Source organism: Rattus norvegicus, chromosome 7 (genome assembly GCF_021556685.1).
Source record: "Rattus norvegicus strain SHRSP/BbbUtx chromosome 7, alternate assembly SHRSP_T2T, whole genome shotgun sequence".
In the NCBI taxonomy this organism is placed as follows: domain Eukaryota; kingdom Metazoa; phylum Chordata; class Mammalia; order Rodentia; family Muridae; genus Rattus; species Rattus norvegicus.
The window spans coordinates 137,753,221-137,897,046 of record NC_141540.1 but is presented as its reverse complement, the minus strand read 5'-3'; the positions used below and the strand labels follow the sequence as shown (position 1 = coordinate 137,897,046).

Sequence of the window (143,826 nt, the reverse complement as noted above, 5' to 3'; positions counted from 1 at the left end):
CGTTTTCTCCTACACGGCATGCGGAGTATTGCCACTGTCCTAAGTGCCTCCACTCTCCATTCGCTCCCCATTCCTTTCCTCCAACCTCTCGACTCCTGAATGTTTTGCCTCGGTCTTCCCAGAATGCCACACATGGGTGGGTTCTTACAGTGTATTCTGTAATGGGGTTGGCTGTTTCACGTGTCAATCAACTTCTAGGCCCATGCGCTTCCGTGTCAAGACAGTCGATTTTCTTTAGTGCCGAGTGCAAACCTGTTGGCTGGGCCACGGTCTATTCTCCCGTTTACCTCAAGAACGCTTGGTTGCTTCAAAGTTCTGGATCACGTACAAAGCTGCTATCAGCACCCGTGGGTAGGCATACGTTTCCGAGTCATTTGAGTAAATGTAAAAGCTTGATTATTATAAAATGTGTTCAATTTCGTCAGAAGCTACCAAACCACCTCCACATTTGATGACCTTTTTCAGATCCCCAGCAATGGGTGAAACTGCTGCTCTCACCTCTAGAACTGTTGGGTTTGGACATTCAAATAGATGCGCCAGGGGTCTGGAGAGATGGCTCGGTCATTAAGGACACCTCCTGCTCTTCCAGAAGACCCTGGTTCAAATCCCAGCACCCATGTGGCTGCTCACAACTGTCTGTAACACCAAGATTGGGCACTCTTCGCACAGACATACATGCAGGCAAACCGCCAACGCACACAAAATAAAAGTCAAAGGAGAGCTCTAAGAGATATGCGGGAGGGTTGCGGTGGTTGGCTCAGTTTGCGTTCCTTAGTGACATACCGGATAGAACGCGTATCCCTGTGCTTGCTTACCGTTCTTCTGAATATCTTCTTGGGCGAGGTGTTAAAGTCTTCGCCTGTTTTGTAATTGAGTCGTTCGTTTTCTTCCTGTTGACTTACTTTTAAGAGACTTGGTGGAATCGTGTCAATAAGATAAACCCTCTAGTGCCCACCCCCTTCCCCCAAGGACAGCCAAAGCGAAGAATAAGCTATCACGTTCTGGCAAAATAACCAGAGAGTATTAGTGTACATCCGCGGACTGGACATTGGCTCCTTGGACGCTAGCACCTAGGACACTGGCACCTAGGACACTGGCACCTTGCACACTGACAGGGTGGCCATTATAGACCCAACATTATAGACCCTGTAGTCCTCACCTGGGGGGGGTCACCATTCCCACCACACACCAGTATCCCTAACCCAGAAGCTACCTCCAATTCATAACCACATGCGAATGAACATTTTGTTTCTTCCAGGGAGTCTCACTGGGGAAACAAACTACTCTTAAGCGTAGGCTGCGTTCCCAGCAGTGGATGGACAACAAAATGAACCCAATGGCACCTTTGGGAATTCTTGTCTCATAACATCATCTCAGGACTCTTTTTTTAAAGTTTTCTGTATTACACATTACACACTACATATTGCATATATTACACATATAACACGTTATATGTTACATATCACATATTATATGCTATAATTTCACAGAAGCCTGTTTGCTTTCTAATGATAGGAAGGGGATGGATCTGCATGGGAGGTGAGGTGGGATGGATCTGGGAAAAGTTGAGGAGAGAAAACCATAATCAGAATGTAGTATGTGAGAAAAAAAAATCTAATTTTAATGAAAGTAAAAATCAATAACAACAATAGTAATAATAATAATAATAATAAAAAAGTGAACCTCATATGTCGCTGAGCAGAGATTTGCAGGTGATTATGGCTTACCATAGCTACAGGCAAACTCTCACCAGGGTGTCGGGTCCTTCCCGTTCCATTTCGTCCATGTGTCTGGGCTACACAGGACTCTCAAATCAGCCTTTCAGCTTAGGGAGCTCCAGGTCATCTAACTGCCCCACCCCCATCTCTGTCTCTGCACACCACAGTAGGCTGCGTCGTGTTTTGAGGATGGACTTACTCTGGACAACTCACACAGCATGGAGGTTACGCTTTAAATACTATAAAATCAATGCTTTCCTACAGTGAACTAGGCCTGTCACTGTTCGCTAACCTGACCTCAGTCTACCCAATCTTGCTGCCCAGATAACTTAGGAAGTCCTTTAGGGATCTCACTGGGTTTGCCTTTGACATTTTGTTGCTTGTTTTGTGACTCCACCCACTGGAACGGCAACAGGCCTGTCAAATCAAAAGTGGAAGCCTAAGCACATATTTAGTTTACGTTGTTACATCTTCCAGCAAACTAGGACAGAAACACTTCACCCCAGTAAAAAACTCTCACATCTCGGCTTCTGTGATTTAACAAGAATCTAATTTGGGTCTTTGTCCCTGTAGATTCTCTATATCCGTTTTCAGAGCAGAGCTTCTAAAACTTGACTTTTTGGAAAGAAGTGTCTTTATGTACAATACGGACATGATTGATAGACAGATGAAACCCTGGATGGTTTCAATGAAGGGGCTGGTTAGCCTGAATAGGAATGTCCCCTTCAGGCCATGCAGGGGGTGGGTCTGATGCTAAGGTACTGTTTCCCAATTGGTTTGTGATCTATCAGTAAAGATGCCAGGGGCCAATTGCTGGGTGGAAGGAAGGAGGCGGGACTTCCGGGTCTCAACAGGGGAGATGGGGAGATGCCAGGTAGGAAAGGAACTTTCGCCAAGCTTCAGATGAGGAAAAGGTGACCAGCCATGTGAGATCTTAGGTGGAGCGACCTTAGGCTGCTTCTCCAGGCAGGAGATTAGGGTGTTGGGTTGGGACTGAAGGTGGTAGAGCAACTGAAGTTGAGTCCAGATTTAGGGTGCTGAGCTGGGAGTACTGGGAAGGGCACGCTAGCCGAGGTAGATTGGAGGGGCTCAGCAGTTGAGCCAAGAAAGCAGGTTGAAATTGTGCAGTGTGCATGCGTGTGCGTGCGTGCGTGCGTGCGTGCGTGCTTCATCTGCAGATCCAATACTCTATGGGCGGGGGCTGGTAGTGGGGCCTTGCCAAGAGCTTAAAGTGGGGGTAACAAAAGCTACATGAAGCAAAACTACTTGGTCCCCGGTTGGTGGCGCTGTTTGGGGAGGCATAGGAGGTGTGGCCTTGTCCTAGAGGGCTATTACACTGGAGACAGGCTCTGAGAGTTTAAAGACATGCCATTTTGAATTTACTCTCTCTGCTTCCTGTTTGCTGTTCAGGATGTGAGCTCTCACCCTCTACACCAGCTGCCATGACGACAGTGGACGCGTATCCCCCTGGAACTATAAGGATACTTTGGTGGTGATATTCTAACACAGCCATAGAAAAGTAAGACACCAGGGAACCAACTATCCGAGCAGAACTTTCCCGACCCGAAGGAGCTGAGGGGAAATGAATCACTGATGGACCGTCACCTGTAATTTGGTCAGTCATGATTATGCGTTGATGTCTCTATAAATACCCACAGAGGGGTTGATATAGAGAGCGTCTGGGTTGCTGAGAGCATGGAAGGGATTGTACCCCAAAGGACATGGAGACTTTGTGCCACTTCCTCATATCTGACCATTGGTACCTCTTCTCTCTGGGTGTTGTATCCCTTTCTATTAAATGGGTAAATATAAGTAAACTGTTTGCTGAGTTCTGTGGGCCGTTCTAGAAAATGCCAGAACCAGGCAGGGGTCATGAGAAGTCCTAAAGTATGGCTGGCTGGTTAGAGGTTCTGAAATCCTAAGCTAACGAGTAGCCTTTGAAATAAAGGACAGCCTTGAGCCCTTAAACTGTGAGGTCTGACTCTAACTCCGGGTAGATAGTGCTAGAATCTATTTAAATTATATGACACCCTGCTGGGGGTGAACTGTCCACTGTGTAGAACTGTCTACTGTGTAGGAAGAACACTTTGCACACTCTGGTGTCAGGAGGGAAGTGCTAAGTGTTAAGGTACCTATGTGAGACAAGGGAAAGTTTTATTTTTTTTTCTACTGCTACAGATAATTGGCTTCTAACAACCGGTTTGGCCTTGAACAATGAGCCACACTCTCTTTACTGCTAGAATGTTCCAGAAGGAAGGAGACAAACACCATACAATACTGTGTAAGTGAGGATGAACTTAAAGAACTCCAGAACATTCCGGCAGTCCCTGTGTATGTCCTGTCTCTCTGTGGGCCACAATCGGTTCAGCCCTGGTGGCTTCCATTTCTAAGCGTAGAGGATTTGCTCTCTGACCTGGTCAGCTAAGCTTACCTTTTCCCTCATCGAGTTCCACGCACGCACGCACGCACGCACGCGCTAATCTCTTCTACTTGTTACTAGGATCCTGGGAGTCTGTCTTGACAATATTCCTCTGCCGTCCCTCAATCCACAGCTAAGGTAATTGGGAGCTTCTCACTCGTGGCCAATTATAAGTTAATTAAACTTTAATAATTTGATTTTTCAAAAATATTTTTTCATAATGTAAGAGCTCAATTTAATAAAAGAAACAATGTCTCCTTTCTCTCCTATTAAGTACAGTTTCCCTTTAGAGGATTCTCTGAGACGTGAACGCGACTTATTTTCTTGTTTTGTAAAACTGCAAAGGGCTTCTGAAATGATGTAAGCGGTTCTACTCTGAGCCATTTTTGGCCGTTCATTTAAATTTCACAGTCACCGAATCCCGCTGTAGAATCCTAGCGAGGGACCTCGCTAAGAGCACAGCAAAGCATGCGATTTCTGACACTGAGTGGATTAATACACGAAGCAGGAGCTCCTTCTTCCGCACAGGAGCTAGCTGTAGGGAAGAGAATCTGCTGAAGGCATTTAGAATGCAGCTTCTACTGCAGGAGACTGGATCCTAAGGGGAAAGTTACAGTTGGCTGTATGTGTGGTGGATTAGAGAAGATTGAAGAACAAGGGGAGACTTCTCGTAGGAGGACATACGTACGAGGGTGGAGAAGTCATTTTAGTAGACAGAGCAATGCCACCAGAGGAATGGGGTGGGAAAGAGAAGACCTCCTCGCGGAGAGCCTGGCCAAGCTACGCGTGGGACGGTGTGGGGGTGGTGGGATGACTGGGCCTGCCATTTGGCTTCCATCGTGAGTATACTGTACCCAGGCCGATGAGCATGTACCTGACTCTACGGCGTGCACATAGCCACAGGGACACCAAATGCAGCCCTTCTATGAGGAACGGATGGTTTCTACATTTTATGTGGTTGGGATTTTCAGAAAAGGAAATAATCTGTGACATTTAAAAATTGTATGGGACTCGAATAACAGCACATGACGTAAATATTGAGCGATTCTTTATGCCAGGCACCGTTTTAGGCTAATGGGATGCATAACAAAGATGTCCGCTCCTCTGGACCATGTTCATTCTTAACAAAGATGGGTGACTTGGTTCTTCTCTTACCTGCCCTGGTTTTACTCTGAGGGCTATCCTTACGTTGTGGGAAGTTATTGTGGTTAGACTCAATGACAGTAATCTTACCTTGGAGTTATAATTTGCTAAATCCAGGGGATCCTCCTCTGGCACACCATTCTCTCTCCAGGCATCGGGTAAAGTTGGCTATGGACCAGCTAATGGCTACTACTGACTTGAGAGAGGGGAAGCAGGCAATCTCGTTTCTGGTAACAATCAATCGGATTTGTCCAAATTTGCCTACAGATACCAGTCATGGAAAATGCCAAGTTTCTTTCCCAAGTGCAGAAAATAATAACTTCTTTGGCCAATAGCAGAATTATGCTCTCTACAAATTCTGATGGGTTCTCCATAAGGGAGTCCCAAGCACACATTGTAAGATAATGACGCACGGTGAAAAGTTACGTAGGCAGACATCCTGAAAGTCTTTAGTGAAGTTCACAGATAGAACCTCGTCTGTACCAGCCTGCCTTTAGATGGGCTCCAAACTATTTATTTATTTTCCATTAATTTTCCAAGTGATGGAAATAATGGGATTCATGATATCATCATCTGCATGCACATATATGAATCTTGGTGAAAGTATTCGTTTTTTCAGTTAGGAGATTGTTTTCTATCATGTTGTCCTCCTTGGTTTGAATGTGAAGTGTGTCCCCTTGGAGAAGAAAGGACAGAAAGCACACAAGGTAGGGATGAATCTAAGAGCGATCATATGCCGTCCCCTAGTGAACTGAGACTTGACGTGGTGTTAAATTTAGACTGTGGTTGTGATGTTTTTGAGAGGGTCTCTGGGACCCTGGAGGAGAGATGCCCACTGGAGAGGGGAAAGACTGTCCATGTGGGTGTGGGTGGTCTCCCCCACACGGGGCAGGCAGAGTGAAGAGAGAAGAAAAGGCCAAGCATAAGGGAAGGAAGGGGAGGGACTAGAGATTATGGCCAGAGAAGATGCTGTGTGGTTGGAGGAAAACTGAGAGCTTGACATGCTATTGAGGTCAGCAGGAGAGAATGTTGAAGGGCAAGACTGAGGGCTCAAGGGTCCTCCCTGACATAGGGAGGCCTGAGGAGTGTCCTCGGGATCAGCAATAAAGAGCTCGTGGTCAGGCAGGCCAGCAGTGTCCCCACTGCCAAGCCCATGCAGCCAGAGCAATGAGTGGGAAGGGGAGGAGTGGATGCCGAGGGCACATGGCGTCAGGGAAAGCCACGACCTTCCCACATACCTGCTATGTCACAGGAATGAGAGAGAAACCAGCAAGCTCTCTAGTCTTGCTCTCACGGAGAGCCTAAGTGGGTGATTCTAAGGCAAGCCAGAGGTTTTCAGAGGTAGACATGTGAGGACAACATTTAAAATGCCGGAAACTACCCAGTTAGCGGAGTAACTGGGACAGTGTGTTTTGATCTGCATTTTAGAAAAATTAGCTCAGATTAGCCCAGGCACTCAGGAAAGGGAAAGCTGGAAGCAGGAACCATGAAGAGGGAGCTCGGTGACTCCGTGTGCTTCCTTCTCATTCCCAGGCCGTCTTGTCTTTGGAGCCCTTAAGAGCACCGCCATATAAACCCATCATCCGAATTCTCTTCACACAGCTGAACATGTGGAATGCACCAGAGCAGCGATCCTGCAGCTCCCTTTGAGACAGCTTTGGAAGCTCTTATTATTTATTTACGTCAGCCTCAACTAACTTGCCTTTCCCTGTACTCATCCACGGGGGCAGAGACATGGGCAGCGAATATAGACCACGGCCTAACGCGGTGTGCAGCACATATATTTTTAAAGGATTTATTTATTATGTATACAGCATTCTGCCTGCAGGCCATTAGAGGGCATCAGATCCCATCACAGATGGTTGTGAGCCACCATGTGATTACTGGGAATTGAACTCGGAATCTCTGGCCCATATATCTATTTTTTGGGGGGTTCTTTCATTTCTCACAGTTCTCCCCAAACTCAGCCAACTCCCCAACATCAGGTAGGAGAGACAGGTTAGTGGAGAGGCATTGAGGTCTTTTTAAACTACTTCCTGATGGCCGTGGCCTTGAGTTCCTTGAGGCAAGTCCAGTCTTTACCTCTTCAGGGTATGTCCCGAGGTCTTGTCTTTTTTCTCGATCCCTTGACAAACCAGCAGCTGCAGGAGCAGGAACCAGCGGTTGGAACAGCCACGCCCCTCTCTTCTTTCAGATTGCAACCTTTTCTCTCCGGGCTCTGGCACTTAATGTCTCTCCAGAATCCTCAGAATTAAACTATCCCTATCTGGCAAAGGTCATGCCCCTCCCAGAGCTTGCACCGGGAGCACCCAGAGCGGAATAGTCAGCTGCCGGGGACGATCTGAAGCAGCCCCGTATCCCACACCTGGGATTAAAACAAAAATGTGTTTCCATAACATAACTGAAAATTTTAAGACACCAAAAATCTCGCTCCAGTGGGTGGAATGGTTCTCTGCTCTCACTGGCTATTGCCCTCAGCGGTTCTCTCTGCTCTCCTCCTTGGCTGTCACCCTCAGTAGCTCTCTTCCGATTTCTTCTTCAGCTTCTGGCCTTTTCAACATTTCAGATAATATTTTTTGAAAACTTTTGTCTCTGTTTGTCCTCTCTGTCATTAAAGTTTATTCTTTTACAATAGGACCTTATAGAGAACTAACTTTATTTTTTGAAAATAATCTATGAGAACATCTATAAAGAAGAAAATGGAGTGTGTGTGTGATATTCCTGACGTACAACTGAGCAGGGATCTACATGCACGCGTATAAAAGTCTCCATCCACTGGGCAAGGTGGCACACACCTTTAATCACGGGCAGAAGCAGGCAGATATCTGTGAGGCCTGGTCTATAGAGAGAGTTTCAGGACAGCCAGGGCTACATAGAGAAGCCCTGTCTGTGTGTGACTTCTGAAGTAGCTGTTTGGTCTTCCGTAACAAAATGTTGCAGACTGTGTGACTTATGAGTACGAGACCTTTATTTCTCAAAATTCTAGGGACCGTGGAGTCTGAATCTATCGAGGGCTTATTTCTTTTTTTTTTTCTTTTTTTCTTTTTTTTTCTTTTTTTCTTTTTTTCGGAGCTGGGGACCGAACCCGGGGCCTTGTGCTTGCTAGGCAAGCGCTCTACCACTGAGCCAAATCCCCAACCCCGAGGGCTTATTTCTTAGATAAATGGGTCTTTGCTGTCTGGCCTTTGTGTAAGGGGCACACTACCTCCTTGGTGTCTCTTAGACTATTTATCCCGTCTATGAGGGCGTGATTCTCATGACCTACCATCTTCTAACTTATTGATTGTCTGATGTCCCCACCAGGAAGGTTGGGTTTCAGCATACGAATTTAAGAGTGTTCAGTCTGTCATGTTCTTCCCATGGTCCCCAAACTTCATGTCTTTGACCCAGTAGCCTCAAAAGTATTAATTCATTCCAGCATTAGATCAAAATCCAAAGACCACAATCTCTGATATCATCTCAGTCAGACATGAGTGAGACAAGTGGGATTTGGTTCGGGGCCTAAGCACACTTGAGCTATGAACATGTGAGATCAGCAGTGCTGCCCACATCCAAACCACAGTGACAGGAAAGACCGGGGCAGAAAGTCCGATTCCCAACTAGAAAGGAGGGGCCAGATCCCCTAAAGGCCAAACCTCACTTTCCTTGAAGCATCTTGCTTGGCTCTATGCTCTGTTGTCTAGGCCCCTGGACCTCAGGCCTGGCTACTTCCGGGTCTCATGGCTTTGGGCAGCTGACCACCTGCAGCAGCTGTCTGGCTTCTCGTTATGCAAGAGTGCAGTTCACCTGTGCTTCAGGCTGTTGCTCAGGGCTCCGGGCACATCTCACGCACCACGGACTTTGTCTAGAATATCTGGGGTGGTCTCATTCTTAAAGTTACAATCGGCACAGCGGGAGGAACCGTACAATAGCCTATCCTCTGTGGGGGTTTTATGCTCAAGACTTATTGTGGGACAAGCAGCTCCACCATTTTCTGAACTGCCTTCGTGGTCATTCTATGTTGTATTCTGTCTTTGCTTCTGTTAGGTGGATTTTTAATCTTATTAGAAGGTCTTTTCAAAGAGGTTTTCTCTCCCTCCTCCCATTTTTCAATCTGGCTACAGACTTCTTAAATTCTACCATACACAGCTGTTCCTTCAACACCTAGCCATTCCCTCAAACAAATATCCAGTTTAGCAGCTCAGAAGTTCTACCTTTTATAAAAGGTTAGGACATGAATATATTTCAGTCATTTTTTTTAAAGCTTCCATTTGTGGTCTCCTTGTACCGATTTTTTTAAATGTATTTAATGTGTTTTGGTATTTTGTCCGCTTGTGTTCCTATGCACCACGTGTGTGCCTGATGTCCAGGGTGGCCAGAAGTAGGTGTTGGATCCCCAAGATCTGGAGTTACAGTTGATTGATAGTTGCCACGTGGGTGCTGGGATTTGAACCCAGGTCCTCTGGAAGATCATCCAGTGCTCTTAAGTACCAAACCATCCCTCTAACTCGTCCGCATTTCTTTAAAGCAGTGTTTTTCAACCTGTTGGTTACAACACCTTTACAGGGTCAAATGACTCACAGAGGCTGTTTAGACTGTCAACATGTCAGATATTCATCAGAATAGTAGCAAAATCGCAGTTATGAAGAAGCAGTGAAAATAATTTTATGGGGGAGTCACACAGCATGAGGAACCATATCAAAGGGTCACAGCAGTGGGATGGTTGAGAGCAGCTGCTTTGAAGCCTTTAAAAGGTGTTCTCTAAGAAGACTAAAAGTTTCTCCATGATCTCTTCTGTCTCTGTCTTTTCTTTCCTCTCCTTTCTCGCCTCATTCCTTCTTCCCTCCTAAATCTGATGAAAATTGCCTTTCATTCAAGGCAATACTGACTTTTTTCTAACACACACCAAAGACATTTCCGGGCTTCCCCATTCCCCAGTTCTGCAGCCACCTCCACAGTTTTAAGTGTTTGTTACCTCAGTACATCCTTCGCAGTGGTTTCTTCCTTCATCTGCGTGAGCTGCCGTGGCGAAGCTTACAAATATCATCGAGCTGACTCTTACAGGTCCGGAGGCTGGGGAGTCCGAGCTGGGAGAGTTGGTACCTGGTGAGGACGTCTCTTCACGGTCCTCACATAGTAGAAAGCGGAGGGATTCTGGGACCCTTTGGTCATGACATCACCCACATGACTTCATCGCTTTTCAAGGGCTTAGCCTTCTTATTCCGACTGCCATCTTGGAAGTTTAGACCTTTGCATGGCTTGGGGGAAAGGCAGAAACATTGAGATGATATCAGTTGGGGGGAAACTGGGATTACGGGTCTCTTGCCTTTTATAAAGGGAGGGAGGGGTACAGTGAGAGAGGGGTGTGTGGGGGGAGAGGGGGGGGGAAGGAGAGTGAGGGAGAGTGAGAAGGGGGTGGTAGGCTCTGACCACATTTGTTGTGTAAAACTAAGGATTCAAAAATTGTGGGTGTTTCTTGCCAACATACCCAGGTGGGGAACTCAGTCCTTTTTGCATATGTTCAAATATTAAATTTTCAAATATTCCCATTTGTGGAAATAGCCATAGATGAGGCGGGGTCTATTTGGTGGTGGTAGGGTTTTTTTGTTTGTTTGTTTTTGTTGTTGTTGTTTTTTGTTTGTTTGTTTTGGGTTTTTTTGTTTTTTTGTTTTGTTTTGTTTTATTTATTTTTTTTTGTTTTTTGGTGCTTGGGTCCTTTGTCAGGACTGGGGTGGAAACTGCCAAGTTTATGAGTCCCAAACCACATCTACTATGAAAAGTTACTGTGTAGGAACAGACTGCTTACAGGGCTTCTCTTCCACCCTGCTTCCAATCCCAAGGGGACTCTGCATAACTTTGGTGTGAATGCAGCCCTTCTTCCTGTGGACACTTGCAGCCCCATTCCCAGTCCTTCCTGTCATCCCCAGATACCTAGAAACACTTTCCATCTGGGACCCATAGTGGCCACACCTGGCAGGCACTTGGGTAGGTGAGTCACTCTGTCCTTCTTGTCCTTCATTACAATCTCCCCCTCACCCTATGACAACAAGCTTACTGCTGCTCCTACTCCTGCCTCAACACCATTCGTTGGAGACCCTGACTCTTTTTTCAACTCAGGGTCCTTGTCAGCCTCCCATCCCTGTTTCCACAGATTATTCTTTGCTTTACTGCGACCTACTTCCCTGGTGACACCACCTCTTGGTGTGGATAGGATTTCTTAGCACTTTCCAGATGCCTCTCAACCTTTTCCTCCTTTGCTGTCTGCCACCCACAGACCTGCAAAGGCAGTCTGTGTGTGGCAACCAAGAGCTATCATACTACCCTAAGATCCTGAGAGGGCAGCAGACATCAAGGAACAGGGTAAAAGTAACCTTTATTTAGCAGATGTAACTGTTGTCTTAGAGGCTGAAGGAAGCTCACCCTTTCTAGCTCTTTCTGAATTCTGAGTGGCCGGTTCAACTCAGCCGTTCCAGCTCAAACTGCCCTCCAAGACTGACCCCAAACTGGGACACAAAGCAAGTCTCAACAGTTATAAGAAAACTCAAATAACACCCTGCATTCTATCTGGCTATGGTGGATTAATGCTGGATATTAACAATAGAAGATGTGCAAACTCATGGAAACTGAACAATTCATTACTGAATGGAAAAGGGATCAAGACAGAAATTAAGGGAATTTAAAACTTTTTAAATTTGGATGAAAAGGGAAATACAACATACCCAAGCCTGTGGGACACAATGAGGCAGTTATAACATGCAAGCTCATAGCACTAAGTTGCCTACATTAGAAGGAGGAGAAGGAGGAGAGAAAAGAAAAAAAGAGGCAAGACCTCATAGTAACAACTCGATAGCTCACTTGAAAACTATAACAGATAGGAAAAATACCACCCAAAGTGAGTGAATGGTAAGAAATAAACTCAGAACTGAAATCAATGAAACAGAAGCAGAAAACAGCAGCAACAACAAAAATTACAAACTATCAATGAAGAGTTGGTTCTTTGAGAAAATCAGTAGGACTGATGAACCTTTAGTTAAACTGACAAAAGATGGAGGGAGAAGATAAAAATAATAAAATTAGAAATGAAGGGGGGGTGTCAACAGACAATGAAGGAATCCAGAGAATCATAAACACATACTTTAAAAATCTTTACTTCCACCAAACTGAGAAACCTAACAGAAATAAATTTCTTAATATATATGACCTACCAAAGTTAAGTCAAGATCAGATCAGCAACTTAAAAAGACCTACAAATTCTAGTAAAATAAAAACAGTAGTTAAACATGTCCCAACCAAAAGCCCAGGGCCAGAAGATTCAGCTCATAATTCTACCAGATTCTCAAAAGAGAATTAATGCCAATACTCCTCAAATTTTTCTTCAAAATGGAAGCTGAAGGAGCATTGTCTATTTCTTTTTATAAGGCTATAATTATCCTTATACCTAAAATGCACAAAGAAGAAAGAAAAGTACAAACCAATATGCTTTATAAACATTGAAGCAAAAAACTCAGTAAAATACTTGCAAGCCAAATACAAGAACACATCAAAGGTTATCCACTATGATTAAGTTTGCTTTGTCCCAGAGATACACAGGTGGTTCAGCATATATAAACCTATAAATGTAATCTGTAATCTGCCATATAGATAGACTGAAAGACAAAACTACATGATCGTCTCATTAGATGCAGTAAAGGCCTTGACAAAAGCCAACATCCCATTATAATGAGAGTCCTGAAGAGAATAGGAATACAAGGGAAATGACTCAATATAATAAAGGCAATATACAACAAACCTACGGCCAACATCAGGCTAAAAAAAAGAAGAAACTCAAAGCATGCCTACTAAAGTCAGGAACAAGACAACACATATTCAGTATAGTACTTGCAGTCTTAGCTAGAACACTAGAATAACAAGGAGATCAAGGGGTTACGAATTCTTTCTGTCTCTCTTTCTTCCTTCCTTCCTTCCTTCCTTTCTTCCTTTCTTTCTTTCTTTCTTTCTTTCTTTCTTTCTTTCTTTCTTTCTGTCTGTCTGTCTGTCTGTCTGTCTTTCTTTCTCTGTTTTGAGACATTTTTCTCTGTGTAGCCCTGGCTGCCCTGGAATATAGGCCATGCTGGCTTCAAAGTCAAAGATCAGCCTTCCTCTGCTTCCTGAGTGCTGGATTAAAAGTGTGCACCATCTCTTAGCCTACAAATAACTTTATTTGCATATGACATGATTTTGTATATGAGACATCAAAACTCCACCAAGAAACTTCTACCACTGATAAACACTTTTCAGCAAATTAGCAATTAGATAACAAAATCAACTCAAAAACCAGTAGCCTTCTTATATACAAATGGCAAATGGACTGAGGGAGAAATCATGGGAAAAACACCTCTCAACAATATTTTGTTGTAGCCCTAACCAAACAATTGAAAGACCTGGATATTAAAAACATTAAGGCATTTGAAGAAGATACCAGAAGATGGAGGCATCCCCCATGCTCATGGGTTGGTAGGATTAATACAGTGGAGATGTCCCACCATAAGCTATCTACAGATTTGATGCAATCCCTATCAAAAGTCCAATACAATTCTTCACAGAAATTGAAAGGACTATTTTCAGCTTGAATGAATGATGCTGGGCTGCATGTAGAAGAATGTAAACATCCATTCTTCCCACCCTGCACAAAAATGCAACTCCACATGGGTCAAGGATCCTGAACCTTGTAGAAGAGAAAGTGGGAAATACTCTTGAACTCATCGACGCAGAGAAAGACCTTCTGAGCAGACCACTGATAACACGGGCACTAAGACAACAGTAAGTGGGACATCAGGAGACCGAGAAGCTCTAAGTCAAAGGATACCATCATTCCAACAAACTGGCAGGTTATAGAATGAGAATACATCCTTACCAATGATATATCTGATAGGGTTAATATCCAAAATAAATTTAAAAAAATCTAGACGCTAAGAAAACAACCCGATTTTAAAAGGGGCCCAGAAGTAAACAGAGAGGTCTCAAAAAGATGAGACACAAATGGCTGAGAAGCACTTAAGGAAATGTTCAACATCCTTAGTCATCTGGGAATGCAAATCAAAACAACTCTGAGATTCCACCTCACACCAGTCAGAACAGCCAAGATAATAAAACAAATGACAGCTCATGCTGGCAGGGATGTGGAACAAAGCAATACTCATACCCATTGCTGGTGGGAGTGCAGGCTTGTATATCCACCACGGAACTCAATGTGGTGGTTCCTGAGGAAGCTTGGAATATATTTACTCACGATCCAGCTGTCCCACTCGTGGGCACGCACCCAAGGGACTCGACATCCTATGTCACAGACACTTGGACATCCATGTTCATGGCTGCTCTTGATTACAGCCAGAAATCTGAAACAGTCTCGATGTCCCAGCAGAGGAGTGGACAATAAAAACGTGTTATGCTTTCACAATAGAACATCAATCAGCTTTATAAACAAAATCATGAGATTAAAATAAAAAAAGCAAAATCACAGTCAATTAATGAAGCTAGAAAAGAAATCGTCCTAAATCCAAAAAGACAAACATGGCCTGTGCGTTCTTATATGCAATGTTAGCTTTTAAGCCTTCAACAGTTATGCTTCAATCTGTATAACCACAGAGGTTAGGTAGGGTAGGGGACAAGGGGAGGAGAGGAACGAAGAGGAAGCAGAATAGTTAAGAGACAGGGAAGACTGGGATGGGAGGATTCAAAAGACAAGGGGTAGGAGAACGTGGGTAAGGGAGGGGAAAGGAGGGACAGCTAACACTAAGGGCCATTTGCCAGGCCAAATGGAGACATAACACAGTAAAAAACTATTCAAAACTTGTACCTACATGAAAAAACATAGGTGTAGCCAGCAAACAAAGGTGGAGACAAAGCCCCAGCTAGATATCTTTTGCTACAAAAGTGTGAGAGACCTCGGAACACTCAGTTCTAAACTGAACGTCTTCATCAACTGGACACTATTCAGAGAGTAGGAGACCTTGAAACACTCAGTCGTAAATGGGATGTCTTCATCAAACCCCTCTCCTCGGGGCTCAGGGAACTATCCAGAAGAGGAGTTGGAAAGACTGTAAAAGCTGAAAAAGATGAATGATACCAAGGATATTGTGTCTTCCAGATGCAACAGGGCCGACACATGAACTCACAGGCACTGTGACAGCATGCACAGGGCCGCACAGGTCCAAACCAAAGCCCCTGTGGTGAGACTGGAGAGTAGACATGAACCCCCATCACTAATAAAGAAGCTATCCTCCCCTGACATCTACTTATACGGGAAAATTTGTTTTCTCCAATGGAGTCTCATTTGTTTTCTCCAATGGAGTCTCGCTGGGCACACAAACCACGCTGGAGGTCAGGCCCCATGCCCAGCAGTGGATGCCCAGCAGGAGACTAGCTCAGCGGCCTCTCAGGTGGTTGTTTTGTTTTGTAATGCGTCTTTGGGCATCTTTGGTGTGGTCTCTTGCAGGTGTGTTATGGTCTCTGATTACGTACTTTTACAAGTTTCACTTTGTGTTCTTTTGTGTGTTTCTTAGGCTTTTTCTTTCTTTTAATTAACTAATTATTTTTTTGCCTGTCTGTTTTCTTTTTTTTTTTTTTTTTGGTTCTTTTTTTTCTGGAGCTGGGGACTGAACCCAGGGCCTTGCGCTTCCTAGGCAAGCGCTTTACCACTGAGCTAAATCCCCAACCCCGCCTGTCTGTTTTCTAAAGAGAGAGAGAGAGAGAGAGAAGGAGTGGAGTTGGGTGGCTGAAGAGCTGGAAGGACCTTGGAGAAGAGGGAGGGAAACACTCAGGATATATTGTATGAAAAAATTATTTAAAAAAAACTCTACGCAAAGGGAATGCAGAAGACGAAGCTTCTGTGATTGTTAAGGATAAACCCCGCTCTCCTTCCTAGATGGGAGGAAGGTGTGCTCAAGGCGGGACCCCACCATCAAAATTTAGGCAAAGGGTGTGTGAATAATGAATAAGCTTATACAGCTAGCTTTATCTAATTTTTATAGGTGTGTAAATTAAATCCCGTGTATTTTAAAGTAGCAAGAATATCTCTTACATCGAAAAAGAATCCGTGTTTTATTCCTTTGGGGGAGTAGTCTTGAAAACTGCCCGTTCTTTCGAATTCCCTTGGCCCTTAGTACAATAGGAATTAAGCACACTAGTCATCAGATACATTTGTTGAACTGTTCTACTTAGGAAACGTGGCTTTTTTCAAATTATTTTCTGAGGGAAAGGATTTCTATAACTGGAATTTCTTCTCTGTTTACTTCTGTTTAAAACCAAAACAAATCATTCCGTTATCAGGAGATATAACAAGTAAATTTTACTGCTACCCATTACAAATAAGTAAAACCCTCTCCCAAGTATCCCTGAGTAGTAGTGCATGAAATTGTCAAAGAAGCAGCCGGTGTTGATATTGTCCCCATGACTGGCGTAGAAGTGGAGACAGAGAGAGACTAAGCAGCTGGCTTGAACTTCCTTGGTTCCTCCTGAGTGACCGCTTGGACCTGAACCCATGCACTACGGTTGCACACGATCTTAAGCAACTCCACAGTCACTGGCCAAGGCTGTCCTGGTACCCAGTCAGCTCAGAACCTGTGTTGTTCATACTTGAATGAATAGTGAGAGTTACATGTGCCCGGTAGCCCACCAACCCTATTCCAGGTCTGATTCATGAATGCCTGCGAACACAGTGTGGGCGTGCTTGCACACACACGCAATGTTTGGTCCCGAGTCAATTACCCCAAAGTATAGCTTGTGTTTGAAGGCTGAGTTTTGCCAAATTCCTTGCATCTGTAATAACAAGGCCTGGGATGCTTTGTTAAGCCTCCCGGCTCACTCCTCCCAACCTCCCCAATCCCTCACCACGTAAGTGGATGACGCTGCCCCAATGTCTCGTTTCTAGTTGCCCACCAAGTCCTAACTGTCATCACTTCTGCATCAAAAAGACCTTTATGCTATCTCCTCGTTCTTCCGGATCTGCTGTACACTGATTCTATGTGCGTCTTTCCAAACCGCCGTACCGAGCATCACATTAAAACATTGTTCGTGGGACTGGAGCGATGGCTCAGCAGGTAACAACAGTGCTTGCCGCTCAAACAAGAGGACCTGAGTTTGGATTTGAGCATGAGGTAAAAAGCAAGGTGTGGCTGGGTGCTTGTCACCCAAGTGCTTTGCGGGGACGAAGCCGGGGAAGTAGGGTCATCGGGCTCACTGGCGGCAACTAGTTCCAGGTTTCACGAGAAACCTGGTGGAGAGTAACAGAAGTGGACACTGCCCTGTGCATGTGCTCACGGATCCACACATGTGTGCAGACACCCCCACACCATGCCACCCCACACCATACCAAATAAAAACAGATTTTTCTGCATTGGCCTCTACAAACTCAATGTGTTCTGTTTGGATGGTATCCCTGAATCGTTTTTATCCCTGCCCATCTTTGGTCTTGTTCACCATAAACACTTGCCATCCCCGGTGATCTGGAACAGTCTCAGCCCCTGCTCCTAGCTCCCACTGCTGAGCTCTTGTTTGTGCCAGTGCGTGAGCCACAAGGCCCTACTTGAGCTTTCCTGTCGGTCAGCACCAGCGATGCTTTGAACATCTGCCCCAGCCAAACAAAACACTTGTTGAAATTTAGTTGTCAGCGTGAGTGTAATGGGTAGAGACACGAGAATGCGGGTCAGGCCTCGCCATGTGTTTAATGTTATAAAGGGTTTAAGATGCCCAGGGTGTTGTTCACATTCTCTCTCTCTCTCTCTCTCTCTCTCTCTCTCTCTCTCTCTCTCTCTCTCTCTCTCCCCCCTCCCCCCAGTGCTGATGTAGAATAAAGGTTTTCGCTTGCCAGATGCTGATGTCTTCATCTTTTTAGGCTCTAGAGCTGAGAGGAAATGAATTTTTGTCCTTTATAAATCACCCAGTTTCAGGCATTAAAAAAAAAAAAAAAACAAAAAACAAAAAGCCCAAAAACCAGCAGCTCTGAACGGATTCAGACTGTGTCGAACATGTGTTCCAGATTTGCCCAAAGACCTTCCCAAAGCTCTCCCTGACACTGACAGCCTCACTCCCATCTCTGGGAGGATGGCTGCCTCCTCTTACACTGTTCCTGAGATGCTAACTGCACAGCGTAGCCTACGTTTGCACTTTTCATCTCCCCAGCCGCCCAGACAGCACCTAGCACACAGCAGGTGCCCCACAGATGCTGCAGGGAAAACTTGAGGAAAACTAAGTCCAAACCTCTTGGAACAACTGCACCGCCGTCCCTCAGCGCGTCCACTTTCTGACCCACTCTGCTTCCTTTTCCACTGTTTTATCCCTACATCCTTGTCCAACACTTGTCCCCAACCCCAGCTTGATGATGGAGGGTCTTGGGTTACTCCCACAATGCACTTGGGATCTGCCGAAAGTGAAGGACAGGAAGGAATCTGCTCCTGTTGGGGGAATTCGGAGCTCTACAGGCGTGAACATGCGTTTTCTATGTTCCCGATGCAGGAAAAGTTTCTCCTAACTGGACACTGCAAAGGTTGAATTCTCTATATTTTCCTGTAGATGTTAGTGTTACATTTGGATGCGTTTGAATTCCCCCACGCGTGCAGCATAAAGACAGGAGCTGCTTTGTCCTCTTGCAGGCAGACGCCCACTGTCCATCCGTTGAGAAGACTTCCATCTGCCGGGGTGCGGTGTGCCCTGGGGAGGAGGCTGAGTAACCGGCACAGTGTATACTTGGATAATGACAGTGAGCTAACCTTTCCTCAGAACTCCATGGAACCACGACACTCAAAGTTAAGTTGACCCTGTAGCTTTACTCCCCGTTATCTGCTGCCTCCAGGTCGAGATCGTCTCTCAACATTTGCCTAAGATGTAGCGTAAAGTCCTTTGAGGGGAAGTGAGCACAGTGTCCCACCCGGCTAATGGCTGCCCCAGCATTTACTCTCACCATCTGAGAACGCTCGGGGAGCTTCATTCACTAGGACACATACTCCTCTCTGGTTTGGGCCACTTACTATTCAGTGGTGTTCGGAGCCATGGCCACGCGGCATAGGCCACACTTACGAGTATGTCGCTCTTCTGTTCTAACTGTGCACAGCTTCAGAGGGACCTGGCTGCACACAGACATGGTGCTTGGCAGAAAGGAACTCTGTCTTGATAAATGCACATCCACAGTCAGGGGCAGTTGAGTAACAGGAAATGGTCGTGATAAATCCGAGCCTTATCTATCAACAGTTATGTCCCTGACGGCAGGCGCCCAGTGTCATCTCCTGTTGACTTCTCAAAGCCTGGCACAGCATCTCCCACATAAACGCTTGGCAAACGAAGCGAAAGGTGAACAGGCAGCTGTGCAGCATGGCCGCTAAGGCACTCATTCCCTCAGCAACTCCAATGCTAATTTAACTCATTTTTATGTCCTGGCTTGGGAGCGGGAGATAAAATACTGCTTTTCTTCCAGCCATTGCTCCAAAGCTAAATTTATATGTTACTCATACCCACGTCACCACAGGCTAATTAGATGTAAGAATTTACTCCCGGTTCAAAGAAATCTGACTTCAAAGCAGAGCTGAACTCACTTTTAAATCAATCATCTCGCATTCTCCCTTCCGCCAACAGAAAAGGACAAAGTGTCATTGTTCGCCAGCATGGCGCTGAACGTCAGGTCAGCCACTCCAACCCATCTGGGATATGAACAGCTATATTTGCAGAGAATACAATATTTTATGTTTTATCAACATTATTTTATTTTATGTGTGTATTTGTCTGCATGTGTGCCTGTGTACCACATGCTGGCCCGGTAACCAAGGAGGCCAGAAGGAGGCATCGAGTGCCCTGAACCTGGAGTTCCAGTCAGTTGAAGTCTTCACGGGGGCGTTGGGAGCCAAACCCAATCGTCTGCAAGAGCAACACGTGTCCCTAACTAGTGAGCCGTCACCTCTCCAGACCCCCAAATTCTTTATTAATTCTGTGGCAATGTGCAAGGTGACACGATGGCATCATTTGAGTGGACTTTGGATTTATCTGATCACTGTGACACACACACTGCAGCTTCCATTGTAAGAATTTTTTTTCAATTTTCAGAAATTTTCTTTTGGGGGTGACAAGGGTGGAGGACTGGGAAATGAGTGGGTTTGGGGTGCATGATGGGAAATTCACCAGAATCAATAAAAAAGTATGCTAAAAACTCCCAATGACATTTAGATACGTGTCACCTAGGGATGATTGTTAGAACTTTGATAATCTGATAAGAAGCCACCTGGACATCGTGATGAATGATGCAAGGGAACAGGAGAGAAAGAGGCCGAGGCCGTCATAGCCTCGTGGTACAGAGTCCTGCTCAGCATATGCAGCCACAGGACCTGAGGCACAGGTAAGGTCAGGAACCAGAAGAGGCAAAGGAGGAGATAGTGGTGGCCTGACTTCTCAGGAAGCTTAGTCTGCAGACAAAGTTTCATATGACTTAGACTCACTCTGTGTGGATGGTTGAGTTGGCCTAGGCTGCCGTCTGTGTCTTGGAGAGTTGCCTAGCAATTTCTCAGGATTTCTGGAAGGTGTTGGTACCTGTCTTTTCAAGAATAGTTGAGACATGATCAAGAAGAGAACACGCTCCCATTATTCTGAAAAAAAAAGAAGAAGAAGAAGTCAAACTGAAGTGTCTCTTTCCGAGGGGAGAGCAGATTGTTTGACCTGAGCTCAGCCCAGCTCAGTAATTACAAGGCATTTTGTCTGGTGTTAACTTAAATCACTTTCTAACTACTGACACCTATTAATTTTCTCCGTTAGAGTCCAGTGGCTTTGTTTCAAAAGTAGATGGCCATGGTTTTTAAACCTCCCAGATGATCCTAGTAATTTGAAAGGTCATTCCTAATACTGTCATTATGTAAATATTTTAGCCATAAAGCCAAACACTGAGTTTGGTGGGAGAAAACAAAGTGAGGGATTTTATTATTTATAGAAAACCGGAGACTCTCAGTAGCAGATCCAAGCTACTGGATCCGTTTTAACTTCATTCTAGAATACTTCTTGTCTGAGTTATATTTAAATAATAATATTTCTTGCACCTTAAGCCACCTGTTTTTGCAGGGTGCGGGGGACAGGGATGGTGTGCACACATGCGTGTATATCCCCATGCCTGTGAGGGTCAGGGGTCAATTTGGGGGGCTGTCCCTCAAGGTCTGTACCACCTTGTGTTTGTTTGGTTGTGCATTAGTTTGTCTGATCTGGGGCCTCTCTCACTGGGGCCTGGACCTCATCAGTCAGGCTAGTCTGGATGCCTAGTGAGCCTCATAGATCTGCCGTCTCCACCTCCCCAAATACTGGAATTGCAAGCAAGCATCACTGTGCCCTCCTCATCCATTGGCTCTCAGGATGAAACTTGGGTCATCAGGTTTCACGGCAAAGCACCACGTGGACTGAGCCATCTCCTTAATCTTGCCCTACTCCATGGACTTGTTCTGTGTTTGCATGCTAGACCTTATGAACTCTCCTATATCCAAGTGCTCTTTTCCCCTCCCTGCCCAAATGCCTGACTATAGCATTCTTTAAAAAATATTCATCTAGGGGCTGGAGAGAGATGGCTCAGTGGTTAAGAGCACTGACTGCTCTTCCAGAGACCCTGAGTTCAAATCCCAGCAACCACATGGTGGCTCACAACCATCTGTAAGGGGATCCGATGCCCTCTTCTGCTGTGTCTGAAGACAGCAAAAGTGTACATATAAAATAATTAATAAATAAATATTTTTAAAATATTCATCTAAAATCTTTATTTGTACGCATGTGTGTGCACATGCCTGTGGTGTTATTAGAGCTGGCTACTCTGTGTTTGGCGTGGCAGGTGGTTGTGACCCCCTGACATTGGTGTTAAGAGGTGATCTTGGGCCTTCAGGAAGAGCATTAAGTTCTCTTTAGCTAGTGAGCCCTCTCTGCAGCTCCCTGAGCAGTGGACTCTTAAACGCTAAGCTGAAGTTTGTATCATCAACATCTGCTGTTCCCTGCTTCGCAGGTTCTGTATGTAGCTGTTTTGACTTTCAACTTTTCTTATAAAAAGAGTTTGGGGTAGGGAGCATATGCCGCAGCTTGTATGTGGAGGTCAGTGGACAACTCTGTGGCGTTGCTTCTCTCTTACCAGTCCCTGCCTCCTTTGATGTACACTTCTAAAATTTTACAAGCATTCACCTAGATTTTTAAAGTCTTTCTTGGAACCTATCTGTTGCATGTTCGGGAACAGGCCGCACTAATTCCCCAGATAAAAGACACAGACATAGCTGTTCATTTTCAACTTGCCTTTATAGCACAACTGTAGGGCACTACTATCTCCTTCCTGGAAAATTGTGCCCTTGCTGACATTCTTATCTCTGTACCTCCCACCTGCCCTAACTTAGTCGCTCAGTTAAATCTAGTCCCTGCTAAACTCCCCTGACCACCTGTAGGAGCCACTCCATCTCAAGATCTCAGGTGACTGGCCAACTTCTCTTCATCAGATGCATGGCGGACTCGACTCCCCTCCCTTATGTCTGTCTGCATTTTTCTCCAGGGACCCGGAAGTTCGGCCTCTTCCTTCCACACAGCAATTGGCCCATGGCTTTCTTTACTGACAGATCATGAGCCAATTGGGGAACATGATCTTAGCATCAGACCCACACTGACACCTATGAGGAACTTTTCTCTACTAGATAGTTTCTGTTCTTATTTCTCAATTATTTCCTTCTTCTGTTCATCTGCTTCCTTAGTGCGTGCGTGCGTGCGTGGGTGCGTGCGTGCGTGCGTGGGTGCGTGTGTGTGTGTGTGTGTGTGTGTGTGTCCTGTTCATGTGTGAATGCCAGCAAACACATGGCACAGTGCCTGTGTGGAGGTGGGAAAACAGTCCCAGCTTTCTTGGTCTTCAACATCCACATTGTTTGAGACTGAGTCTCCTGTTCATCGCTGTAAATGCCGGACGAGCTGGCCTCTGGGCCTCTATCTCCCCATCCCGCGTTACCATAGGGACACTGGGATTGTAGATGTGAGCTTTTGCAGCCAGCTTTCCTTGGTGTCTGGATACCTGAACTCCAGTCTTTGTCACTGAGCTGACCTCCCAGTTCCTTGGCCTCCTACTCTTTAACTAGGTGAAGCCGGATACTAATCTTGAGACAAACCTCTCGGGTCAGACTCTCTGGGTTTGAATGACAGCAGGGCTCTCATCAGCTGCACCACGTTGGCATTTCAGAAACCTCTTCCACATATCCATCGCGAGTTAGCTCTCTGTTGGAGGGTTCATGTCAGGATCACACAATAGCTACAGCTGTGCATACCCCAGCCAGTCAGGAGGCTGGGGTCGAGTGAGAGGGAGCTCAGCATTTGAGATTGGCCCAGGCAGCTTGAGGCTCCACAGTAAAAAGTGTGAATGGAAATAAGTGGTATGGAGCACGCTCAGAATAGCCTGGTCACACCCTTAATTGCCCGTATTTCCTTCTGTATGCGCTCTTCTCACATTGCTCTGTGAGTGAATTCCTATAATCATTTTGCCTGCTTTGTTAATTCATGTTCAGCAAATTAATTAATTCCTACATAAAAATTAATTACCATGTGGGAAACTATACCCAGCAGCATGTGAGACTGCCAAGGCACTTAGGGTCCCGGTTGACCTAAGGCTTGAAACCCCGGAGACCCTGAAGGGACAGTGGGTGTTTCGCCCGTTCCTGGTCACCAGGCCCCTGTCACCAGGCCCCCCCATACATTTGTGGCCGTCAGTCATATGGGCAATGCCCCAAGCCCCTCCACATGTAGAGGAAAGACTGGATCTCGATTTTAATGAGGTACCTAAAGGCCTGGAGGGCTTAGCCAATAAGCTTTCCTTCCCAGACACTCCTCCCTGCAAAAGGTATTTACCCTCAGGCCCACCCTGAGAAGTGGGGTACTACGGTTCTACACATCCACTTTCTGCAATGACGATAAATGCCTTAAAACCACGGACTGCCTCTTCTCATCAGGATCTGCAGTGAGGAGCCGTGGAGAAGACCTTCGCCTATAGAACCACCATCTAATCTCTTGTAGAAGGCCTGCCTCTCTGTGCTCCCAGAAATGACCAAGCCAAGCTCAAGCCGACAAGCCAAGAATTCTCCCCGTAGGACTGGCCCAGGCTCCCCTCTTTTCTCCCTTGGCCTGGGGCTAGATCCAGCCTGTGGTCCTCCACTCCATTCTCAGCTCTTCCAAGGGATCCAGTGGTGCCTGGGTGTCTGAGAGCCTGAGAACCAGGCGACCTGGCCTTGGGGCAGGCCCGGGAACCCCTGAACCAGCCAGAGTTGGCAATCCTAAGCCTCAGACTGCTCTTCCCCATTCCCGGAGTGGTGTCTTGCGGCTTCCCTACGGCCTGACACCCACCCAGCGACAGTGTGTGGTAAGCACAGTCACTTCCTGTATCTTGCCTCCCCTGTGGCAGAGCAGACACAGGCACCATAACCCTACAGCAGCAAATCTTTTCTTATTTATTAATTGCTCCATTTTCATTAAATTATAAACTTTGGGTTTCTGATATCAACTCTAGCTTGCTTATTTATTTATTTATTTATTTATTTATTTATTTATTATGTGTATGTATGTGGGGCATGTGTGGGGACAACAGAGGATAACTTGTGGGAGTTGGTTATCTTGTTTCCACTGTGTGCATCTAGGGATTGAACTCAGGTCACTGGGCTTGGCTGCAAGCCCCTTTACCCATTGAACCATGTTGCTGACTCCTGACGTTAATTTTTGCTGTAAACATTATTGTGTGTTCACCACATGACGTGCGTGCGTGCGTGCATGCGTGCGTGTGTGTCCTGTTCATGTGTAAATGCCAGCATACACATGCCACAGTGCCTACCGTTCACTAGGACTGGCTCTGCTTCCTGGCCTGTTAGTCTTTTGGAGTGCTGGCGACTTGTTTTCTTTCTCACGTTGTTGACGAGAGCTTGGCCAAGAGTTGTAGTCAACTATACTTCACTCTCTCAGTTAAACATCATTATCAACAGGGGTCCAAATAGGAAAAAAGAAACCACGCTAGGTATCAATCATGAACACGGTTCAATCTCTTTCCAGTTCTGAGTGTGAACTCAGAGACTTGGGCATGCTACCCAAGTGCTCTCTCACTGAACTGTGCCCCAGACCCCGAGCAGGTCAGGTTTCATGAGCAGATTCTTTAAAAGGCTCTTGGAAGGTTCTCTTGGTGCAAACACGGTAAAGATTAAACAAACAAACAAACAAAAAACCCTAAAAACTACAGAAGACACATTTTGGGGGGCCAAAGAGGCAGATTTAAGCAGACAGACAGATGAATGTGGACTGTACTGCTGATATTGGAGCTTGAGTTCGGAGCCCAGGAATTTTATCTATCAGATTAGAATAGACAGCTGCAAACAGCTGCCTCCAGGGCTGGGAAGCCTGGTGCTCAGGGAAGCAGGTGGGCTCAGACAGTAAGAGTGGGAACCACAACTTGCTGGTGAGTGCACGCTCTGCCCCAGATCACTACACATAAGTTCTACAAGCTACTGTGTCACGTAGAACCGGTTTCAACTAGATCCTCTGTTTCCTGGATTTTTTTCAGAAAATACTTAAAGAGCTATTTTAGAGAAACATTTACTTTTTTTTTTTTTTTTTTTTTTTTGAGACAGAGTTTCTCTGCGTAGCCTTGGAACTTACCCCAGGCTGGCCTCAAATTCACAGAGGTCTGTCTGCCTCTGCCCCTTCTTTCTGAGTACTGGGAGTAAAAGGCCTGTGTCACCACCACCCAGCTAGTGGTCTTTAAAAACAACAAACCATTTCTCAAACGAGAATTTAGAATTTAGTCCCCCTAACGTGTGTGTGTGTGTGTGTGTGTGTGTGTGTGTGTGTGTGTGTTAGTTATATGGACTGTGCACACAGATAGGCATGTATGTGGGTACACAGTCATAGGAGCCTAGGGCCCAACGTGAGGTCTCTTCTTCACCTTTCCTTTTTGAGACAGGGCTGCTCATGGAGCACCGAGCTCGTGCATTTGGCTGTGCTGGCTGCTAGTGGGCCTCATAGATCTACCTGTCTCCACAAATGCTGGCATTACAGGCCTATGCCTCCATGCCTGGCTTTTTATGTAGTTTCTGGCAATCCACATTCAGATCCACAGGCTCGTGTGGCCCGTACTTCTTCCACACCTCTTCTCTAGCCCACAAGTTCAGTTTTACCCTTACGGTTGCCACGAGCAGTCGGTCCCCTACTTTCTCTTCTTATTCTAACTCTATATTCCAGAAGACTTTGGTCCCACTGGTCTAAGTAGTCGGTATTTTTGCTGCGCCCTCTGAGGCAGACGACGATAATTTTGTTCTCTCGAACGTTTTGTTTTCTGTTATCTACAGAGCTGCCAGACATGAGCTAGAGTATCTTGGTGACTTGGATGCTCTCCAGACACGAGTATCATTTTTCAGACCATAAAAGGAGCCTTAAGTGCTTTTGGCAAGCAGGGTAGAGCTGACTCAACCTCTGAAGGGCTAACTTTATGCTGTTGGGAGCATCTGAGAAAAGGGACCACAAGGAAGCAGAGGGGCTTCCACAGATCAGAGTTTTCAGGCACACTATGCCAAGAGAGAATCCATCTGCAATGTGGAGAGGAAGGAACTGGTTTGTGTTCCCAAGACTGCTAGACCCCAACACTCAGGTTCATCCCTGTATATCACAGTATCTCTTCCTAAGGTCAGAAGTTGGTGAGAAACTTCAGATCTCACAAAACTATCAACAGAGAGAAAACTTCAAGATCTGTCCGTCTCCCATTAACATGTTGAACGCATTATAATTTTCTGCATTAACGTGTTGAAATGTATTAACAACTTTGCATATTTCACTGACTGATTTGTGAGAAGAGCAACTGAGTAGATGCCTTCCAGTTTTCCATGAGTAGCTTCAGGGACAAGCCAGGCCTGTCTGGTCCCCTGCCAGCCTTCACCCTGTTCCACAAATAGAGCAGCGGTGCGTCGTCTGCCTGTGGTTGGTACTAAGCACACACTTTTGTGCACACCCTGAGCTTACTGCTTCCCTCAATGTCCACAGCCCCATCTCAAATCATAGCTAGGAATAGAAGGAAGCCAAGAAGCCAAACACTGCTCTCACATTCCAGAACCCTCACAAGAGCAGAGTTGCTTCAACAGGCAACTGAAAGTCGGTTATGGAGCAGGAGAGTTCACATGTGTGAGGGAACTGTTGGCAAGATGGCTTCTGCTCTGGTCCTAGGTCAGAGGCTCTTGAAAGCTAGGCACTTGGCTCTCTCATATGAATTCCTTCTTAGACCGGTGTCTGCTCAGTTATGAACACACAGTAGGTACTGCTTAATGCTGCTGACTTATCTAATGCCAACCGTGGGCTCTCTTCCTTGTGTGCCTTCTGATTGATCAGTCGGTTAATCATGCAGCCCTGCTGTTAAGGAGCTAATTGATCTGGCCATCTGGGTGTGCAGGTGAGGCCCTGGAGCAGGGCTGATAGACACTATCCCACAGAAGCCACACTCCTAGCTTCCCTTTGCCACATCCTGTTTTTAATGGAAGTACACCTGGGAAGGAAGGCCTTTCTGTCTGCTGACAGAGAATACAAACATCCCGTCTCCCTCACTTCCTCTCCCGTCCTATCCCCCCAATCCACTCATCCTCAAACTCCATCAAGCGTGGCAGCGTTAAGTGTGATGTACTTGTTGAGAAACAAGTGGCTGGTACCCCACCCCGAGGACACTTCCTTCACTCATTTCTAGGATGGGACCTGAAGCCTATGTCCCTAGCATTCACCTCTGAGATGCCTAAACAAAGCAGGACGTTCTTCAAAGATGTGTCTTTGCCAGCAAAAGTATCTATCTCATCCAGTGTAAGTTCTTAGCCCTATAGAGTCTTATCACCCAGGCAGCACCGAGTCCACAGCACCAACCAGGTTCCCACACTAAAAGAATCCTTCACTTTGTCCTTTACAAAAACACCCATCTCCCCTGCTCCCAGGGCCACAGACTGCTAATCTACTTTTCACTTCTGAGAAATGTTGTGTCACAGGGGCGGGGTTGGGGGAGGTGGAGGAAATGGCTAACTCAGAGGGTAAAGCGCTCACCACACCAGCTTGAGGACCTAAGTGTAGATCCCCAGAGCCCAAGTCAAAGCCTGGTGTAGCAGTGTGCTGTAACTATTGTAGGAAGGGTGGGAGTGAGGAGGGAATGGGTCACCATGGGGTCACCGCTTCTGAGTTGCATCCCTGGTCCTTCAGCCCATTTGATTATTTTGTTGATGACTTTAGTCTACGTTTTGAAATTTCTTCGAAGACACACTAATCCATTGGTTCTGGGGTTTGCAAATGTTGCCTTCTAGCCTGTGGCTTTTCCTCACCTTCACACCTTTCAGTGAATAAAAGCTTTTCATTCTGGTGATGTTCATTTTATTGATGGTTCTCCTTTGTAGAAAAAATGGCACATAGTAACTCAAACAGAAGTGCGACAAAGGACAGATGAAAGTGACAGTCCACACCTTTCCAGAGTAGCCTGTAAAATACAAGTCAGAGTAACATTGTTTCCATCTCTAAAACATCTTAGGGCTTCCCACTCCTTCCAAGCTCCTAGTGCCTTAGCCTGCCTTTAGCCTGCCCTTAGCCTTGCTCTATGCCATTCTTCTCTGCTTTCCCATAAACAGAATGATTCTGGGTTTCTGGAGAGACCCTGGAAAGGCTAAGACATCTTCAGCGTACTTCCAGCCCCATAAATCCCCTTGGTGTTTTGCTGCATTTCTGTGGTTCCCCCTTCCATGTGGTGCCCAATGCTGACATTTCTGAGCTTGAAGCACCGTGTGTGGTAGGATTAGTACCAATCCTGTCTTGACATAGCCTATCAAAATGTCCACCTCATAGGCAGTCCACACTTGCCTGCCTGGCTTCTGATTCACAGCCTTCTCCGAGTACCACCCTGCAAGGAAAGAAAACAAAACCAATTTGAAAAGTTAACTTGCAAATTGTGCACAGGGTTTGTGATAGCCTTCAAAAGACTGCAATTACAGAGCGGCCTTTATTATCCAGTTCTGTGTGGCTGGTCTTCAGGCAAAATGTGTTATAATTAGCTCATCAATTGTTTCTGTAACTCCTTAATGAGAAATATTTTCCCTGTCTTAGAGATGAGGGAACCAAGCCCAGATAGGTCAGAAACCACATCTAAAATCACCAGGAAGTCTCCCTGGCTTTGGCTCTGTTGAACAACACACTGACGTTGGTAAGGTTCACCAAAGCTGGATGGCACTGGGAGAGCATCATCTAGCACAGTGTTCTGTGTTGGACCATGAACAGTCGAATAATTATCATTTCAAATGTCTGTTCAATGCAAGAACCGAACAGATGCATCCTTGCCTTTGTGCCAAGTCTAAAGAGCCCCTGCCCAACAGAGCTCACCACCGAGTTTCTGACTAATGGAGCAAACTCTCGTGGTTCCTCCAGCCTCTCTCATATGGCAAGTAGACAAAACTCATCACAAACAACACTAGTTACTTCCTTCCCCCTTTTGCATAATTTGATTTGGTTTCTCTGTTAATTGAGAAACCACTGACTCTGGTTTGATTGTGTTGCTCGGATCAAACACTGACCAAAACAGCTTAGGGGAGGAAAGGGTTTATTTGATTCTTGGACCTTCTTGGACCAAGACTGTTACAGATCTCCTCCTAGCCTTGCTCCCTTTTCCAGTAGGCCATAGACCTTCTGGGTCACAGTCTGTCATTGAGAAAAGTTGGAGCAAGAACATAAGCAGAAGCCATGGAGGCTACTGTGCACTGACTCCCTTAGCCAGGCTCATGTTTAGCGAACTTTGTCATGTAGCCCAAGACCATGTGTTTAGATATGGTAGCCCCCATAGTGGGCTAGGTCCTCCTGCCATAATTAGTAATCAAGACAAATGTCATTGTATACCCAGAGGCCTTTGATCCAGGCAGCTCCTCAATGGAGACTTTGCTTTCTGATGACTAGGCTGTGTCAAATTGACAATGAAAGCATGAAAGCATACGTTGACTTGGCTCTCTGATACTGTCGCCTGGCAGAAAAGCAGGAGGGCCCACTTAAAGGGAAGAGTAGACACTAGAGAGGGAAGGAGGGAGGCAGAGAGGGAGGGAGGAAGGAAAGAGAAGAAGGTAGAAATGAAGTAAGGAAGAGAGGAAGGGATGGAGGGAGGGAAGGAGAGAGGGGTGAATGGAAGGAAGGATAAGGTTAGGGCTCTGCCTTTGATTTAAGAGCTTCTCCCTTGCTCCAGAATTTAAATGCTCCTACCCAACTTCTTTCCCTCTTTGGCGCTGACAGCTATTCCATCCAGCTCCAGTTCCTTCTCTTTCCCTTTCACCTAGATAATCCTTCTACTAAAATCCTCACCGATTTGGCATCTGTTTCTCATGGGACACAGACTAGCACACGAACCTAATATTAAACTAACCCCATTAAGCTCTGACTCACTGCAACCAATTCCAGGAACTCTCCCATCCCCACACTAATCCTATAATTATACACCATGGTCAATGCTACGAAGAAAAAGAACAAGAGACTCATTGAACAAATAAAACTTTATGGCATCAGGGATTGTCACCCACAAAGAAGCTGCACTTAGACTAAATCTTAGAGGATAACAAATACCACTCCAGACCAGGAAGCACATAGGCCAACTGCAGATCTTCACTTCTCTCCTTCAGCAACTCCAGGTCAAATTCTCAAGCCTTATCCCCTGCTCTGGAGAAACCTTTCCCATTTGCCTCCTATTGAGTGGAACATACAGCTCTTCCCCTCCTAAACCCCCTGCACCTGCCCCCCCCCAATTGCTTTATCCCAATCCACGAATCCAGCAGGCGATCCCCAGGAACCCACAGGGAAAGTGATCACCTGCTGAGGCTCCTTTCCCTCCCTGATGGCCACCTCCAGTAGGTCACATACATCTTCCCCACAACTTCCATTTCTCCTCTCATTATTTTTATCCTAAACCCCCAATCTCTGGGGACCTGCAAGCCACTAAGCCAAGGAAGCAGGTAGGCTAGCTACAGATCTTCATCTCTCCTTCTGCTTCTCCACATCCAATCACCCGGTCTCATCCCCAGATCTGCAGCCTACCTTCTGCTATAGCCTCTCCTTGATCTCTGCCCCCATTCCCAGGGGACTAGGTAGATCCTGGTGGAACGCCCTGATTTCCTCCCTCCAGTAGACCGAGTACTTAGAAGTACATTTTACCTGGAACCTCCAGTGGTCACACCTGTCAGGAGAATTTCCTACAGGTAGCACACAAACACCACACTTTCCTAAGAACCAGAGAGGTTGACAGAAGCCAAGGAACAAAACACCCACCCAACGAAGACAAAACCAGATATCAACACTTAGAATTACAATCTTCCAAAACCCAGATGCCTACACACCAGCATAAAAACACAATAATGGTCAAGGCAATATGTGTCCAGTAGAACCCAGCAACCCTAAAACAGCAGGCTTGAGTATTGCAACGCAGCTGAAGCACAGGACAAAGACTTTAAAAATGGCCTTTATGACTATGATAAAGATCCTTACAGAAGGAATGAATAAATCCCTTAAAGACAGCTATAAAAATATAAAACATCAAAGGGAATGTATAAAATAGTTCAAGACCTAAAAGTAAAAAAAATAGAATCAATATAGAAACCTAACCTGAGGTGAATCTAGAAATGAAAAGTTGAGGAACTTGAACAGGAACCTCAGAGGCAACCATCACTAACAGAATACAAGAGACAGAAGAGAGAATCTCAGGCATTGAAGACATGATAGAAAAATAGATATCTCAGTCAGGAAAATCTAAAAATACTCCTGGACCAAAACATTCAGGAAATCTGAGGCACTATGAAAAGATCAAAACTAAGAATAATAGGAATAAAGGGAAGAGAAGAAATCCAGGTCAAAGGCATAGAAAACATCTTCAAAAAAATCATAGAAGAAAACTTTCTAACCTAAAGAAGGAGATACCCATCAAAGTTTAAGAAACATACAAAGCACCAAATAGTCTGAACCATAAAAGAAAGACCCTTCAACAATCAAAACGTTAAATGTACAGAGCAAAGAAAGGATATTAAAAGCTACAAGGGAGAAAAGATCAAGTAACATGTAAAGGCAGACCTATTAGACTAATCCTTGACTTTTCAGTAGGGACTCTAAAAGCCAGAAGGGCCTACATAGATGTGCTACAGAATCTAAGAGACCACAGGTAGCAGCTTAGACTATTATACCCAGCAAAACTTTCAATCACAGTAGATGGAGAAACTAAGGCATTCCATGATAAAAACCAAATGTATGCAATATCTATTTACAAATCCAGCTCTACAGAAGGTACTAAAAGGTAAACTCAAGCTTAAAGAAGTTAACTGCATAAAAGGAAACAGAAAATAAATGTCAGACCAGCAAAGTCAATACTAGGAAAGCACGTGAGCGTGGGCGCGCGCGTGCGCGCGCGCGCACACACACACACACACACACACACACACAGAGAGAGAGAGAGAGAGAGAGAGAGAGAGAGAGAGAGAGAGAGAGAGGCAGGAATCAACAATTATTGGTCATTGATGTCTTTCTCTCAACATCAATGGTCTCCATGCCTGATAAAAACACACAGACTAGCAGAAGGTTTGCAAAAACAGGATCCATTCCTCTTCTGCAACTAAGAAACATTCACACCAAGGATAGAAATCACCTCAGCGTAAAAGGATGGAAAAAGATGTTCCAAGCAAGGAGACCTAAGAAGTGAACCAGTGTGGCCATTTAAATATCTGACAAAATAGACATCAAACTAAAATTACTTAAGAGTGATAGGGAAGGATACTACGTACATGTCAAAGGAAAAATCCATCAAGAGGACATTGCAATTCTTAACATCTGTGCACCAAACACAAGTGTACATGTAATTAATTTTTTCAAAACCTATTTGTAATGATGGTTCTTCAATACTGTAACCTCCCTTCTGGCCCATCGCCCACCAAAGGTAGTGGAAAAGAAAGGATATGGGGAAAGTGGATCTGTTTAGAAATGGTTCTTTGGAGCAAATCCCATCTGCATTGTCAGGAAATCAGTTCAGTTCTCAGGTCAGCAGCAGCAACTTGAGCCACCAGCAAAGACTTCACAGATGCACCAGAAGTCCTGTTCAATAGTGTCAGGAGAGCAGCAGAAGTGGCACAACCTGGCAGAGACAGCCAAGTTCCAGCTGAATCAGCACAAGTTGCAGGAGGGACCAGGGTCATCGGGAACACCAGGAAAAGTTCTCAACTATGCCTCTCAATGAAGTAAAGATCAGCGAAGATGGGAGACCAACAAGTGTTGCACAGCTATCTCTGTAAGCAAGCCTAGTCAAGCCTCTCTCAGACTGTTGAGTTCTATTCATACTCCCTCCAAACATCATGTGTCCCTCACAGGTCTCACCCCGGCATGTGGGTCTAAGTTAGCAAAACTCCAAGTAAGTCAGTCTCAGCTGACATCACTGCCAACCAACCAAGTCCGTGGAAGCGGCGAGAAACTGCAGCACATCACCAGGAGTTTTTTGGTGCTTTCTGGCTATGGAGTCCTGACAAATGCAGCTCAACTATGCAATGTAAGGCGGACCAATACCTGTGTGTCGTTAGCGAAGAGTCCTTCATCACGTGTCCTTTCGAGTGCTTGCTGTAGCAGGGACATCCTTTCACCTGTGTCTGCCTCAGTAAAAACATTCCTTCATGTGTTTGTCCCAGCAAAACACCATCCATCACAACTGACTTTCCAAAGTACCCTTAAGTTTCCACTTCAGGTACCCAAGTTCTTAGAAGGTTTAGGGACAGCTTAAATCACATATCGACTCTCACACACTGATAGAGGGAGACTTCAATACCCAAGTCTCGCCATTAGACAGGCGTCCAGACAAAAACTAGAGAACTGCTGCAGCTAACTGAGGTTATAAACCAAATGGGCCTAACATATTTACAGAGCATTCCAGTCAAACACAAAAGAATATACTTCCTTCTCACTATCTCATAGAAGTTTTTCTGAAATTGACTGCATACTCGGATGCAAAGCAAGTCCAAACCAATATAAGAAAATTGAAATAATAGCTTGTATCCTATCTGACCACCATGGATAATGGTGGATACCAATAACAACAGAAACAGTGGAAATAAAAACTTACAGACTCATGAACCCTGAACAACTGACTACTGAAGAGAAAAAGGGGTCAAGACAGGACAAAGGAACTTGACCTTTGAGGAGAGTAAAGAGTCACAAAGCTCTAGCCATATGACCATGGAGTTGAGAAAGAGTGTCGAGACATGAACCAAGTCAGGTGCTGGGACAGAGCAGCGTCTGGTGAGATTGAGTAGTGCTTCAGAAGGTCTTTGAGGAGAATAAAGAGTCACAAAGCTCTAGCCGTATGACCATGGAGTTGGGAAAGAGTGTCGAGACATGAACCAGGTCAGGTGCTGGGACAGAGCAGACGTCTGGTGAGATTGAGTAGTGCTTCAGAAGGTCTTTGAGGAGAGTAAAGAGTCACAAAGCTCTAGCCGTATGACCATGGAGTTGAGAAAGAGTGTCGAGACATGAACCAGGTCAGGTGCTGGGACAGAGCAGACGTCTGGTGAGATTGAGTAGTGCTTCAGAAGGTCTTTGTTGCTTACGCTGACTGAAATGAAAGACAATGAAGTATCAGTAGTCCTCTGAAGTCCATTCTAGTTGTTGTCATAGGAATAGATTAGAGAAAAACGATAGCAGGCATAAGTCCACAGGTTGTCACTCCCTGAATATTTCTATCCTGTAATTATGCAGTCTAAGGCCAGTCTAGGCATTGCTGTGAAGACACTTTGCAGATGGAATTGAAGATACCAATCAACTGAACTTAAGTAGATCGTCTTAGATGATATGGATGGGACAACCCTAATCAGTCGTGTCCAGGAAGAAGTGAAATTCTGGCTGGAGGGGGGGGGGAGGAACAGAGGGGATCAGAGGGGTGATGAAGCTAAAGAAGATATCAGGGAGATTATGAGGTGTGTCAAGGCTTAGGGCAGCTCTTCTTTGAGGATGCAGAAAGATTCAAGGGACAGGGGTGGGCTTTAAACATTGAGAACGGCCCCCAGCAAATGGCCAAGAAGGAATCATGGCCTCAGTCTCATACCCACATGAAACTGAATTTGGTCAACAACTTGGGTTAGCTTAGGAATGGCCATCTGCAGTTTCCAGAAACGTGCACAGCCCTGTCAGCACCGACCCTGAGACCTGGAGCAGCAGCCATGCCAGAGGGGATTGCTGTGGAAAAGAGGAAGTTCCAGCCGCAGAGTTGCCAACGATTTACAACAGTGGCAACAGGAAACTGACACAGGATTAAAGGGTATCCGTTAAGAAATGAGGACGAAAGTCTACCACTCGAAGTACAGTAACATACGTGGTTGGTATAGCTATGTTGAAGGGGGAGGCAGGAGGGTTCTCGTCTGAAGAGAAATGTATGTCACAATACCAGAAACAGTTCAAAAATCAAAATCTAAGAGGAAGTGTTGAAATAATGGAAAGGAAATAGGAAGTACATAACACGGAGTAGAACAGAACAGAAAACAGGAAAAGCCATTACAGATAAATGTTATTGGGGTGATGTAATCATATGTAAAGGTAGATCATAATGGATTAGAAAATGCAATCTTTTTTAAGAGTTCAGTCTTTGCCATGTGATGCAATGAGGCTCCAGTCATGTCCCCCACCGACTTTTCTAGTTTCTGAAAATCGGCAGGCTGGTGATAAATTTTATATATTCGGGGAGACAAGAAGTAACAAAGATATTATGAAAAACAGCCAGTTGTAGGACACCCCAAGTAAAACATACTTTATACAAGGTGGGGGGTAGCAAGGCCTGCCACTAAGGTGAACATCCTGGTGGTGGAGCACACACAGGGAGTGGAGCGCCCACGGGGTGTGGGGGTGTCTGATAAGACTGTTGTTCCCTGTGTGGCGTGTGATGCTGTGCCCTCTCGCTCTGGTTGTGGTTCCATGAGCCTTGCTACAGGTAATGAGATGTGTAAGAATGCAGAAGCGTCAGGAAATGGAATGTCATGGAGGAGGAGGCAGGGCTTCCAGGGTGTATTAGTCAGGGTTCTCTAGAGTCACAGAACTTATGGGTAGTCTCTATATAGTAAGGGAATTCGTTGATGTGTCTGTAGTCCAGCTCCCCAACATTGGTCAGCAGCAACTGTGAACGGAAGTCCAAGGATCTAACAGTTGCTCAACCCCACAAGGCAAGCAGGTAGGTGATAAAGAGAGAGGCTCTTCCTTCTTCCAATGTCCTCATATAGGTCTCCAGCGGAAGGTGTGGCCCAGATTAAAGGTGTGTACCACCATGACTTGCTTTGTCCCAGATGACCTTGAACTAAGAGATCTCCTGGCCTGGGATTCATAGCCACTTTGCCTCAAGATCTCCAGGCCAAGATCCAGGTCAGAAACTTGTATCTCCCAGCCTCAAGATCTGGATCAATTGTGAGCCTTCCAGTTCTGGATTGTGGTTCATTCCAGACACAGTCAAGTCGGCCATGCACAGGGTAACCATCATCTTTCATGTAAGTGATATTTCTTAGTGAATGGAATCTGGCTGTGACCACAGGGACAGCCTTGACAACAGTTAGTGCAAAATGAATTCAGAGTCTTTCAGTTTTGTTCAAGACCCAAAGCCTCTTCTGAAATGCAAGACAACGGTTCAACAGTGAGGCCCTGCACAATTAACAAATGAAAAACAAATCCTGTGTTTCCGAGGCACAGTGGCACAGACCAAACATCCTTGTTCCCAAAGAGAGGAAAGGGAGCACGCAGAGAAAGATCAGGTCAAACAAGACCGTAACGGAGCAGAGCAAACTCCAGACTGTGCGGCTCCAGCATCCGGGACCAGCAGCATCCCCTGGACACTGGGCTGGGTAGATCTTCATTGTCAACCTGACTCCATTTAGATTTACCCAGGGGATTCCCTCTGGATGCGTCAGCGAGGGTGTGTTCAGAGAGGTTTAATTAAGGAGGGAAGGCTCACCCTGTGTCTTAGGTTTGTATCGCTGTGATAAAACACCAGGACCAAAAGCAACTTGGGGCATTATCTCAGGTTACATTCCGTACCGTATCTCATCAATGAAGAAAAACAGAGCAGGAACCCAGAGGCAGGAGCTGATGCAGAGGCCACGGAGGGGTGCTACTTACTGGTTTGCTCCCCCAAGACTTTCTCAGCCGGAGCCTTTAGACACACGGTGATATGGTTCCTCCCACTTAGATCACTAATTTTAAAAAAGTGTGTCACCGTTGTGCCCACAGGCCAGTCTGGTGGGGACATTTCTCGACTGAGGTTTCCTGTCCCCAAATGTCTCTAGCTTGTGTCAAGTTGACATATAACTAGACAGGCAGCAGACCCTGAGTGTGGATGGCACCATCCACAAGCTGGAGTCGGTTATGTAAATCTCCTCTCAGATTGAAATGTTCTATCCTGCAGGGAAGCTCTTTAAACAGGAAGGTAGAAATGGCTTCAGGGAGGCCCTGAAGCTGACCAGATTCAGTAGGCCTCTCTTTGACAGAACAGAAAAGCCAAGCTACAAAGGAGACTCTGAGACAAGACCAGCTTTCTGGAAGAAGCAGAAGCCAGCTAAGTTGCCTGGCAGGGGGTTAAGACTGGTGGCTTAGAAAGGACTCTCCCGGGGTTGGGGATTTAGCTCAGTGGTAGAGCGCTTGCCTAGGAAGCGCAAGGCCCTGGGTTCGGTCCCCAGCTCCGAAAAAAAGAACCAAAAAATAAAAAATAAAAAAGGACTCTCCCCAATGTGTGGAAGCCTCTCCAGGCTGTACAGTGTGTTCCAGGTTCCCAGCTTTGTGAGATGCTAGAGTGGGCTCTGCTGATGCAGCTCTCAGAGAGTAAGTAAGTAAGTAACCCCTCACCCACATTCCTGTAAATAACCTCAATTATCATTGGTTCATCATGTTGGATTTTGGTGGTGTCCATTCTTGGGTCTGTCATGGCTCCTTACCTGGGGTGAGTAGATATGGGTAACATCTCCTCAGGAAAAGTTTTGTTATACAACAGAATCCCAGAATAAATAAAGAGAAAAAAAGGAGAAAGGCAGGAGAACATCAGCATGGACCAGCTGCCTCCACCACCACAATGTCACCACCATGAGTGACTGCGCGTTCAAACTGTGAGCCAACATGAACTTGTCCTTTCTTAAATTGCTTTCATTATATACTTTGCCTCTGCAACAAGAAGAGTGGTGAACAAATAATGAAGAAAGACCAGACCAAAGACCAGTACCCAGCAGGAAAAACACCAAGCCTTGAAACTCCACGTCAAACACCCAGGGATGGCAGTAGTATTGCCTAGGCACATCAAGAGCACGTATGGACTCTTTCTTGGTATCCCAATTTGCTTTCTACTGCTGGGATAAAAGTCACAACCGAAGCAACTTGGAGAAGCAAGGGTTTATTTGGCTTCCATATCTCGGGCTGTTATCAAGGAACGACAGGACAAGAGCTCAAGACAGGAACCTGGAGGCAGGAACTGAAGCAGAAAGCAACGAAGGACACTGCTAAAGGTTTGCTCCATGTGGCTTGCTCAACCAGCTTTCTTATACCACCCAGGACTACCACCAAGGATGACACCACCCATAGTGGGCAGGGACCTCCGACATCAATCATTAACCAGTGCCCCCTGCAGGCTATGCCTGAGACAATCCCTGAGCTGAGGTTCCCTCTTCTCACATAACTCTAGCTTGTGTAAAGGTGACAAAAACCCAACCAACACATTTAGGCTGACTCTACTAAGTCCCTGCAGCTTTTGTCTGTGATGTCCCGCATTTGCGGCATCCCCCATATCCTGGATTCTCCTTAAAATGTCAACGTCACCTTATCAGCTTCACAAAGCCTGCTCCAGAACTCATTGCAGACAGAGGTTCTGACCCTGATATGCATTGCTTGGTCCCAGCAGCTTTCTGGATCCTTTATATAGGTCTCCATACTTTACAGCATTTACATTTTGCATGCTTGCAAAGCCAAAAACCGTATAGATGACATCGGGCTGTACAGTCTGGTTGAGATGTTATCTTCACTGTCTTGGACCAAGGGAGCTTTGGGTACATTTCCAGCTGCGTCTATAAAACCAGTCCCTGGGCAGCCATTCTCTATCAGGATATTGATAGATTCTATCTTTTCAAGACCCTACCTTCCTATCTTCTCCTTCCAAATAATTGTTACCCTTTAGAGCTCTGGACTGGTATGAATTCACCTGAGGTTCACTCAGGATACCTTTCCTGCTATCTCAATGCAAGTATATGTTTTCTCTTTAATGGCCCTCACCTCTAACAATTGCTGATACATTGTACCACCTTACCCATTCTGTGCTTATTCTCAGACTTCTTCCCCTGCCAAAGGAACATTTTTTCGTCTTCTTGCTCACTCTGCTTTCTGTTCTGTTTCACTGTAAACTTGGCTAAGAGCTGTGGACAGTGACCATGGCACAGCCTACATGTCGTAACATCTTGAATTAGGCTCGATCAAACAATTTAGTTCATCCCTTTAAAATTCAACACTACTCAGATTTCCAGGACTAACGGAATGTAGCCAGTTTCTTTGCTACAATGTAACACAAATAGCCTCTATCTGGGTCCCAATACTACCCCTGTTCCCCTCTGGATCTCCATGAACTTGGCCTTCATTACCCACATTTCTATCATCAACTTGGCCTCTCGAACTTCCACAGGAGTGGCTTGTTACAGTCCACTCACAGCATTCTAGGGATTCTGAAGTCCACAGGTCCAGACACTCTGACAGTCTTTCTGTGGACCAGCTCTGGAGGCTTAGGGACCATAGCCACACGGTCAGGTATCTCCAAGCCTTGGTAACAGTCCTACATTGAATTGGCAACGGTACCAACTCATGATAAAAGTGCTGCCTCTTCTGTGTTCTTCCACCACGACTGACCACGAGCCAAGGTCAACCCATCCTTCCTTAACTTGCATCTTGGAAAGCATACGGTCACGGATAGGGGAGAAATAGCTAACGCAACAACCTGGTGCTGAGAAGCGGGTAGAGCCGCTGCTGTGGCCCAGAGACACCTGACCGCATGTGGCAGCAGGAGCAAGCTGCTGCTTCCCTACCTTCGAGACAACCAGGAAGCAGCGCTAAGCTGTGAACCTCAGACTCCTCCACCCCAAGTGACCTCCTTTCTCCAGCAAGGCTCCACCTCCCAGAGCTTCCACACACAACCTCCCCACGCAGTACAATCGTCTGTGGACCAAATGTTGAAGCACAGGGACCTTTGGAGGGAGATCTCACAACCCTTCTGGCTTCCATAGTCTCTTCACAGCCATCACCGTGTGCGTAGGAGGTGTGAGAAAGCAATGTGTTCTAGATGAAAATATTAGAGCGGAGTAGGTTGGGCTTAGTGTCTCACTGTTGAACCTAGACGGGGAGTGTCACGGCTGCTTGCTGTGTCCCTGTCTCTGACAAATCATCTTTGTGTTGCGTCCGTATCTAAAATCCCTTTCTTTTCATTTTGCTTCCGTTTTCTCATTTTGAATTATCTTCTGCTTCTTTCCCTGCCGCCTCCAGGACCAGCTACCATAGCAACACCTATCTCAACCATCAGAAACATGTCCTTGTTCTGGCTCAATTTAAATGAATTCAATAAATATTTATTATTTGCCTACAGTGTGTGCGGCACATCTCCGTTGTTATTAAAAAAAAAATCAGCCACAAATCTTTTCTCCCATCTCCTTCCTCCCAGCTCAGGATACATCAAGCCGTGCTGATAAGATACTTGATTAAAAAAATAATAAAAAGTTAAATGAATGGGGGGGGGGGAACAAAGGCAAGCCACACACAAAACACATAACTCAAAGTTGTCTTGAAAACATCAGCGAGATATTCTTGTCACAGCTCTTGTTGTTGTTTCCTCACACCCAAAGACATCTTTCTTTTAGTGCGCAGTCCACCTGAAAACTCTAAATGCAACTGGGACTCTATGTGTGGAAGGTAAAGCCTTGGTAGAATCATGAGATAAGCCATACATTAAAAAAAATAGTATATACATTTTTAGCTCTTCTTTAATGTCCAGCATATGCATTCTTATAAAAATATGTCACTTTAAGAGATGTGCCTTTCCAATTAGGACATTTCAAAGTTCTGAGGTGTGATTGCTTAAATATGCTAGAGGCCATTTATTGATTTGAATATAGTTTAGATGCTTAAGTGGCCTAGAATGCCTAAACCCTTGGGAAGTACAGACTCCGAGCTTAGCAAAGCTCAGAGTAGGCGCAATGGCTCTGATAAGCTCCCATGTTAAAAATCTCGCTAGGGTATCTCGTATACTATGACTAATATCCATTTATCAGTGAGTACATGACATGCATGTCATTTTGGATCTGTGTTACCACACTCAGGATGATATTTTCTGATTCCACCCATTTGCCTGCAAAATTCGTGATGATTTTGTTTTTAATAGTTGAGCAGTATCACATAGTGTAAACCACGTTTCCTGTATCCATCCTTCAATTGAGAGACATCCAGGTCATTTCCAGCTTCTGGCTATTATGAATAAAGCTTCTCCAAATATTGTGGAACAATTCCCAGAGCCAAAGAACCTCAACAAGAAGGAAGGCCCAAGCAAGGATGCTCCAAGCTCACTTAGAAGGAGAACACAATAGTCAAGTGGGCAATTGGAACTGGATGGGAGAGGGGGTGGCGAGGGAGTGGGAGGCAGGATGAGGAGTGGGGAGAGACAGGAGAGAGGGTAGAGGGTCAGGAGAATGAATAGAGATCAGTGGCTGTGCTGGTGGGGATGGGGAGGCATTGCATCTGGGATGGGAGGCTCTGAGAAGTCTGTGGAGGTGACTTTCACTGAGACTCCTAGCAGTGGGGATATGGAGACTGAAGTAGCCACTTCCTGTAGCCAGGCAGGACTCTCAGTGGAGCAATAAAAACACCAACCCACCCACAAGATTTGTCCAGTCTACAAGAAACACAGGGACAAAGACGGAGCGGAGACTGAGGACTGGCCAACCAAAAACCGGTCCAATTCGAGACCCATCCCACGGGCAAGGACCAATCCCTGACACTGTTAATGATCCTCCGTTAGGCTTGCAGACAGGAGTCTAGCATGGCTGTCCTCCGAGAGGCTCCACACAACAGCTGGCTGAAACAGATGCAGAGACACACAGCCAAACATTGGATGGTGCCTGGGGGAGGGATCGAGGGACGGGGAAGGGACAGGGACTCCACGGGAAGAACAACAGAGTCAACTCACCTGGACCCTTGGGGGCTGTCAGAGACTGAATCACCAACCAAAGAACAAGCTGGACCTAGCCCCCCCGCAACACACACACACATGTCCAACTGTACCTTCATGCAGGTCCCCTGGAGGAGAGATAATCCTTAAATCTGTTGCCTGACTGTGAATTCCATTCCCCTAGCGAGCCACCTTGGCTGGCCTCCTGTGGGAAAGGGTGTGCCTAATCCAGCAGAGACTCGATGTGCCAGGATAGGGGTAACCTGAGGGCAGGAGGGCCCCACCTTCTCAGAGCAGAAGGAAAAGGGGAATGTGGGGAGGGACTGTGTGTGTGTGGGGAGCAATGATCAGGTGCAAAGTTTATAAATAAATAAATTAATGGGAAAAATCTCATGGGGTCGGGGTGGGAGGATGACTCAGCTGTTAAGAGCACTGACTGCTCTTCCAGAGGTCCCCAGTTCAATTCCCAGCAACCACATGGTGGCTCACAACCATCTGTAATGGGATCTGGTGCCCTCTTCTGGCCTGCAGGTATATATATGGATAGAGCACTCAATACAGGAAAACAAAATAAAAAACATACAGTAAGAATCCCATTAGGATCCTAAAACCACAGCTGTAGCTTTTAATCCAGATGTTTAAGACATTCCCAAGACATGGATGAGGACTCCCTGGTATAACTGGTGCAGACGGAAGACATTTCTGCAAAAAATGGCTGCAAGTGGTGGTTGAGAGGTGCAGCTCGACGTTGGAAAGAACAAGAGTGTGTCACACACACACACACACACACACACACACACACACACACACACGGCCATCTCAAAATCGAGTTCTGGGAATTTGCATTTGGAGACATTGAAGAATACGTGTAATCTATCGTGGCTTGGATAATCATGTCCAATCTGGTTTCCTCTTCCTTGCAGCATCCTTCCCACGTCGTTATACATTTCCAGTCTCTAGCCTTTTAGTGAGCACAGATATGTCTAGGGCAGAAACCTCCCAGAGTCCCAGTTTCATAAACAGGGGTGTAACTGTCCTGTTAATAGCCCCACAAAGTTAGGGATGGGCCTGTTTTACTGGGGGATATCAGTACTCAAGGATGTGTGGTTTTCCTGGACTAAATATGCCCACTGAGCTCTCTAATTTGCAATTATTTGAAAACAAGAGCTTTGCTTTGGTGTCATATGGTATTGTGGTAAAGCCCTTTGAATGTATCACATTCTACTCAAGGTAATGAGAAGTGCAATGGCCCCGTCCCCCCTTACACGGCACCGATCTCTTCCATTTTAGAAATGACCCTGGCTTCCCTTGTACCCTGGCTTCCAGGGTGTGTGATCTCCTCTGGGACTCATTTCTTTGCATGGGCGGTCAGGGAAGAAGCTTGGCAGGACGGTTCCTATGAGTGGCCAAAATGTGGCAACAGCTGAGAGTAGCAGTGTGGCCAGGCAAAGCCTGGGACACTGAATCAGTCACAGGTTCTTGAGGCCAAATGCATGCTCAAGAAAACAAGAGGCAAAGCAAAGAGCAGCTGGAGCAGTGGCGGGGTCAGGTATGCAGAGGCAAGGCCAGCAGCAGGCAGTCCAGTGGGGAGTGGGTGCAGGTGTTTGCTGGGATTGGTGTGTGTGTGTGGGGGGGGGGGATGTTAGGGGACAGAGCACACCAGTGGGCCAGCAAGAGAGAATGAAAACTTGAGCTGTGTTAATCAGGCACTCTCTGTCTAAGTGTAATAGCTATCCCCTCTCTTCTGAGCCCTTCCTCAGACCTCAGGAGTAGTTCTGCTCAGTCCACAGAAAAGGGAAACTAAAGAAACAAGGAAACCATCTGCAGCCTTAGCCGGCTCCTACTTCACTTAGACCAATCTCTGTACCAGCACCAGGTTCGTTCCCCCCCACACACTCACCCCAACCCTACCCCCCCCCCCCGCACTTATTTTTCTGTGGGGCTGGAGATTAAATTCATAGCCTTGTGTGTGCTAGGCAAATGCTCACCATGCACCGCCCCCGCCTCCATTCCCAATGCTTATATAAGCTCACGCATCCACCGTTCACCTCCCGTTCACTATCCAAGTCCCCTTCAGCATGGTGCGTGTATATAGATATGTATTTTCATAGCCACCTCTTCCTCAGGGTCTCCCCAGCATGCCTTTCTGCTGCTTCTGTCTCCCTGAGGCTTCTCTATTCATTTATTTTGTGAGATTGTATCCCTCAGCATCTAGCCTTCAGCCATCTTTGAATGGTGGATAGCTAGCTGGTCTCCGAGCGTCTGTCCTGTCCTCCACAGTTCATTGACCTTCCCAGTGTGACATTTTAAAGCAAAGCCTGGGCAAGATTATTGCCAAGGGTTTCTCTAACATCTAACCCATTCCTGGACTATCTCCCTGCCTCCTTTTTAAACTTAACTTTTAGTGTGAAATCATCTTTGTTGACGGTTGTATCATATGTTGACAGCAGCCATCCACAGAGTGGTTTCTGTCTCCTGTTGCTTGCTGGATATTTTGTTTCCAACTATTTGTTTGTTCCGATTTATTTTGGTTTGTAGGTGTTTCTTGTCCTGGTTGAGGCACTGTGACTATATAAGAAGAGAGTGTAAAATTACTTCACAGGCAATGGAGCCAGGGCTTGGTTTTATCCTCCACAGCTATAATGGTTATGAATACACAAGAGAGGGCTGGAGAGATGGCTTAGTGGTTAAGAGCAGTGACTGCTCTTCCAGAGGTCCCGAGTTCAAATCCCAGCAACCACATGGTGGCTCATAACCATCTGTAATAGGATCTGATGCCCTTTTCTGGTGTGTCTGAAGACAGCTACAGTGTACCTATATACATATAATAAATAATTCTAAAAAAAAAAAAGAATACACAAGAGATAGCAAGGGACCTGGTTCACAGCTCTTCCTATTTCTTTAAGACACTCACAGAAAGGACGATATCTTTCATCAAGCACCTTTGCCAGGACCTTCCCACCCTTTATCTCATTATGCAAATCAGACCAGACCCGTAGACTGTGGCCTGAAGCTAGATTAGAGATACAGAAGGGAGAGAGACTCACAGCAATGAAAATCCAGAATTCCACAGCTGTGCTACCCGCATTATCAAACACGTTCCCACACGATCCCAACAAGGCTACCCATAAATCGTCTGAGGTTTGCTAATTTATTTGTCAATTTATGGAGCTTATAATTAGTAGTAGGGTGTGGGATTTAAGGTATTCTTTTATACCTGAGAACAGATCACAGAGAGAAAGACTGTAGTTAGATAAGAGCTGGTAACAAACAACTCTGACCCACACTGAAGATCAGGAGAGCTTCCCCAAGAAACAACATGTGGCTGACAGAGGTGGCGCACACCTTTAATCCCAGCTCTCCAGGGTCAGAGGCAGGCGGATCTCTGAGTTCAAGGCTAGCCTGGTCTGCAGAGTGAGTTCCAGGACAGCCAGGGCTACACAGAGAAAGCCTGTCTCAAAAACAAGCAAGCAAGCGAACAGAGGAAAAGCAGCAGCATGTGAGTTGAGACCTCAGTGAAGGGTAGACAAGAGCCCTGAGAGAGAACAGGAAACCTTGAAGGTTTGCGTTTTGAAAAGTTTAATCTGCCTTCAATGTCGTGAACATGTTGGAGGGGTCCAGGGGGGGATGAATTGAGAATAGTTCAGAAGCTGTAACTGACGTCTGAACAAGAGGTGGTTGTGGCCTTGCTGGTATGCTAGCCGGATAGGAAGAGAAAATGGGTCCATTTAATATGGACTGAGGGTGTCCTGACAAGTTAAATAAGGTGATGACTAAGGTCTTAGGGTGGTATTCTGGGCATGTGAGATGCCTAACGGAACCATACCATGTCACCTTTGGAAGCAGGGATGAGTGGGAGTGGGAGAAGTCACAGGAGAGATTTGTGGCACGAGACAATGAGATGTATGTACCAAGCAGGAACTCCAAGGAGACACACAGGCTGAGGGTGGGCACTTAGGAGTTACCGTTATGAAATAGTAAATTCAACCCTAAACATGGACGAGACTAGCCAGGGAGGACAGAAGACTGAGAGATGCCCGTGACTGAGCTACGCCCTCTCTCCAGTCTTTTAAAAGCAAACTCCTTTCTGAGGAAATACTCACTTCTTAAAACAGGTAATCGCTCAGGCTTCTTAGCTCAGAGACAATTTAAAGTGTTTCACTTGTTTGTAACATTTTGCGGACTTCAAGATAAAGCTGGCTGCCATGTATTTTCTGGGACTGACCCTGTGGGGTCGGGGACAGGACTCTACGCTTTGTGCATGAATGAAACATTTTACAACGAAGCAAGAAGGGCAACAGCAACAAAAGTATCAGGCAGAAAAGCCTAAGCTAAGAAAACATCAGAAGAGAACCTTACATGGCACAGGCAGTTAAGGCAGAAACAAAGAGGTGGAGGAGTTGACAACCAGCCTCTTGGCCCCAAGCGTGAGAGGTTCTGTTTTTATCCCAACAGGAGAGCATGGGACAGGGAACCAACAGCTTTAGAGGGTAGGACTTCTTTCTTTCTTTGATTTTCAATTTGAATGCTTGGTGATACTGTGCATAGGACTAAGAGCCACAGTGAGAGCACGTGAAGCGGGGCACATGACTAATGCATTATGGGGCTAAAGAGATATATAGGCTGCCCCTACAGATTAGCACCCCCGGAAACCTTTCCCCAAAGTCGCAGCATCCCATTCACGGGTCAGGTACATCCTCCATCCGGGTCTTATTGGTGCCCCTATTGCTGATTGGTCTGAGCAGCAGAGGACAACTGGGGGACAGGCAGACTGGACAGCAGAGACCTTTGTGATAATTCTAGTTTCCAATCCTAAAGGCCAAATAATTTCCTAGCAAGTGAGTGAAACAAAGACATTTATTACACAGTCCTAAGTGCAAAGGCCTTTCCTTCTGGTTCTAGAACTTCTATACAGTCACTGTGTCACGTTCATGTTCCGTTTCATTTCTGGCACGCTGCACTGAGCGGACACTTAAGGGTCCACGTCCTCGAGGCCTTTCACATTGGGTTGTTTGTTTGTTTAAAGAGCCAGGGGTTTTCTAGAGGAGAGAATGTCACCATGGATCCTGGTCTCCTCGGGATGATTCCTGCTCGGCCTATCATGGCAGCTGTGTTTGGCCATATTCTGAGGAAAACAGCAGAAAGCAGATGGAAACTATCCTTCCTTGATTTGTTTACCACCAATCAAGACTAGAGAACAACAACAACAACAACAACACACACACACACACACACACACTCTCTCTCTCTCTCTCTCATTCTCACACACTACATACACACACTACACACATTCATTCTCATAAACCACACCCCCATGTACATACCACACTCACACACACTCATTCTCTCACACACATACACGCTTTGACAAACACTCTCAGACACACATTCTCTCACACACCCCCACACACTCTTGCAGACACACTCTAGTGCAAACACATATCTTCTCACATTCTCTCACATACATACATATACTCTTACACCCACTCTTGCACACACACCCTAGTACACACACTTATTCTCTCTCTCTCTCTCTCTCTCTCTCTCTCTCTCACACACACACACACACACACACACACACACACACACTGGATTTTGCTACCTTCCACTTAGTGACTTGGGCTCACTCTCAGGGCCAAGTTCTCAAGGCAGAAGTAAGTGCATGTTCTCTTGTATTGTTTTCACTTCACAGCTACTTCTAATATTGACTTTAAGGTGATAATTTTTGATAGTACATTCATTTCTATTTCTTTGTATATATCACAAATTTTGAGTTTAGTCCATTCATGGATGGATAAGAACAAATCCATGGATGGATTTGTTCTGTGCGTGTGTGTGTGTGTGTGTGTGTGTGTGTGTGTGTGTGTGAGAGAGAGAGAGAGAGAGAGAGAGAGAGAGAGAGATCTGTAACTTCATTTTACACTCAGCAGGTAGTTCTCATCCACACTGACTATAATTTTAACACAGTAACATTAAAACATTAAAAGGTTACTGGTGTATAGAGATTGTTTGAAGAATCCTCAGCCCCATTATGTTTTCTGAACAAATGTGCAGGATAAGTTACGTAGGGAGTGGTTCTTCACCTTGATAGGAAATCTGTGTGTGAACTCTGAAGGTCCTGTTTCCCAATTCGTTCTTGATTGATCAATAAAGATACCAGTGGCCAATGGTTAGATAGAAGAGGCAGGACTTCCAGGTTCCTGCAGGCAGGCTAGGGGATGCAGGAGGAGCAAAGGGTAATTGCGGGGGGGGGGGGGGGGCGGGGGGCGGGGGCGGGGGGCGGGGGCGGGAACCATCAGCCAGGTAGATCTCGGGTGGAATGGCCATTGGCTGCTTCCCTTACTGGGCCTGGGGTAGCAGCAGGCAGGAAATTAGAAACACAACTTAGCTGAGGGTGGATTTAGGGAGTTGAGCAAGAAATAAAGGAAGGGGGGCTGGAGAGATGGCTCAGCAGTTAAGAGCACCCAACTACTCTTCCAGAGGTCCTGAGTTCAATTCCCAGCAACCACATGGTGGCTCACAACCATCTGTAAAGGGATCCGATGCCCTCTTCTGGTGTGTCTGAAGACAGCTACAGTGTACTTATATATAATAAATGAGTAAATCTTTAAAAAAAAAAAAAGTAAAGGAAGGGCACGCTAGGTGTGGGAGGCTTAGGAGAGCCCAGCCACTGAGCTGTAAGGCAGGCTAAAACTGTGTGTGTGTGTGTGTGTGTGTGTGTGTTTCATCTGTGGATCCAAGGGAACCAGGGCAGAGGGGCTGGTAGTGTGATCCACCCAGAACTTAAAGCAGGGTAGTAGAAACTACATAACTACATACTACAATGATAAAGAACATTCCTTTGGCCCGGACTGGTATGAGTGCACACACCTAGAGTCCCCTCTGCCTCATCACACATTTTCACGTTCCTTGGAGGGCCCAAGGGGTGCGAATCTTGCAGCCCACTCCATGGATGCGCTCGTGAATGTTGATCGTGTATCCTCTGGTCACCTTTTTGTCAGTAGCAGAATGGCCCTTTTTCTCACTCATTTTCTTTATTGTTGACATTCTGTCCGGGTTGTTTTTATTCTTTTTTTTTTTTTTTTTGGTTCTTTTTTTTCGGAGCTGGAGACCGAACCCAGGGCCTTGCGCTTCCTAGGCAAGTGCTCTACCACTGAGCTAAATCTACCCAGCCCCTCACATTTTTTAAAAAGAAAAATCTTCAACTGAGTCCAATCTGGGTTGCATATAGTCATGAATATGGGGTCATACCGGGGAACGGTCCCCCTACCAGGGGCCACATCCTTAATGAAAACTGACCCTCCTTCCCTCAGAGAACATCAACTGTCAATAGTGACTGAGGTAGACGTGGAGTTCGTGAGCTCTTCCTCAGTCCATGCTGGAGCGTCATTGGCTTGATCTTGCGAAGGTCTTATGCAGGCAGCCACAGGGACTGAGAGTTCATGAGCATGGCGATCCTGTCACGACCAATGTCCTCCCAACGCCTGGCTCTTACTATCTTTACAGACACACCCTTCCATGAGAGTCCTCAAGCTTCGGGCATGGGTTGTGATAAAGATGTCCCACTTATAGCTGAGCACTGTGCTGACATTTATCCTCTACTGCTTGATTAGTTATGAGTTTCAGAATCAACCTCAAGGAAGTATATCTATAACGCACCATGGGCATAGATGAATCTAGACGGCAGTTTAACAGAATACCAGAAGTAAGTTCACTCCCTGGGTCTCATGGGGGACCCAACCCTGGGCTCTCAGCCAGATTTTCGGTACCGTGCATGTTTCTTCCTGCAGTACTGGCTCAAAATCAGAAAGCAGTTGATTCCCCCATAGCACTCGCATGAGTATCGAGTCCTTCGACATATGCTGTGCTGGTCATTTTTATAGTTCTCTGGGTTCACAGCTGGCTTCGACGGTTAATGACCTCATTCTAGCAGCTGGAATTGTACCTTCCAGTACTGTGAGAACTGGCCGGGAGGGGGGAAGCTTCCTGGCCAGTACTCACTGGATTTTTCCATGTCCTGTGATCAAAGTGTATGGTGTCTATAGAGATTGGGTCTTGTCATCAAGTTCTGGTGGCCGTGCAAGAACCACAGCAATAGTTTTTATTGTTTTGGGGGTGTCTGGGACATCCTTGACTAGCAACTTGAAGGGAGGTACCAGATAACTGGCATGGGGATTTTTTATTTGGCAATTTATGGCTTCTAGGAAGAGATTATCCCTCATATGTGGTAACTCCAAACAAACTCTATAATGTGAACACATGTACACATATTATATGTAGTAATATGTATTCGTGTATATAAACATGTTTGGCTTTTTCGAACATCTCTGTTACTTTTACCTTCTTATTTTATACCCTCTCGCTGTAGTGATGGCTTGGGAGGTTGGTTTCTTTGAAAAACACAGAAATATTCTATGTTTTCCTAGGGGTATGGGGCTGCTTCAGATTGTCCACAGCAGCTGACCGTGACTTGCTTCATGCTCTAGTAGGGGTGTGATTTTTCTGGTTGCGGATAACTTCTGCAATTGCGTAACAGTTGGAACTCTGGGGACTTTTTAGAGAATATATAAATTCTGGGGCTCTGAGAGGCAGGGTGGGATGTTATTTATTGGTTGTTGGTCAGGGTTTGTCAAATAGGAGAGAGAGAGAGAGAGAGAGAGAGAGAGAGAGAGAGAGAGAGAGAGAGAGAGAGGAGAATTAGATATCTAGATAGTGAAGATATAACTTGCCCCAAGAACACTCCTGATCGGCAGGAAGCAGCCTGATCACGACGTCTCCCCATTTCCCTCTATCCTTCTCTCTCCCTTATCTGGTGTTAGGGAGTTGAAAGGGTGGAAGAAATGGGTGGGAAAAGGGTCAAAGAAAGAAGAACCCACGAGGCAGTGAATGTTTGCCAGGAGGGGAATATCTAAAACTATAGAAGACATAATAAATAAAAACCTTGGCTCGGAAGCCGAATGGCACCTTTTTCTCTGACTGTGCAGAAAGCTGATCTGTCAACAGAAGAAGCAGATGTACCCTGCGGCGTGCGTACACAGGAACACTATTTAAAATGCGGGGTCAAACGTCGCTTCAAAGAAGAGTCATCGGAAGCGTAACCTGATATGGACACCACCTTGGCTTCGTCCAGGGCCACCTGTGTTACCAGCCCTTTTGTCCCGTCCCTCCACCTCCCCGAAGGGATGAATTTGGAAGCCCTCTTCTTCATCTAAGATCCCAGCCCTCACAGAGTGACACACAGACTCACCCAGCACATGACACTTTCTCTCGGTATAAGGGAATACGAACCACGGGGTTCTGAGAAAATCTCATCAAGAGAACTGCCAGCAATTAGAGTCGGGGCAGAGCTTGAGCTCGCAGAGGTGGGGTTAGTTCAGAGTGATTGAGCGTGGGGAGACACTTGCTCTGCCCGGCCGAGGCAGTTCTCCTGCTGAAGGATGTGAATATCTTAGGTTCAGGAAAAATAATCAATAATGACAGGGTCCTAGTGAACATTCCCTAAGGAGAAGCTGAGCAAGACTCCCAGAGGGAAAAGCCTGTGGTGGTCTGAGACGTCTCATGGGCTCATGGATCTGACAATATGTGATTTAAGTTCCCATGAGACATAGAGTATGGTGGGTTTAATTTCTCTTCTTTCTTTTTTTTTTTTAAGATTTATTTACTTATACTATTTATATGAGTACACTGTCGCTGTCCTTAGGCACAACAGAAGAGGGAATTGGACCCCATTGCAGATGGTTGTGGTTGCTGGGAATTGAACTCAGGACCTCTGGAAGAGCGCTGAGTGCTCTTAACCACTGAGCCATCATTCCAGGCCAGGGTTTAATTTCTTAAAGACTCTTTGGTAGACAGAGCTCTTATTATTTTGCCAGACTTCCAACAAAGTATGATTAACTACTTATTTCATGTAGCGATATTATGGATTGGCCCCAAGTGGAAGCATTCACGCATCCCCTACAGTGGATTTGACACCTCTCTCCAAGAACTCATGCCAACCATGGGCCTTGAGATGTGGTCATTTAGGAAAAAGTGTGTGTAGGTGTAACTAAGGAGAAGGTATCTAGATGGATGGGTGAATCTGAATCTGAAGACATTGTTCTTCTACAAACAGAAAATGGCAGGAGATGGAAACCAAGAGAGAAAGGTCTTGTGACGACAAAAAAAGGGATGGGAGAGACCCCGGTATGGTGGTTCGAATGCGCTGCTTCTGCCCTCCCACAGTCTAGGGCATTTGAATATTTGGTGGTGTTGTTTGGGTGGGTTCAGGATGTGGCACTTTGCTGGAAGTGTATCACTCGGAGGAGAAGGTGGGCTTTGAGTTGTCCAAAGTCACATTTCCAAGCTTTTCTGTTTCCTGTTTGTGGTGTGAGATGTGAGCGCTCAGCTCCCAGTTTCTAGCTCCAGGTGCCACACTTGCCCCTCTGTGGTGATTGCTACAAACCAGCGCAGGGGAGGGGGCCGCACTTCTGCTGGTGACTGGCATCCCTGAGTTTGGGTGACAGGTGGAATAGAATGGGGCGGGGTGGTAGGGAGAGGCTGGGAAGAACAAAGGCCTGAATGTTAAAGGATTGCTCCTCCGGGTGGTGCCCCTGCCTGTGAATGCAACCTTTTAGGAGTCTGTGAGAGATCCTGGCTCCCTGGAAGGCATGCCTTTGGTGCGACCTGGGCCTTTCCGGGTTTGATTTTGCTTCCTGGAACGGAGATGAGTAGTTTTACTCAGCCTATCATTGTACACCAAAGACCTAACAGCAACAGCCTGTCTGATCGGGACTAGAACCTTTAAATCTGTGAGCGGAAGTAAACCTTTTAGCTTTATAAATCTGATGAGTTGATTCTCCCTCGCATTTTGTTGCAGTAACCGAAAGCTGATTAATACCACGGCCTGGAATCAGTCATGAGCAGTCAAGGCCTCCTCCCCTTTCACAAGAAACCTGGAAAGGGACAGCGGGTTCGAGGCAGAAGACGGACTCCTGGGAGTCATTGTATTCTCCTTTCAGGCTGCAGGGTAGTGTCCCTCATATCCCGCTCCTGTCCTTTCAGAATTCGGTGCTTGGGAGAGACACTCGACTTACCTGTGCCTCCATTCATCTCGGTCTCAAGAGTTAAGCAGTTTGGGATAACAAACTTAAATTCCTATAACATCATCTAGACGCTCCTGAGCACTGTCAGCTAAGACACTGGTTTTGTTTGATTTGTTTTTTTCTTTGAAAAGGGGGTGGGGTGTGGACAAAGTGTAAAGGCTCTAGCATCCAAGTCTGCTGACCGGAGTTTGATCCTTGGAGCTTTCTTGGTGGAAGGAGGGAATTAATTCTGGAAATTGCCCTCTGGTCTTCTCCTGAGTGCTGTGGTGTACGTGTGCAAACACACGCATACACTCACTAAATAAATAAATGATTTTTTAAAAGCTTTAATGATATGTTAATTCGGATATTATGTACATGCCTAATTTAAGCTATTAATTTACTAGTTTATATAATTCAGCGGTTTCAAGCTACAAATTTTTCTTAATGAGACTTCCAGGTAAGATGGGGAACTAGAAGCCTTTTCTTGTGGCCCAGTGAAGCAGCGTCAGGATGAGAAAACAAACTGTTCTCAGGGCGGTACGGGAGGAAGAGCCTCAGATCCCATGAAATGGGTACTAAATTAGCTGTCTGCAAAGACATGTAAGTGGTTTGTGTGTTATAAAAAGAAAAAGAAGTAAGGACCGTGTCTGGTGGAGGGCTCTGCGGGACCATGTTGAGGCATCCCTCCCCCTAAGGTACCAGGCAGTGTAGTATAGAATAGAGTATATTTAGGGCCTCAGGAGGGAAGTTGAGGAGGTAGGAGAGAGAGAGAGAGAGAGAGAGAGAGCCCCCCCCCAGCCGGCCATAAGCATGTGGAGAGTGTGGGGGCGAGGGGCAAGGGGAACAGGGGAAGAGCGGGAAGAGGGTAAGGGAGCAAGAGCAAGAGGAGAAGAAAAGAGCAAGAACGAGAGGAGGTGGTGGAGCAGCCCCCTTTTACAGTGAGTCAGGCACACCTAACTGTTGCCAGGTAACTGTGGGGCGGAGCCTAGACGAAATGCCAACAAGTAGAGCCTTAAAAGACAAAAGTCAAAACAGTGTCAGCCACACAGTTAGCTACCCGGGAAGTGGGAGGCATGTGCCTGGTTTGGGAGTGGTCCTGGTGGAGCAGAAGTCACAACCAAAGGTGACTTTGGTGACAACAAACGGGACAGGCCCACAGCGCACAACTTTGTTGTGGTTTTACTAAGACAATGAATTTTTCCAGCGGGCCAGGCCAGCAGTGTAGAGGAGGTCCCTTGGCTCAGAAAGCTGTATATGGCTGGATACTATCTTGAAAAGGAGTCAGGGTCCTGAGCACAGGGAATAGTCATAAACCAGAAAATCCTGATTTCAACCCATGGGAGACAGTATGGAGACCGGGAAGCTGGACACTGCTTCAAAAGCTAAAAATGAGGTGGTGGGTGACTTAGCTCAGACAGTGATCACTACGGGAGGGGAAGTCTACTCCAGGTGTCTGGGGGCAGATTTCATTAACTAAGAGTGACTCTGGAGTTGGGTAGTCGGGAATTTGAAGTCAGCAGGTACATCAACCCCTGGAGCCAGCTGTCTGCCCCCAGGTTCACTGCTGACGCCTGGCACTCCAGTGAAACCACAGCCATATCCCTCCATCAGGGTTAGTACTGTACATTGGATTTTAAAAGAGCAAAGACGGGTCCGTCTGCACAGATCATCGTGTGGTGCTACGGTTGGTAGCCTCCTCCACTCCGTGCACACAAGGAGCGATCCCACAGCCAGACTGCTAGCCGCCCCATCGGGAGTCTCGGGGGGGGGGGGGGTTAGGGGGTGAATCCTATGAAGCTAAGTGTGGCTGGCAGAGCATCCCTTCCTCAAGGAAAGGAAAGTTCAAAGTGAAGACATCAGAAATTGACCCAGTACAGGCTCAGCACTAGCAGAACTCATAGGACAGGCCGGAGCTCACAGATCACCTTTCACCCACTTACGTACACTAGGACATCTCCAGCTTTAAGACGCCGAGGGGCTGCACTTAGGCTTCACCCCTTTCCAGTTATTCATAGCCCCCTCGGTGTCCTCACCTCCCCCTTTCTATGCGTACAGTAGCATCTTTACTCTATCCTTCCAACTGTGGTTCTAGTTTTTAATTCCTGGCATACCTTTATCTGATAGTGCCACCATTTATCTATTTATCTATCTATTTGCTATTTTTCTTTTCTGTTTTTACTACTCTTTTTTAAAAAAATATTTATTATATATAAGTACACTGTTGCTGTCTCCAGACACACCAGAAGAAGGCACTACAGATGGTTGTGAGCCACCATGTGGTTGCTGGGATTTGAACTCAGGACCTCTGGAAGAGCAGTCAGTGCTCTTAACCACCGAGTCACCTCTCCAGCCTTGTTTTTACTACTCTTTTGGCACCCTGTGTTTCTCCTTTTTTGCTGCCTGTTATAATTTTTATAATATTTTGATTTAAATGATCATCTCTAAGCCTTTATGCCTTGGCTTTTTAAAATTCCTTTGCGTGACTTGACAGGACTGGAATCACCCAGGAAGAGAGTTTGCAGGCACATCTGTGAAGAAGGGTTTACCTATGAGGTGACTTAACCTCTGGGCGCACCTGTAGGGAGAATTTTCCCCTCCAGGCACCCGTATGAGGCTTGACTTTAACTGCTGGGCACAGCTGTTGTTAGGGACGGTTTTAACCTCTGGACACACCTGTGAGGGATTCTTTTCTTTTCAACTTTTGGGAACACAGCTGTGAAGGATAATTGCCCCCCCCTCAGGCACACCTGTGAGGACTTTCATTTTAACTTTTGGGTACACAGCTGTGAGGGATAATTCTCCCCTTCAGGTACACCTGTGAAGAATCTTTTTTTTTTTTTTAAAAAAGACTTTTGGGAACACAGCTGTGAGGGATAATTGCCCCCCCTCAGGCACACCTGTGAGAGAACTGCTTTTTAAACTTCTGGGCCCAGCTGTGGGGGCTGTGTTAACCCCTGAGCACACCTGTGAAATGGGGTTACATTGGGTAGGTCCTTCCTTCTTTTCTTCCTGGAATTGCTTTTTGTGGTTTTGTTTGTTTGTTGGAAATGTAACTAAGACAGAAAATTGGTTCAGAAAACCTGAGCGTGCTCATGTGTTTTATAAAAAGGGTAAGTTTTGTAGGACACTGTATGGTATGGTAGGAGAGGGTACCTCAGCCAGTCCAGGCTGAGACATTCCTTTCCCAGAGGTACCAACTGGTCTGGTATATAACTGAGTTTATTTAGGGGCATGGGAAGGGGAGTTGAGAAGAGGGTGAGAGAGAGAAAGAGAGAGAGAGAGAGAGAGAGAGAGAGAGAGAGAGAGAGAGAGAGAGAGAAGGGTAGACAGGAACACATGGAGGGGGGGGAGGGAGAAGGGGAGGAAGAGATCAGGGAAAGCAAGGCAGTCAAAGAGTCAGAGAGAAAAGGAGCAAGAGAGCCAGGAGGAGACAAACAGTCCTATCTGGCCTTTGGGCAGAACGTAGAAGGAATGCCAACACTGTGGCCCTTAGGCCTTTGCAACTGATTTGAAGGAGGAATGACAGAGTTTGGAACTCTGGGGTAGAAAGTCCTTGATTCTGCCATCAGAGCTCAGTGGGCCGTTGGAGGAAGAGAATGTTCAGCCCTGATTGGCTCAGGACCCCAAGACCAAGTTTTCAGCACAAAGATCTGCCCCAGAGAGACACAAGGCGGGGCTAGGGGGTGGGGAGGTGGGGGATTAAGAGACAAAGGCAGGAGACAGAGGACTATGGTGAAGGGGAAGGAGAAGGGGCAGAGTGGGGAGGAAGGTGGGGATATTTGTTCCTGAGGTGGGCAAAGGACTGCCTTTCCTTGGCCCACAGGTAAATGATGGTTTATGTGGGTAAAGAGGGAAGGTGGACAGAGGGCCTGTGGGCAGAGGGGACTAAGAACTCCATCAGGAACTAAGGTTTTGGTCAAGAACCTAGTTTTGTTCTGCCGGTTGTCATGAGGAGTTGAATTTAAATGTCATAGATTAATTTCTTTGGCAGAAATTTCAAGATAGGAGACCATACTGCCTGGTGCAGAGGAAGCCATTATGAATGGTAATGAGACCAAGGATTGCAGGAAAGTATCCTGAGGGCAAAACTTCTCCTTTGGGGCTCCTTCCTGAGAGTCCACATTCATTTCAGAAGAGAAAAGCATAAACTGAAGGATTGCCATGTCTGAAAGCAACCACCTAGGAAAAGGTTTCCCCAGGTTAGCACTGTGGCCCCGAAGGGCTAGGCTACCTCTCAGCTGATAGCAGAATTTGGTAACATCACCCACATGCCACCAGTATTAAAGGCGTGGGAATGTGAGACTGAAGAGGTCATGGGGACCTTCTGCATTGTTTCAGAGAGCAGCCAGGACGAGGATTCCCTGAAGGGCTTCTGCAGGAAGCTGTGACTGTGAAGGTGAATTATAACCCAGACTCCTGGTGTTAGAGATGCTGGAACCTGGGAATGCCTACAGGGAAAACAGCAGGCCTGACAGGAAGGGAGGAAGTCGGGGAAGAAGGGGAAGAAGGGGAAGAAGGGGAAGAAGGGGAAGGGGAAAGGGGGAAGGAGGAGAGGGGGAAGGGGGAAGGGCAAGGGGAGGGGAAATGGAGGGGAGAGGTGTTGGGACTACCTAAGCCTTTTGTATGAGAGAGAAAGCATAAGAGGTGTTCAGTAGCTTGAAGCAGAAACCACAGAACAATTGTACCTACTGGCCTTCTTCTTGGCTTGCTCATCTAACTTTCTTATACTTTCTTGCTCACTTGCCTGAGAATGACACCAACCACAGTGGGCTGGACCCTCCTACATCAATGGGCAAGCAAGAAAATGTCTTACAGACGTAGCTATGGGTCAATCTGATCTGGGTGGTTCTTCAGTTGAAGTTTTCTCTTCCCAGGTAACCCTAGGTTTGTGTTAGGTTCACAGTTGAAGATAACTAGATGAGAGGAAACTATTTGGGGAGAGGGCAGTAGGGACCAGGAAGAGGGAGAGATGAGTATGGGGAAGGGCAGTGGGAACAGGAGACCATGAAGAACAAAGTATAATGATCTATCTGTATGTATGAAAAGGACTGAGTCAAACCCAGTTCTTTGTATACTAGTCAAAATAAATAATCTTAAAATAAATCTTAAAAATTCTCTCAATGAAATGCCTTGCTTTTTTTTCTAGAAAGATTGTTTTTTTTCTTTTTTCTTTTTTTTTCGGAGCTGGGGACCGAACCCAGGGCCTTGCGCTTGCTAGGCAAGCGCTCTACCACTGAGCTAAATCCCCAACCCCTTCTAGAAAGATTGTTAATGTTGTGTTTTCGTCTTCACTTATTTTAAATACTTAGTAACATCCCTGACACTTTGTTTTTAAGTACTAAATATTAAGGAATTTATTAAATTTCTTTCCACATCTGATTTCTAATTTTCATTTCATTTTGACTGGAGATCGAGTTTTCTGTCTCCCCATTAACTATAACTTCGCCAGTACCTTTCCAACCCCCTTGCCACATGATCTCCTCTGGAGAATGTCCCTTGTGTTCTTGGGGAGCTTTCTGCTGTTGTTGGGTGGTATTCTTTGTCTGTGTGCGTTAGGGGAGTTGATGGCTTCAGCTGTTGATGTGTGGTGGTGGCAGACATGGTCCTGGAGGAGCTGAAGAGTTCTATGTCTCTTTGCCTTGCTCCTTTTACTTCACTCACGTTGGTGTCTACTGTGAGGTGCAGAGACAGCCAAAGTTGTTGAGTATTCCAGATTGACCCTGTCACTATCTGCCACCTACTATGTATCATTATAGAGCCTCTCTTGGTCACCTCCAGTTACACTGTAACAAGCCCTTTCTCTGGTGTCAATGTAGCCACTGCACGTTCGTTACTCTTGCGTGCCCAGTGTAACTTTTCCCCATCTGTTTACTTTCATCTTGTTTCTATCTCTAAGTCTGAGCTGTGTGGGCCTGGTGTTCTTAAATACACTGTGACAATGTTTCCCTTTCTATTGTCTAACCCATTCACAATTATTATTGATGATAGTTGGATTTGTGTCTTTGTTTATACTAGTCTACCTAATCTTAAAAACAAACAAACAAACAAACATTTATTCTTCACCTTTTTTCTTTTCCAGTGAGCAAATATTATCTTGTAAAACATTTCACTTTTGTATTAGTGGTCTCTGGAACTCTAGATTCACTTATATATCCTGTCTTAGTTAGGGTTCCATTGCTGTGAAGAGATACCATGACCAAGGCAACTCTTTTAAAAGACAACATTTAATTGGGGTGGGCTTACAGTTTAATTATCAGTCCATCATCCTCAAGGCAGGAAATATGGTAGGCAGACATGGTGCTGGAGGAGCTGAAGAGTTCTACATCATGATCTGCAGGCAACAGGAAGAGACTGTCTATCATACTGGGCATAGCTGGAACATAGGACCTCAAATCCCGCCCCCGCACTTCCTCCGACAAGGCCACACCTACTGCAACAAGGGCACACCTCCAAATACTGCTACTCCCTATGGCCAAGCATGGAAATACATGAGCCTGTGGGGAACATACCTATCAAACCACACCACACTGTCTTATTAGAATCCACTTAAGAATAATACGAATTTAAGGAAATAGAAATTCACCTCCTATGTATCTCTGATGAACTTTCCATTTTGTCTTTCTTCTCTCCTTTCTCCTGTTTGATCCCTCAACAAATTATTTATTATTATTGTTACTGTGCATAAGTTTGTTTTTGTAGTAAACTCGGAGGATGAAGGACAATAGAAAGGCTTATAGAGTATATTCTATTAATCATATTTCTCAGTTCAAGTTCTCTTCATCCCTTACTGTGGGTCTGAGTTGCTGTCTGGGAAAATAATTTCATTCAGCTTTGCTCCCAACCACTTTCTTTGTGCTGTTTTGTCAAATATTATATTACTATATGTTTTAAATATACAGAATGTGTTTACACAGGATTATATAATACAGAGTAAACAGTATAATACATATTGTTACATACTACTGTCTTTTAGTCAGCTAAGAAAATACAAATATGCATTTATGCTGTCCTTTGGAAATGCGTAATTAAACACAGTATCCAAGTGTAGAATGTGTCTAGGGTGGGGGCTTGCATTGAAATTTTAGTGTTTGGGACAATGATTACTCACATTTAATCCCTTGGCAATGTCTTTCTTCCACTTTTGCTTTTGAAAGCTGCTTTGTCTGAACATAAAATTCTGGTTGTAATTTTTGTCCTGTGAGAACCCTGTGTGCATTGCTGGCTCCCAGTACGCGTTGCTGTGGGTATAAACAGCAGGTTCCTTGCCCCGCCTCCTTTTCACACTTTTAGGATTCTTTTCTAAACCATGATGTATCTGTGTATGTTCCTGCACTAATCCTAGCATCTCAGAGCTAAGGGGCTTGGCTTTTACCAATATTTTGAAGTTGTCAGTCATAACTCCTTCAGGTATTTCTCTTCTTCTCTGTCTTTGGCATTTGGTTACACATATACATGTGTGTTTAGTGGTGTCCCTCATGTCTCTGAGATTCTGGTCATCTTTCCTTTCCTCCCATTCCCCAACGTTATCCCATGGTATCTTCATCATCATACCATATGATCTTTACCCATCCATGATCAGGTTTACAATTCTTTACTTGGCCTGTTTGATAGGATTGTTGAAACTATTGACTTTTTCATTCCTGTTCTCGTACCCTCTGCCTTCAAATTCCCAGGCAGTTTCTTTCAAAAATTTTCATTTTTCCATTTATATTTTTGGTTGTGAGCCTAGCCTTTAATGGCTGAGCCATCTCTCCAGCCCTATTTTTCCATTTATAATTTCTCTTTCATGAGCCTCTTTCTGTGTTTCTTCATTTGTCTTAATCAGGAGTCTGGGAAGGGATTGTTTCTGCTTTTCCTTAAAACTTTTCGTTTCCTCTAGTCCTTTGGATGCCGCATGTGGAACTGTGGCTGAGAACGGTTCTCTCTTCTTCTCGTGTATTTCTCATACTTTGTCTTTGCAGAGCTCAGAACTTATTTCTACAAAAGCTGGAGATTAAAGGTGGCTGCTTAAGACAGTAGCACGGCTGCAACAAATTCGAATCGCCTGCGTAGCGGGTCTTGAAGAGGCATCCTGATTGCCTTGAGTGGATGTGGGGAGACACCTGGATTGTGGGCGGTATCTTCTGATAGTGTGGGTAAAAGGGGTGTGGAAGAAAGATCATCTCTCCTTTGGCTTCTTGAACTTCCCTCTTGCCGCCTGTCAGTCTGCCCCTTTCCTGCTGGGCTCACTGACAGCCTTGTGGACTGAGCAACTTCGGCCCCCAGCCCGGTTGTCAGCCAGCCTCCCTCTACCCAGAGGCAGCCATGATGGAGCTACCTGGCTGCTGTGGAACCCAGCCTCAGGGATTGAATATCTTACCAGGTTCTTGGCTCTCAGGTCTGATTCTGCTGCTGTTACTGTGTTAGAGCTGGTGTAATCAATTTTTAAATTCGTACGAAGTCTATTAAATATTGTTAAATATAAATGTATGAAATTATATCTATCCATCCCACTAGTTCCGTCCCGCTAGAGAGCGCACACTAATCCACAGTGCGCTCCCCTTTCCCTGGCTTACCTTTCCCATTGCTTCCTCGTTTGTGTACTGACTTGGGTGGAACTTTTGGGTGCATTCGATGTTCTCTGGCAACAAATTAGAATCGCCTGTGCAGACGGTCTTACTTGAAGAAGCATCCTGATTGCCTTGATTGGATGGATGTAGGGAGACCTGCCTGGACTACCTTCTGATAGTCCGTGCAGTGGAAGCTCTGACTCATTTCTACAGAAACCATGTTGGGTATATGGCCACCACGTTGATCACACATCCACCCCGGGATGGCATGGTTTTCCCAGAGCTCTCTTTGTTTCCCCATCACACCCAGGTGTGACCGGTTAGACTTCACTAAGGTCTGGCTGGAGGTTGATGTATGACAATGCCCAGAGCATACACGGTTGCACAAGTTCAAGTTGTATTCAGGAGGGGAGACTTTGAAGTCAACCATTGAGGTTGACTTAACCAGGGAGGCTCTGTCCTAGTTATCCAGTTCCCTTAGGAAACCAGAAGGCCTGTAGTTTAACGTGTTGCTTTCACGAATCTATCTCTCTGCCTCATCTTAGCCACATAAGCCCAAACTCCCACTGCTCCTGAAAGTACTGGGAGTCAAACTTCTCGAAGTGACTTCTGGAGATTTTTACATTCTTATCTTATGTAAAGGATGTTTTGCCTACCTGTGTGGAAGTGCATTGTGTGCCTACTGCCTATAGAGGGAGAAGAGGGCACTGGATCACCAGGAACTGAAGTTACAGACCGCGTGACCATCAGGTAAGGGCTGGGAACTGAATCTAACCTTCCACAGGGGCTGCCCCGAGAGCGTGGCGGGTCCTCAATAACCCAGTGGTCCAAAGACATCTCCAAATCTAAACTAAAGCTGCGGCCACAGCTTAATTGCCATGGACGGTCAACACGCACTTGCTACCACGTGGTTAAAAAGAGGAGAATCCTCGTGGTTGACCGGTGGACAAGTTGATTGGTTGATGCTCTATAAGGCCAAAGTGAATCGTCCCTCTTGAATACATTTGTAGGCAGAATAAATGGGAGGTTTTATTTTAGACGACTAAACTTGGTAGCCACAGAAAGCAGGAATACTTAGGAGACTCATTCACTAGACGCCCTGCACGACTCTTCACGAGTCACATCTCCTTATCTCTTCCCTCTTTGCCCTCCTTCCTTCCTTCATCTGAAGAGTAGCTGCACAGAGGAGGAGCTCAGAAGGAGTCGGAGGATGAAGACGATATGGTACCGCCATATCGACCACTCGTCGTGGGTGGCAGCCAAGTGGTTTGCCTTTCTCCGGAATGGCAGAGATGGGTAAATACTGGTCATTATCAAGATTATAACCTCTTTGGCTAAAGAGCAACCAAGAAAGGAAAAATCTTCTCTTGCCCCCCACAAAGAAACCCCACCCACATAGGAAAACAAGATCATAGTTTGACCTCTTGTTTGGCAACAACTTCCAGTGGCCTCTAAGAGCACAGTACTTAGGACCCATAAAGTCACACCTGCTGAGGAGCGGTTGGTTGGACCCTCACAGACCTTAGTTTCCTCACCTGTGAATGATGGGCTTAGCCCGAATCGTTTTCATGCTTCCTGTACCAGCGTGTACACTTTTTGAAAAAAAGCACAATCCGTCCATCCAGCACCATTAGCTCCATTACTAGCTAGAATTAAGTGAGCATCTGCAGGCTATGTGCTGAGATTAAAAGGATAAATGAGATGCGGTCTCTTAATGAGCTCATAGTTATTGGTGATACATATGTAAGTAACTGTGATGGTTTAATAAATGCTATTAAATATTCACAGAATTAATTGTAGTTATGGTCCAGTTGTGTGCTCCCAGGAACAGTGTCATACAACAGGAGCCAGCCCCTGAGAGAGCTCACTTTATCACAAAGCCATTCCCCTGATAGTCTGCTAACTATACCTGTCACGGTGAATTAATCCACCCATCACACAGCCCTCCTCTGAGAGTCTCCTCTCTCAGTATATACGGCTCTGCTGGGTACCAGATTTCCAGCACGTGAAATCTGGGGGACACACATGAGCCTTCACTCTAAGCAAAGGGCCACCGGTCTTGCTCTTGCTAATTATGGACTTCTGCCATCTGAAGGGAGCCTTTCTTCCTTCCACAGAAAGCTCCTCCCCGGGCTTCACAGACGTGCTCTGTAAGTAGTTATTTGTCTTCACAACTGCTTTGAAACCGTTCCCGACCCACACCGTATCTTGGATGACAGTGCACAGACGTTGAACATCTGAAACGTGCTGCATACCAGGCCAGAACCTGCCTTTCCCAGGCAGTCCAACTGGTCTTAGCCAGAAAGTGCAAAGCTGCCTCTTCTAAGCAGGTCAGCTGGTCTGCATCTCTTCTAGGCAGCTTGTCTAGTCTGAGAGTGTCTCAGAGAAGTCTACTGCTTATAGGCTTGGGAGGGAGGGCTCTATAGTGTATCTGGTCAGTTTCAGGGACTTCCTAAAACCATTGAGATGCTTATGTCCTGATCTTTTTTTTTTTTTTTTTTTTTTGGTTCTTTTTTTCGGAGCTGGGGACCGAACCCAGGGCCTTGCGCTTCCTAGGCAAGCGCTCTACCACTGAGCTAAATCCCCAACCCTTATGTCCTGATCTTGAGTAGTTTCCCTGTAGGATGGACTCCCCCCCCCCACACACTCACACATACACACACACACATACACACACATATACATATACTCACATATACATATACTTAGAACATCCTATTGCTTCACCGCTCCTTTAATATTCTGCATCTTGAGCTTTCTTCCAAAATAGAAAGTTTTAATCTCAGAGGAAGTTTCTATGCAACAGCTCCATTTTGCTACAGGACACCCTCTGTCGTGCTATGCCTTATCAGGACGACCCTCACTAGTAGTCAATACTGTTGGACTTCCTGAACTTCCAGAGCTATGAGCTAAATAAACATTTTTTTAATCCAGTCTGTGGGATTTAGTCTTAGCGACAGAAAATGGACTAAGATACCGAGTACTGATTACATGCCAGCTACCATTTTATTGTATGTTAGGTATTTTTAAATTCTATAGCTACCATTTTATTGTATGTTAGGTATTTTTAAATTCTATAGAGTGACACACACCGTGGGCAGAAAATATTCCTTTGGCTGGAAACCAAAGTTCATGCTGTTCTGCTGAAGTATGATTGGAAAGAGGCAGGTACCCTGTCTTAGAGGAGCCACCTTAGTGGGTGGCTGAGAAAGACAGCTTGAGGATTCCATGGTGTTGAGGCATGTTAGCACACGAGGATGGGTATTTAATTACACATTATCAATAGGACAAAATTCCAAATGTCCTCTTAGTACAAAATGTCCTGGAAGAAACAGTCTAAACCATGATATTTGACTCCAAGGCCTTTTTTAAAAAAAAAAGATTTATTTACTTTATGTATAGGAGTACACTGTAGCTGTCTTCAGACACAGCAGAAGAGGGCATCAGACCCCATCCCAGATGGTTGTGAGCCACCATGTGGTTGCTGGGAATTGAACTCAGAACCTTTGGAAGAACAGTCGGTGCTGTTAACCACTGAACCATCTCTCCAGCCCTGACTTCAGGGCCTCAAGAATGAGAACCATTGCTCCTTGGAAGCTATCCTAAAAGTCTTCAGGAACTAAAATATAATGCTCTCCTGTTCTCCATAGTGTGAAAGGCTAGCCCAGGATGGACTCAATAGTTAAAAAGCTGGGCTGGGATCTTATAGCTGTGTGCTCAGTCCTAGCCCTTTTCTCTCTTTTACACCAATAATTCTTTGTCTTTCCCTTGCATGGAAAGCATTTGTGACAGGAGAGGGGCTGGGTACCGGGAAGCAGGGTGGAGGGAGAAACAAGGAGCAGAAAGGTCTGTCCTTCCTAATACTACAGCAGCCTTCCAGGTCATGGCTACTCGGGAGGAAACTTGAAAATTCCTGCACATCAGACTCTGGGTGTGGGAAGATGCTCATTATTTCCCAATATTTGATTTACTGTGCTAAATGAGAAGCCAGAATATAGAAGAGAAACTTTAATGACCGCAACTGGTCTGCTGGTGTTTTGGGGACATTCTGGATGCCCCTTTAGACGTGCTCAAAGTAATCGAAAGTGCTTTAAAAGTGAAGAGAGTTCCTTGTGCAGGTAGGTTGGAAAATTTGCATACATATGTTTATAAGTAAAATTATACTGTTATGTCTTTCTATACCCTATAAAACCACCGACCATTTTAATTTAAGCTTAGATACAGGCAAAACTTTAACGAGGCAATACGGAGTTTTAAGTGGCATTTAAACATTTAAAATGCTTTTATTGTGATTCATTCGACAAGGTGCTAAACAACCCTCTTGTTTTCATGAAGCATCGAGGTTGTTCTAATGAAGTCCACTTGGCCGTTTGACGTCTCCCACATTATCAGGTCTCTCCCATTTGTCATTGAAGTAGGCAAAAGCGATGCACACTAATTTCATTGACTGCATGACACGGCCGTTCTCGGAAAGGGAAAATGGAAATGAGCACTTTTCTTGCAACTAATCAGGGTTCTGTTTCCTTCAAGGTCATTTCCTCGTTGGGCTGACGTCATGAGAGGCGATCTTCCCTGCAGAGCTCAGGTCATGACTTGCGCCAGCAGCAGCAGCAGCTGGACGGCTGGACGCCATGGCTCCCACCCCACTCCAACAGGCTTTCTCTCCACTCAAGGCCATCTCTTGAAGCTGCCAAAAAACAGGGCCACTTCGGTCTAGGTGAACCCTACATTCGGGGATCCCTCCTTGAGTATTCTCAGAGTTGACTGTGGGTTGCTTTCTTCACGGTTTTCTTCATTCTAAATCCTTTCCCTGTAGCTTGCCCTGGACCCAAGTATTCTTGGAGGCACCAGCATCCTCCCCTCAACCCCCGCTCCCAATGCCATGATCAAAGGGCCATATGTTGAAACACACTGTTACAGCATTCCTCCAACTGTCTCACTCCACCCATTAGAACTTCTGAGCTCATCCCAGAGGCATGACCCATAAGTCATACCCCACGCTAGAACCTGCGGCTCACCCGTAACATAGCACACTATCGCCAGACCCTTCTGGTTCAGCGTCTGCCCCCACCCTAACTCTCCTTCCCCTCAAATTTACTTTCTCAGGGGTGAGCCTGGTTTAGATACTCCTATTCTTAGCATGAACAGGAGCTACATAGGCGCCTGTTACAGTCCGTATGTTGCTGGGGGCTCACTCTACAGACCTTAATTCCTTAGGCCTAGGGCAAGAGTAAAGAATTTCCTATGCTCACATTCAGTCAGGGAGGGCGCCTGCTTTACAGAACTGTGACTCTTTAGGCTAGTTGGCCCCAGGATGCTGAGTGAAATCTGTGGACCTGGTCCCGGGAGGCTCTGCGATAGCTTAGAGAGAAACTGAAGGATTTCTCAGCACTCATAAACAGGAATGAACCTTGAACACCAAGAGCTCGGTTAAGCCTTGGTCATTCACTGTCACTGTGAGGGGCTTTGGGGAGGTCAGAATGGGGCCTCCCAAACAGGCCCCTGGCAATAGGAGAATTTCGAGAGGTAAAGATGCATTTTCTAAATTTGATGACACTTCAGGGCAGCAGCTCTTGACATTCCTAGTGCTGCAACCCTTTCATACAGTTCCTCGTGTTGGCGCTGCTTTTACAAATCATGATGCAAACATCTGACATGCAGGATACTGATATGCCACCCCTATCAAAGGGTTGTTTGGCTCGCAAAGGCATCGTGACCTACAGGTTGAGAACAGCTGCCTTGGTTTGCTGGCTGGCGGTGTGGTGGTGTTGTAACTAAACTACAGGCTCGAAGGCCACAGTTCAAACTGTTAGTCGAGCAGTTCCTTCGGGATGGAGTCCTGGGGTCTTATTTCACCGAGCATCCAGATGATTGAGGCCGTCCTCTGTTTGCCCTGTCAGTGGTTGGAGAGCATAGAGTTTTGTACATTTCTTCCCCCACTGTTTGAAATTCCATAGAGATCCATTCATTGTGTGGTCTATAAAGTGATCTTATTTTGCTGTTGAAAAGTATAGGCTTTCCTGAGAAAGCAGTCTCTTCCCAATGTCAGACAACATCGGTTACAGCGACTGTGCTTCCGAGAAGGCTGTGTTAGGTGTGTTCAGAAATATTCTCCATGAGGCGTCCCTTCATGTCTACTCTTTAACCTGGGCCTCTCAGCCGTCTCTCTGCATAGCACACTTTGTTTCACCCCTCTCTACCACACTGCAAGTGCTTTAAAACAATGATGCCTTACTTGTTTCTGTCTTAGACGGTCCCAAAATTGTCACTTAACCAACAATAGGACCTTGATCTGTTCTCCGCTGAATGTCAGTGGGTCTCATGCCTTGCCCCTCAGCGGGTTCTCTACGGAGAGGGATGAGAATGTGGGAACATGGGAACACCATCCTCTATGGGGCGAGAGAAAGCTAAAGACACACCACACAGGTATCTGCCTGGCCATGTTGTTTCCACACTAGGGTCTACCCTGTGCTGGCAGAGCCTCTTTTCCGTCGGGAGAGTTTGTAGGCCACCATGATATGTCTTTTCAGAGCTTGCTCCATAGGAGATCAGGAAAAGAAATCTTGATGGGTTTTGGGATTGGTGGTTCTTTAGGGCTGCCTGTCCTAAATATTCACTCTACCTAAAGAAAGGTGGATTTGTGATAAAAACAAGAGAGGGGCGGCTTTGTTTGGGGCTAGAGATTCCACACCTGGGCAGCATGAAGCAGGACATTTATTTTCCCGTTTGAGTAGAATAATCCCTCTCCTCCCTCCTTCTCTGCCCCGCAACACAAGGGTCTCTGCAAATGCCAGAACCAGCAGGGTAAGGATCCTCATGAGGCAAGAAAGAAACTACCTCAAGGAGACCCAGTAGCCAGCTCAAATTTCTACAGCAGCAGCCCCCAACCTGTGGGTTGAGACCCTATGGGGGTTGAATGACCCTATCACAGGGGCTTGCTTAAGACGGCCGGAAAACACAGATGTTTACGTTATGATTCATAACAGTAGCAAAAGTACAGTTACAAAGTAGCAATGAAAATAATTTTATGATTGGGAGTCACCACAACATGAGGAACCACGTTAAAGGGCTGTAGCATTAGGAAGATTGAGAACCATTGCTCTAGAGTCTGACACTGGGGAACCTATTTCAGCATTTTAAAGTATAGTACAGCTTGGGGAGTAAGTTTCTTGGTTTCATGAGGAGGCATCATTTCAAAACTCTTCTCAAAGTGCTTGTCGCTTCTTACGTGGAGATGTGCAGATGGGCTCTGAAGATAGACTTACTTCATCGTAAGGGCCTAGGGGAGGATCCAGTGTGGTCATCTAGCTGTGGGAGCTGGGGGAGCCAGGTATGACCTGGCCCTACAGATAGCAGAGATTGTCCAGGTGACTGGCTCCCTCCATCACTAGCCTCAGGGCAGAAAACAGGTTATACATCTTTTTTTTCCCAGTCAGCCCTGCATGTGTTCAACATTCCTGGTCTCCCTGGCGCTATCTGTGATCAAGCCTTTGTGCTCCCAGCATTCCTTCATTCCCTCCCTCTGTCCCCTAGTGTGCAATGCCTGTGTTGGCCAGAGGTCAATCTCAGGAGTGTTTCTCAATCGCACCCTACCTTATTTTTTGAGGTAGTGTTTCCTGTTCAATATGGAGCTTACGGATGTGGTTGTACTGGCTGACCAGCAAACCCCAGGCTTCCCCTGTCTTGTCGCCTGCCCTACCTTGGGATTTCAAGCAATGCCTGGTGCTTTGTGTGGGTGTTCAGGATGAGACAAACACTTTCCTGACTGCGCCATCTTCCCCGGCCCGGAATAAACTTTCTCGCCTTATAAGAGTGAATAGGACGGTGACTTGGTACGCTGGGATCAGAACAGGTCATTTAAGCTAGAAGTTAGGACGGAGTCCCAACATCACACTTTGTTCAGTGTACTTCTCTACCAAACAGCAGCCAAAGAGCGGGGTCCTGTATCATCAGACCATCTCAAAGGGAGAGCCTGGGAGGCAGAGAGAGGAGTTTATGGAGAGAAGGAAGACACAAACTGAGGAGGATGCTTGGGGTTCTAATCAGATACCAAATGTCGGACATCTTGACATCTTGACTCACTGACCCATTCCTTTGAATAGGAATGGTCAAGTTTGGGGTTGGGGATTTAGCTCAGTGGTAGAGCACTTGCCTAGCAAGCGCAAGGCCCTGGGTTCAGTCCCCAGCTCCGGGAAAAAAAAAAAAAAGGAATGGTCAAGTTTACCTAATAGGTACCCCCACCCCCACCCCAATCCTTACGAATTTAACGGGTGGCATGAAAACTGGTTTCATTACGGGCTTCAGGCAGGGCCACAGGCTGAGTGAGATATGACTTTGTCCTTTACTCATTAAATATTGCAGAATCTTGCAACACATCTTTCCTAGCATACGGGCGTGCTGCAATACGTCAATACAGGATTCAGGACAGATGTGGGCCTGACTGTAAGTCGTAGCTTCAAATCGACCCTCTCGTGTTTTTCTGCTGGTTGGAGGTTTAAAGGAATGTCCCTCGGCTTCGCACTCCACATACCCTTCTCAAAACTGGGATACCTGAGGTCTCCACATAGACCAAGTTCAGTCAGGTTCTCTCCAGGTAGGCTTTTTATGGCCCCCCAAACCTCCCCTGAACTCCTTGTGGTATGTTGAGGTACAAAGTTCTCCTTTCCCTCATTTTTCACATCAATAGAAGATTCTCTATCAGAAAGAATCCTCCTGCCTCCCCCCCCCCCCAATACAGACACAAGTGAAGTCATTTCCCCTCAGACGGCAAAGAGAAAGACCTGACAGTGAAAGATGATGCTCAGAGTGAGTGACGAGGCCACCCAGGCAGCCTGGCAGGAAGGCAGAAATGAAACCAGAGTCCCTCTTTTATCCTCTTTGGAAACATGTGCTTGCTAGGCTCTGGGGAGAGTGAGAAGAGGGCACCTGAACAGGAGCAATGTTCTTCCTGCTCCAGAGGGGCAGGCTGAGTGCTCCCACCCTCTCAGGAACACTCTCCAGACGGAGCTACCTCTCACAGGCGTATGAGCAAGCCTGTGCTACAGCTAGGTGAGCAAGTCAAACAGTCCCACCCCATCTGCCATTTTTCTCCCGGGGCAGAGTTTTCCTCCCATGTGGGTGTGGTTGTGACCCTTTATGCACGACTGAATCACTCTTTGACAACAATACTTTCTCCTACCGAATTACGGTCTCCTCAAGGACAGGGCCGTGCCTGTCCACTGGGAGGTACCCAGTCAAAGTCTGTCAGACAGTATGGTTTGGGGAGGTAGGGGGGTCATGACACACACATCTGGGGCTGTCTATAGGCAGACGGAGTCTAGAAGAGAATGACCCCCTCGAGGGGAAGGCAGCACATAAAGGCGTGACCTACTCATGGGGTTCCTGTGTGCAGTCCCGTGAGCCCTCATTTTAGTTGGCTTATTTCTGGCCAAGAACATTCTTCTCAGATGTCCCACTCCCTGGGCTTGCAGAATGCACAGCCACGAGTTTATGGGCTCTTGAAGGCTGGCCTGGGAGAATGGCAATGAAAGACCAGGGCTAGCCTTGTGCTGTCCTTTCCCCTAACAGCTTCATCAGTGGTGGGGCTGAAAGGACACTGGCCTCATGGCCTCCCAGGAAACAGAATAGGGAATCCTGGCGAGTGAGCGGCAGTTGCTTGGAGGGGTACAGAGGTACTTCTTCAAGTTTTGTGTAGGCTAAGCAACTTGCCCCTTCCTACTGAAGTAGTAAAAGCCCCCAAAACCACCCTTCCCCCACGTACAACCAGTACAACCACATCCTTAAGCTCCATATTGAACAGGAACCACGGCAGCACCAACACAGAATTCAGGCTTGAACGGTGAGAAATGAGGGGAAGTCGACAGGTAGAGCCCATAGCAAGGGTTTCCAGGAAGAGGTTCAAGTGTTCAAGACCCAGTGTTCAAGAAACACTGAGCTGTGGAAAGCCACCGGCCTTGGGAAGCTTGACTTTAGAATACTAGCAGTTAGGACTCCTGTGGTGGATGCCCTGAGGGTCAGAGCTAGAAAGGAGAGCGGAGGTCTTGGTGTTTGACTGGTTGTCGGCCTGTAGAGTGGCTTATAAACTTTTGAGTGGAGACTTTTTAGCTGTCGAAGCTTTACAGAGTGTGAGGAGACCCTAGCTGCTTCTTCCTCCTCTCCCTCCAACAGCCACAGTTTCTTTTCCTCCATTGATAGATAAGCTTGTGAGGCTGCCTGAAAAGAGTATATTCCAGGCAAATTGTATTAACAATTGTCTGTCTGTTTTTCCGGAAAAATCTAGTCTCTAGAATTTAACTACTTTGTCCCCGTGGGCTGACCCTAAAATTAGGGTAGAGGGTGTCTTCTCCAGAGCCAGAGAAGGATCTCACACTAAACCAAAATGTGCGTCAGAGTGTGGTCCTGCAAGGACCTTCATATGACTTGTCACCAGGCCTCCTGACCCTTCAAACACTGGTTTCCATGACCCCGGAGGAACCAGGTCACTGCTACATAGCCTTTCATGGTCAACTTTTCATAGTGGAGAGACCAGAAGGCTTTTCAGTTGCCTGTCGCTTCTCCACATTACTCTGAGAACCTTCTAGAACTCTGTTGAAATACAGCCACCACAAAAGATGACGGGTTGCACTAAATCAGAATGCTAATGCTTTATAGATGAAATTAGCACTGTTTTCCCGCAGCCCACAACCAGATTCATATTTACAGCATATAGAAATAAATAACGCAGTTTCCTATTATACCAAGCAATAGACCATAGTTTTTGATTTTTTTTTTTTTTTTTTGGTACTAGCTAAGTTACAGATGTCAAGAACTGATTAAATAAAGAGTTCATTTACAAGTTGGCTGAAGAGATGACTGTTTAAGAGCACTTGCTGCTCTTGCAGAGGACCTGAGTTCGATTCCCAGCACCCATGTGGTGGCTCACAACTTCCTGTAATTGCAGTTCCAGGGGATCCGACACCTTCTTCTGACTTGAGAGCACCAGGCATGCCCACGCTAGGCGAATGTGTAGGCAGAATACCCATACGCGTAAGCTAAACAATTTTTAAAAATAAAAATGAAAACAAAAGAAAGATGGACGATAGAACTTCTGTTTTTTAAAAGTCGGGCTCTTATACAGGAAAGTACGTTGGTCATGAGTTGCAGGCACGGAGGAGTTATTTACCTCCAGCCGTTCTCTCCCCACTGATGTTCTATTTACACGCCTGCCTTGGTTTCTCCTGTGTCTCAGGTTAGGCACTGAGAGATAGAAATCTACTTCCTTCTGCCCTGAATCCTCTTTTTTTTTTTTTTTTTTGGTTCTTTTTTTTCGGAGCTGGGGACCGAACCCAGGGCCTTGCGCTTCCTAGGTAAGCGCTCTACCACTGAGCTAAATCCCCAGCCCCTGCCCTGAATCCTCTTATGGTAGTCCAGCCACTCTGACCTGTAAGTGGCTTATTGCACGACCCTCACTTTAGTGAAGAAAAGACATAAATAAAACCCAATTTCAACAAACTGGAGGGGACTTTAAAATTATTCTGCTATATTCTAACTCCACAAAATATGAACAGGAATTCTTGCCAGGAGAAGCCAAAAATACATTTGACCAGGATTGCTAACCTACTCTCAGGAAACTAAATATTTCCTATATATTGTGCTTTGGGGGTGGGGTTACAAAAATCATGCTGTTCGTATACTGTTCTACTCTGCTTTTGAACTGTTTTGTATGGTGTGTGTGTGTGTGTGTGTGTGTGTACACGTGTGTGTAAGAGAGAGACAGAGACGGTGAAAGACAAAGAGACAGTGGCAGAGATACTGAGAGACACAGAGACAGACAGACAGACAGACAGACAGGCAGACAGAAACGGAGGGCCAATGGAGTGTTTTGAGTGTTCCTTATTAGCATGCAGACATTTGCGTTGTTAATTTGTTACATTGTTTGAAGTCTAAAGCAGCCGCCATGTCTAGTACTGTTCTAATACAGGAGCTATAAAGTGCGAAGAGCGAGGTGTTCTTCCAGGGGGCAGTGAGGCCAGAAGCCCTCTCCACTAACTTACGTTGGGCGTGTGAGGGTTCCAAAAGCCCTGTCTGTGTCCCTGGGGGGCCTGTTAAATTCCTGGAGGCCAGTTCTCCATTGGTGAATCCCTTTCCCCCCCGCCAAAAGAACGACAACTGTTATTAAATGAACACGAGCTTTCTTTGAGGCGAGAACTATGCTTATGATAAAACCAGAAATGGTTTTATCAGAAACTGGTTCTGTATGCGTACTTCCCTTTAAGACCCTCCTAACAAGCAGAGAATGAAGTTTATTACAGCTTCTTTATACGCGGAATCATATTTGAATTAGGACCCCGGAAGAGAATTACAGGAAAGGTCCACAAGTAGGTGGCAGTAAGGTCGCCCTTGTTTTGCCCAAAGTGACTTTTACTATGACCGCCATTTTCTATTTGTTCGCATTCTCTTCTTTTCTTTATGTGGTGTCAGTCAGCTCCGTAGCCCGTGAAAAAGTTGTTTATTGAATAATCTATACTGAACACGTTTACCTACTTAAAGATGTAGGTAAGTCCTGCACACAGGAAAATCCCTCCAAATGAAGAAACTTCACATCAAAAAAAAAAATGAACTCAGAACAAACTCTTTGGTCACCAGGGCCCAGGGCGGCTGGAGGGGGCCTCCATCGCTCTCCTGGGCTCCAGGCTTCCCACTAAGAGGACAGCTGGTCAGCTAGACTCCACCTGGAAAGATGTTTCTGTTGACATATCAGGTTCCTGCACTGCTATTGGTGGCTCGGCTGGAAGGGAGGGTCCTCAAGGAGGGAGATCGAGATGCCGCCCCCTATCACAGGATGGAAATTTCCACTCTTTAGGAAGCGTAAAGAAAAGAAGGAAGGGTCTCTCACTCTCACCCTTGCCGCCACATCCATTGGATTCCAACCCGAAGAAGGTAGAGGCGGGTGAGTGAAAAGTGTTATATTTTTCTCTTAGGCCCGTGTCAGCGTGGGCATTTAGAGCTGGATCCTAACCTACGTGGGCTTGTGTGTCTGTGTGCGCGTCTGTGTGTGCTCGCCCGCGCGCACGCGTGGGGACAGGCGCACGTGGGGCATATAGGTCTCGGAACTCTGTAGGGTCAGAATTTGTTGGTTATGCCTTAGAACTAGAGGCTAATTGGGTTACTTCAGTGACTAGAAATAAAGTAAACCAGGGCAGGCGGAGAGGGTAGCTTAAGGGGCTTTTTTGGGGGGCTCTTTTTCCTACTGTGCCCGCGTGGCCGTTTCCAGAGACGGGGTGTGGGCTTGCCAACCGGAGGTCCACGGGCGCTGAGATTTTGCTGTGGGACCTCCAAGCTATAGTAGCAGCCTCTTAAAGAGGATCGCACCCTTCCCATGACCTGGCTCCTCGCCGTTGGGGATCGTGCCCACGAGGTGTTACCCGAGTCGCTGGAAGTGCGCCTCTGCCTCCCCCGCTCCCGGGAGGGGGGAACCCGGGTTGAGGGTTTAAAATAGACTCTCGGTCTCTTGATAGTTGATAGTTGAATTTCTGACGGCGAACGCGCTCCCGCTGTTGAATTTCCATACCGCGAGTAGATCAGCAGGCTCCCGGGGTGCCGGGCTTTGGGTCGCGGACTCTAAGGAGTCCCAAGAGCTTGGAGCAGAGGGGGAATTTGTTTAGAGCCCAGGCTAGTTTCCCCCGTGGTGCGATCGGGACCTGCCGCCCCAGGTGCCGAAACCCCGCAGTAGGGTGGGGGACGCGGGCCGGACCAGAGGACTTCCGAGGAGGGGGAAACCCACCGAATAGTGATTGGGAGGGGATGGGTTGGTCTACAAGAAGCAACTTTTCCGCACTGGAGGCAGTGAGCGCGGGAACAGAGAGCCGGACCGGCACAGGTGTCTCTTCGGGTTGAGGAGAGGATCGGGGCGGGATCGGGCTGGGTTCCTTGGACGGATCCTCCCGGCGAGCTACCCGGAAAGGCGGAGAGAACAACTCTTCCTTGCACACCAGAGCCTTTGATGCTTTGGCACTGCTGACCCAGTTGGAGGAAGAGGGGCGAGCTGAACCTGAGACCCAAGCGAGGAGGGATTAGGGATGGATACCTGGGTAGTCGCCATATGACTAGAGGGATTTCTGAGGCTCTGGGCTAGCGCCTGGATCGGAGTCCTCGGGAAAGCTGGAGTGAGGCAAACTGGCGCTTGCTTGATGTTTGGTTCTCATTATGTGTGTACGGTAAAAGGATAAATCAGGGGTTCTCGAGCTTTCTAATGCTGTGACCCTTCAGTATAGTAGCTCCTCATGACGTAGTGAACGCCCAGCTGAGAATTAGCCCATTGCTACTGCATAACTATAATTTTGCTACTGTCACGAATCATAATGTAACTACCTGATAAGCAAGCGGGATATTTGATAGGAATCCCCTGTGAAAGTGTCCTTAGATCCTCCAAAGAGGTCCGGACCCCACAGGTTCCTCCTTGTCTCCTTAAAGAGACTAAACCGGGAGGGAAGAGGACAGAAAGGTGCTGTGTGTCATAGTAGAGGATGGGAGGCATGGGAGAAACGGAAAAACACAATCACTTTCACATGACCGTAAACCTTCCTGTGGTCTACCTCTTATTTACACGAGGATCTAATTCCACTCATTCATTCCCCAGAGTGTAACACTGGCTTGCAGGAAATCTGTTAGGTTGTTTTGTTTTGATTATTTATTTATTTATTTATTTATTTATTTATTTATGTATTTATTTATGTATTTATTTATTTATTTTGGTAATCTGTCTCCCCTGACCCTTCACACAGGGCAGAGCAAATTCTTTGTGATCATAAACGTTTGTTGAATAGTGGATTAGTCTAGTGGAGGATAATTAAGCAAACCGTTATGTTCTGTAGCAGCATTTGGTTTTTCAGAGGAGTGGGCTTTGAGCAGGTCAGGTAGTGTCACAAGATTAGGCAATTCTGTTTGTTTGTTTGTTTGTTTTTTGAGACAGGGTTTCTTTTGTATAGCCCTGGCTATCCTAGAACTCAGTTCTGTAGATCTTGAACTCCTACCTCTACCACTAATGTGCTACCACTGCCTGACAAGATGAGGTGATTTTTAAAAAAAAATATATATATATATATATTTATTTATTTAATGTGAGTCTTCAGACACACCAGAAGACAGCATCAGATCCCGTTACGGATGGTCGCAAGCCACCATGTGGTTGCTGGGAATTGAACTCAAGACCTCTGCAAGAGCAGTCAATGCTCCAAACCACTGAGCCATCTCTCCAGCCCAATGAGGCGATTCTTAAGCTAAGTTTTGAAGCAGAAGCAGGAGTTGGCCGGGTGAGGAATAAGAGGAGGTGAGGAGGGAAATTGTAGCAAACACCCCAGGGTGAGCAGGACACAGGAGTCATGAAAAGACTTCTCACCAAGTGCTTTGGATGGTTTCTGTGGAGAATTGGAGGGAGTTTTCTGTCCTGATTTTAATTTTTTGTAGTTTTATCATTTACTTCAGTAGGCAGTGCACAAGTCACGAAATAAAAATATTGTTCAAACTGCAGTGACATGGGGATTTGAGTGATACATGGCAGGACTGCCATCTTCCCACATCCATGGACGGTCATGGCAGGTATGGTCATGGCTTTTCAAACTACTTTTTGAAAACTAGCTTCCGGGGCTGGAGAGATGGCTCAGCGCTTAAGAGCACTGGCTGTTCTTCCAGAGGTCCTGGGTTCAAATCCCAGCAACATGTGGTGGCTCACAACCATCTGTAATGAGATCTGGTGGCCTCTTTTAGTGTGTCTAAAGACAGCTACAGTGTACTTGTATACTTATATATAATAAGTAAATAAATTTTAAAAAAGAAAGGAAATTAGCTTCCAACGTCAATTCTAAGGGGGCTTTTGTATGAGTTTTGCTTTTCACTGAGGGCTTGGGGATCATCTTGCGTTTCCACCACACCTGTACTTGTAAGCTCTTGGATCAGAAGGTCAGTAGGAGGGAGTTCAGAGCTATCGAGGCATGCAGATACCCCGACATGTTTCTTTTACTGGATTAGACGTCACACTTTTGGAGTAAGTCTTCGAGCAGGGTTTCTTCCTGTGTGATTCAGGATAGCACGCGTGCCTCGTGGCTCATGAGGAGCGAGCAGCTTCTTCCTTGTGGAATGTTTAGGCTGATGTCTGGTGTACCCTAAACACTCGGCGTGAGTTAGCTATTACTAATGATGCTGCTGCTTTATCTACCTGGGACGTTATCTGAGATGTTTAAATGCTAACAAGTGTCACTGTTTGGTGGATTCATGTGCGTGTATTGGTAAGTGGATGGGTGTGCATGATGTGTGGAGGCCAGCCGTTCATGTTGGATACGTGGGTGGGTGTGCATGATGTATAGAGGCCAGCCGTCCATGTTGGATGCCTTTCTCTATTGTGAGTCACTTTAGTCCCTGAGATGCTATCTCAGTGAAGCCAGATCTCACTGATTGACTGCCCTAGAGATCTGGGCATCTGCCTCCAGTGATAGAGCTAGGGACGTGTTTTGTAGGCCCAGCTTTTACACAGGTGCTAGGAATCTGACCTCAGGCTCATTCCTCTCTGGAGCCAGCCCATCAAGAGAGGGGGTGGGACACACACACACACACACACACACACACAGAGAGAGAGAGAGAGAGAGAGATTGTGTGTGTGTGTGTGTGTGTGTGTGTGTGTGTGTGTGTGTGTGCTTGTTTTGTTTGTTTGTTTGTTTCTAGACATCCAGATGGGGTTTCCCTGTATAGCCCTGCCTGGCTGTCCTGGAATTCACTCTGTAGACCATGCCCGCTCTGCCTCCAGAGTGTAGGGATTAGAGGTGTGCACCATCCCTACCCTGGATGTATTTGCTTTTGATAACATGTTTATTTTTTATTTTTATTTATCTATTTTTTTTACTGTGCTTTCTGACTTTTCCCCGGAGAAATGTGAAAAATGTCTATTTCTCTCAGATAAGCACCAGTGAAAGAGCTAATGGAGGATTTCATCCCAGTGTAGCCGAGGGAACCAGTGAGATCCCTGAGATGAGTCACTAAGGAGAGGGTCCTGACAGGAATCTGGATGGAGGAGAGATAGCTACGTACCACAAAGCCCACCCCAGTGTCAGCGAGGACTCGAGAAAGGTGTGTGGCTGGAGCTCCCTGCTCAACTCGTAGACAGTTCTACTGAAGAGTCTCCCTCAGCTCACTGCTTCGTGTGAGCTGGGGCAGAAGTTTTGTAAATCTTTTAGCTTTCTGAGCTTCCTTGGCCTTCTTAAAGTTCTGTTGTTTCTGAAATCTTGTGAGACTTCTTCCCTCCTGGGGAGAACATTTCAATTCTGAGGGAAAAGTTGTACACACACACACACACACCCCACAACCAACAACAAAAAATCCAACAAAACCAAAGAAAGAAAGAAACAAACAAACAAAAAACTACCACAACTAAAATGAAGGAAATTATAGAGGAAGGAAAGAAGGACCAAGTGAGTCGCACGCAGGACGGTCTGGCTTCGGGATTCTGCCATTTAGCGAATGACACAAAGGCGGTGTGAACTGCGCGATGGCCTCCCGCCATCTTGATCAATCACGCATCTGTGATTCAAACAGAAGTTGTCTGCAGCTCCTCCGTGTTCTCTAATTTTTGCATCTTGTTGACTAGTGCAGTGCATTGCTGTATACATTCCAGACACTTGGTGCATGTTTGTTGAACGAAGGAAAGGAAAATCGGCTTCCTCCTCCTCCTCCTCCCCTCCTCCTCCTTCTCCTCCTCCTCCTCTCCACTGCCAGTATTTGTTCTTCAAACACTCACTCTATGTTTGACTCTTGCTGACAGCCACTGTGAGCATTTATAAGCCACAGTCAACATAGAGTTGGTCACTGCATCTGGCTGGGGAGTTCGAGCCCAAGGCTGCTGGCGGGCTGAGCTTTAGGAGCTCACGGCTGGGCTGTGTCAAGTGGGTGTTCCGGGTTCATTCTCTGACTCTTCCGTTTTGTACTAGAGTGACCTTGGGCAAGTTGGCTTGACCTTCACTGTTTATCCACAAAACCTGAGAACATTCTGGTTCCCAGACCCTGGGGGAAGCAAAGGATTTCACATTTGTAAAGCACTCGGCGTCCTGCAGGGGGCTTTGTAACCCTTGGGCTGTTAAAGGTGAGAGAGATCAGGCTTGCCCGTCCCATGTGACTGAAGGGTACACCTTATAGATTACAGGGATGCTGTACTGAGTCTGGTAAACACTGGGTGGAATGTTCGAGTCCTGCTCTCTACAGTCAGCCTTGGGCTGTGACTTCCTCATGCTGAGCCATTGAGAGTCTTGGCTCTGTCTTACCTCCCTCCTAAACCTTACACCTGCCCGGTGCGCCTGCTGTTTGTCCTGTCCTTTCTACCCTGCGTCATTCGCTCCTTTTACGCACCCTGCTCCTCGGGACAAGGACTTTGCTCTTTGTTTTGGCATAATTTTATAACACTGGGCACACTCCGGGTGCTATAAAATGTTGAAGAAGAAAAGATAAAAGACAGGTAACTCACCTGGAGGCAGCTGGAGTTGCAGCAGCACCAGGGGCGTCCACGAGGCCAGCATGAGCCTCTTCCCATGGAGCAGGAGGACCAAAGTCACTGGCCGGGATAACGCATACACAGGTTCGCCAGATGCTTTTGCTATGACTGGGTGCTTCAGAGAGAGGGGCCAGCAGGGGTGGGAGAGGGGGCAGTGAACTTGATAGGGAAGTGTGGGAGAGACCTGCTAAGGGGACCCGCTGAGGAAGGTCTCCACTGGGCACAGGCTGGAAACCCCTACTCTAGGTGGTATACACCACAGGCTTGGGTCTTATGTGTCCACAAAGCGGGGACCTGTTGCACCCATGCAGGGCTTGCCTAAAAGCTGTGTGACTGACCTGACCTTTGCCATTTGGGTAATGTCACCTAAGGGTTAGAGTTTCCAGCCGGGCTTTCTGGATGCTGCAAAAGCATCCAGTTGGCACAGAATTAGCCAGATAGAACTGCTTTGTACTGGTCCGGGAGGCATTGACTTTGCTCTGGCTTTCCAAGGAGTAATGTTATAACAGCACACTTTAGGAACACATCAGGTGCTTCATCGTCTCTTGAGTTGTTTTGCTGTCATCCAATCATCCTTTCTACAGAGGGGAGTCCATACTCCTGTGAGTTCTCCACAGTGATAGACTTATTAAAGCGAAGGAGACAGAGAGGGCTAGGTATCTTCCTCACAGGTCCCTCAGAACCATTCTTCCCTCTTATCTCATTCCCTCTCCCTCCCATCTGATGCTGGGGATTGAAGAGAGGGCCTCATGAATGCTAGGCCCAATGCAGAATGTATTGCCAGCTCCCGGTTTTCTCTAGTAGTTGCGTCTGACACGTTTTAACATGGCATCAAAACCAAACTTGATATTGTTTGGGTGGGTGTGGTCTCTTATTTTATCGCGCACATATATGTGTACGACTGTAACCAGTCAAGACACAGAACTTGCATGGGTGTGGCTTATGCTGACCCTTTATTATGAAGTCCATCTCTTTGTTCCTGCCCCTGGGAACTAGGAATCTCTGTGACTTACTGATGCCACTTTTGAGGATCTTACCTGAGCAGAATCATCCCCTATGTTCCTTTCGAGACGGATTTATTCCACTCTCTATACCGTTCTTACGATCCACTCAAATTGCCAGAGAAACCAATAGTTTTGTGTTTTCTCATTGCTAACCAATACCCAGGTACTTCATTTAGTGCCACATTTAAAAAAAAAATCTGTGAACATTCTTTTTTAGCATCCCAGTGGAAGCTGCTGGGATTTAAGGGAGAGAAGTCCTTTCAAATAGTGCCCAGATGAATTGGGGTCCCTCTCACCTTCAGCCAGTGCCCACTGGACAGCTATACATCCCCCAGTGAGAAGGGGAAGATGAAGGTGTACAGTACTGTCCAAGAGAGTCTGGATTTTAGCACCCCACATGTAGACTCCAAACTGTTGACAAGTCACAGCACTGTGTGGGGTTCTTTGCCAAATTTGCATCCATGCTGCCCTTCCATAAGCGAAGGACACAGTCCTGATAGTTTCTGTTCCCAGATAAAGATTCCTTAGCTTACACTTTGTAAGAAGAGGACAGGTGGGTCCAGTCGAAACATGGGTTGAAACATGGCTGACTGACTGTCACTGCCTCTGGCAAATCTGCCTTTTCTTACCCCCTTTCAAATGTCTTATTTTTATGTTTTATTTAAAGTAAACATTAGGAACTGATCATTTGCACTGCTTTTCTAGATCATAACTCCTGAGGGGTGTGTGCTGTGTTTCTGTGCTGTGTGTATGTCCTGCATGTGTGTGTGTGTGTGTGTGTGTGTGTGTGTGTGTGGTGTGTGTGTGTGTGTCTGTATCTCTGTATGTGTCTGTGTATGTGTACATCCGTGTGTGTCTATGTCTCTGTGTGTGTGTGTCTGTATCTATGTATGTGTCTGTGTATGTGTACATCCGTGTGTGTCTATGTCTCTGTGTGTGTGTGTGTCTGTATCTATGTATGTGTCTGTGTATGTGTACATCCGTGTGTGTCTATGTCTCTGTGTGTGTGTGTCTGTATCTATGTATGTGTCTGTGTATGTGTACATCCGTGTGTGTCTATGTCTGTGTGTGTATAAAATATCTGTGTATCTCTATGTCTACATGTTATATCTGTGTGTGTATCTATTTATGTGTCTGTGTATGTGTACATCCGTGTGTGTTGTGTGTGTGTGGTTGTGTGTGTGTGTGTGTGTGTGTGTGCGTGTGTTCAGGAGACCCTCAACCTGCAGCAGGGTACTTACCTCAGTCCCACAGTTTTCTGCAGTGAGCACCTGAGGTAAGACAGACACTGAGTATTGGTTTCCTGTATCTTGTGCTTGGTCCTTTGCTAACTGGGCTAACGAGGGGCCAGCCACTCAGGAGATTCGATACGAAATGCAAACACACCCATCATGCTTCCTAACATCGCAGGCTTCAGTTCTGTTTGTTTGGTTTTTAGTTTTTTTGCCTTTTTTTTTTTTTTTTTTTTTTTTTGTAAACATGATGGGAAGGGTGTTTGGTTTTTTCTTTGAAGAGAAGAAAAAGAGTTTTCTGAGGTAAACGTGAAGTTTCTCAGCATGGACAAAGGCCAAGTGTAGGCTGTGTAGTTGCTTTCAAAGTATTTTGTGGTACTATCTTGATATCGCCACTTTGAAGAAGAAAACAAAATATGTTTTTTCGTGATTCTTCATGACAAAATCCCTTCAAAGTTTAAACTTCCCAAGCCTGGGAATTAAAGTCAACCTTAGCCAAGCACTCGTTGTTTTGGTGACAGTGGGGCCAATCATCTGCTTCCAGTTCTCCTGCCAGGACTCCAGCCTTTCTCCCTGAAGTCAAAGTGCTCTCCCCACTGAAACCCGCTCCACTGCCCAAGCTCTCATTCTAAGCTCCCCAGTTCTGAGCCACACACCAGAGAGACAGAGACCCTGCTGTGTGCATTGTGACTGTTACTGTTTGGATCTTAATGCCCACCCTCCACCCTGGGAAGACCCAGGTGCCAACAGCTCTGTTGAAACCCGTTGGGACCATTTCCTGTTGGTAGAACATTTAGGAGGTGGGCCTGGCTGGAGCAAGTAGGATCAGTGTGAGCTCTCAGAGGGGACACTGAGACCTCAGTTCCTTCAGGCTTCCTTACTCCCTGGCTGCTTTGAGCTGAGCATCTTTACCCGACCTGTCCACCACGCCATGCTGTTCTGCCTCAACACAGCCCAGAGGCGACAGGGAAAAGAGATCGTTATTTAAAACTCCTAGAACTGTGAGGCAGAATGAATCTTCCCTTTGTTTAAGGCTTCTTGTCTTGGGCAGATTTGGACAGACGTTAGCTAACAATACAGTGTCCAGCACAAAGTAGGTACCTGAAGACGCTACCATGGTGAGGTCTGCTTCACTACCCTCATCGTCCTGAGTTTGGGGTATGTCACTCAAGCCTTTCTGAGCACCAGCTGCCTAGCTCATAAGTTAGGGTAATAATAACCCCGCCTACAAACCTCAGTGGTTCACTACATTGCACAGGTAATATTCCAAAAGGCGTCCAACAGGAACTCGCCCTTAAAAACCACACTTCAGTGAAGTATTCAGACATAAAGTTAGGCAGAGAAGTCCTAGGCTTGCAACAGAAAACTGTAAAACGCTGATGACGAGAATCGGAGGCGACCGATAGGTGCGAACATCATTTCATGGATTAATGGGTGGGAAGCTTCATGTCACCCAAACATTCATAGTCCCAAAGTAACAGTCGAGACTGGCCCTCTCAAAGTCCCCCTTACTTACAATTGAAAGCAAAAATAAAAAAAAAAAAACTGAAACCGATGAACCAAACGGAAAAACAACCGTGAAGTTCGTATGGTACCACAGAAGATTCAAGATAGCCAAAGTGACCTTCAGAAAGAACAAAATTAGAGATGATTTTGAAATGTCTTGATTTTGAAACGTTTTACGAAGCTTATGTAGTTAAGACTACCTGATGTTGGCCATGCAGATTGCCGCATAGATCAGCAGACTAGAACAGAGATCCCAGAGTTAAATCCTGCAGTATGGCCCATTGATGTTCGACAATGATTGATACGCCAGAAAAAAAGACTGTCTCTTCAATAGATTGTGTTGTGGAAAATTGGTAACTAGACAGCAAACAATAAAATTGTAATAGTGTATGCACATGTGCACACGCGCAAAGACACACACACACACACACACACAGGATACCGTCAAAATGGCTTAAAAACCTGAACACATGGTATGAACTATAATCTTGGAAGATAACATAGGTGGAAGGGTCTTTGACATTGGCCTTGGCAATGAATGGCATCAGACGCACAAGTGAGACAATATTCGCCTCAGAAGCCTAGTTGTTCAGCAAAAGAAATGGGAGAGAGGATACTGTAGAATGGGAGGAAATGTTTGCAAACTATTTATCTCTAAAAGAAACAATCCAACTGTAAATGGGCCAAAGACCTGAAGACAGTTCTCTAAGGGAGGCACACAGGAGGCCAGCAGTGCCACGGAGACACAAAAGCAGGGTAAGGTCCCGCCTCTCGCCAGTCAGAACAGCAGATTCAGAAGAAGAACCCAGAAGATGGAAAGTCCTGTTGAGAATATGGAGTCATTGCTGCTGCTGCTGTGAACATCATGAAAACAGGACAGGGGTTTCCCCCAAATTAAAAGCTGGTCTACCATGTTACTTAGCAGCCCCACTTTCTGGTATTTATTCCAAAGAATTGAAATCGTGATCTCAGACAGGTAGCTGCGCCCTCATTTCATGGCAGCGACGGTCACTCTCACCAAATTACAGGACAACTTGTATTTAGCCGGACGGGTGGATGGAAGAAAATACGTCGTAGTGTATAAGTCTTTTCCAAGCTACACAACATAGAGGAGAAAACATACCCAGTTGTTAAATCCTGCAGATTCTATTTGTCCAAAATAGCTCAAGACAAAGGCACCATAAAATACACTAGTACGTTACTAGGGAATATGGGGACCGGAAACGTGGGAGCCCCCGATCAACGGAGAGAAAGTTTGAGCTCTGCAAGACTAAAGCCCGGCACCTGCAGAACTCTTTAAGAAGAATTAAAATATGGTCAACACTTGCTTGATATCGCCGAACATTCAGACGGTTCTTTCAAACACTGTCCAGGTATCCCTGGCATTCATTCTTCTATACCCCACACCCAGCCCGACCCTTAGTTTGAGTCAGAATTCAAGCAGGGCCCTGCTGGTGGTTAATGCTCCTCCCAAGTCTCTCCGAGTGCCTAAGCTCGTTCACCTCTCACCCTGTCCCTAGCAGTTCATTCGATGGTGGAACTTAGTGATGTGTTGTATAGCATTACCCATATTTCAAAGAAAAGCTAGAAGTTTCCTTTCTTTTGCGTGTTGCCTGGAGGACCATTTAGCCTATAATTATAAGTTTCCCCAATATCATCCCATATTAAGCTTTCGATTGTCCCGAGACTTCCTCCTTTGGGATGTGGATGACCAGGAATGCACTCTGAATTGGGTTTCAAAATGTGTCCTGCTCTGTTCACCAGAGGTGTTTGTTCAACTCTCCCCAAAGATTGCAAAACACAGCGCGTAAACCCAAGGCGTTGTTTTGACTTAAGACTGTGCCACGCGGCCATGTTATAAAAGCACTTTGGTTACTGATGTGTATTGAAACATTTATTCTGAAAACATAGACTTATGATAATAGCACGAGGGGCGATGGTTCATTGGGTGGAGTAGAATTGGTCACGGTTGACTGTACATGGTGGAGGCTACACAAAACTGTATTATTTTATACTTTTACCCGAATTTGAAAATGTCTATGAACTAAAAAGTAAAGCCCAGTCATACCACACTATCTGAACTAATGAGGCATTTGGGGAGTCTATTTTTTCTTTTTGCCAAATATCTTTTTTTAATCACATGTCTAAGGAGCAACGGACTGGCTTTTCTCACACTGCAAGCCTGTTCTGTGTTAAAGCAAGTCGGATTTCAAATTCGAGATCAGTGTGTAAGTATACCGAGACCGGGAAGTGACTTGGGGTGTGTGAGACCGTGACTTACACACAGCTGGCTCCCAGTTTTGGTGGCAGCTTAATCTGAAGTGGGGATGCCTTTGGTTGAACGTTTTGGAGATGTTACAGTTGCTCAGGGTTAAGACCTCAGGCTGCGTCTCGGTTGGCAAGGAGGGAGCAGCCACATTGCAGAAGGGTGGGCCATGTGTCCTGGGATGCCGCTTTTCACATTCCAAGCAGAAGATCTCCCTTGAGAGGCAAAGGAATAAAAATCTACTTAAATTCGGGCCTAGTAGGTTAGTTGAAAGTTCCTAGATGTTTCTTCATATTAAGCAGCCAACTTAGTCATGCTCTTGAGCTCACACCTGGAGAGCAAGCAAGAGCTAACAACTTTAATCTGTGGAGCGGCGTAGCATGAGGGATGTGGACCGGGAGAGAGCTTGTCTAGCACATCAAAGGCCCTAGACCCAACCTTACCACTGAAGGCAGAAAGACAACGGATAACAAGGCCACACCCCAAGAGTGTCCCTGAATGTGGGTGAGAACTACCAATGGTTGGAGCTCTGGGTGAAACAGACCAGCAAGAGCTGGAAAAGTAAACAGTTTGTATTTATCACTGCCATATTAAAGTATGTAAAAAAAAAAAAGACTAATCCTATGATTCTAGTCTTGCAGGACTTTGAGCCTCTAATTCTTCTACACTGTTAGTTCCTTCAAAGATGCTCAAAAAGTACTCGGCATGAAAGCTAAAAGTATCTCTCCTGACGAGACAAAACCCCCCTCCACACACACACATACCCGACTTTTAATTCTCATCTTTGTGACGTCTCTTGTGAATCATCAGAAAAGCAATACGTTCATGAAAATACACATTTTTTTTAACAGTCCCCTTATTCTTCACCAAAATAGAATGGGGGAAAACAAAAAAGCAAAAAACCCCAAAACTGCAACAGTAACATGTCCAAGCAGAAGTGAAGAGGTTAGACTCCACTGCCCCTAGGACTTGATGGGCTCATAAAAAAAAATGGGGCTGAACCACCTCTTCTGACAGTAATGTAAAAAAAAAAAAATATTTTCCCATCACAAATTGGAAGAAATGTACTGTACCTGTTCTTAGAAATGTAATGGAGTTTTTGTTTTTAAAAATCTCTTTTAAGTTTTACCTTTAACAAGTAAGAGAAAAGAGTAGGCAAAAAAAGACATTCTATTTATGCACACTGTTCTGTTTTCCCTGAGTCACTAACCCAGACCAGGGGACTGCCCTGGTTGTGTGCCCTTCTCACCGCTTGCTATCTAGATGCACTTAACACTAAGATTCCGCTTGTTTAAGTAATGGAAACGATGGCTACAGCAAAGATTTCAAAATCATACAGTCTGACAGTAAATCATTGCAATGCCACACGTTTCCGTTCTGACAGGCAGCTAGCTTGCAGGTATAAACTAAAACGTGCTCGTCTGTTTCTTTAAAAGTACTCCCCTTCTCTTAGAAACACGCAGGTTTGAGCTGCTGAAGTTGCTATGGTAAGTTCATACATTTTGTTAAATACCAGGCTAGAGTAAACAGACATGACCGGGGCCAAAGCTGAGTCGCAGACGGTCAGCATGCGGTACAAACATCCCTTACAAAGATCTTTTTTCAACCTAGAAAAGGTTAGCTGTTCAAGGTTAATCAGATCAACGGCTGGGTGTTTTGAGGGCTCATTGGGGAAGCTATTTGTCCCGATGTCTGTTAACATCTTAAGTCAAAATGCAGGGAGTGATTCGTGAAACGCTGGCTCCAAAGCCTGGGAGATTAGACACACCCTCTGGATTTTAGCCAAGGATGTGGAATGAAGTGTTTGAATTGGAATTCAGTGATTTTTTATGTATAGTCAGTGATTGGAGTCAAAAGTAATCCACTCCCTAGGAATGGGTGGATTCCCTGAAAAACGTTCAATTCGATGCCTTGCCACTTTACGTGGATCATGTGGAGTTAGACTACGTGGTCAGCAGTAACTGAGATGTATTTAGTATTTACTCCACTCAGTGCGTTCTAAGGTTTTATATAAATTGTTTGATTACTGAATGCACACACACACACACACACACACACACACACACACACAGAGGGTGGAGAGAGAGAAGGGAATATTCCCTATAGTCACTTAGAACCCTTTACAAAGTCACGTTTTGTTCCCAAGTCCACTTAATTCACGCATGACACCTCTGTATTTCGTACACAATTATTTCTCCAGCAACATTCTCATGTAAAGCACGTCTTTGTACCGCCTGCCCTAGGCATTGAAGGATCTCGAGCTGGGCCCCTCTCACTGGGCCAGCAGCAGTAGTGGGTAGCATGGAGACTGATGGCTTGGCATCCTCAGAACTCAGAATGCAGGAGATGTGCACTTCGGCCTTAGGAAAATGTGTCTTCGTTCGAGTCTCGAGGTTTTGTCAGACTCACCAGAAAGAGTCATGACACACATTAAGACCAAACACTCCCCACGCCCAAGTCTGCCAGGACAAGTGTGCGTTTAAACGCTGCTGAAGGCAGGTTCATGGATATTGGCACCGTGGCTCTGTTCTGTTTCACATGTTGGTTAATATTAAACAAACACATTGCAGGCCATGTCTTATTACAAGATTGTTTTCCGAGGTTCCGTGGGTCAGGGCCAAAACCTGTCCTTTTCTGACGGTGCCAATCAATATCCCACGGGGTGACATCGCAGTGGCCTTCCAAAGTGAGAAGTGCCAATGGACTTAATCCTACAAGCGAATTTACGAACATCACGTGACTCATATAGGCAAACAATAAAATACATTAGTTGTTACCTTGTTTAGTTCTCAAAGTAAACTGGCATCCACTTTGCTAGATCTGGTTATAAGAGAAAACGGGGGTTCCATATATTTACAGGGGTTTTGTTTACTTCAGAAATCCTTTTGTTGTTGTTGTTTGGGTCTTTTTGTTTAATTAGTTTTTTTTTTTTTTTCTTTTTTGATGCACTGTTGCTATGTAGCCCAGGCTGGCCTCAAACTTACGACCTTTCTGCTTTGGTCTACCAAGTGTTGGGATTACAAGTGTATGCCACCATGCCCAGACTATCAATCCCTATTAAGCACAAGTATGGGGGCCATGAATGATGCTGGCATTTATAAATATACCATCTTCTCGGTGTGCCAGATGTCTGTCAGAACACTGTATAGACATTAGATCGGTTAATCCTTGTAACGGAAGTGTGAGGCAGGCATTATTGTTTCCTTTGTAAGTGAGGGAAGGGAAGACGGGAGGCGAAGAGAAATGGCAAACAGCTTGCCCCAAGTCAGAGCGCCAGTGAGCAATGGAGACCGTTGTCAGGAAGTCTAGGCAGGAGTCTCTGGGAAAACGTGCGATCTGTGCTCTTGCAGAAGGGAGGCAGATACATAAGCATGTGTACATCTCAGCATGCGACTCTGTCCCCAAGTAGGCACAAGGTAGAAACACAAAGGAACCAGACCTTAAGCTCCCGGGGCTCCTGTCAGAATGGTTGAAAGTGGATGCCAGAGTCACTGCGCTCGTGTCTTTAGCCAATCTGTATTTGGTGAGGCTTTGGAACTACAGGGAGACAACTGCGCATGCGTTCCATACCTGAGTCGAAGGAGAAGCTCAGCTTCTGTGGACAGGAAGTCCTACAGTGTATAAGGGACAAGTGTGGAAACAGCATTCTGTGTAACATAACGCAAAGTTTCATACATAGACACATACCCACTATGTTAATATCAGCTCAACTCTAAAGCTCTCCGAGAATTTCAAGGCTTGTGACCCCTCATAGGAAAACACAGCCGCTCACTAGGCAGCAGGAAGCCAACCAGGGCCGTGGAGAAGAGAGGCGCTGCTCTATACAGCAGGTGCCTAATCATTGCTTGCTGATGGAATGGGGGTGGTGGATTGATAGGGAGCAGGGAAGAAAACAGCACTAAACACCACGCATCTTTTCCTTTTGGCGAAAATTGTAACGGGGAGAGCTAAATCTGAATATTTGAAATCGAAATTCTATGCCAACAGAGACTTGAACATGGGTCTTGAACAGGTTCCTAGCGAACAAACATTTTGGCCACTCTGATTTCTATGTAAGTATGGTTACCACTTACTCTGTGTTAAGACGTTGGTAGTTTTGGTGGCAGAGGAGGTTATTAGCAGGAAGACATTTGATCAGGTCGAGCTGTAATTATGCATTCGCCTTATTTTAGAGTTGTGAATTTCAGGTTTTTAGCTCTTCACATGGTAGTTCCACAAACATGTGGAACGTAGCTTGTGCTCAATGGTTCTGTCTGTTGCCCTAGGATATCTGCACGTCTCTTAAAAACTATTTCTTTCAGATTTTGACATTATAACACAGTCACACTACTCTCCCTTCCCTCCCCTTCCTCCAAGCCCTCATATATATATACTCTCCTTGCACTTTTTCCAATCCACGGCCTTTTTTTATTAACAATTGTTACAGAGATTCCTAAGTGTATGTGTACAACCTGTTCTGTCTGTCTGCTGTTTTCAGGGGTGACCATTTGGCATTGGATAGCTAACTGATATACTTTTCCTGAGGAAAGCTGCTGTTCTTGGTCTCAGCATCCTTACAACCATTGCCTGTTGGATGTCTGTGTGGGACTGAGGCATCATGGGCTTTACCCATCCACATTAGCTTGTCCATGTCTGACTCATGTTTATAAGCAGTCAGGTTGGTGAGACTCCATGGGAGTTTGGTGACTATCAAGGGGTTATTTCTAGTCCGTGGAAAGGGACCTCATAAATAATGTGTAAAGGCAGGTTTGGATGGGTGGCTTGAATCAGTGCCTTTAGCGAAAACTTTTATTCATCCAACATTTATTTATACGGCACCAACTATCATTATTCAATGCAAACATGGTGAGCTGTTTATAGCTAGTTTAAATTGATTGTCTAGACAGACTTACACCCTTCCCCAAACCTAAATATACCATCTGTCTGAATGACTCCCTTCAGCTCCTATGCCACGGAATAATAGGTCAAGACATTGGCTTAAAGGAAGATTAGTATTGTTAATTCTATATTCACCCTCAAGACTTCTCATTCTTTATATATAACCACTTTATTATTATTATTATTATTAATTATTATTATTATACAGTTTCTCTGTGTAACCCTAGCTCTCCTGGAACTCATCCTGTAGACCAGGCTGGCCTTGAACTCAGATTCTTTCCTCTTGCCTCTACATCTCAAGTGCTATGATTAAAGGTGTAAGCCACCACCGACGAGCCAGAGTTATAATTCTTAACTAAAGTAGCCCAACTACAAAAAGCTGAGTTATGTTGACAGCCTGGGCACTGCCCAGCTCCTTGAGGAGAACAGACTGTCAGTGAGTGGGCAATGAGTGCAGCATGGCTCTCAGGAACTCAGCAGGAGCTCTTGGAAGCCAGCAAAGCAAGTGATCTCTGTGTCAGAAACCGGAATTCTCTCCATTGAAGAGACTCACTTCAAGAAACTGTGTGTCCACCCCCCCACCTGTTCACAGATAATGTATGCAGAAACATCAAGAGCCCTCCCCTCCCCCCACAGCCTCCTACCCCCACCGCACCCCACCTTCACCCTACCCCCACCCCGCTCAGATTCCTTTGAACGAGTCTGCTAAGCATGTATGTGTTAGTTTTCTGTTGCTAAGTGTAAATATCTGAGGAAAATCAGCTAAAAGGACAGAAGATCCTTCTGACTCATGGTTCGAGACACCTCAGACAGTGGTCACTTGACTCTGTGGCTTCTGGACAGAGTGAGGCAGAGCATCACGCAGAGGAACTCGTGGTAGAGTGAAGGGGTTCACCTCATGCTTTGAGTCAGAGAGAAGAGAAGGCCTTAGGCAAGATACGTCCTTCACAGGTGCGTCCGTGTGACCCGCTTCCTTCACTTAGGATCCAACTTCAACAGCTTCTACTGAAGGGCATATTAAAGGCATGTGCCTTGAATCCCAGGACTTGGGAGGAAAAGGCAGGCAGATCTCTTGAGAGTTCAAGGCCAGCCTGATCTACAGAGTGAGTTCTAGAATAGCCAAGGCTACCAAGCAAAACCAAGAACAGTTTCTACCGCCTTCTAATAATCCATTCGCTTATGATTTGCTCTAGGAAGGGGTTAATCCATTGATTAGGTTAGAACCTCATGAAAACCCCACCTCTAGTCAGTGCACACTAGGGGCCCAGCCACAACATAGGAGCTGCATGGCAGCCTAGCAGCAAAGAGCCCTTAGTTTAGCATTCTGGATGGGATGCTTAGAGGCCAGCGTCCACACGGGTCTGGCCAGCAGGGACACAGATTCTTCTATAGCCCAGATCTAGACTGTCACTAAGTATGACAGACATTCCCTTCTCAAGTCCTGCCAGGAGTGCCTAGTCTACTCACTCACTAACAGCCTGTTGGGCCACAGTTTGAGGATCTGCTGAGAGCTCAGATTCCAACCGACCAATACCACATTTACAAAGCCTGGTAGCTAATAACGTTACAAAACTGAAGGTTCATTAGAAAACCTGTTTTTATAAAAGGAACACATCTGCGGATGGGAAAGAAAGCAACGGGAACTAGTGACCTGGGACCCAGAGCAATGTGGCTTGCCGTTGTTGTTTAAAGTGCCAGTTGCTATTAACTTGAAAGGCAACCACGGCAACTCTATCGGTATCAGTATGAAGACCAGAAACGGGCAGGGTGATTAGTTGTGTCGGACACAGTGCTGTCCCTGTACAGCTTTGAGCCATGCTATTTTATCTAGTAGACATTTTTAAGTATATAATCTATGTATGTGATTATGTATATAATCTACTTGTATAATCTGTTTAAATGCAGGTGCGTGCTGACAAACAGGTAGACAGACAGACAGACACACACACATGTACGTCAGAGGGTGAGCTTGTTCTTCACCTTTCACCTCGCTTAAGGCCATTTCTTTGTTGCTGCATCTGACAATTCTCCTGCCTCCACACCCTGTCTTGTCAGAAGAACATCAGGAGGTACACGGTACATCACACCCTGCCCATCGTTCTGAGGTGTGAAGCCGGGTCCTACACTTGCATGGCAAGCCCGTTACCCACGAACCATCCATCCCCACAGCCCTCTAGGAGGAAATTTAAAGGCTAAACTTGCTATTTCGGGCAAAGCTTTTAAGAAGTCTGCTTGAATATTTAGGATTTCCAGGTTGTCTGAGTTTTTCCATCCCTTAAGTTTTAAAGGCCTTGTGCTTCTATTCACCATATCCACTTGAGAAGAATGGGTTTTCGACACTTTTTTTCCCCTGCGTGATTTCGATGCGAGTTTGAGAAATGGGATGGATCAGAAAGGTCTGCTTCCAAGGGGAAAACAAAAATATCATGGCCGTAGACTATCTTCTGACAAGTGCTTCTGTCAGCTGAGGCTAAATACAGTTTTCTACTTCGGTCAGTGGCAGAGTCAATACATTTGTCAACCTTTACCAAAGTTGTTTGCTGATGTTGCAACGTATCTGTTGGTCACTCAAACATTTCTAAAATAGCCCATTGTATAATCGTGGAGGTGGCATAGGCTGGGTTGAAGAGAGGCGAGTGCCACCAAGGTAACAGTTCCCTGAGAAGTTTCCAGTCAGTTTGGAACCATTCCCTTGGAGCGTTCAGAACGGAAAATCAGCCCCCTCCCACCCCGAGACCTAGGCTCAGAAGCCCTGTGGGGGATCTCATATTTGTGAGGGTCATAAATTTTGACTTTTGAAGATTTCGTTGGATGAAGCTAAACATACAGTAACTTACTGTGTGTGTGTGTGTGTGTGTGTGTGTGTGTGAGTGTGTGTGTGTGTGTGTGTGTGTGTGTGTGTGTGTGCGTGCGTGCGTGCTAAGACATTTTTTTAAAAAAAGATGTAAAAGCATTCATTGCAGAATTCCACTGGGCAGAAACATCAGGAATCTGAAGGAACCAGCAGGAGAGCTCTAACAAAGTTGTGGAACTTACAGGTATCTGTGTGTGTGTGTGTGTGGGGGGGTGTGTTACAATGAAAAAGATGTCCTGAAATTCTAAATCTTAAAATAGAGGCATCTGCAATGCACTACATTTTAAAAATCCTCTTTTACATTTTGTTATATTAAATATATTTCCTGTTTCAAAAAATACCTCTACTAGGCCGACATGCCATGGGCACGTGGCACCTTCTAAAGGGGACCTGGGACAGAGCAGGAAGAGTGGTGGTTGCGTAGTGTGGATGAGGAAGCTCTGAGTTCCAGCCGAGACTAAATGGAGTGTGACGGTGCACCCTTGGAATGCAGTGGGTGCAGAAAGATCAGGAGTTCTAGGTCAGCTTCACCTGTACAGGAAGCTGGAAACTAGCCAAGGATAAGCAAAGAGAGGAAAGAAAGAAAGGAAGGAAGGAAGAAAGAAGAGAGAGAGAGAGAGAGAGAGAGAGAGAGAGAGAGAGAGAAAGGAAGGAAAGAAAGGGAAGGAAGGAAGGAAGGAAAGGAAGACGGACAGGCACGTGCGCAGGCAGGCAGACAGATGGAAAAATAGCCATACTTTTCTGCTTACAATTAAGGTGATGTATGTAGCTCTTGAAAGTAATTCGATTTTGTATTTTGTTACTTGGTTTTATTATTCTTGGGTGAGCTTAGGCAAAGACTACAGAAGCATGGGAAGGTGCCTGTTGGGCGGTGGTGGCCCACAGCCTTAATCCCATGAGTTTGGGGCCAGCCTGGTCTATAGAGTGAGTTCAAGGACAGCCAGGGCTACACAGAGAAACCCTGTTTTAAACTGCATCCCCCAGAAGTGGCAGAATGTTGCTTGCTGCTGAATGCTGTGAACCGCCATGTGCGGGGACAGACTTGGTGTGTTGGCACAGTGGATAGTCATTTACCCGAACCATTACAAAAATACTTGGAACAACAAAAGTGCTGTGAGAGCATACCAGAGAGCCTGTCATCTACTGCATTAGATTTTGAGTTGATGACCTCAAGGGCTGGAAATGACAAACGGTGACTCTTTTTGAAGACTGGAACCTCGTGAACACAGCAGGGTCTAGAGAAGTTAAGTGAGACGTGGTGATACAGACCCATAATGCCAGCCCTTGAGAAGTAGGGACAAGAGGGTCACAAGTACAGGGTTACCCTAGACGACATACAGAAACTCGATCTCTATAAACAAATGATTTAAATAAACACATAACACAGAGCCTAGGAAAGTTTAAACAAACAAACAAACAAACAAACAAACAAAACCAAACAAACAGAAACAAGAAGGAAGGTTGGAAACCAAGAAGAGAAATTAAAGACAGAACCAGAACAAGGAGTGTGTGGTTGCAAGTAAGAGAAAGCGTGTGGATGTTGTGGAAGGATTAAAAAGTAAACCACTTTGTTTCCTAGCCACCACTGGGTCTGTGTGTCTTCCCTGACTTTGGCTATAGCTAAATGTTATTTTGTCCCATGACTAAAGTCAGAAATTCAGCTATAGTCAAGATGGGAACAAGAGGTTACCTTCCTGTACCCTCCTCTATTGCCCTGTTCTGGTACAAAGTGCTGATGTGATTGGGCTCGGGTTGCCTGGGTCTTTGTTTTTGTTTTGGTTGTTGACTGATTTTAAGCTGCTCCTGTGACAGTCCTTTGAGGACATTGTTACAGCCTGCACCAATCTCTCTGAGGACACTGTTGCAGGTGAAATCGCCAATTGGATACTTTGTTCTTTTAAACACAGGCAAGACAAAGTTTGATCCAACACACTGACATGTTCTAAGTCTCTTGTAACTCCATAGTTTTCTGCTTTCAATTAATAACATTTTGGGGGACACATATTCTAGGAGCTTCTCTCTGTGTGGATAACAGCCAAATAAATAAATAAACAAATAAATAAATGGAAGCTCTCTGCTATGTGAGGAGAAGATTTGGTTTCAAGTTTCTGGTTTCTCATAATTCAATCATATAAAATTCATAGCATGTATCATGAGCTCAAAAAATGAATTTTTCTATTTCTCTCCCTTTCAGTCATCATTCTCAGACAGGTAGATTAAACCCCAAACCACCATGTCAGTCACACTTGTCTCCATTTCCAACTCCATCATCTCCCTGTGCTCTACCCTGACTGCTTTATTGGGAAGGTTCAAGGTCCCTCATCACAAGCGTCTGAGTTCCCAAACTCTCTCCTTCTGTTTGGATTCCTTCATTTTGTTCTCCTGTCTGGGTCAGAGGATCTCCACTCTGGCCAGGAGGGATCTCATGTTGTCAGAACGAATCCTTCTTCACTCAGGAGGCCTCTGCCCGATGGAATCTCAACCAGAGGCCCCAGATCTCCCTGAGAACTTCCTGGATGACCGCAGCCCCCAGCAGCTCCTCAGTTGGACAAGTCCCAGGGGACGCTGTGTAGTTAAGCTGGTATTAACTGTGACAGAGCCTGGGAAGCTAAGGATGTCTTCATGTGGGCATGCAGCAGCCTCAGTCCCAGCCAAGTGCTCATGGAGACCATGAGCGCCTGTCCCCATTGGTGGAATTATCTACTTATGGGTTCCCTTTAAAGGGGGTCCGTTAAATTGTCACCTCAGTACCCAGATTTGCCCTATTAGCCATATCTAAGACCGAGGTCACTTTTCTATCTATCTATCTATCTATCTATCTATCTATCTATCTATCTAGAAAAGGTCTCTCTATGCAGCCATGGCTGTTGTTTGTCCTAGAGTTCACTCTATGGACCAGGCTGGGCTTGAACTCAGAGATCTGCCTGTCTCTGCCTCCTAAGTACTGGGATTAAAGGTGTGTGACATCATGCCTGTCCATTCTCACTTGTAAGAGACTGCGTTTGTGAGCCTTTACTATTGTCTACAACGACAATCCAACCGTCCTAGATCCTGCCTGAATATATTGTATTTACTACATTTTTAAAAGTCAAAATGGCATACATCTGTCCCCGGATGTATGTGAAATTACACTACGACATCATTAGTGGGAGGCATCATCAGAATGTCACATTATCACCTGCAAACCTGCTTTTCCTACAGAAGGGAAGTCTTCTGCCTTTTGTCCAGGACAGATCATACAATTTCTCCACTGAGTTGGCGGCATTTGAATGTGTGGAAATGTCTACCAACAGGCTAGTTTCCATGTGTGTGAACTTGATTTTAAGAAGTGTTATGCATTTCATGATTAGAGTTTTTCACATAATTGGAATTTTTTAAAAAAGACTGGGGAAGTGTGCTAATTTTAATTCCGTGTGCACTTGGACGTAAGAATGATAAAAGTCGACACAGGAAATGTTGAGGGAAGTAAAATGTTTGGAGTATATACACGTCTATTGGCTCCCCATTTAATATAAAGACACGACCCAATAAAGTTCTCCTATCGGGATGACATCATGTTGGCTCTTTCGACCCAGCAAGAAATGGGATTTTGCTAGAAGCATTTGATTTCCTCACAGTTGCCACTGCAAATCTTTCTTGCTTCTTCTCATCTTCATTGGGTAACTTTGCAAACGGGATGAATTCCTAAATGGGAAGGACGGCAATTACGGGGTCGAAACGGTCATTTAAAAAGGAGTGCTTTCTCCGACTTCCCTGAGATCCACGAGGCGTAGTCTTTTCTCGATGAATTATGATAGCACTCATCTGAGAGAAGGAAAGCAAAAACAAACCAGAGCACACCAGAGTAGAGAACACGCTGTCACGGGTGAGGGTAAGAGTGCCATTTCAGAGTTACTAAATCAAACGGGCACGCTAGAGAGGGCGAGGGGAGCGGGCGGGTCCACGTGACCCCGATGGTTTGTTTATTGCATCAGTTTGGGACTTTCTTAACCATGGAACAAACAATGTTTAGTTTTTATAGGAACAGGCGTTGACGGGCTATTGTAACAGAGCTTCTATTGTAACAGAGCTTCTGATTGGCTATGACGTTATTTACGTCATACGCATTTAAAAGACAAAGATCCCGGGTCTGGGTTGGTTTCTGCTCCTTTCTCATCTCCTTATCAGCATGTCTAGCTGATCAATTTTTATCGCAGATAAGTTGTTCGCCAACACATTAAATTCCTCTTCTGGTGTTTAAACTTGTTTGCCCAGCACATGGCGTCTAGCGAGGCAGCCATGGCCAACAAGGTCTACAATCTCCACCTCCTGGCACCTAGAGTAACTCGGTACTGTTGGACGTTCTGTCATCCTGTAAAGTTGCTTCCGAATGGGTCAGCAAGGCAAAGGAAATAAATGACCCTCCCGGGTAACCAGTACCACCTTTCCATTCTGACTCCGACATCCTACGGTGTGACTTTTTAAATGTCTAATTCTTCATATGGTCCGATCATAGAACCTGAGAAGCGAAGCCTCTAAGATCAGTCCCCTGACCACACAACGGATGCTTTTTATGCTGTGAGACACCGAAGTGAGACTTTCAGTAAGAACCTCCTTGTACGAGAGCCAAAATTCTAAAAGCAAATAGAAATCGCTGTGGCCACTGTTTAAGCCAAGTGACCAGCAACGGACCAAGTCAGCGCCTCTCCTCTAGGCTGACGCAAGCAGAGGTGAGGGAGGTGTTGGGGCCAGGTGATGGTGTTGATTGGCTCATGTCGTTCACTCCCACTGGCCTTTAAATTATTGTCTTGCTTTCCGAAAAGTTCAGATAAGTCACCTCTGACAGGGGTCTGCCATCCCAAACAATTCATGAAAGGCTGCACAGGACTGGATAAATAACTAAGGTACAGTTCGTTTTACATACGTGCTCACAGGCTTACAGTCGTGCTTGCTTTCTTCCTTAGAGCGTGCCGATTGCTTACTCATTACAAATTAAAATGAGCGAAAATACTACACGGATAACTGTCTGCTTAAAGAGATCAACCCAACGTTATTACCGGACATTGAAATTATTTACCCAGTTCCCAGCTGCACATCTCTTTTGCCAGTGGTTCTGGGTCTGATCAGAAAGTTGGATGGTGGATGATAGGGGAATAGAGGCCCTGCGAAGCCCGCAGGCGCTCTCAGTCCTTGTAGCTGCTGCTAAGTCATAGACCGGGCTAACCATTAGGGAAAGACGCTCAAGTATAACTGTCCTGACTTCAGCTGACACAATGCAACCAAGCCCACAGAAACTTGATCACAGAAAGGATGTCCCATGAGTGAAGGTGGGGTGGATGAGTGTTTCCCTTTGAGAGAGAGAGAGAGAGAGAGAGAGAGAGAGAGAGAGAGAGAGAGCGCTTGAGATTTGTCTTCCTTGTCTTTTTAATCAATAATTTTTTTTTAAAAAGGACATTTTTAAAAGGACATATTTTAAAAGCAATATCATAACATGAGCCCATGGGACTGAATGAATATAAACAGGACTTTAAGCTGTGAAGATGTAGAATCGGCAGCCTAGAAACAGCTGTTCTCTAAATGGCCACGTGGGCGGAGGCTTTGCACAGCCATACATTGAGTATCTGATTGTGAAATTGGCGATGGTTGCTATTAAAAAAAAAAAAGACTAAAGCAAAACCAAGAGTGTTAGAACCCACTGGAAACACCCCAATCTCAAGAAGCAGCTCATTTTCCTGTACGGTGGCTTACAGTGAACCTTCTGGACACGTTAAATGAAGTTAGCCGGGATTTCTAAAGAGACTGCAATTCTTCCGTAATGCCTCCGGTCTAGATTTCTGCTTAAATTATTTGTAGAAGGTACTTTAAAAAAATATGAGGGCATCATTTAGGGTTGTGATAGTCAGACTTTAAGGGTTTCTTCGACTACGTTTTATAATATGTGTCAAAGGTTATTGAGTTTGTTATTTTTAATATGTCAGTTGCTTTGAAGGAAGCGAAAATCATTTATGTTGGGGAGAAAAAGAAAAAGGGTCTCTCCAGAGGCGGCCTTGAATCTGTAATGGAGCGTAGACGTTTGGGAATCTACTGTAATCACAGTCTGGGTGAGTTCCTAGACATCACTAATTTAATTGAGTTTCACACAGAGTTTCCTCTGACAAGGTCTTGTATGCTGAATGTCCCATAGGCTGGCTGTTGTATGAGAAAATAAGGACCAAAGATTAGTTGTGGGTTTCTGCTTATGATAACTATGTCTTCTGGGGGAAAAAAAGTCTGTCAGGAAGAAAGCATGTTCCAATTTCATGAATGGTCCTCTATTCCTACCACTGCACATTGTAATTTTTTTTGTTTTGTTGTTTAGAGACAGGGCTTCACACAACAGCCCATGGGGACCTAGAATGCACCCCATAGACTAAGCTGGCCTCAGACTCAAAGCAGTACTTTTGTTGGGTTGACAGTCACACGCCCTCTCTCACCTGCTAAGCAATAATCCTGGCTGAGAACAGAGCCTCAGCACAGGCTGTTAACGTTCTCATTCTTCGTAGGTGTTATCTCTAAGCTGTGGGTCAGCATGGGATAAAGGGAGTTCTAAAATACTGAAGTCAAACACTGGGGGTCTTCCTTATCTACTCTCTCCCTCATTTTAAAGATAAGATTCCTTACCGAACCCACAGCTCGTGGATTTAGTTAGACCGGCTGACCAGTGAGTCCCATGAGCTTTCTTGTCTTCTGCCTCCTTGGAGCTGGGACTGCAGACACCCATCACCGTGTCTGGCTTTTTTGTTTGAGGATCAAACTGAGGTCCTCATGCTTGTGCATCAAGCGCTTTATGATGGGAGTCATCTCCCCAGTCCCAAAAATGTTTCCATGTGTCAGTAAGAAACAGTGAGTTGGAGGAACAGTTTGTTTTGCTGTCCAGCTATGAGTAGGAGTGTTCCATTGTGGAAACAGAGGCTCTTTAGCACGGAGGTAATATCAGATGCATTTTTGCGAGAACGCTACCGCCATTTGTCTAAGGCACACCTCAGATGCGATTTTTATTTGGTTCTTCAGATAGAAGACATTTCGGTTTTCAGTCGCATGGGCTGCTGCTACTCACTTGCCCAACCCAAGGGTCACTGCCACGTTGGCCGTCAGCTGCCTCTGCCCGGCTTTTGGAGTAGACTGGTCAACACTGAGATGGTCTGAAGGACCGGACCTATGGCAGCGGTGGAAAGTCCACTCTGATTTCACTAACTCCCTCCACTGTCACTTATCAGGCAGAGCAAATGTTTGCCGTCCTCACAGAAGGTCACCACTCTGGTGTCTGACTCAGGGCAGTTTTGTTTACCATTTTGTGGGGTCTTGGGTTGGTGCTGAGCCACAGCCACAGCATTTGAGAAGTCTCTCGTTTTGAGGACCCTCCGCCACGAGCTCCTTAGCAGCAATTCAAAGGCTGAAACCCTAACACATTCGATAACCAGGGTTTGGTTGTAAGGGCTTTGCTGCTCGAGACACCGGCTGGTACATGCACTAAACTGAAAGTCTGCTAACTGAATGAGAAAAGGCAGTAAACTGGAAAGGGCGCAGTATGCCACTGCCCCTGGGATGGTAGGAGACAGTTCAGGGGGCGGACAGAGGGGAACCAGGTGCAGTAGCCAGGAGGCCCAAAGTACAGACAGCAGGCAACCAAAATGATTGGATTGCATAGAGAAGAGCAGCCCAGCCCCTGGGTGGAGGGTTCAGGGTAGAGGGTGGGTGTGCCAGCCAAGAGGACTCTAATTGGGAGGGACTGGGGGCTGAGGGATACCAGGAGAACTTGGAAGCCAGCATCCACTTTGATAGGTTAAAGGCCATTTGTCCTGGATTTAAAACCTAACACTAACATGACAGTGTCTTGTACCACCTTAAATTTGACTTTGCATCTGCACACATAATGGATGACACACGAGCTTCCGAGCTCTGCCTGTGCTGTTAGTTCTAGTCTACTTAGTCATGGAGAGATTGAACTTCAATGGAAAGAAAGGCTGAAGGACAAGTCTGTCATAAGTCTGACTTTTAGATACATTTACAGCATTTGCGGGGTGGTGGTGGTGGTGGTGGAAGCATGCCTGTACTGTGTTTTCTCTTGGTCATCAAGATAAACTTGCTGCTCAATTTTGAGGCATTAGTGTCATTCCTTGGTACGCATACCCACCTTCTCCCGCTGCATGCCCCAAACCAGCAAGCACGTATGCCCATGTCTGTAATGAACACAATTTCAGATTGCTTTGGTATTTGCAGAATATAACAGCAGACACAGTACCAGATGCTAGGAGTCTGCAAACCTGGCACCCACCCCATCCCCAGGAAGCTTCCTCCCTGGCTAGGCAGATGGCTTTTTGTCAAATAAGCCCACAAGTGAAAGTGTAAGCATGGACTATTAGGAGTCCTGAGAGGGGAAGGAGAGCATGCTGGGAGAACATGGGAACTCTCCTTCAGTGAGTCTTAGAGGTGCTTCCCAGCCACATGGCTTTTAATTCCCTCAAGTCACCCTAGCTGAGCCTCAGAGGCCTCCTTGAGAGTACAGAGGAGAGAGTTCTACGCAGAGGAGACAACGCATGAAGAGGTTCTGAGGGGCAATGGGAAAGACAAGATGCCCAGTGACTCTGTGAATGACAGCTGTGATGGAATTTGCTGCTAAAGACTATGGAGTCCAGAAAGGCATGGGGACATCACTCCAGGTTAGTGATCGAGGGTGACTATGAGGTGGATGCATTCTAAATAAACGTTGAAAGACTGGTAGGCTTCGTTCTCTTGGATCTGAGTAGGGGGATAAAGAACAAAGACTTGTGATGGGGAGTCCAGGTTGAAAAGACTATCCGTGTCCAGTGAGCTCCCAGGAAATTGAGTTGCGGAGTACTGAGGCAAGGAGCAAAATTTAGAGCTACACGAAAGGGCCTTCTCAGCCCTGGTGGTTGCAGGCATCTTTCCTTTCTTTCTGCTTTCAGCAAGTGTTTACTCAGAGAGTAAGAGCAAGAACCTTCCTCGCACTCTCTGTAAAAGCTCCTGCTTTAATAGGGTGGGTTCCTTGTGCTTGGGGCTCTGTCTTAAGCCATTCTCTGTGATTTCCAAAGTCTCCGGTTTGCACTTCATTCTTGACATTTGCTGAATGAGTTGCTGAACGCCACGGTGAAACACTTTCATGCTGAAAGTCTATTCATGTTACTAATGTGAAGTTACATGTTGGCAGCAACAATGTGACCAAGATGTTTCCAGTCGCTTGCTTTGTGATACAAATGCTGTTTAAATCGCTCTTGTAGCTGTTAGTCCTTTAAACCAGATCAGTAGTCAGGTATTCAGAGATGCAAATGGGCTACACATTTTGTGACTGATGCCTGGCAATGGCCAAAATCAGGATTGGGAGCTGAGGGCTCAAACTCTTATTATATATAGTGAGAGTACTATAGAAATAAGTTCTTCCCCACCTTACTTACAAGCTTTGCAAGAGTTCTGGGAACAAAAAGCCATCTGTCAGGTTGTCTAAGATGAAGTACATGTGCTAGTGCATATGGTCCAATGTAGATAAAGACATTGGTGGGATTCTGATTATTGGAAGAAGGAAAAGGGATCGAGTGTACTGAGGACCTCCTCTGTGCTAACCTTTGACAAACATTACCGTACTTAAACTCTCATGATGCTAGTTTTGTGGTAAATGGTATTACTCCCATTTTTTTTCCAGAAAGCTGGAAGTCATCAGTTAGGTAATTTGGCCAAGATTTAGACCTAGTGCTGTTTGTCACCAAAGCCAGAGGCCCTGTTCCACATTCAGGCGTTCCCTCTCTGTGGAAGGAGCAGTAGGTGACGGCCACTCAACCCAAATGTCCATTTCTCCTCCGTATATGCAAGAGCAAGACTGGTACCTACTCAGCGCCCTGCCGTGAGGATTCCCCGGGGTGATTTATACAAAGCCTTAAAATAGTTCTTGGCCCGCTGTACGGAGTAGGCACCACATGAGGTTTGGTAACTTGTGGCTTTGATCCCGAGATTAACATGGTTTCAGGCGAGCGATGTAATGAGACCGCTACAGTGGAGTGAAATAAACTTCGGCTTCAGATTTTTTGAAGCGTGATCAGAGTTCTCAGACCTGAGCTTCCACAGAGGGCCTTCCCTGATTCTCAGACCGGGTCAGACTCTGTGGTAGACTCTTGTAGTCCTGTAGATGGGAGAGCTGATGGAAAGATATCGTGGAAAAAGAAAAGACGTTTTAGTCACTGTGACTGGTTTGTGCAGATGGCCTGGGTGACAGGACACAGTCTATCCCCTCAAACTATAGTATAGCTATAGACACCAGACAAGGAGGGCGTGGCACGAGATATGAGCAGAGGCTGGGGAAACACAGACTTTAAAAACCATACAGCCGGGTTCTGCTTGTTTGATATGGATGTTGTTAGAAGGCATCCAGCAAAGAGAGGATAGGATGAGCTCCAGCAAGCCACTCTGGCTTGTGTGTGGAGAACCTATGTGTGCAGACTGGATATGGGATAGGGCAGGCAAGAGAGTGTTCGAGGAGCTCGATCAGGTCATGTCTACTAGAGTGGTTGGTGGTGGAAAACATGGAACAAGGTAGACCAGTTGGAGAAAACTTGAGTTGCCTGTAAAATCATCCAGGCTTTGTAAAGGACTGGAAGTTGGGATCGAAGGAATATTTGCCACATTAGACTCCTGCTTCTGGTCCAAGGAGCTGCACTCATGTGTCGATATTCTTAGAGAGGCTTGTATTGGAAGACGAGGAAGATTTTAGACATGTGGCATTTCAATGTTGAGATGTGGCGGTACCAGCTAGGCCAGTGGTCACATGAAAGCATGACTTAGAGAAGCCTGGGCAGAGTGGTATGTCTGCTGTGTGCACTCAAAGTCCAAACAGGACAGGTAAGAGGCAAGCAGTAGGCAAGGAGCTAAGAGACAGGCTCTCAAGATATTATGGGGATTGGCCCCTGTGATGATGAGGACCCAGTGGTCGCACTGTCTGTCACCAGTAAGGTAGAGAACTGGAAAACTTGGTTGAATAATTTATTCACAAGCTCAGAACCAGGTAGTTATTTGCATAAGCTCCTGGGTGAGTAGGCCTGGAAACAAACATGGTGGGTGTTCCAGGTTTAGGAGAGAAGGTGGATTTCCCCATCCCCCCTCCACCTTTTTGTTCTGTTTAGATTATCAGGCTCAGAGGCATCGCTGATAGAATTTATTCTTTACTGGGTCTAGTGATTCAAATGCTACGTTTTTTTTTCCCCCAGAAGCATATTTATGGAGACTCCCTTTGAAGTACGGTGTCTTACCAGCATTCTGGCTATCTCTTAGGTCCACTATTGATTCAAAGACTATTTTTCCCCTCCCCAGGAACATACCTGTGGAGTCTCCCTTTGAAGTACGGCGTCTTACCAGCATTCTGGCTATCTCTTAGCCTCATTACCTTCGGACCTTAAAGTCTTAGAAGTAGTCAGGAGTGGGTATGGGGTATTGCCTCTAGAGAATCAAGCAAGGAGACTTAAAACAAAAACCAAGCCCATAGAAAGTATGACAAGGAGGAGCCGGTGATGTTATCAGCTCATGGAGACTTTGAAGAACTCAAAGAAGCCAGAAGGGAGGATTGGGAAACCCGAGAAAGGGAACAAGCCCCAGGGTACGTGAAGTTTTTTCTAGAGGGGGCTCTGTAGCAGCATCAAGCCATGCCAACATAATCAAGGGGGAGCCGAGGTCACAGGTGACCAGTGACAATATTCACCAAAGAATCTCACTTTGGAGCACTGTAGTCTATTTAGGTTGCCTTTTTTTTTTCCTTTTCTTTTTTTCGGAGCTGGGGACTGAACCCAGGGCCTTATGCTTGCTAGGCAAGCACTCTACCACTGAGCTAAATCCCCAACCCCAGGTTGCCTTTTTAAAATTATCTTTTCTGGGGAAAATTTTCACACATGAGTACTGTATATCATGTTCACCCTTCCCGTCTCCCTGTTCCAACTTCTCCTGTGTCCTACCCCCTCTGGAGCTCATGACCTCTTCTTCTGTAGTAAGAACTGCTGCACAGAGAGTACAAACATTTCTGAAAGCCTTCGGAGCCCACTTAGGGTTGCTTGTGTGTTTAGGGCTGACCGCTTGGGCTCGTCCCTGGAGGGGACTGACTCTCCCTCTCCCCCCAGCCACTGATTGCCTTGTGTCTTCGTCTGTGCGTGGGTAGGCCTCGTGAGAGTTCCCCTCTCCGAAATTGGCGTGTCAGCTGCACATCGCGTTTAGGCGGCCCTGTTGAGATTTCGTGGGCACGCTTTCCCTGACGATGTCTAGAAGACACCATCTAATCCCAGGAGTCCTGGTTTTCTGGTTCTTTCGGTTCTTTCTTCTTCGGTGATATTCCCTGAACCTGACATCTAGAGTTTACGTTGTATATGTGCCGGCTTGGACTGTGCGTCCTATGGCCACTAGAAAGCTCTATATTTTGAACAAGTTAGGGATTTCTGTAGTAGCTTCCTTGAATTGAAAAAAAAAAAAAAGCTCGTTCAATGAGGGGTGAGAGATGCATTTTTAACAGAAGGCCCAGACGCAGTGGCAATTATACAAAGGAGTGGGTCCTGCAGGTGCTGCTCCCCGACTCAGGGTCTCCCTACCCCTGCACACTGCAGAGGAACCAGAAAGACAAGCAAGAGAGCAGAGGGCGATGAACCAACCAAGCCCACGGTGGCACAAAACGCAGTGACCTAATCCGACCGATACGCTCTTCACTCATAAACACAGCAGATGGCCTGTGATCACAGGAGGTTAAGGGAAACCAGCAACAGGGAGGGTGGGGGAGGGGAACCTCCAGATGTGCAAACTCTCCTCATGAAACATGGAACTTAGGGAGCAGTGGGGAGTATTGGACACGGCAGTTCAGTCGCTTTAGAAAGAGTTTGGGGAGCATGGTGTCCATAAAATAAGACAGCAAAAATGACCTGAAACTAAGGAAGAGGGTGAGGGGAAAAAATATAGGTTGAAATTAAAAGCGTCAGGTCCAGAAGAAACTGGGGGCAATGGCTGACTGTGGGGCTGGTTAGTGTACTAAAGTGTATGTGGGACTCCATGCTCTCCCAACATCACAAATACCTGTCGTAGAGTTCGTGCCCTCATCCTGGCTCTTCTGCCCCCCAACTTCTCCAGCTCTCTGGGGCTTCCTTTCCCCCAGTTTCTTTTGGGCTACGCGCTCGCTCCCCCTCCCTCTTTCTCCCTCTCCCACTATATAACCCTCCCATTTTGGTCTTGTCCTCTCTCTCTTCCTCTTTCTCCTCCCTCCCTCTCTTCCCCTTTCTCGTTCTCCCACTCCCCTCTCTCCTCTCATGGTCATGTTCAGTCTCCTACTTTCTCCCGCAGCTCCAGACTCTTCCAGATGCCCATGGCTGTACTCTCCCTCGTATCCACAATAAAAACCTTCCCCTCAACCGCATCTCGGAGCTGTCCTGTCTTCAGTTTATACGCTGTTGCCGAAACCTGTTAGCTAGGTTGAAAAATAAAGATACACCCTGATAGGTTATCTCTCCCCCGCCGGTGAGAGGAGACAGTTTAAGCCAGATTAGACTGTATTAAAGGCAGGTTTACTGGGACGCTGCTTTCTGGTGGACGAGTTTTCGGGCCCCAACTGGGACCAGGGAAGTCGCTCTAGGGAAAGGAGTGTAGGGGAGGGAGAGAAAAGAGAGGGGGGTTCTCACACAGAGATGAGAAGAAGAGAGAGAGAAACCAAAATGTCTGGATTATACAGGGAGGAGCCTCTGGGGGAAGGGGCTGGAAAGTTTAGGGTTGGGGGCAGGGTATACTAGGTAGGAACTGAGGGATGCTGGGAGAACCTGGAGGCCAGGTCTGCTCTGGTATGTAAAATATGTACCTCAGTCCCTTGTCCTGGGGTCAGAAACCAAACACACCCTAAGATACATTTGCTGTTTCGGAGGTGACGTAAGGAACGGAAGCCATGGTTGCTACTTGACTTGTAGTGAAACAACAACTTGATCCATCTATTTTGAGTTGAAAATATCCGTAAGATGAAGATGTATTTAGTACATCTAACCCACTGCGACAGTCAGCTTTCTGTTACTGTGACAAAGCACCTGAGGTAACCAAGTTAAAGGAATAAGGGTGTGTTTGGGTGGATAGGTTCAGAGCCTCCATTGGTTTGCCCTTCTTGATGTGGATCTGTGGGAGTGTTGTTTACAAGGCTGTGTAGCACGTGACAGAAGAGACTGGTTTACCACAGGGCAGGGGAGGGGGGCAGTGAGCAGGATATAAAGTGACCTAAAGTTTCCCCTCCTTCCTAGTAGTGCTACAGGCTGACCAACCAAACCTTCAACACATGGGTCTTTGAGGGACATTCACAAGCACAACGGTTTACCCCCACAGCAAACTGGAGAATGGGCTGTTTTTACCCTCAGGAGGACATAGCTGACTGACCCTGGAGCTCACCACTAAACCCTTGTGTCCAAAAGGAGTTGTACACAGCCAAAGAAAAGATCAAAATTCAAAGTATACTTTTATGAGGGCAAATGGAGATTGTGTCTCTAGAGTTAGAAACATTGTAACCTTATAAATAGTCTCGTCTTGACTTTCTGTCTTATATCAATAAAGGATTCATTTTCATCCCTTTGGCTTGAAATGCACGTCTGTCCTCTTTGAAATTCTGGGAGCTGCTGTCTTTCCTGAATTCTGAACCAGTTCTTTGTTAGTTTCTCTTTACAGTCTGTCTATCTGGTGATTCTGTCCCTTGAGAACAACTGTTAGACCCTGTGTCAATCTCTTAACTTCTCCCTCACATTTTTGACTCTTTATCCCTTGGTATTACAATTTGAGTGATTTCTACGGCTCTATCTCCCACTTTCCTAACTCTCTCTCCAGCCGACTCACCTGTTCCTATAACTATTTTTTTTCTTATTTTTAGAATCGCTTTTGCATAAACTAAACTTTCCTTGTTTTACAACATACTTATTTTATAGATGCTATTTCCTTATTTGGATATTATTATGATCATCATGTAACTTTAACAACCTACTCTATATTGCTACATTACTTGGGAATCTTGTCGTTTTTGTGGGGACTGACATGAATGCTGGGAGTGTCCGCATGTGTTTTGAGCTCTCATAACGTCAGGTCCCATGCTCAAGCGTGCGAGCTGCCTTCAGCAAATACACTGCTGGAGTTGGTTGGGGCATTCTCCTGTGTAGGTTCGTGTTTCTTGGGATTTGTGGCTTTTTGAGTTCTACAGCAATTTCCACGTTGTATCTCTGCTCAGTATGTGCTTTAGCGGGTGGGCAGCTCACACGTTAGAGCCACTCCCTTAGAGTATATTTATATTTCTGTCAGTATAAGAGCTCAACAGCAACTGACCGCATCCAGTGTGAGCATCTCAGGAAATTTCTATCGATAGCGTAGGAGCGTAGGATGCTTTGTGATATTTTACACAAGGCAGAGCCAGCCGGTCTCCCTCATCCCTTTGTTGTCAGGGAGAACGAGGTCCAAAGTTGCGCTGAGACCCATGACTTAAAAGACAAGGTGCAGTATAAAAGATGAATGTCTCTGTGGTTAGTTTACATTTCAATTTGATGTAGGTGATGTCTTACGTCATACACGCCAAGGCGAACCCGAGCATTTGGTGTGTTAGAGGTTTCTGCTGTGGCTTGTACTCGAAATTCCTAGAACACGACTTTCTACCTTGATCCCGTCCTGGGCCATGTTTTAATGAGCAGTTTGGTGGCTTGATGCTCAGTTAAATTAAGGCACTAATGTTCTTTCTAGTTGCTGCTTGTAGGGATACCTGGCAGGCTTTCTTCCTTTGTCAATAATTTACTTTTGTCCTCTCCCCTCCATTTGAAAACACCATGCAACAGCTTACAGAGACCCAATCAGCACCGTGTTTCCTTCCACCATGGAATTTTTTATTCCCATGGCCGGTCGCAAAATATCTCCATCTTCTTTTCTCTTCGTTTCCTCTCCTTCCCTCCCTCCTTTCAGCTCTTTCTCTCATCCTTTTCTTTCTTTCTTTCTTTGTAGTAGCTGAGGGAAACTTTCAGGGTGTGTGTGTGTGTGTGTGTGTGTGTGGTTTTTCAAGAACTTCGTTTTGTTCCTTTACACGTTTTACAGCGAGCATCCTCACAAAGGGATTCTGATTCATCGATCCAATTCAGAGCAAATTGTAACGATGTGTTTTGTGCTCTGTTCTCAGAACAGAGTGTTCTGAGCGTCAACAAAATGGAAAAGCCTCGAGCTGAAGGTGCCGGGTATTATTTGCACTGAAGTGTCCTTTCTGTCCACAGGAAAGGGCTGTGAGGTCAAATGGACCCCATAGAACTGAGAAGTGTCAACATCGAACCATACGAGGACAGCTGCAGCGTGGATAGCATTCAAAGCTGCTACACCGGGATGGGGAACTCCGAGAAGGGAGCCATGGACAGGTACGGGGTGAAAAACCGTGGAGGCTCCGTGGAGAAATGAGATGGGCCATGGGCTGGGAGAACCAGGGTCCTGGTGGAATGATTGCGTTTATTACGGCTCAACAGGAGATAACAATGTTGATATTGACACCTTAGCCCTGTGGCTGGTTGGAAACTGAAGTTTCAAGGTCCGAGTCTCCATTGCTGATGTAACCCACATTTCCCTGAGAGCAGCCTGTGCCTCCCTTTATCTTTTGGGGGATTCCTCCTTTGACTGTGCTCTCAATGTTGTCTGTCTACAGAGGGGTTTTGTTTGTTTGGTTTTTGTTTTTTTGGGTTTTTTTTGTTTTTGTTTTTGTTTTTGTTTTTGTTTTTGTTTTTGTTTTTTTGCTCCAAAAGCATGTCCTGAACAGTCTCATTCACAAGCTATCACGGGGTCGCTCACTCACTAAATCCAGGGCTCATTCTCAGCCCGTTAAACCTTCAATCTGAATTTCCGGTCATTATATGCCTCCACCAGCCACACTTCTCTGCAGAAGCCATGTCGTTTCTGATAAGGACCTTTCACAGCCTCCTTCACACAGGCAGGGAAGGGCAATCAGGAAGCAGTGCTGTCCCTACAGACTCAGTGAGTGTTCAGGGTTTGGGGCCAGCGGAGGTCAGTCCCTAGACTCAGTGGCTCCTGAATGAAATAAAGCACGGGGCACTGATGTCTGCAGAGTGGCTGCTCGACTTAGGGGCCATTTATCTTCTCGTGAGCTTCTGGGCAGTGTGGGCCAGCAAGCAGACACCTTTTCTGAAGAATAAGTGAGTGTATAAAGTGATATTTAGCAATCCTGGGTTCTTTCTCCTCTCCATCATTGCTCTTGGTGTGCTGGCCCAAACCCATGGTTCTTTGGATACTGACGCACTCAGGTGAGTTATGCAGGGGTGGAGGAGCTAAAGGGGATCTAATCCCAACAACAGCCCGAGTCCACAGTGGATGCCTCTGTTAAACCTCACACAGCATCATCTTAGCTCTGCACAATGATGCATTGTTTTTAGCTGCTGGCTTGTGCCTCGGTTGTCACTTTTGTGATTTTTTATATTCACTTTTAATAGATGGGTTGTGTTTGTATTTGGTTTTGAATGAAAGCGTAGTTGTGCATTTTCTTTTTAATTTCAATTTACTGTAGCCTTTGGTTGAGCTCATTTCCCCTGTGCTTTCACTAGATGTTGGGTCTGCCTTCAAGCACTTAACCCGCTGAGGGTTTCCCTCACGTGCTTTGTCCGATCTCGGTCTGTTTTATGTCTGTGTCACATCTCAGAAACAGTTTCCTAACTTCCAAATTCTAACTCTTTAAAACCCAGTGCAGTGAAGACTTTCATTGGCTGAGAAGAGTCAGGTTAGAGTGCTGGACTGTTCTGGGAGAAACACTTGTGTCTGTGTTCCCTCATCCCATTGTACCCTATCGTCCATTCCAGGCTCCAACTGTGACCGTTATGTAACGGCCCCTCAGAGCTGGCGTATCAAACACCGACAGTTCAATCACAAGGCAGCAGCGGAGGGCTCCGGGTTTCTTGGGAGGAACGCATCGGGCAGGGCTAGGGAGTGCTCTTCTCCTGTACACTTGGGGCTGCCTACTCTGTGTCCCCAGAAACACGCAGAGCTTTGTGGGTGCACCTGATGTGTCCCAGCCTTACCTTGCTGTGCACTCTATTGTCCGAGAGTCACCGCCCTCATGACGCCTCTTTTGCTGGGGCTGTTTGCAGTGACTTCTCCCTGTCTGTTTAGGATTAGCTCCTGTCATAAAAGACAACTCGTCAGGATCTCCCCGAGCGATTCGCTTTTGTTTTTAATTCCAAGGGTCTTCTCCCTAAAACCATCCGCCGGCTGTCTGGTCTTACTCTTGGATATGAGAAATGCCTTAAACAACCCCCGAGTGCCAGCTAGAACATCTTTTCAAGACACATGCGGAGTTGACCCTGTGATGTAGCAACGAAGGCTTGTGTTATATTTTTTTTGTAGATGAAACTGTAATGGTGGCGGCTGGCCTTGCTGGTCAGGCATCTCGAAAGTGAGACTGACCCTCTGGCCATGGCCTCAAAGCCCCTGTATGTGCCTGCTGGAACTGGCCAGAACAGGAAGGGGACAACATCCATGAGTTTGTGCAGCCTGAGTCCAGGCAAATCATAACCGCCCTGAGCCTGTACGGCTCATAAATTTTTATTCATTCATTTAGTTAGTTAGCTAGATAGATAGTTATCAAGTTATCCAGTTAGTTAGATAGCTAGTTAGGTCGTTTTTCAGTGTATCTGCGGCTGCCCCGGAACTCTCTCTGTAAACCAGGATGATCTCCAACTCAGAGAGCCCCCTGCCTCTGCCTCCCGAGTGCTGGGATTAAAGTCATGCCGTATTGTTGTCGCCACCCCGACTTCATGCCTTTTCAAAGTCTACTTTCTCTCCCAACTTTTCTACCAATTACCTTGGTTTCATTAATAAGTTCCCTAGTTTCTTTTATTATCTAATAATAACCAGAATACCTTTTAAGAGTAATTAGTGTACACGTGCGTGCACATGCTTTCACACACATGCAACCCAGTACCACCCGAGTTGCTATGCAACTGTCTTCCTATTGGAAATACAGGCATGGGCAGATGCAACCTGGAAAAGGGGGTATAGTAGTCCGGAGCCCTGCTGGGGCTGTGTGATGAAGGGACAGACCACAGGATATGTCCGGCAGGTAGACACACGCTCCTTCCCTTTCCTGAATGCAGTCACCTCACCTTTAAGTAGGACCAAGGAAGTTCCCCTCACAGGGATATGTTGGGCATCATTTGAGAGGACAGCCTGAACATTTACCACGTATTTGCTGTGTCAGTAAAATTAGGGCTTGTGGCCATACAGAACCCTTGCCTTAAAGAAGGCTTCACTCCAGTACCATTAAAATAATAATAATAATAATAATAATAATAATAATAATAATAATAATGGTAGTGGTAGTAGTAGTAGTAGTAGTAGTAGTAGTAGTAGTAGTAGTAGTAAAAGTTTCACCTCATTGTGGCAGGACAATAGTGTTAAAACCTCTGGGACCCTGGCTCTGTACGTAAGAGCTCCTAAGAGGGGACAAAATTAAGCCCAGGTAATTAATCTCTTCTTTGCACAGTCAGTGTTGGGCGAAAGAGAGATAGCATACACAATGTTCAAATGATAGCATGTCCTTCCTCGTAACACCCTCTCCTTCCCCAAATCCGTTCATGAAGAGTTCAGTGGTCGGTCTAGAAGGGGGAGAGAAGGAGGCACGGCTTGGACGTTGTCTTCCCTGATTCAGTCCGTTACATTACCATGATCTTAAATGCAAGTCAGAGCATTTACGGGGCTTTCCCCGTTCTGTTTTTTTTTTTTTTCTTTCCTTTCCTGTGCTCATACAGTCAATTTGCTAATGAAGATGCCGAAAGTCAGAAGTTCCTGACGAATGGCTTTTTGGGGAAGAAGACGCTAACCGATTACGCGGATGAGCACGTAAGTGACTGCTCTCAGGAGGTAAACAGGACAGAGGGTGTCTGACCTACCGAGGTCCCGGTGGGAAAACAGTGTGATTGAAATTTTCCAAGCCTTCATCAGCACATTCTCTGTTTATTCAGGCCGTTACTGGAATAAAGGCTTGTTTTTCTCGTTTGCCATATGGCCGCATGAATCATTTATGAAATTTATTTGTTTTTTCAAGAAATCATTCTAACTCAAATGTAATCCGCGGCCACACCTCGTTCCCCCCCCCCTTTTTATCGCTCATCTGTATTTCTAGTTTTTCCTGCGATCTATGCTGAGGCCAAGCCTTGCGTTCCATTCAAAGCACACGCTCTCCTTGATTAATGGGTTTTGCTCATTATGGTTTTATTCTACCCTTCCACTTGGGGATATAGTCTCAGGACAGATAGTGGGCAGAGTCACCAAAGCAAAGACTGACCCTTTGGCAAACATTTGCTTATGCTGCACTTCTTTTTTTCAAGCACCCTGGAACGACCTCTTTTGGAATGTCCTCCTTTAACCTGAGTAACGCCATCATGGGCAGTGGTATCTTGGGCTTGTCCTACGCCATGGCCAACACGGGGATCGTCCTTTTTGTGTAAGTGAACATACATGTCTGTGTGGGGTGCCAAATCTGTGAGTAGCCTGACACCTCATGAAAGCTCTCTGTGAACGAGACTAATCTGAGGGAGTCTTGGTGAGTCGCCCTTGTCTTCTACGCCAAGTAGCGGAAGGTTTGGGTATCCAGCCGCTGAAAGTCACGCCATCCCATCATTCTGCAGGAAGGCGACACCACTTCACGGGGTGTCTCGTCACTTGACGGGTGCTTAAAGTAGCATAGCATTCAGCAATCAGAAGTATCCCACCCCAAATTCTTGAATAATGTCAGGAGAAAAATAACTCATGTCACCTAAGAGCCCTGTATGTGCCAATGCTATTCGCTGTGGCTCTGGGCACCGGACACCAACACTGGCCTCTACATGCGGCCTCAGAGCCTTCTTTTCCTTCATTTCATTAACACCTCATGTCTCAGCAGAGCATTGCTTTGGTGCAGCCTTCCATGACCTCTGTGACAGGGGCCGGTGTATTATACACGTCTCAGTGGCAACACCCTTGTGCGTCTGTCTGAGTTGCTTAGTTGGTGCCTAGCTCCCTTGCTAGACAATGAGACCCAGAGAACTGATCCCACGTCTCACCACATACCTTCTCCTGAAGCCTAACGCAGGGCTTCAGAGAACACAGAGGATGTTTGTGGAGTGACGGAAGCCGGTTTCTAAATCCGTGCACTTTCACCACACTTGGACAAAGGCTGCCCGAAAGTAGTAACATCCCACAGCTGACCAATAGGATGGCCAGACAGGAGCCTCGCCTGTGATGGACAACCACAGGCGTCTGCGTGGCTACACAGAGTTTGGTATTTTCCAAGACACACTTGTCTGTAGCCATCGTCTTCGCAAACATAAAGTCGCACACTGGGAGCCGTGTGAACACACAGCCTGGTCCCAAACACTGTGCCAGAGAGCTAACTGTCTAAGAATGCCACACTTCCACTTTAAATATATGCTGTCTGTGCTCTGACATCACAGATGATTATGTAATCACACAGCTATTTAAGGACTGAGGAGCAGAACTATAAATATTTATCTTGTGTTGAGTGAACTATTTCATGTATAATAGTCTTTAGCTGAATGGATTTTTATACCAACTTCAGTAAACCCTGTTTGAAAACGATTAGCCATTTACCACCTGAATGGTAGTCTCATAATATATTTGCCTATCTCTATGACTGTGTAGTGAACACAACTTTTGAGACAAAAGGCTGCCTTCTCATTAACTGTTCACGGCATTAAAAGTAGTTATGAAATTATCACAGATCATTGATGAGCAGGACCAGAAAGTACTTTCCCCAAACACAGAGCCACGGATCAACTTCTGGAGAACGTGACATTCCACACGTCAAACGAAACCTTCATTTCGTTTAGCATGTTGACTTGAGCAGAGCCATCACACTGCTAAACACCACAGGACGTGCTTTGTGTGTGTAGGAAATTAAGGAACAGGCTTGGCTGTCCCCCCACTTAATTCAAAGCAAGCAACATAGCACTCCATGGATTTCGTTTTCTAGAATGTATGCCGCGGCGGGCACCCATTTAAGGTAGAGGAACCGATGCACATTATTTTTCCATAATCTAGACTACGTAAGTTCTTTCCAAAGAGGTGATTCACATTGCGCAGATGAGAAAGCCATTGGTTGGGATTGGGGATTTAGCTCAGTGGTAGAGCGCTTGCCTAGCAAGCGCAAGGCCCTGGGTTCAGTCCCCAGCTCCGAAAAAAAAAGAAAAGAAAAGAAAAAAAAAAAAGAAAGCCATTGGTTAGACTGTTCTGGAACACCTGCTTTCTGGAAGAGGGGTTACACCCACACAGCTAGAGCAGCTCCAAGTGTGTAACCCAGCAGTCTGAATGCACAGAACGAAGTGTCGATCTCCCTGGGAGTGCCAGAGAAGGAGCCTTAGGTAGTACTTGAAGCACCTAGAGTGTAGAAAAGTCCCAGTTGTACGGCATCGAGGGGACATGTGGCAGTGTGAAAAGAATTTCCCAGAATCCTCCAAAATCCATATTTATTTTTTCTGCAGAGTTGGTGACTGAAGAGACAGAATTACCATTATAGTTTGTATTCGCAACGTTCAGCGCAACAGTGTTTCACCTGTTACAAATCTGTCTTGTCTGCTTTCTGTCTCATTGCAGAATCATGCTTCTTACTGTGGCAATTCTATCGCTCTACTCGGTTCACCTTTTACTGAAGACAGCCAAGGAAGGAGGTACTCCACCCTTACGTCCTAACTCCTGCCAAAGGCTATCTTCTGAGTCTGATTCTCACGAAAGAATCCCGCCACTCACACGGCGTTATAAGCTAAAAAGGATGTAACTCAGTGTCACGGATCATTTTTTTTTCTGACCCCAGCCATGCTTTCTCTCAAAATTTTTAGTTAACCGGTCAAGTGAGAACCAAGGGTGAAAGCCAAATGGGGGAGGAAAAGACTTCTGGCAAATGGGAGGAGATAGCTGTTATTACTAGGGGTATACAGCTCAATCGAGTGGCGCCATTGTTTCTGTTTGGAGAGCATTTGGCATTGCACCTGGGTCTCTGGGGATCATTTCTCTGTACTATTTAGTTATATGTGCTTAGTATCCCAGCGTTATATAAGGAAATGCTAGGGGCATGAAAACAATCCCCTAACACTGCAATTTTATCTTTTTCTTATAGGGTCTTTGATCTATGAAAAGTTGGGAGAGAAGGCGTTTGGATGGCCTGGGAAAATTGGAGCCTTTATCTCTATTACAATGCAGAACATTGGAGGTGAGGGGGCGGCGGCTTGCAGTGGACCACTGGTACTTTCTGTAGGATGCTCAGCAAAATACAGAAACATCAAATAAAGAAACTTCCGAAACAAACAACTGGCTGCACAGGAAAACAACCACAGTGTAGTCTTTAATCTCACCACACCTCCAGCACCCACAACTGAACCCATCAGGTCTGAGTATGCATGAGCCCTAACACTGAACCAGTCCCATGGTGCCCACTGTGCATTCATTGATCCTTAGGTTTTTAAGGTTAAAGTCTTGTGTGGACGTCTCCAGAATCGCTGGAATTGTTTTTTTGTTTTTTTTTATTGTTGTTGTTGTTTACTTTTGGCTTTTTTTTCCCTCTTTTTACTGGATTGGAGCCATTCGCATGTAAGCCCATTTGGTTGAAATCTTCAGCCTTAAGCCTTACGGGGATTTAAATTATCAAGCATTTCATAAGACTTCATGCTCGCTCTAGCTTGCGACATGGGATGGAAGGAGAAATAAGGAGACCTGAATGTGTTTCTCCCTTAACTCCCCAGGCCGGGCGATGGCACCGTGGCTGTTCTGAGCGTCAGTACAGGCACTGCTTAGCATCCAGATGTAGCTCAAAGTGATCTGTGTCAAGGCAAACACAAGTAGTGTGGCTTTAAGAGAGATAAGGTTGCACGCTACCACCCCGGGGGAAAAATGCTCTCACTTGATTTCATATGATTAACGATTTGGCATAAGGGGAGCCACTGGGATCCCTTAAATTAGCAACTCCACATTTAGAACAGTTCGACTTCTCCGCCCCCTAAGGGATTGCCGCTCACCCCCATTGCCTTAGCACCAGCAGGATGATGTTGACATTACCCGCACGGGTCTGTAGCACCCTGAATTTCCAAAGACCAAACACATTAACGGTGATGTCACCGAGACTCAGCAGATATGAGCTTTAAAATCGAATGGTCCCTCAGCGAGCCAGCTCATCAGAAACGTCTGTTTACCCTCTGTAAGATTCTGCTCTAGCCAAGGACTTTGTAAAGATTAACCAAACCACGTGGGCAGAAGACACAGCAGGTATTGGAGAAGTCAGGGGCTCTGTGCTTCCCATGCGGTCTGCCCTTTGTCACAGTATGGTCTTGCCTGTGTCACAGGTTTATCAAAATCCTGATGTCCTGAGCATCAGGATAGGGTAAGTAAGGACCTGTCCTCTCCAAGACATATCAGATGGTCAAATGAGGACCCCACAGAGTCAGGCAGCATCAGAAATGATAACCATACATCTTACCTCCATGGGACCTTAGGGACTAACTTGGAACTAGTCAGAAGTCAGTGTACAACTTAAAGGTCTGTTCCATAACCACGCCAGAAGGGTAGAGCACACATTGACAGCTTCTAGGTAAAACTGGCCTTTCCCTGTTGCGGTAGCGTGGGACCTAGATCTCTGTGTATGCTAGACAGTTGTTCTACCCCTGAGCTACAGCCCCCGACTCGGTCAGTTTTAGTCTTAATTATCCTTTGACCATGTGTCAGATAACAAGTTAAGAGCAAATTGCACCCAAGGGTGGACTGGGAAAAGAATGTCGCACAAATGTCTCCCATAAGAGATCTGTTTTGTTTCTCCATTTGTTTTACACACACACACACACGTACACACACACACACACACATACACACACATGTACACACATATACACACACGTACACACACACATACACACACGTACACACACACATACACACACATGTACACACACACACACACACACACACACACGAGGGGGTATACAGGGAGAGGTCTTACAGATCTTATGACATTTTCAAGATAGTGTAGATGAAGTTTGACCCTTCCTGTGATTTTTTTCCTTGACCAATGGGAAATGGGAATGAGAGGAAAAGGAGCAACCCCTTAACAGCAAAACAGGGTTAAGCTACCATGTCTCATACTCTGTTGTTGGTCTCTGCTCTGAGATTCGTCGTGTAGCTCTGGGAGAGCACGGAGGACCAGACAGCTGTTACTTGGGGAGAGCTCCAGTGACTGAAGTGACAAGAGATTCTGCTCTCTTGCATTTGGCCTCGGCCTTCCTTTTGTCAGACCACCACCCAGAGACACACATCCCTCAGTCTGTAATGGTCTCTAGTGACTGACAGTGAGGACATGGGACCAGGAGTTCCCTTAGAACCCAAGAAGGATTTAACCCAGAATCAACATGGACACTGTTAGCAACCGCCGCCCTGTGTAGGGGATGAAGGACAGGCGTCTGCTTGTGAAGGGTTAGAGATGAGATGCTCACCGTTTCAAGGAGGATGGATGTCCCAAACGCTGGGGGAGTGGGGAATGGGTGTCCCAAATGCCCCGCCTTCTCTTGGCTTGCGTGGGACGACAGTGTGCAGACTGACGCTAATCTGTCCCTTTGTCCATTTCAGCCATGTCAAGCTACCTCTTCATCATTAAGTACGAGCTGCCTGAAGTGATCAGAGTGTTCATGGGACTTGAAGAAAACACTGGGTATGACTTACCTTCTCCCCGCAATACCATGGGGCTCATGTGTGGTTGATCCCTTCTGTTCCCAACACCCCCTCTCTCTTTCTTTTCTAGGGAGTGGTACCTCAATGGCAACTACCTCGTCTTATTTGTGTCCGTGGGGATCATCCTACCACTCTCTCTCCTTAAAAATTTAGGTATCAATTCACTGTTTAACTGAGAGTGTGTCTGTCATTTACTTCGTCTTCTAGTAGACACGCTCTTTTGAACTATCTCTGCTAATTCCTAGGCTACCTTGGCTACACCAGTGGATTTTCCCTCACCTGCATGGTGTTTTTCGTCAGTGTGGTGAGTGCTTGGTTGACACGATCCTCGTAGCCTGGTGGGCGTGCCGTGTTTTATCCGTGTCCTCGTTTTTTTGTTTTTTTTTTTTTGTTTTTTTGTTTTTTTTTGCTCAAGGTCTTCGCTAGCATGAAATAGCTCTTGCATCACAAGCGATTTTTTTGTCTTCTAGTTTGGAATGAGAAAAGGACGGTCATGGCTTTAAGAATAGCTGAATAACTCACAGTGGCAGGGTCCTAGCCAATGGCATATTCTGGGTGGGTGATAGCGATGCAGTGTTTAAGAAGGTGGGGGTGGCAGACAGGAGCAAGCTGGGGCTCTGTCTGTCTGTACCAGCTGTGCTCTCTTGCACTTTCTACTCAGTAGAGTCAAAGAAGAAATCAATTCCAACAAAGGTGAAATTCCTTGAAATATCATGGGTGCAAAATTTGTAAGTCATTTCCCCCCAGAGATGTAAAGGAAGGGAAAGGACTTTTGGTTGACTCGTGTAGTTTGATAGGATACGTAATGAAGAAATGATCTTTGTCACAGAAGAGTCAGAAAGGTCTAGAGTGCACTCAATGGAGCCTAGAATGTGGCCAATCATAGTTCCCGATCTTTCCTTTGAACTGAAACCAGACGGAGTCTTTGTGGCCCGGTAGCTTCAGCAAACCCTCAATTGAGTGTTTCTCCCTGCATCCCTAAAGTCACATGGATGGATTTTTATTCCACTGTTCCCCACCCCCACCCCCTCAAAGCTTGACGATTTTTGTTTTCTGTTGTTTCGACTTGGTAATGACTGGCTCTAGGTGATTTACAAAAAGTTCCAAATACCCTGCCCTCTGCCTGTTCTGGATCACAATAACGGGAACCTGACGTTCAACAACACACTTCCCATGCACGTGATCATGCTACCCAATAACTCGGAGAGCACGGGCATGAACTTCATGGTGGACTACACTCACCGAGACCCGGAAGGGCTGGATGAGAAGCCAGCCGCAGGCCCTCTTCACGGCAGTGGTGTGGAGTACGAAGCCCACAGTGGGGACAAATGTCAACCCAAGTACTTTGTATTCAATTCCCGCGTAAGTGACAGGCCCCTGGCGGGCGGAGTACTGTGGTCTCTGAATCTTATTTTATAAGCTGAGGCTCTCCGGAATCAGCATCCATGCTGGACCTCTAGGTGTACGCTGTTGTCTTTGTTTTGCAGACGGCCTACGCGATTCCAATCCTGGCGTTTGCTTTCGTCTGCCACCCTGAGGTCCTTCCCATCTACAGCGAGCTTAAGGAGTAAGGCAGCCATTGTCTTGGCGTTCTAATGTGATTTGCAAAGTTCATTTGTTCAATGACGCTTTGTATAAGCAGGCTTACCCTACAGCTTTCTGAGCAAGGGTGGTCTTGAACTGAAGCTCGATCTTCTTCTTCTTCTTCCTAGTCGGTCCCGGAGAAAGATGCAGACGGTGTCCAATATTTCCATCACCGGGATGCTCGTCATGTACCTGCTTGCTGCGCTCTTTGGCTATCTAAGCTTCTACGGTAGGTCACCCAGTCCCAGTCGTTCTCTCTGTGGTTGGACTGGTAGTTCGCCCGGGTGCATACAACTCTTTTCAGTTCCTTCTGTGAGTAGCATGGTCTGTAGATGGTGCCCTCTCCACACGCTGGTTAGCTTTGCCACTTTCCCGAAGACGGTGGTCTCTGGATCCTCCTGGCGAATAGATTTTAGCAATTTGTGGAGGTTTGTTGATTTTTCTTTTTTCAAAGTCTCTCAAATTATAGCTAGCATGGTGGCTTAGGAGGTAAAGTACTTTGCATCTGAGCATGAGACCTGAGTCTGGGTCGCCAGCACCCATATACAAATGCAGGCATGGCAGTGCATGGTCGGATTCCCAGCATGGACAAGCGGAGGGAGACAGGAGAATCCCTGGCACTTGTAAGCTAGCTAAGCTACGAAAATCTGTGAGCAATGGTCAGTGAGAGAGCCTGCCTCAAGGAATAAGATAGAAAGCAGCTAAGGAAGACCCTCAACGCCAACCTCTGCATACACATGTATGTTCAACTTCACTCACCCGTGTGTCTGTGCATACACACACACAGTACACACATGGAGCTAAGGATGACCCTCAACGCCAACCTTTACATGCACATGTATGTTCAACTTTACTCACCCGCGTGTCTGTGCATACACACACACACACACACACACACACACACACACACACACCCCAAATCCCTCAAATTAAGTTACTTTCCTCCATGTTTAGGTGATATTTGGATATTTGTCAAGTTTCTTGGCCCACCTGAGGCTAGAAACCACGAGAACGAATGCCCAGGGAAACTCTTTTTAGGGAAAAGTGGTTGCCAGTTTGAAGCTGCTCCTTCCTTACCAGTCAGTGAAAGCTGGCACCTTAATGCATTAAACAGAATGTCTGCTTCATTTTGTTCAATTCTACTAGGGTAATCATATCCCAAGGCAAACGACACAAGAGATTCCCTTCAAACACTATTCTAGATTGTGATTATATATAAAATATTTATATAATAGTATATAGAATATGTATGCATATACACGTTCCTACATATGTATTTATGAATGTATGTATGTATGTATGTATGTATGTATGTATGTATGTATGTATGTATACATGGCCACATATGCATTAAACACCCCGTCTGATGTGAGGCATCTTAACAGTTAGCATTATTTACTCCTTCCAGAAAGGGTAGCCCAGTAGAAAAATGATTTTAATCAAATGCAGGTGTGTTATCATATTTGCACACTGGTCAAGGCGTCAATACAAGTAGACATTTTAATAAGCACCTGCAACTTTTCTTGAGTTCTGTCATCAAGTGTTTATTGCAAAACATGCGACACTTTGGAAGACTTCTCAGTTATTTTAAAATAGAAAAGGAAGTGTGCATATATAGTAAATTGGATTCTCGAAAATTGGCTGCAAAGTTGTAAATAGTTCTTCCTCCTCCCGGAACCTCCATTTTTTTACAAAGTTGATTTGGTAAGTTAAATGGAATGCATGACAAATCAGGAGGAAGTGACCCAGGAGGAGCCGCCATTGCCCAGGAGTCTTTCCTCTTTGGTTAATGATTTGGTATTATCCTCTCGCTGGTTATCCGTTAGTCAAGATCAATACCACTGAATGCATTTGCACCCTTAGTCTCATCTTGAGAGTAATAGAGGGGGAAACTGGCTACCCGTGATTCCTATACATCCATGTGCCATTCGTGTCTTGATTTCATAGGTATCTATGTATGGTTGGGTTTGGAATTCTGAATGGCTGTCTTCAAAGAAGGCAACAGATAGATCTTAGAGTAAAATGGCTGACAAGCCAGTTTTAAAACGAAAACCACACAGCGATTGATCCTTGCCTGTTTGTCTAACGATTTTTGTAAGAAACAACCTTTTAAAACCTCGCATGACCTGGGTTTAAATCCCTAGCGCCTGTGTTAAAGGCTGGGTGTGGAGTCAGAAACGCCAGTGCTAGGACTGGATCCCAGGGTCTTGCTGGCTGACCCGTCTAGCCAAAATGGCAAGCCCAGGTTCAGTGAGAGACCCTGCCTCAAAAATAAGGCGAAAAAGTGATTGAGGAAAACATCCCAACATCAGCCTCTGGCCTCCACATGTGAATGTGCGCCATCATGCGCTCCTGTGAAGAGCTGGTGCCAACTTGGTAACCCCACCCCAACTCTTCCTCTTTCAGGGGAAGTTGAGGACGAGTTGCTCCATGCCTACAGTAAAGTCTACACATTTGATACGGCTCTTCTCATGGTACGCCTGGCAGTGCTGGTGGCGGTGACACTGACTGTGCCCATCGTCCTGTTCCCCGTAAGTACACGGAGTTCTGAAGGCTGGGTGCAATGCTCTGACTCGGTGTGAACTTAGGTATCTATGCGCTTGCAGTTGTGTGTTCCGGCCAATTATTATTTTCTCGTAGAATGTAGGTCAACTTAAGGTTGACCAGATGGATGAATGGATGGATGATAGATAGATAGATAGATAGATAGATAGATAGATAGATAGATAGATAGATAGATGGATGATAGCAATGTTAGTGTTTTAAAGTATGAGAAAAACAAGAACTTTATTTTTAAATTCAATTTTAAAAAAAGGTAGAGCTTGGGCTGTTATCTATTGACTAATACGAAATAAGAGAAGTGCTTCAGACTCGAAATGTGAGAGCCAAAGTCATACAAACTTTAAAGATCACTCCGTGTCTTGCCACAGCTTTGATGGTATTTCCGTTTGTTCCTCGGCCTGTACTGATGTAACATCTACAGGTCAGATTATCGAATCTGACATCTTGATGGCGAATGGGAAAGACACAATGGAAGTGATTTTTTTTTTTTTAGTCTCTCCCCCAGAACTGACACGTGCCTTCTGGTGTTTGAGCTTCCTGCTCCTTGTCTCTAGTCAGGGCTATCGGTTAGTCCTGGGTTCACACTACCGGACTGGTGTGGGTGAGGATGTGAGCCACACCTACGGACAAACACTGGTTTCCACCTCCCTGCCAACTCTGTCCCTTCGGTAAACATTCGGTTTACTCATCCATTTTAGGGATGCAAAAATAAGCGAGACTCAGTAGCCAGCCTCACTGGTGTACAAAATGTTCTGCCCAGGACCCGGCATCAGGGAGCCACTTAAATAATGGGCCGTGGTCACTTTAAGCACGGCTTGTGTGCTGAAAGTGTATTTTGGCACATTCCTTTTTCATGAGCACATGAAATCAAATCCCTGCCACTGTCGTGCTAATACTTGACGCTCAAATAACGCCCGGCCTCTAATATATCTGAGAACATTCTGCATGCCATTTGGGGAACTTTAGCATAAAATGAACTCGGGCTTGAGCAGGAAGTTCTTTGACACCTGTGTCACTGTTTAAGTATCTTGTGCAAGGAAATCTGTTACATACTTTCCCTTTGCTTTACCCATGGGCTTTACTATGGTGTTTTTGAGCTGTAGTCTCGAGAGATTGATGGATGTGGCTGTGCTCATTTGTCGAGCAGATAACTGGTGAGCTAAGGCAAGGCTGATTTCCAGAATGGGAAGTTCTAGCTAGCCTGGACAGACAGTACATCTTGACGTTGGAAACCCAAACCTCCCTTAGAAATTGTTACCTTGTATGAGAGCAAATGCCCCGGGCTAGATCTGATCATAGGGGAACAATAGTCGTTTGTTAGTGGTGGATGCCATTAGGATCGAAATTGGTCATAAGAACTATCATCCAGAGAAATAACCCATGCCCACCCTTTCTAGTGCAGTCTCACTCTGTTAGCAGTAGGACCTTGTGCACAACATGGTTTTTCGCTGGCACAGTTACAGGTAAACGTTAACAGCAGTCACAGACAGAATAGTGGCTGCACAGAGGATGAACCAGCAGTGTTGGATATGAAAAAAAAATTTTTTCGAGTGAATCTTGCCTCTCCTGTATGAACTTGTTTTCTGGTGTATTCATGTGCCGTTAACCCATGGGAATGAGGATCTGGGTGAGAAGATCAAATGGCCGCGACAGCGACAGAGACAGATGCGTGGCGACTGCCTTGTCCCAGTCAAGGTCTAAAAGGCCAAATTCTGATGTGTTTTGGACAAAGTTGTGTCGATTGTAGGTTTTTGTTTTCAGGAGCTGGGGACCGAACCCACGGCCTTGCGCTTGCTAGGCAAGCGCTCTACCGCTGAGCTAAATCCCCAACCCCTCGATTGTAGTTTTAAAGCCATGCTACTGTCTTTGCCCAGGAGCTGATTGCGCTCTGGCTACTCCCGGCTTAGCTCGCCAAGCCACCAGCACTGATCCGTCTGCTCTGTTTCTCTCTATCTGCCTTTCGCCCCACTAGTCCACACCTGTGACCCATGCCGCAGGGGTTCACGTTACCAGCCCCACCCGAGACCTTTGAATCTGCGGATAGCGGATAAAAACACTCAGCTTGTCACTTTACAGCTCGCCTTTTTCGGCACAACGGCAGGACGCTGAATCTCCTGCACCGAAAGGCATGCCCTCATCAGTTCATTATATCCGTCTCTCCTCCACATCCTTGGCCACCCACCTGTAGCGGAGGCTGCTGTACCTAGCTGTCCCCAAGGCCTTACATGATTGCAGCATCCCTTTAACTCCAGTGCACCAAAGAAAAGCTCCCTCTCTTACCCTGCATCCGTCTTTTCCTCCAGGGACCCGGAAGTCCCACCTGTACCTTCTGCCCAGCAATTGGCTCCCAGCCTTCTCTATTGACAAAATCAAGAACCAATCAGGGAACCTGACCTTAGTATCAGCACCTCCCCCTACAGAGTTGTTATGGATAGTGGTTTTATTTGTTTCTTGTAACTTGAGGGCAGGACTTCTGTGAATCAAATACAGGGTGTGACTCTCCTGGATGCCAGACGGCTCTCTGGGACTGCGTTCTTTGCATTCAGAAACATTTGACCACCGAGAAACTTCTTTGTTGGCCTTCATATTACCATGCATAAGTGACAAAAGAGACCTGATCTTGGGTTCAAGTCTACCAGTTTTAGCTACTATTCTGCATTCTTTTTCTTGCAACAAATGATAAGGAGGTTCTTAGACGACAGGCTAAGAGTTTGTCTGCTCGGTTTTCTCTTATCCTATTTGTCATCTCAAGTTGGGTTGGGTTTTTCCTTCTTACCGCAAGTGTATAGGAGCGGTCTGTGATGTTTGCTGGGCAGTGCGGTGGTTAAATGGGTCAAGGCTAGCTTCCATTAGCAGTTTAGCATAGCTCTCCTTAGGCACAGGGTGGGCCGTCCACTATGGGACACAACTCCTTCCAGAGGATGGATGGCAACATTCATAACTGCTTCGTTTCATGCAGTCAGGTTCACATGTTACCACAGAGGATAGAAAAGCAAGTAACCTTTACAATTTATCCTAAGTGGACGGGCTCATGTCCTACCTGTAATACGTTCAGAAGATCACCGCCCAGGTTCTCTAGAACCATCTATTTCATTTCTCACAGAACTATCGCCCCTCCGGCGTGTACTGCCTTCGGGTCTCCTGTTCTGAGGCGTGCACAGACTCAGGCATGGCAGTATGGTGGGTGGGCTTTGGCAGGAAGCCCAGTAGAGTTGGTATTCCTAAGATGCTATCCCCAGACAACCCTGTAACACAATGGAGTCATTTCTGCTCAGTAGCAGAATCTGTGTTTATGGAGAGTATCAGTCAAGGCTGTCAGTTTCTAGTTGACTCCCACATCTATGTCCTTCACACTGGGTCCCCTCATAAAGCTCCTCCTCACAGACTGGGCTGGAGACACACACTGTGTAGGAACAATTGACTTTCTAAAGTCATTCTGGGTCAGGGGCCCTGGCTGGTGCTAGGAACTTCCCTGGCCCGCCTCTCACCCACATTTTTATATCCTCATCAGCTTTCATCAGTAGAAAAGGGGTACATGGGTAAGGGGAGCACCAGGGCCTGTGGGTAATAGGACTGAGATGCCTCTGTTGTCCCATGGGTAAACAGAGCTGCCCCAGCTGTTTGGATCCACTTTCTTCTAAAGGTGGCGCTGTAATATGGAATGATTCCCTTCTAACCCTTCCCAAGGCCACTCTCAGCCAGCCTCCTAACCCACGCCCTCTTCAGAGGGGCAATAACACTCCGTGGTCCTTCAGTCCTGTGAGGGATTTTCTTTCCGCTCACTCATCGTGAAAGCAAAGCCTTCCCCGTTCGCTCCAACCTTGCTCTGTTTATTCCTGTACATTTTCTGTCCCCTCATTTCAGTAGACCAAACCTTAGTCTACCACAACGATTTTAGGAAGCCATGTTCATTCTCAGAGACCATGAACAGACTGGATTGCCCTTGACCCAATTTTTTTTTGTTTGTTTCTTTACTTTGGGGGCTATTGTTGTTGTGTTTTTTAACCCAGTGTATCATTTTAACAACAAATCAAAAAACAGAAACTTTGTGTCTTCAGGAGCCATGGGTCTGCATTCAGCTGGATTCCCAGTCAGATGCACTCTTGAACAACACTTGTCACTACAGAAAACTTACCACAAGCCCACCGACTTGTGGACAATATCAGACAGCCATTCTTCACGGGTCATAATGTAGACTGTCCCAGCGTCTGGGGAAAGGAGTCGAACTCTTGCTTTCCTCTTCCTGCTTCTCACGGCAAGCTTCATATTTTTCACTGTTCCGACTTTTAAATCCTTTCACAAAGTTGCTGTTAAGCCATTTGCAAGACTGGACTGTGTAGCTTGCCACTCTAGAAATGGAGTTCCCTTTGACCCACACAGATGGCTTTAATTTTCCAGTATGGTATGCAAGGAATGCCTCAGGAGAAACTGTGGGCCATTTAGCTTGCATTTTTTTTGGTTTGCCCATACACGTTTCAAAATGGAGTTCGCATTTGCTGTCTCTGCTGTGAGCTTCCGCCTCCACACCGCTATTAGAGTTCGGGACTGAGAATCAATCGATTGCCTCCAAGCAAGAGAAGCTCTTGCTTACCCACCGGAAGGCAGACAGAGTAATTCTACCAAGTCCAAAATGAGTGGCCTCATAAACAGATGCCAGAGATAAGCATGTGTGTGTGTCGGGCTGTCTGAGCCCAAATGCTCTATCCCTCTGTCCGTAGTGACCTCTTTATCCACTGACACGCCATTTACTTGGGCTCTGCAGCAAGTGGAGCCTCTCTTGAGCCTTTGCATACATATTCCAGCTGCTGAAACACGGCTGGAATCTGTGGAGAAGTCCCTGGGGAGCGGAAAGATTCCTGCTGTCAGTTTAACTCAGCGTTTACTGAGCGTCTGCTATGTGCAAATGACTGGGGGAGGGCCTCTGAGGAATGTCGGGATTATTACGTTCCATTGTTTGACTTTTAGGGATCTGTAATCTATTAATGTGTGGGGGAGAAAGGAGGAGAAACACAGAAAGTATCACATTTTTCTTTTTTAAAATACCAGCGGAAAACGGTAAATAAAACGGAAAGTTAGGGGAAAAGCCAGGTCTACAGAAATTGCTTCAGTCTGTGTAAGTCATCCCAGCATGTCGTCCTCGATGCTTGGTCTAATGAGAATAAGACCCGCTTAGATCACTAGGCAAGGGCTTCACTGGCTCCAAGTTGCTCGAAGCTGTTACTTTATCTATTCTGCCCAAAATCATTTTTTTTTTTTTAGCGAAGAATACATTCGAGAACTCATGTTATACAACTAAGAAAAAAAATATCACTCCCAGGCACGAAAATCGGCGTGAAGTTTGCACAGCGATGCGAATGGGCTAAATGCTGTTCAGTCGTCCAAAGTTAGAAGCAGTTAAACTGATAAGCGCTTTTCTCACAACCAACGTGAGAAAAAGTCAAAGAGATTTTTAAGTGTGTGTGTTGGGGTCCGGGGGTGGGGATTAAAATAAAAACAAAACGCTTTCTGTTAGAATACTTAAAACCGCAGCAGAGATCAAAAACAGAAATTAAAGAGGCGACTATGCCTTTGCACGCCCTCGTTGCAGATCCGTACTTCAGTGATCACACTGCTGTTTCCAAGAAGACCCTTCAGCTGGGTGAAGCATTTCGGGATCGCTGCAATCATCATCGCTCTCAACAACGTCCTGGTCATCCTCGTGCCTACCATCAAATACATCTTTGGATTCATAGGTAAGTTTCAGAAAAGCTTTTGTTTGGTCGGCACAAACTTACACCTCCTTAAATGGCAGACACAGGGATGGTGCAGTGTAGACAGGGTTCCCAGTTCCCTCCAGGCTAAGAACCCTGCCAGCCCCTGATGGGCTCCGTGACTGCGCTGGCAGTGCCCCCTCCCTCCCAATTGATGCTGGGAGTCACCTATAGCCTTAGTCCAAGGGCCTTTTCAAGAGATGAGGAAACTGAGCCTCAAAGAAACCAAGTCGCACGCCTTTTTTTGTGGACAATGGATTTGGGCATGCGCAGTAGCTCTGGCTTCGACTCATGATTTGGGCATGCGCAGTAGCTGTGTCTTCCAGCGATGAGTGAGGACAGGTGTTAAGTACCGCAAGCTCTCTGGAGTCTGGAGAAACAGGAGGTGGATAGCCCAAATCATCTCATTTCCTTTAACCCCATGGTCTGTTATAGTACACTTAATTTCTTAATCCAGGCAGAGGGTTTACTAGATTTTAAGGACAGAATGACTTTTAAGAGAACCAGGTGTGGGGGTTGGGGATTTAGCTCAGTGGTAGAGCGCTTGCCTAGCAAGCACAAGGCCCTGGGTTCGGTCCCCAGCTCCGAAAAAAAGAAAAAAGAAAAAAAGAAAGAAAAAAAAAAGAGAGAGAGAGAGAGAGAGCCAGGTGTGAACAAGTTACAAAGTAAGAGCAGACAGGAAGCACGCATGGTGTGTTCGGCCCTCTGAGTATGTAGTTACATTTCCAAGTCTTTACCAACTTGTATTGATTGGCTTTTTACTGCTTACTATAGTTATACTTACGATGCTATGGTATGAGGCACATTTTAATAGGAAGAAATAATCAAGATGACCTATGGCTTAAACGTTGCTTTTAATGCTAAAAATAACAAGGTAGCATTCTATTTGTTGGTCCTAAAGCCAGGGCTTGCAGAGATGATCTTTTCCAGGACAACCAGCCTTGGGAGACACTAACCCACCCTGCATCTCTTTCCTCAGGGGCTTCTTCTGCCACCATGCTGATTTTCATTCTTCCGGCAGCTTTTTATCTCAAGCTTGTCAAGAAAGAACCCCTTCGATCACCCCAAAAGATTGGGGTAAGTAAGACTTGCCATATCCCCTCCTGTATCTATTCGGCTACTCAGAGTAAGCCAGAAAACACATGGTTTCGAGAAACGAAGCAGTCATTCAGAAGACAGAAAAACTGAAGCTAGAGACAGAGTGGCAGGGAAGAGAGAGTTTCTGACCATCTGAGGACGCTAGGGTTTCTCTCCTTCAAGTAACAAATATCTGAATATTTTGTTGAGTTCTGTGTGGTAAATGCTGGCTTGGTAAATTTGCCACAGGCACGTATGTCATGTGCACACTGGTGTCCAGTGCCAGGCTGAATGTGATTTGTGACATACTAAGTTATCAGGTTCCCTTGCGGTGTTGGGGTAATGCCAGAATTTTAGTCCCTTGTGAATTGCTAGATTCACAAGGGCGAAGATGGCTTTGATTTCCCTTCCACCTACTTATTGTCTATTTATCTCCCTTATATTCATCTCCCTATAGACTCTGCTGTTTGGATTACAATATAAAAAAAATAGAACCACTGTTTCTTTTTTGCTAATATTTTCAGATGTAAGCCGCCATTGATATTTTACCAATAATTAAGTGTTATCAGTGACCGGTTAAAATAGGTCTTCTATTAAGGCTTGAGAAAGCATACTTCTAAATGCAAGTTGGCCCTTAAAGCCATTCACTTCTTGGGGTTCCCGGGGACATAAGGGCAGCTTGATAGTACAGACCCCTCCTTTTCCCAAGTCTGGCCTCCATGTGCTCCACCCTTCCCTGGGTGTCTGCTGTAGTGTCCCTTGGCTGTGACCCACTGTCATTCGGACCAGATGAAAAGTGGGTCAAGTTGTCTCCTAGTCCCCTGCTAACCACAGTCACCTACCTGCTGCTCCCCAGCAGGTAGAATGAAAAGATGGGTCTATGTGGAGTATATACGAACTCGGAAAAATTCTGAAAGACAGATGTGTTGCCAATACTCCTACTTAGGATGATAGCTACATTTTTTTTTGTTTTCTCCAGAAATGACCAACACACACTGGGCTTCCATTTTATCCATATGGTTTATCAGTTGGTGATAACACACACTGCTCTTCCTCCGTCAGGGTCATGAGTGTTTCCTGCCGCATTCAGTCTCCGTCTACCACCTAGGTCTTTTTTTTTTCTTTTGGTAACCCCCATATTTTCATGTATCCTGTCAGTCAACCGTGGCTTTCCCCTCAACCTGTATGCTACGTGTTCCCCTTTTTCTCTCCTTCCTTAAACGACTTGCCATTTTTCACTAAGAATATACAAGGCACAATGCCACCCCATGACACTGTTGTAAAAGCAAACTCTTGTTCCCCGTCTCCACTCCTCCCTAACGTGCTCCCTCTGAATTACAGGCTTTGGTCTTCCTCGTGACTGGAATTATCTTCATGATGGGAAGCATGGCGCTCATTATAATCGACTGGATTTACAACCCTCCAAATCCCGACCACCACTAATCCTTGGGGGGGATGCTCTTCTATTGGAAACGGCCGACATTATGGTCTGAAGGACACTTTAGTTGTCTTGGTTGGGATGTTAGTCTGAGGAATTAACGAGATTCCGAAGACATTTTCTAGCTCTATCATCTGACGCATGTGAAAGAAAAAAAAAATATGGGTTTTCTTGGGAAGGGTTTTGCCGGGAATGGTGAAGGATGTATTAAAATTCTGTGGCGCACGTTTTAACCCAGGCCGTCCAGTGCAGTGTGTGATGCCCAAGTTGTGTTTGCTGCTGTGGAAGCTGAATCCTGTTGGCTGTGTGTCTCACGTCAGCAGACAATAGCCTGTCCCCCATGCTCACTCCTCATCTCACCACCCCAGATCAACAAATAATTCTATTCTCAGACCATCAGACAGAGATCCCCTGGTTGGCAAAGCTGTCCTCACTTAAGGCCATCTCCCATTGTACACCGACACTAAGGGTCGGCTGACTGGCTGAGGCAGGGGCATACCTTGAGCTGTCCCTGTGAGGTTCCTGAATGGCAGATGCCATGATAGAGTACTTCCTCTCAACACTCAAGGAGTAGTTTGCCCAACCTGCGTATTACACTGAATTAGTGACTTTTTCATTCAGTGTTTTAGTGACGAATGCTAAAAACATCTCACTAAACACAGAGGGTTTTTTTTTTAATTATCAAGAAACAACTACCCCCCAAAAAATGCTTTTTAACATCTGCCTTTTCATGATGTTCCTGATATTTTTGTCCCTTGTTGTCTTTGAACAAGGCTTCCCCTCTTGTCTTCCGTTCTCATTCGTAATTTTCAAAAGACCGCAGTCCGTGTGGAGACACACTACCCAGTATTGTTTGATACATTTTTATTTGATAAACATTTCAGTGCAGGAAACTGTGATTTTTGCTATATGTTTATGTACATAATCTCATCCTATAGCTATCAGCACGTTGGCATTTGATACATTGGATTTTTATTTTTTACATTTGCAGTTCTCTTTCTTCACAGGCAAAGCATTTATATTACCGGGGACAGGGAATTAAGCTGGCGGGCTCAGAAATCCATGTGTACGTGTCTATCCATTGGAGACATCTAAAAGTTAAAAACCTAAGCTCACCTCGTCCGGTGATGCTGTTCGCTGTTTGCAATACTCTGAAGATCTACAGCAAAGCAAGGGGATCCTCATTCGTAAATAATTTCCAGTGCACGACGGTCTTTGAATTTACCATGTCTAGAATAGAGTTCAGTTTATTTTAGCTCACATAGGAATTCACTGGCATCCATCTGCCGTTAATATAATATCAAGTGGTTAGAAATAAATGCACCAACGTGACCCCAAAACACAGGCTGCCGTTCTTGTTCACAGCCATAGATGCTTACATGGGGTGGAGTTCAGTTTCCCCTCACTGCCCAGAATCTCTGGCTTTGACCGTTGTTTTTCAATCACTGGTCGTTTATTTTACATTTCAATACGAAGCCAGGTCTGAAATGCACGAATCATCCAGGTAGTGATAATACTGTCACACTGAAACAGCTTTTCTGCAGTGGGTCTCAGAAACATGTTTGTTTACGTGTCATTTTCTGGAGTTTAGTACTATAAAATGGTGTGCTTTGGGACAAAAACCGAGCATTACTAGAAACTATCACAAATTCTGAGTTATTATCATCCGAGAGAAAAAAAAATCGCCAAATAGGATCTGTGAGATGTCTTTCCGTTTTTCATTCACCCAAGAAATAAACCAAGATTAGAAAGCGGAAAGGGTGCATTGCAAATATTAGATGTGTTTCATCTGAACATATTAAATGTAAATAGAAAAGATTAATCCAAAAATTTTGGGAGCCTGTACAATCTGTATATATTTCAAATATTTTACATTTAGAATGACTAACTGGGAAGCATCCTCTTGTGTAGTCAGACAGATACTCAAGAGTAATACAGCAGTGCCAAAGACTACACGCAGCTCCACTCACTCGCGTGGCCGTCTTCAGGATCGGAGCTCACACAAGCTGCAGGGCAGATACGCGGAGTACATTTTTTTTTTTTGGTAAATTTAACCCATTTGTAAACAGATACAAATTTTATTTTCTTACAGCCTTTATAAGATGGTTTGATGTACTGGGAGGATTTTTTTTATTACAGAATGTATATTGGTATATAATAAATGAACTTTTCAAATGACCTGGCTGTGGTTTTTCTCTCCTCGGTAAAGGCTGCGAGTTATTTGTACGTGAGACAGGATCAGAAGTAGACATATCTATCACCTGTCTTAAACTGATGCACGTTCATCCCCGCAAGATAAAGGGCACAGCGAAACCTTCATCTCACACATGCTATTGCTGTTGTTACAAATGACTGCACACTTAATGGCATAGACGGGATAGAAAATCTAAAGCCAGACATGGTGTCACATACCCGTGATCTAGCACTGGGACGCAGAAGCAGCAGACTTGTCAATTGAGGTCGCCCTGGGCCGCACGGTAAGGCACAATCTCAGAAAGTCAGGGGGTGCAAATACCTTATTGAAGAAGTCTGCAGTCCTCAAATCAAGGTTCTGGTGGCTCTGCCTCTTTCCACAAGTTTTAGGGGCCGAATCTCATCTATTCCTTTGCCTTTCCCAACTTCTAGAAGCCACCTACACCCCTTGGTTCATCGCCTCTTCCTCCATCTTCAAAGTTCATGTACGATGCATCGTCTTCCAATTCAAATCTGTCCCACTTTCTGTCTCTATTGCCTGTTTCGGTCATCGACTGTCTCTGTCTGTCTGTCTGTCTGTCTGTCTGTCTGTCTGTCTGTCTCCCGCTCTCTTTCTGTGACTGTCTGCCTCTCACTCTGTGTGTCTGTCTCTCACTCTCTGTGTGTCTGTCTCTTGCTCTCTCTGTGTCTGTCTGTCTGTCTCTCGCTTTCTCTGTGTGTCTGTCTGTCTGTCTCCCGCTCTCTTTCTGTGACTGTCTGCCTCTCACTCTGTGTGTCTGTCTCTCACTCTCTGTGTGTCTGTCTGTCTCTTGCTCTCTTTGTGTCTGTGTCTGTCTCTTGCTCTCTCTGTGTCTGTCTGTCTCTTGCTCTCTCTGTGTCTGTCTGTCTCCTGCTCTCTTTCTGTGACTGTCTGCCTCTCACTCTGTGTGTCTGTCTCTCACTCTCTGTGTGTCTGTCTGTCTCTTGCTCTCTGTGTCTGTCTGTCTGTCTCTTGCTCTCTCTGTGTCTGTCTCCTGCTCTCTTTCTGTGACTGTCTGCCTCTCACTCTGTGTGTCTGTCTCTCACTCTCTGTGTGTCTGTCTGTCTCTTGCTCTCTGTGTCTGTCTGTCTGTCTCTTGCTCTCTCTGTGTCTGTCTGCCTGTCTCTTGCTCCCTCTGTGTCTGTCTGTCTGTCTCTCGCTCTCTCTGTGTGTCTGTCTGTCTGTCTCCCGCTCTCTTTCTGTGACTGTCTGCCTCTCTGTGTGTCTGTCTCTCACTCTCTGTGTGTCTGTCTGTCTCTTGCTCTCTGTGTCTGTCTGTCTCTTGCTCTCTCTGTGTCTGTCTGCCTGTCTCTTGCTCCCTCTGTGTCTGTCTGTCTGCCTCTCACTCTGTCTGTTTGTCTGCCTCTCACTCTGTGTGTCTGTCTGTCTGTCTCCCTTTCTGTTTCCCTCTCCCCTTACTTCCTTTAAGGATCCTTGTGAGTGTATGAGGTTCATGTAGATAACCCCCAGTCATATCTGCGTCATCCCCTTGCCCAAGCTGCAAGGACTAAGACATGAACATTTGGGGAGGGTCATTATTCTCTCTTCCACCACCCCAACACACACACACACACATTCCCCATCCTTTCCCACAGACCACGCTCGCATTTAACTTATGTGCCTGATGCATGTACAGGTTACCCCGGATACTGCAGGTGTCTCTGACGGATATAAAAGGAGGTGAAAGATATATTTTAGAAAGACGATCCCAGCCAGTGGCTGGAGAACGGAATGGGAGGGGTTAAGATAAAGAAGAAAGAACATGTGAGGGCTGTTGTGAGCCACCGAGAACAGAAAGATAGATCTGTCCTTCCCATTGGTTAATTCATTCTGCCTTAAACTAGAGAAGTGCTTCTGAGTGTAAGTCTTGAAGATACATGTTTCCCTGGACTGTTTTTGTTTTTAACATTTGAATCCTCCCATTCCCTTCATTTTATTTTTTTAATTTAATTTTATTCTTTACTTATTCACTTTACATCCTGCACACTGCCCCCCTCCCAGTCACCTGCTCCCACAATCTTTCCCCTATCCCCGTCCTCTTCTCTGAGCGGATGGCTTATCACACAGGCTTATCCTGTGATGTGGATGTGATGCTACACGCTTTTCACATCTTGGAAGCTAGGAGGCATCTCGTAGGTACTTTAAGGAAGCAGTGTTTACCCACACTCCAAATGTGAGTCCAGAGTGTAGAAGAGAAGCCAGCAGCGTGAAGGGACATCATGGTGAGAGCAGCAGCCATATTGCTAAGTACTCCTGCATCAAGAAGCCCTGATGACAGAAAGATAATTCTGTGGAAATACATAAGCATGTGTGATTTTTTTCAATAATTTATGTTTTTATTTACTTGCCTCCTGATCTAGCCCCCCCCTTCTCTCTTCCCAGTCCCACCCTTATAAATATCTCCTCCCACTGCCACCTCCCATTCTCCTCAGAGACAGGAAGCCCATCTTGTCTACCACCACCACAGGACATCTAGTCCCAGCATGAGTAGGCACATCCCCTCTCACTGAGGCCCAACCAGGCAATTCACACCAGGGAAGGGGATCCAAAGGCAGAGAACAGAGACCGAGACAGCCCCTGCCCCACCTGTTAGGGGACTCACAGGAATACCAAGCTGCACATTTACTACAAGTGTGTAGGGGTCTAGGCCCAGTCCCTGTACATGCTGTGGTTGGTGGTTGGGGTCTCTGTAACCCCATGGGCCCAGATTAGCTGACTCAGTAGGTCTTACATCTATGATTCTTAAGCAGAAATTAAACACTGACCCCTAAGAGTTGTACTTTACATATGAAGAATATGGACATACTTTAACGAATGTATTTATGTTTTCCTTTTACATATATACAGGGGTTTTAAATTTAAGGCTCGGTCTGATCTTCCAAAAGTCCACTTTCAGTAATTAGATCATTGCAGCTTGGTGTGGGAAGACACCTCTGCACCTTCACGTGCTGCCAGAGAAGCGAGCTCCTGTGGTCGGAGCCTCTTCCACTAAGCCTCTGGGACAGCAGGGGTTCAGCCACAATGAACTGTGCAGAGATCTATTGCCTGGGACACCTCTGTCTTGTCAGTCACTTGTCTGTCTTGTCACTTGCTGGGGGATCATTTCACACCACGCTCCCAGATAGCAAAATGTTTGTATTCCTTAAAGCAGCAAATACCCACAACCTGGCTTGGGGAAAACATTTTCGTGTCCCAAAAGTCATTAGAAAGAATCAGTGGTCAGGATAGACTCATGAAAACCAAACAAAGACAACAATACAACAAAATTCTTGAAATTAAATTGCAATTAGTACTGCTATCACAAGATAAGCCCTAAGCTATGTGCTCCAACAGAGAACTGAAATAAACATGTGATATAGAATGTCTCGTACATGACTGGAAATCTCCTGTTCACTAAGAACCCATAAAACCACAATTTGAGTGAGAAAAAGCTAACTACTGCTAACACTAAAACAAATAAAAAGAAGTTTAAGGTAGCCATCTTAAAAATTTAATAATAAATCGTAAATTGCTTTGAAAAACTAAGATATTCCAAAAATGAAAATGGCTTTAAAGAAACAAACCCATATAAAATGTAGTGTTGAAAAACATAGCAGCAGAAAATGAAGTTCATTGGATGTGCTAACGGTAGGTGGAGACAAAGACAAAAATCAATGAACTCAAGTGAATTTAGTATATTAACAGTAGGAAGAAAGACGGTGAAAACAAAAGATAAATTCCCCCAAATACAATGTCTGTGTTGCTGTGGGACAAATGTCAAAAATAATTTCAACATTTCTGTTATTACATTTTCAGAAGGAGCTTGAAGCCAAATCATACATGTTCATTAGGCTGAGTAAATTCCAAATAGTATAAACCTCCTAAAATTTTATGCTAAGTTAATCGTGTAGTCTTTGAAAACTAACGTCAAGAAAAAAAATCTTGAAAACATGTTGAGGCGAAATAACACACTAACTATAAGGAAACACTAGCACAAAAGTCTAAGGATTCCTCGTGGAGATCGGAAAGAGGTACACTAGTTTCTTCAACGAATGAAAGAGAATTGGCATGTGACTTCTATACCCAACAAAAGTATCTCAGGCAGCAAATTAAAATAGCTACACTCCCCCAAAAGAGAAACAAAGGGGACTTGTCGCAGACCTTCTCAAATTATTAACTCTAAGAATAATAAAAATTTAAAATTGAAAAAGAGGTTCTTTAATCAGAAAGTCAATGATAAAAGAACAAATGTTAGAATGCAGGGAAGAAGAAAAAAATAAAAACAAGAAATACAGGTGACTAGAATAGAGTATCGCTTTCTTCCCCTCTATGAACTCTATAAATACATATTTTTGAGAAAGGGTCTTATTGTGTAGTTGTGGTTGCTCCGCAACTCACAGTGTAGACCAGGCTGGCTTCAAACTCACAGAGATCCACACTGTCGCCTCAGTTCTAGGATAAAGGGAAGCATGACCACATCTGGTCATAAATATATTTTTATTAAAAGCAAATCATCATCTGATATCAAAGAGTTTTTAATAGTGAAGGTAAAGGTGTGAACTAGAAGGGATGGTCTATATTACATCCAATTTGGACGACGTTGATAGCAGTAGACTGTATTAAATCACAAACTTAGACATAAAAATGCACCTAAACACATCGTATAGGACCACCACTTTATAGCAGCAAGACAAAGACATATTCAACAACATAAATAAATAAATTTAGGGGATTACAAAAATATATTTAGATAACCCACTAGAATCCAAGAAAACAAAAGGGGAAAAAACTAATGGAATGGATAATAAAATAGAAGGCTATGGCACTGACACATTAATGGCTACTTTATTGACAAGCATGAGTTAAATGCTCCAATCAATAGTGATTGGAAAAGCACAAACAGCCTACAACCTCATAATATGTTCTATTTGTAAGAAACTGACTTCAAATTCAATGACCTGGGTAGATGGGAAGAACGAGGTTCAAACAAAGATATACACATAAAAATTAACTATAACGAGGTTAATAAAAAGATATAGATATAAAAATTAATGATAGAAAAAGGAACGTCTGTGTTAATTAGGTGACAGGAGAGCAAGGCATATCCTTTAGCCTCTATTGTGTGTATAATGACAAAAAAAAAATCACGTCGACAGACAGAGAAGACCATCCAAGTAGAGCTTAGCATAGCCTAGCCCAACAACAGAACTCAAGACCCGGGCTGGAGAGGTGGCTCAGCAGTTAAGAGCACTGACTGCTCTTCCAGAGGTCCTGAGTTCAAATCCTAGCAACCACATGGTGGCTCACAGCCATCTGTATTGGGATTAGATGCCCTCTTCTGGTGTGTCTGAAGACAGCTACAGTGTGCTCATATAAATAAAATAATCTTAAAAACAAAACGAAACTCAAGACCCTTCATGCAAAACTTGACAGAGATAAAAGAAAAATAAGCAAACCCACAATTACAAATGAGGACCTCTCAAAAGCTGATAGAACCGCGATGACTAAGTCATCAGAGTGTGCAAAGTACTTACTGTGCAAGTGCGGGGACCCAAGTTCAAATCCCAACATTCACATAAATGCCAGGAGGCCACCGTGTCGCATCTGTAATTCCAGGCCTGAGAAGGCTCAGATGAGGGTTACCAAGGGCAAGCTAACTAGCTAGACCAGCCAAGTCAGCCAGCTCTGGATTCAATCGAGAAAGCCAGCATCAATGAATAAAGTCAAGAAAGACTGAAGAAGACACCTGATGTCAACCATCGGCCTCTGCACACACGTGTGCCCACAGAGGTGAACACATAGCTCTGTGCACACATGTGCATGGGCAAAAAAGAGGAGGAAAAAACCCCCAGAAGATAAGAGAAAAACAATCAACCAACATATCCTAGTCGGTAGGTATAGAACATGTTACTGTCAACAGCAGGAAATACTCCCGGAACATCGCTAAGGTGGACACAGAGTTCAAAAGAGCGCAATCGCACACGGCGTGTTTTCTGGCTGCCATGGAATTAATTAGAAACCAACAGAAAAGCGGTGGAGAAATCTCTAAACACGTGGAAATTAAACAACACACATCCAGATCTGCAGAGAACAGAACGTGTATCAAAGAAGGAAAAGAAATAATATATAGGTCTGAAGGAAGTCTTAAAACATCAAAATACGTGGGGTGCACCTAGGCATTGCAGAGACTTGGAACGAGAGCATGGAGTGATAAAAATGAATCAAATATGGATAGTCTAGGTTTGTACATCCAGAACCTCAACACGACCTGGACAAAGGCAGCAGCACCACAGACGTGCTCACATGGACTGAGGAGGCGTTTACTCAGAGCACCAGTGCTGTAGTTCTGAGAGGTGTCCCCAAAGATCCACATGCTGCAGGCATGGTCCCATCCCATAGCACTATTGGGAGACGTGGCATCTTTGAGTGGGAGGAAGCTAAGTCACTAAGGGTATGTGCCTTAGTTAGGGTTTTATTGTTGTGAACAGACACCATGACCAAGGTAACTCTTATAAAGGAAAACATTTAACTGCGACTGGCTTGCCGTTTCAGAGGTTCAATTCATCATCATCATGGCGGGAAGCATGGCAGCATGCAGGCAGACATGGTGCTGGAACAGCCGAGAATTCTACATCTTGATCTGAAGGTAGCCATGAGGAGACTGTCTTCTGCAGGAAGCCAGGAGGCGGGGAGGAGGTGTGTCTCTTCCACACTGGGTGGAGCTTGAGCCGAGGAGCCCTCAAAGTCTGCCTACCCAGTGACACACTTCCTCCAACAAGGCCGCACCCACTCCAACAAGGCCACACCCACTCCAACCAAGCCACACCCACTCCAACAAGGCCACACCTCCTAATAGTGCCACTTCCCATGGGCCAAGCATATTTAAACCACCGCAGTATGTATGCCCTCGAAGAGGATGTGGGACCTTAGCCCCTTCCCCGCTTCTTTCTTTTTCACTTCTGAGATGCCACGAAGTAAGCCTCTTTCTCGGTCACACAGTCCCGCCACGATGCATCATCTCGCCACAGGTACATAGGGAAGGGACCAACTGATCAGAGCTCCAAACTGCCAAGGTTGTGCGCCAAAATTAGTTTTCCGTAATTCTAAGTTGACTGCTTCTGGTTTTTCTAGTCACAGTAATGAAACCCAACTCATGTGAGTGGCATGAAGAGTCATTCTTGTGGGGAGCGGGGAGCGGATGAAATCCTGACAGAACATGTATTGTAGATGTGGGCAGAGCCAAGTCAAGGACACATCCCATGCCTCCGACTCAGGAGAATAGAAAAGACTTTTCCAGGTCAGCCTCTGGAAATTGGCAAAGCCTTCCTCTGGCGCCTCCAGAGACATCCTACCAAGACTATCTAACCCTTCCTGCTTGAGCTGTAGAAGATGAACTTCCTGAGTTACCTAGTGCGGAAGCAGCGCCCTCTGTCGGAGCAAGCGCAGTCCACCCAAGCCCAGCCTCTCTGTGTGTGTCCTCACGTGCCTGTCATTTCTTCAGTCCTGTTTGGCTCCAACCAGGTTTCCAAGATAGAGCCACCCAGGGCGGGGCACATTCTGTTCTGTGCAGGCTTTCAAAGTTTATTTTATTAAAGTAGTTGACTGTGTTTTTTTTTAAAGCAGGTTAGACTACTTCTCATTCTTAGTTTCGATATAAATACCTCCCATGTAGGTCTTTAGCCTTTTACAGTGCGTTCTCACATGCAGTATAGAACAAAATCGATGTGAGACCTCACGAACACTGAACAGAACGCCACTTGTGCTAGCTAAGGGTTATTTTTAAAGGTTTGTTTTTATTACTTTATTAATAGGTGTGTGTATGTACGTGAGTGTATGTCACATGAGTGCAGCACTCCTGAAGGCCAGAAGAGGACTCGAGATCCCCAAGAGCTGGAATTCCAGGTAGTGTGGGTACCGGGACTGGAACTTGTATCCTGGAAGAGCAGTGCGTGTTCTTAACTGCTAAGCCATCCCTCCAGCACCACAGCTAGCTTCTTTGACAAAATACAGACATAGATCATGTAAAGCCGGGAAAATTCATTTTGACTAATCACTTCAGAGATTTCGATGCAGAAGAGCTCACCTCCGGGAAGATGGGAGTCAGGGGAAACACATCTTGGGGGTGAAGAGTCAGGCAGGCAGGTCTTGAACTTGAGATCCTCCTGCTTCAGCTTGCTAGCAGCTGGGATGGTGGACCTGGATCCTTAGTCTGGGCTTAGACTTCCTTCCTTAAGGTTGAACGGCGTCCTGCATGTGTGCGTTGTGCTGTCTTCACTTGTGCTTCCTTCAGTGCCCCAGAAGCAGTCAACTTAGGAATGCCCCGATTGCCGTGGGTCGCAGGTGTCGAGTGTTTAAGAACCTCTTGTCCTTCTCTTGCTTACATGCCTAGAAGTGGGACTCCTGGGTCACATGGCAAGTTTGATGTTAATGTCTTGAGCAGTCCCCGCCCCATTTTCTACAGTGGCAGTGCCATTTCACACCCTCAGCGACTTGGTTCTTATATATTCGTGATTTAAATGTGTCTAATGGTAATCATATGCATATCACGAACATTTTCTTCAAGCCTTCCTTGATTCCTGTAGCTTTTCCTGTTATGTCTTTTTCACACAAGAGCATCCTATTCTACTCTATCCTCTCTTTTTCCTCCATGCCCAAGGACATCAAATCCTTGTGTTTTAAACTTTTAGGTGTACCTAAACTATTAAGATACTTACCAGAAATTTATTTCTGAATGCGGTGCTAAGAAGAAGTTGTTTTCTTTCTGAGGACTCAGATGTCTTTCTCCGATTTGGGAATGCCATTTTTGTCCTATAGAATTCCTTTATAGGGCAAATAGCTTCTCAGCAGTTACGTTGAGGACGGCTGCCTTCTGAGCTTGGGTTGAAGTAACCACACGATCTTCCCCAATCCTTCAGCAAGCATATAATTGAATGCTTTCAGTGGGCGAAGTCAATCATGATCCCAATTACACCCAAGAAGGGATTTGAAGTAAACGAGAACACGGAGGCTTTCTACGAAGAGATTACGATCAACTTGGGAGCTATAAAACAGGCAGATAATTACTTAATGGTAACAAGGAACACGGACAGAGCATCAACACGAGACGCACACGTGCACAGGAAGTGCTGTGTCATCTACTGTGGAGCAGAAAGAGCTCC

The 143,826-nt window shown here is 45.8% G+C and overlaps 2 protein-coding genes and 2 long non-coding RNA genes across 22 annotated transcripts; 3 read left to right on the top strand and 1 right to left on the bottom strand.

The window, feature by feature from the left end:
• Positions 1-236: 236 nt before the first annotated feature.
• LOC102547634 (uncharacterized) lies at positions 237-24,761 on the top strand. 5 transcript variants are annotated; one of them, XR_015625966.1, is made up of 6 exons: positions 237-351; positions 3,129-3,333; positions 3,897-3,999; positions 18,888-19,040; positions 19,864-20,303; positions 24,216-24,761. It is a non-coding gene; the product is annotated as an uncharacterized LOC102547634 (long non-coding RNA). The 5 variants fall into 5 exon arrangements; XR_015625965.1 differs by lacking the exon at positions 24,216-24,761 and adding an exon at positions 4,219-4,275 and having other exon boundaries at positions 19,864-20,431; XR_015625963.1 differs by lacking the exon at positions 24,216-24,761 and having other exon boundaries at positions 19,864-20,431.
• Positions 24,762-43,925: 19,164 nt separating this feature from the next.
• On the top strand, positions 43,926-69,885 carry LOC120093724 (uncharacterized). Of its 13 annotated transcripts, none has more exons than XR_015625960.1 (6): positions 43,926-44,012; positions 44,247-44,339; positions 62,718-62,825; positions 63,252-63,371; positions 64,193-64,225; positions 66,606-68,078. XR_015625960.1 is itself a non-coding variant. In XM_087559865.1 (5 exons), the coding sequence occupies exons 1-5, from the start codon at positions 43,957-43,959 to the stop codon at positions 66,790-66,792; spliced, it is 504 nt and encodes a 167-aa protein (XP_087415991.1). In that variant the 5' UTR covers positions 43,926-43,956; the 3' UTR covers positions 66,793-69,885. The 13 variants fall into 13 exon arrangements, 1 of the variants encoding a protein (XP_087415991.1); XR_015625959.1 differs by lacking the exons at positions 43,926-44,012; positions 44,247-44,339 and adding exons at positions 62,175-62,300; positions 69,686-69,885 and having other exon boundaries at positions 66,606-66,792; XM_087559865.1 differs by lacking the exon at positions 44,247-44,339 and having other exon boundaries at positions 66,606-69,885.
• Positions 69,886-74,907: 5,022 nt separating this feature from the next.
• Slc38a4 (solute carrier family 38, member 4) lies at positions 74,908-134,655 on the top strand. Of its 3 annotated transcripts, none has more exon segments than NM_130748.2 (16): positions 74,908-75,003; positions 110,583-110,720; positions 114,111-114,201; positions 114,690-114,805; positions 116,953-117,026; positions 117,473-117,565; positions 119,965-120,046; positions 120,137-120,219; positions 120,312-120,370; positions 121,153-121,428; positions 121,554-121,633; positions 121,779-121,879; positions 124,057-124,181; positions 129,800-129,944; positions 130,942-131,039; positions 132,381-134,655. In NM_130748.2, coding segments are annotated over 15 exon segments (1,644 nt in total). In that variant the 5' UTR covers positions 74,908-75,003; positions 110,583-110,601; the 3' UTR covers positions 132,483-134,655.
• Positions 116,953-126,560, bottom strand: LOC108351546 (uncharacterized). The gene is made up of 3 exons (XR_015625981.1): positions 126,493-126,560; positions 119,832-122,048; positions 116,953-118,170 (listed from the first exon to the last, which is right to left on the bottom strand). It is a non-coding gene; the product is annotated as an uncharacterized LOC108351546 (long non-coding RNA).
• Positions 134,656-143,826: the final 9,171 nt, after the last annotated feature.

Coding starts and splice junctions, on each gene's coding strand:
- LOC120093724 (XM_087559865.1), top strand. CDS start 43,957: ATGCTCAAGAAAACAAGAGGCAAAGCAAAGAGCAGCTGGAGCAGTGGC. Junction 62,826..63,251: donor ACAGACCGCGTGACCATCAG/GTAAGGGCTGGG, acceptor TCTGAAGAGTAG/CTGCACAGAGGAGGAGCTCA. Junction 64,226..66,605: donor GGGCTTCACAGACGTGCTCT/GTAAGTAGTTAT, acceptor GTTTCCTTCAAG/GTCATTTCCTCGTTGGGCTG.